Raw genomic sequence first — 133,176 nt, forward strand, 5'->3', positions numbered from 1 at the left:
AAAGACTTGGCCTTCCCCAGATTAATTAGTCAAATGGTCTCAACCACAAGTAGTGAGAGAGGGATGCTCCACGCCTTTTACACTGTGAGATAACTCAGTGTTGGTCATGACACAAACACACCTCTGACCTGGCAAGGATGAAGGACAAGATTCCAAGCTAAAGCTGCTCATATTTCTTTGCAAGGAATTTAGAACAACCCTTCTCAAATTTAGGAACTGTTTTTTCCTGATTCATTCACCATGTTTAAGTATTGGGTAAGATGCAGGATTTTGTGTGCATGAGAGTTAAACACCAAAGTTTAAAGGGGTGTGGGATGTGTGTCCTCTGGGACGTGCTCCTTGTGCTCCCTGCCTTCCCAGCCTGGCAGTGGAGGACCAGCCTATCGCTATTTCTGCGACCTCGCCCTGCTCTTGACTTCTGGCTACTATTTTTGGCGACTGCAGATTCCTTACGTACCACAGGAGGTCAGCACGGGACAAGTTTTTACTTCCACTGAATGCGTGGAAAAAATGTGTCTCGCTGTCGAGACTGTGCAGTTCCCACCTGCTTCAACAAACGTGGTGTTGCTTTTGGTATCAGTTGTATGAAATACAGCTTTAGGCTGCTCATATTTTTATTCTCATCTTTTCTAAAAACGGCTAGTTAATAGTTTTTTCCCCCTTTTCTGGGTGTTGTCACTATGAAAACTAATTTTGTGAAAAGCATCTCAGAAATATATATACACACACACATATTATCACATGTATCTTTTATAGATGTATATACTAAGATATAGATATATATACTTTTATAGAGATATATACTATACTGCTTATGGTATTTAGAAGGAAAGCTAAAAAGCCTGCAAAGCTAACAGTTTGAAACTCTGGGAAGGATGGGTAAGTTTGCTTTTAGCCTATAGCCAAGGGGAATGTTCACATATTACTGAAAAATACTGAAATGAATGTCTAGTGATTGTAAGAGTCAGACAAGACACTTGAAGCTGTGGCCCTTGCTTGGTTAAAAACAACCTTGGTGTTTTAATCCAGTCCTTGGTAGTGGCTCCTCCCTTTCTCACCACCTGTAACTTTTGGCTTTTTACAACTTGGAAAAAAACCAATCAAGTCTTGTCTCAGAGCAAGACTTTACAATAGGTATCACAAGGCAAAGCTGAGGTAGAGTAATGAGAAATTTGCTTGACATTTGCCTTACATTGAAATAAATGTGTCTGAAAATGCTTCTCCTTCCCTAAAAATTATGAAAAAAAAAAAAAAAAGAGAAGAGCTATGTCTATTCACAGTGGTATCTCCTGGGGATAAACAGGCAAAATATAATTCAGGAAGGTGCAAATTCTTTTTCCTCTCCAAAGTTAATTTTAGAACATGAATCTTAACATAATTTTTGCTTTTTATTTTGTAAGCTAGAGAGAGAAGTGTAGCTTAGTCTTCAAACAATTTTTATAACATAAATATTTTTCTTGGCATCATAGAGATGAGTGTGTGGGAGAGAGAAAAAAGTTGGCAGTTTAGGCAAATAAACTGGAAAATAATATGTTTGCTTAAGGGCACCAAAATAATATTATTGTTCTCTAAGTGACATTTGCATTGCTAAAAAGTTGCTTCTGGTGCAGCAGATTTCCATGCAGACCTCACATCAGAAGTAATGTTATAACACAATGATTCTGTGAGGCCACATTTGGAGAACAGGTCTCAAATGCAGTAGAATAAAGCAGGACAATGGCAGCATGCACAGTACAAAACACACAGCTCATTGAAACAGAAATTGTTTTCTTACTGCTAAGATTATTTGAAGTCTAAATTTGAATCTAGTGAATTATTTTACTACAAGGAATTAGGTTACAGAAAGTTACTGATGCAGGGTCAGGTAGAGACCGAATCATTCAGTCTCAAAATTTTCTCTGGGAAGTTCATAAGGTTGTGAAGTATTTCTGAACCAAATGCACCTAAGCTAGTCATGTCTCAGTGCAGAACTGGATCAAAAAGAGACTAAGCCTGTGCAGGAGTGGAGGGAGGGAAGCACAAGTATTGAATTTTGGTCTAAAATGGAATCCCTTTAATGCAGAAACATGATAAGAACTCTAATTCTGAAGACAGCCCATCTGTCTTCAGAAACATCAATTACAGCAGAGATTATTATCTCTTAAAGTGGCATTTAATTAGTGGAATTTACTCTGAAACATCACTTAAACGCTTCTTTGGTAATTATACGACTTCAAATCCCTTTCTTTTTATATCTACAGGAGTCAGCCATGGGATTCCCACTCTAATGGTCCAAGTGAGGCAGCTCTGAGTACCTGCGGGGCAGGAGGGGCTGTGGAGACAGGCGGCTGCTCCAGCAGCTGCAGGGAGCGCTCCAGCCGTGCCTGGGGCTGCACATCCCTGGCTGCGGACGGACGGACGGACGGACACGCCCGGCTGCCGGCACCGGGACCTCTCGTTGAGAGCAGGGCGGAGCCTTCTGGCCAGAGCTGCTCCGCCTCTGGCCCGGAGAACGGGTTTGTTCACGGATTTCCTCCGCTGGAGAGGTGGCCGAGCGCGCACGGGTGTGCTGGGGAGGTGCTGCTCGAAGGGAGGAAAATGCGAGCACAAGGAGAGTGATTAAAGCACTCATTAACTTTAACAGCCTTGATATTTACATTGAGCTTGGCACTGCAGCAGGAGGTAGGAACGCATTAGCCAAAGGAAAACCTAAATATGACCTAACAAAGCTGGGAGTCAAGAATTTGGACAGAAATGGTATTAGTTTATACTTTTTTTTTTTCCGCAACAAACTACTCCTTTTTTCAGGGATGCCCCTCCAGCTCGCAAGCTTCAAGCAGTAGCTTCATCAACTTTCCTATGGCGAAGGCACATCCTGGCCAAACGATCCTTTGCTGCCTGATCTGTATTTTGCAAAGAACACTTCTGGGAGAGTAAAACTATGTGTGGCTGATAACGAGCACTGTGGTAAGCTGCAGCAGCTGCATCAGGTCCTTGTAATTCCAGAGCATATTTCCAGACCTAGGAGAAAGGCATTGTAAGAGATGTTATCCAGAGTCCCATGTGATTTAGAGGCACAGGCACCATTTTTTAAAACTGACTTACTGAGAAGTGATGGGCTGGGTAGGGCCTATAGAGAAGTCAGATGGGCATTTTTGAAAACTGTACCCCTTATTTTAGAAGAAAGGAAAACGTGAGGCAATCACAGCTGATTTAGCATCCGACAGCCTCAGCCAAGTCATATTTTACCTCTTCCCTTCCCTCCCTGCACAAAACTTCCAGGAAAACCTGCAAAGAAAAGGCATATGTGGGTAGGAGGAGACCTGCTTTTAATTTCTGTACCTTCTTTGCTGCCAGGATTGCTCCTTGCTGTGCACAGGGAGGCTGCCAGGCAGGAGCAGGACAGGGGAAATGTTGCTTGCAGAATGCATCAGGAGGAGCAGCGTGAGCCTGGAAGTGGGAAACCACAGTCACCAGCTAAAGGCTGAACTTCAAATTGGCAGGGGCAAAACTCAGAATTCAACATCCTTGTCCTGTGTGTCTTTGCTTACAATGTGTAAACATCAGCCCTCTGATGAAAGGGAAGGGAATCAGCCCTGCTCCTAACTAAGTCAATGCACAGGTTATCACTGACTGACTCCAGCTGGTCCTTGGTTGAGGCACAGGCATTCATGGCTGGGAAGGAACTGAGGTTCACATAAACAACTAACAGAAGTTATATACACTAGGGATTTATTACATGAATAATTTGACATACTCCATGGTAGTCAGATACAAGTGCATTTAATTAATGTTTTGTGGACATCATAACAGTCGGAATATTTCAGCTGAACAGTCAGTATTTGGCTGAATTCAAGCCAGTGCAATTCATGACATAACCAGAAACAGGGAGTTACAGGTCTACAATGAGGTTAGACTAGATAGCAACAGCATATTTATTGTCACATCAAAGCATTACAAAGTATGAAAGCCCAATATTTCAACTATCTCTAAAATGGTATTTGTACAAAGCTGTTGTAGATACTTAAATGTAAGGATTTGTCGCATCAGTAATGGACCATGACTTTATTTTTGGAAGTTATTTGAATATTCAAAACTATTTGGGGCAACAAGAAGAAATGTAAACATCTGACAGTCCTTTGAAAGTCCCTTCTGAGAAAATACATTGTGTGCCACAGGAAAAGTGCATTCTAACTGGTGTGTCTGTTATGGCCAGTTTGACTCACATTCACTTAGCACCAGGTATTTATCCATTTCTGCAGTAAAAAGTTAGAAAATCTTTGTATTAACTCAGAAAAGAGAAAACTAAGTCAAAAGTTTTTTTTCTTCTTCTTTCTTTAGAGGAACAACAGGTAAATTAAAAAAAACCCCACCCCACATTTAAACAGTTACCTCTTATGTACAAAGGAACCAGGAGCTAGCAAAGCGCATAGCCCCTAACAGTCTTTATTATTTTTTTCTTCAGGTTCATGTACCTGAATATATGAGTTTATTTACAGGTGGACAGGTATCCACAGAAGTAATAATCAGAATTTTTCTATTTGGCTAAAAGTTGTATAAAAAAAGACAAAACACTGTTCAAATACTTTCCAAATATATATATATATATATATATATATATATATATTAAAAGTATTCAGTATTTCCATCAGTGCCAGAGTTGGAAGCTCTTCCTCGTTGTAAAAAGTTAACTTTGTGATAGTAAGTGACAGCAAAGGACTGACAGGGTCAGTCAGAGCTTTGATTTGAGGGACTGCAGCTGGAGCTACCCCAGGCCCACAGGGCAGTTGCAGATTGCAGGGAAATGAATCCATGTGTGTCTGTTGCAGTGACAGGCCACGTCCTGCTGCTCCAGAGAGCCTCCATTCACACTGGACAATCCTGTGGAACTCTCTGGGGCAGGTTCCCTTTGAAAACAATCAACCAAAAACCTCTGAAGTAGTGAAAATATTCTTTCTGCAAATGAACAACTAGCATGGGTGGGCAGGTAGCTCAAGAAACGGAAAAACATAATCGCCACACTAATTCTTGTAAAGAATATAAAATTAAAGGCTTGGCCCCTCAAATACAAATACATACCTCAAAAATATTTTTAATTAACATAACCTAGATGAGTGCAAATCTCTGGATACATAAGAATATGACTACCTTCATACTGGTATCAAACATTTAAACAGTTTGCATATAAACAAAATCTTTCTTTGTTGTTGAATCCATGCTTGCTTTAGTCTAAAGCAAGGATATTCTTATTACTTCTACTTTTTTGGTCTTTCTTCCTGTAGGATAAAGCATATGAAACACGCTTCATTGAGTAGACTGGGCTGATGTACATTACAGCAACAACCCAAAACTGAAGTAAGAAATGTTGCATGCAGTATCTTTTCCCCACATTTAATTACATCGGCTGCAAGAACAAGACATCCATTTTCCATCTTCCCTGCTCCCTTCCAACAGAAGGTGCACTAAACCCAAGCTCTGATCCTTTGTCCCTTGCACACCCCGGCCCTGAAGTCCCCAGTGATGAGGATGAAGGGCTGAGCACTTGGGGCAGGTGCCAGCAGTGAGACCACAACTGTGGAGCCATCCCTGCCTCGCACGGTGGGGAAGGGATGGTCAGAAGGAGCCTGGGCTGCAGGGATGGCTGGAAAGGCTGTCCCAAGGGCAGGATGGCACTGCAAGCCCAGGGGCAGTGGCCTCTCCTTGGCACAGCTCTCTGAGTAGCTGCAAGCTCCTCCTGAGCCCGGCTGAGAGCGCTGCCAGCCCCGCTCGGCCGCCCCAGCACCCGGGATGCTGAGCCAGGGTTCCAGAGGCGCTGGGGCTGGAGCAGCTCTGGCAGGGGAGCACTCACACCACACCTCTGCCTGGCCACACTGCGCCTGGCAGCCCAAACTGGGCCTTGACTTGGCCACAGGCCCCTCTGCTCCTTGGGCTCTCCAGCTCAGCATTGCTCTGTCCTGCATCTAAGGATTTTGGAGAGCAGAAACAAGACAGGAGACAAATATCTGCCAAAGGAGGTGGGACACACCTTCTGCTCCTTAAGTTTGAGGGTTTCTAAGCTAAGGGGAAAGGTTGAAGTGATTCAAGATACAGTAAGCAGCTGTGTGAAAATGCATAGTTTGTATGTATACATTCATTTACAAAGACCAAAGGAAGGTCCTTTGCTATGTTGTTTAATCACATCTGCTTTTAACAAAAATGTGAGCTGACAAAGCTACAGGATGTCAGTTAGACACACAACCTGGGAGTTAATGGTAGCTGAATGGCATTTCCCAAACAGAGAATTAACTTTTCTTTTTGCTTTTTTGAGATAATTTTTCAGTAGTTTTTCATTTGAAGTCTGTTGTTTCTCTAATCACGTGTTTTAGGATTTCAAGAGATTCCTATTCAACCGTGGTCATCTCAGCAATGACAGGCCCTGCTCTGAAGGCTGTTAAGAAGTAAAAACCCCAAAAGACAAACAAACAAACAAACCAACAGAAACCTGGCTTTAGCTATGGTGTGTGAACTAGATCAAAACATGGCTCTTTTAAGCTGCTTAAATTCTAGTTCAGTAGTGAGTAGTGCTTTTTGTTGTTTTGTTTTTGGTCCGTTTTTTGCAATAGCTGAGCTAGTACTAAGAAAATCCTATGAGTTTGCTCACTTTCATTTAGTTGACACTTTGGAACCTATGTGCTTCCTGTGAGGAATGTCTGTTGTCCTGAGCATTCCTGAACATACAACAGTAATGTAACAGGCAGGATGGGCTTAAATTGAGAAAATCTTGGTCTAAATGATCTATTTGAATGGTTTTTTTTCCCATTTGCACTTTTTCTGAAGAAAAACCCCTTTGTCACTTGTGACACTAAAACACAGTGGTCTGCTTCTAAATGTAATTTTAACAAAGATCACTACTCTCTGCTAATCAATATTTAATTCAGCAATGGATTGACTTTTCTCATGAGACTTTATCTTCATGTTTGTTTCATGACCTTGATTTTTACTTAGCATTTGACTTAGATTCTTCCTTGCAATTTTTATTGAACTGTATCTGTGGAGCTTGCACAAAAGCATTTTTGAAGCTAGAAAAAGGTAAGGATCTCATATAACCAGATTCACATGGAGGAGAGTAAAATTATCTAAGCATATTTTGCCATCTAAAGTCAAGAAACATTGCCTGTTGCTTAGTGAACTGATCATTCACTGGGAAATGGAAAAGTAGTAAAGGTTTTTTTTCCATACAAACAATGATTAGAAGTGCAAGAGGATAAGATTTGCTCATTCTAAAATGCATTGATCAGAAACAAATTATTCATTACTTGATCTACTTGAGTAACTTGAGAAAAAAAAAACCTTCTAAATTTTTACAGAATTACTCTGTACAAAGGTGGTTTACTGTGTTGGTGAAACTCAGGAGCTCGTGCTTAGCACATCACAAATTCATTCTTTAAAGTTTCAGGTGCAAGCAAATACTTCTCAGTACCTTAACTCAATTATTTTTATCAACTTTTAGGCATTAATATGCATATTGCTAATTTTGCAAATGTTTCTAATTTAAGAAAAAAACCTGAAATGTTTGGAGAGTCCTGACTTGTACTGAGAATGACTCCCAAGACATCTGAAGTCCACTGGAAGTACTCTTGGTTCAGCAGGCAGATTTTTGACTCATTTGCTGACACAAAGATTTTAACACCTTTTTTCTTATGAAATAACAGCAGAATTCTCAGAGGAGTTTTGCAGGGCCCAAGTCTGGGTGGCTTTGATCCAGCACTAAATCATTTTCAGTGGCAGTGGACTACAGAGGCCTTTTGATGAGTTATGACCAAGGTCCTCAGAATTCTTGAGCTCTCCCCAGCTGCTGTTGCTACAGGAGACTGGGAGAATTTGACAAAGGTCTGTATGGTGGCATCTTGTTGTGTGTTTTTAATGTTGTAAGAATGAGAAAAGCACCTGTTTCTTACAAGAAACAGTTTTTTGCAATGTCTAAGTCACTGTTAGTGGAAGCCCCTTACCTAAACGTGTTGTGCCAGCCCATAGGCTGCCCCAGAGCACAGAATCCAACCAGACTGTGAAGGAATAGCATCTGCAAGTCTTCTCTTCTAAAGCTTCCTTCAAACATACATGGAAATACAGCACCCAGCTGGGCCACAGAGCTGTTATCTGTGCTGCCTGACAGAACCACCTGGGACAGGGCCTGTCATTGCTCTTGTTCCTCAGCCAAGCACGGACTGAGTTTTCAGACACCCCGTGATCACTATAAAGGTTTTAAGCTTGCTTTGCCCCATAGTTCCAAGAGCTGAACCATGCTGTGTAGCCCTCATTTCTGGGGTGGGATGGGCAGGTGGCATCAGCCCACACTTCTCTTCAGCACAGGTACCACTGGTGTTAAGCACAAGGCTTGCACAGCACTGGCCGTGTGCTCACCTCGCTCCAGGGACTCCCAGAGCTCCCTGGAAGGACACAACAGCTTTGCAGCACACACAAACTCCTGGATCATGCCCATCTTTTGCAGGAAGAACTGCAGCTTGATTAAAAATGGCAAGGTGATACATTTGCAGTCCAAGGGGAAGCTATACCCAGGCTATTGGAGCAGCAGGCAGCTTTTGCTTTTACCTATGGATGTAGAAATGAGCAGAATGTCTGGAAGCCTCTGAAAAGGAGCTGGGGTCTCTGGGAGGTGGCCAACTAAGAGCTTTTTCAAGGATGGATTTTACATGACTTCTAAGCTGTGCATGGTCCATGCACACACACACTCAGCCTGGGAGAGGGGAGCCCAGGAATTATTCACCCTGGGAAGGAAATGAGCATTGCTGTCTCTCTCTCCCCTCTTCACTGCCATGTGCCTTGTTTTCCCCACTTTTCTTCGTGTGATTTGGAATAAAGAGTTTGGACAAAGTAAAAGTCAAAAAGGTCTTTATTTTTCAGCATGCTCCATAAGATTTAAAATGATTCTGTGCTGGGGCAGAGTAGCTGTTCTTTGTTTAAAATGCTGAAACTGGCATCTACAAATTAAGACAAACTATGTGCAATAGTGTGAGTGCTGCAAGCTTAACACCAAAACCAGAGGGAAGATAGGCTCATTAATTCACTTAGGAACAAAAGGATTGTCTTTAGGACACTAGTTCCCAAAACTAGTGGGGATGAAGTCAGGAAAAGCCAAATGGAAATACTACTGCCAACCTGGCAGTGGCCCTGCAAGCTGGGAGAGTGGCTGTTTAAAGAGGAAAATCCAAACTCTCCTATGGCTTCTGCTGCTGCCTTGTACCAGGAGGAGTTCACTGCCTGCAGAGCCCAGGGGCTTCACAGGCTGCCCACTGCACAGCACGCGGAGAAACAGCTCCTGGCTGCTCAACTTAAACTCATTTCCAAATTTCTATGAGCTCCTGGCATTTTAAACTTGCCTATTAAACAGTTGCACACTTCTTTAAACTAGATTAGGCTATTTGTTTAAACCCTTATCAATTAAACTAATGCAGGTTTTGCATATAAGGAAATCTACCATCTAGAACTTTGTGTTCTTCTCATTCACATTCCACTTTAAACCATAATATCCATGAATGTATTGAGTTTACCAAATGATAAATAATCTCAGAAGCTATCATATTTCTCAATGTATCATTAGAAAATGTCTCTGACCCAAACAAATTATTTACTGTATTTTAGGGAATTTGCAGTTTTATAAAAACATCTTCGTTTCATGGTTAATTTCAAGTTAAAACTAGATTAATAAAATGCTTACTGTTCTGTGTATCAAAAATACATGGCCCAAAATGTGAAAAAATTATATAAAGTGCAATGCAGAGCAAATTAAAGCTCCGTAATTTTACACTGAAGTGAAAGAGGAAATGCTCAGCTTCTAAAAATAATAATTCCGAAAAAATGGTTTTAAAAAAGAACTGGAACTTACTTTATACTCTCTGAAACAAGATTTGATAGGAAACAAAGGAAGAACAATGTATGCAGGCAGGTATTTCGCTTTTGTCACTGAAGCAAGAAAAAAGGATGTGTGGATATAAATACTGCAGTCTTCTGCAAGCAGAATATTTTAGAAATCCCTTACTCATAAAAACTAGGCAGTTGGGGTTTTAGTTTCCTACAGCTACTTACCCTGTGCTAAATTTCCCCCCTTCTATGATGGAAACACTTTTCTTACATGAGACAACACGAATAGCAAGTGACAAGAAAACATGCTTGCTGTTTCAGAGAGTTAAAAACCCCACATTGCAACGGGGGCTGATGGTCCTTTCTCCAGTTCCCTGATGCCCTTTACCTCTTGCCCAGCATTCCCATCACTATTAAACTGAAGCTGTAATAAAAAGAGGCTGAAACTCTGCACTAGCAAAGCAGCTGAGGATCATTCCTGGTTGTTACTATGTCTGGGTAAGAAGCACACCCTGATTCTCTGTAGCCCAGAGATTCACAGAGGTCATGACTTCCCAGCCCCTTGCCTGAGATTACTGTGAATCATTCCAGACTGGTTCCAGAGAGGAACAGGATCCAGTAATGTTGTTTTTCACATCCCTTAACTCCTCCAATATCTGCTTAGCAAAATCATGGTGCAGTTAAGATGCAGACTTAAGATGCACTGGACGTACAGTTATTGATCTAATTCCTCTCTTTCCCCCCATATATTTAATTTCATAACAAAATCAATGCCACCAGCCATAGGTGGAGCTCTCCTGAGTTTAATGCTGAAGGGGTATGCTCAAGTTCAGATCCTTAATGAGAGTCCAGACAAGACAGAGTGGGATAAAGCCAGCACTACCATGCCTGCCCCATGACAGAGCAGGGCACAGACCCAGCAGGCCATGAGCTATCTAGCATTTCACACAGACCTACACTTACAGGACTGGCTCAAGCCAGCATAACTCAGGAAACTTCTCTCTAGAAATGTCTCTGCTGAGGGTATGAAGAGCTTTTTCAACAGCAGCACAAGCTTATGTCACCTTAACCTGCTGTGGAACTACAGCCTGACGCAGGATGCAGAGGTCTCAATCTAAAACAATATCCCCAAATTCCATGACTGACCAAGATGATGTCTGGCTCTTTGCAAATGCAGCAGTGGATGGTGCTGTGTTAGAAATGCCAAAGGCAAGCAATGGGGCAATGTTCCCTTTACAAAGGTCTACTAATGAAATACTAACTTAGGTAGTCTAAGAGTTGGGAAAGAGCTGGAAAGAGCCTCCTTTACTGGGGGTCCAACTTGGTTTAGGGCTCAGTGCTGGGTTCCAGCAAATGTTTGGGAAAAACTTGGTTAAGGTACAGGGGGTCTGTGAGAGCCCCCACGGAAGCTGCAGCAGCATGGCTCTGGAAAGAGGGACACAAGGGACACAACCATGCCCGATTCAAAGTCTGACAATGCTGGCCCTCATTCAGCAACTTTCTGTAACATAAAAGCTATTCCACAGTTTGATTTTAATAGTTGAAAAAGAGATTCTTTCTCTTCAAAAGAGTGTTCTGTACTATGAACGCGTCATGAATGCATGTGGATAACCAACCTCCCCCAGGCTGGACACAGCAAAGGCAGCACTGGAGCCAACAGCACAGGGATGTGGGGCTGGTGACTCATTTCACAAGGGGCAGGCTATCCTGGATCCCATACTGAGAAACCCCTTCTCCCTGGGGCTGGTGTCAGCAGGACAGATTACAGGCTCAATACCACCAGCCTAACAGCTCTGCAATCTGGCACCAGGTAACACATCCAGAGTGCTGCCACTTCGGTATTACTAGAAACTCTTCCAAGAGCCCTGCACATGTGCAGAGGTATCCACTGTATCCATCCCTCTCACAAAGCTGAATACACAATTCTCAATGCCCTCAGAAAGGCAGATTCACAATTTCACACTCCCAATCCCAGTGGAAAGTACACAGAGGAAAACCCATGTGCCTTTGTTCTACAAGCATTACCTGTGTGAACAGCCCTGGTCAATGAAGTTATTCATGGGGATAGCTGAACTCTCCTGAGAAAACCTGTACTGCTGTGAGGGCTCAGCTTGTTACAATGGGATCTGCATTCTGCTCTTAATTGTGTAATAAGACTTTTTACCAGACTTGTAATGCATAAAAAAGACCCCAAACCACCAAAAATCAACCACAGAACTTGTGTAATTGACTGCTTAAGACTAGTTTTCTCCTACTGGGATCCAATTCTGAGCACTTTTTTTCAGGTCCTGTCTGACTGGCTCAAGCCCCTTTGCCTACTGTCTCTGCATTTGGACTTTGGCCCTTTGTTACAAGTCTGTCAAACAGGGAAAGAACCAAACAGTCTCTGTTCAACAGACCTGATTATTTCTGTCTTTCAGTTAATTCTGCACTCAAAGCACAAGACAAAACCAGTAAGAGAGATGGGAAGATAATCTGTATTTCATTATTTATCAGCAAAAAAATCCCCAAACAGGGGTGAGATAGCCAGATACACTGTACATGGCAGCCTGTATTCCATCAACCTGGCAGTGAAGATGGAGAGGACCAATATATGAGTGGAGCTTTTAGTTTGATTGTTCAGATCTTTCTCATGACTGAACAATGAATGCTCAATGCAATCTTTTCCTGTAATCTTCTGCTTGTATGAACTCTCTACTTAAGCTGGAGCAGATCAAGTTGCATGATCTCATTCGGACTGTACAGTATCATAAAGAACTCAATTTTAAAAGTTTTTTTCAAAATGATACCATTCAAGCCAAATACTGGTAAATTTAGGAATGTTTTCACCATCAGAATACAAAAACCCCCCGAAACTTTGAGGAAATACAAGAGACAAATCAAGGGAAATTTCAGACTAAACTGTCTCTGTAACCAAGGGAAGTAGATTTTTTTTCTTTCAATTATCCAGAATTTGTGCGGCTTTGTAAAGGTGTTTTACTTTACTTTTGTCATGGAAAATAACATACCACTATGTGATTTACTAAATCACTACGTGATTTACAATTTCTCCCTCCTCCTTTTGGTTCTTAGGAATTCCCAAATCCTATACATTATAATGCATAATAAGCAGTTATAAAATTATACCAACATTATAATTTCAGAGAGGTATTAAGATCCCAGTGCTATAAAAGTTCATTTTCAGAGAGTGCATGCTTGCAGTGATGTACAAACACACATCACTTGTTCCCCTAATTTAGCCCTTTGTAAGTATTGCACCTGATTAATAAGGCTACTGTCTATTTTCTTCTAACACTAAAAATTACACATAGGCAACATCATATGTGGCTTAAAAACACAGTATTTCTAAAGTTTTTAGGTAAACTCATTTATTTCCTTGCATACTCAGAGCTCCTATGCCTCCAGTTGCCTGGAGGAGTGTTGAGTGTACAGGAAATACAGATGGAACAAGAGAAATTTATTTAATGTGACCTGCTTATCATGTATTTTTTTATTCAGTGAGCTCAAGTAGATTTCTTTGAGCTTGATATCAAATACACATCTTTTACAAACTTAAACAATGCTTTCACATGCTGAAATGTACAGCTGAACTTGTCTCTTTCTCACCTTCCCTTCTGCAATGCAAAAAACCATAATAAAAAAATTCTGTAAATTTGTCTGGTCTTCTAAATACGAGATAAATTGCATAAATCCAGGAAAAGGTAGATTGTCCCACAAAGTGCATATTTCACACAAAGCTATAGGAGTATCTGCTCTGGCCAAGGCCTGATTTCAGAAGAGCTCAAAAATGTGTGCCAAACTTCAGGAGCATGAGGAGTCTCCTCAGCAAACTCCCCAGGTGGAGGCAAACACATCTCGAGTGCTCTGGTGAACCTGAGCCTACATTTTGTTCTGTAACATCAGCAGTTCTGTGTCTGTGCAATTGTACTTTGTAATTCACACACTATGTGCTCCCCTTCCCTGAAAGATTTGTTGGCATCACTTTAAGAATTAATTACTACAGTTAAACACTGATAATGAAAATTCTGATACCATGTAAATGCTATTTACATTTGTACTTCCTAATACAGAGGATGCTGATTTTTGTTCACTTCATTATACACATTTGGGCAGCTGAAAAACAGAGTGCCTGGACACAGGAAAAAGAATTGATAGGAAAAGATTATTACAGATCAAATAGGATTTTTCTGTGTAAAAATAAAGCAAAATTGAGAATTTGCAAAAAAAACTTGTGGAATTTCAAAACCCTAGACAGCCCAATTCTAAACCTTGGTTTACTGAAGCTGATACCTTTGCAGATATGACAAAAATATGTGATGACATGTTTTCTTTTAATTTCATGTAGAAGTAGCCCTTTGCAAAGCGCAGTACACCACTCTCCAGGATATCATGCTGACATACTGCTTTTTTGCTTGCTGAAGTCATTTGGTAAGAAATAATTCAATTACAGACAAAGCATGTTTTGACCAAGCAACTTTGTAGACAAGAAGCCCTTCTATTTACACTAGATCTTGAAAAGATTTACACAAATTTATAGATTTACATTAAAATAGGTTATGTTTTAAGCTAATTTTCTGTATTTTTATGTAATTTTTTTTTGTACTTGGAACTTCCTAAGCTACAGCATTAAGTAAGATCATGTTCATCAATTAGTGCTTAATTCTAATTTTAATAATTCAAGTAGTGACATATTGCTTTTTCCATTTTGCCTAAAATAGAAAAAAAATCATTCTCTTAGATATCTTCCATTCAAACAAACTCACATCCTGCCTTTACAGCCCTCTCACGTTCCCTGAGGAAATCTGTTTCAACTGTTTTCTTTTTCCTGTCTTCCAGAGACAGCTTTATACAAACATTCTAGTAATTTTTGTTTATCTGGCCATTGCCATTAAACATCATATATTAATTGATACTGGGTATCACATACTATGTTAAGGACTCTAGAATCAAACCTGAATCTTTAAGAGGATTGGCAAGTAGTAAATACCAACACTCAAACATTTTAGAATGTTCAAGTCCATCTTTAGTTTTAATTACATAAAGAATTCAGATTTAATGCTGAAAGAGCATTTATATTGCTAAATTTATTTCCCTCAAGGGTATATGAGAGATCTCACATTCAGATTCAAATACATAAGGAGAAAATTCTAGGTGTCAAGATGTGTCAAAACAGACACAGAACACCAGCTTGTTACTAAATTTATCTATTCTCTTCTGTTTCATCAGCTGAAAAAATTCTTGCTGTGAATGTGAGGAAACACCAGAGCAACCTGTACTTTCTTCTGGCTGCTGCCATCAGAAACAGGCTGATTTCCCTGTTCCCAGAGTCCTTCTGCACTGCTGTTACAAATGGTCTGTGTGAAGCACAAGGAACATGATGAGTGCTTTCTGTATTGAGGAATAAGCTCAAAAAGTTGCAAGTGGAGACATACAGCTCCTTAAACCCCTCACTTGGATAGAACTGAGAGGACAGCCAGTGTGAAAGCACTGTAGTCCAAGATGGAAAGAGCAGTTCAAGTGGACACTCAAGTGGAGATGTACATTGGCTGTTAAGATTTTCCAGCTCCATATGGATGCAAAGAAAGGCTGCTCCCATCTAGCAGACAGACAGTGTATCTAAATGCTCAGCTTAATTTCTGCCCATGACTTCCTTCTAGGTATTTTCCAAAGGTGCCATAAAACTCCGCTGAACTTGTACTAGAATAAAATCTACATTATGATACCTTATACCTGCCTGGTTATGTACTAGAAAAACCTGACAAATGCAGATTAAAGTCCAAACTCCACACTGCTCTCAGTTCCAGTGCTACCACCTCACAAGAAGATTGAATAAAATATAAGATCAAGATGAGCTTTACAAATGTTTCCGTATCAAAATGTTTCTAAGAAAAGGTGCAGCACAACTGTCACCAGCAGATGCCTCTAACTTTGAACAGAAGGAAGACTCACTGACAATCTCCAACATCTCTGCAAATGGCTACCAAGCCTCTAATTCCATGTCCTGCTCCCAAGATCATGTTCCAAGACATTTACAGGTGGCAGAAGAAAGAAATCACTTTGCAGTGCAACACAACGATTGTCCTGGATTCTCAACAGGGCCATTTTAGCTGGTTCCAGGCCACAGCAAGCAGTAGAGAACCATCCCAATGTACTGGATCAGAATGAGTGACAGAATGAAATTAGTGCCAAGAACATCTGGGACACTGCATGGTGCTGGAATCTGTTGTGCAGGTTCTACAAGAGCTTTTGGCTAAAGCTTTACCTCCTGTTCTGCTGCCTATCTAGTCATTATTGTGAAAAACAGAAGGGACAAGGAATAAAGACAGCCAGGAACTGCAAGGACTGCAAGGAACTTGTAGATAATTAGACAGCTAACATTCATACCAGGCTAAGGTTGTAGGAAAAGTAAATGGCAGACAGGCATTCTGCTCAGCTTACTCACACAAGCAGGGCTGGCCTGCCAACAGGTACATGCTAGGTGATGACTGGTGTTGATTAAAAGTGTAAACTTGCAAATTGGAACAGAAGTTTGACTCACTTTGCATCTAGTATTTCCTGTTGTGTTTGTGCAAGGCACTAGAGAATCAGGCACATTTTTTTGTGTGGAAACCCTTTTATGACTAAGATGATCTGAGTTTTAATGTTCAATAGCTTCATAGAGGAGCAGTTGGAGCACAGTCAGTATTAAAAATTGCCATTAAAATTTCCCACTTCTAAAATTATCTCATTTTCCAGATCTTTTGGGGAATGGGGTGAATGGGGAATTGGGAAATAGCTTTGTTTTAACAACAAAATATTTTTCTTTTCCTAAAGAAAAATATTTGGGATGAGTATGGTTGATCTCCACTGTCAATAATATTAACAATAAAACAGATCCTTAAACTTTTATATCAAGTTCTGGTTCTTGACACAGATGAACCCCCATCCAATTCCCTGTAACACACAGACACTGCATGATGTGTTCAAGACATTCCTTCTGACTTCTCTGGAGGGTCAGAGACAATTACCTACCTCCCACACAGAAACCAAAAACTGCAACTGTCATCACATGTAGTGATGACAATAAATGACCACAGCACTCAGGCTAGCTCCTCCTCAGGAGAACAAAGAAATCTGACTGGTTTGGACTGGTCAGTGCAGAAGTGTGAGATAAATCAGGTGTTAGGAGGACAGCGACACAGCCCAAAGCAACACAGAAGCAAGAGACTGAAAAATGGAAGCGATTACTCCAGATTCTGATCAGTACTGCCAGCAGAAGGGAGGCTTAGCTGACATTTCTGTTCCTGCTGGCTGTGTGAGGATCACAAAGGGGATCTGAGCAGGCACTGAGCTGCTCGTGCAACTCGAGTTAACTGGAGCTCAGAGCACAAAGTGACTGCAGAACATTCTCTGCACGGACAGGCTGTCACCGGCCTGGCCTCAGACACAGAACCTCGACAGGTGCCTGCTTAGGAATCAAAATGCCACAGCCAGAAGATCCAAAATTGATTTAATATAAACCACTGATAAAAGGTTGAGTAAAAATACTGGTAATTTAGCTTTGTCCTGCAGGATTTATCTATACTTCTGACTCGTTAACATCAACTTTCTCTCCAACTTTGATGGTTTGTGGCTTTAGTCCTTTATGTAATCCATATTCAATTTGTACCAGAGGGCAATCTGGTCTGGCAACAAAACCATTCTTCTGTGCAGAAATTTATAAAGAATAATCTTATTACAATAATTTCTCAAGTGCCCTCGGGAAAGCTGCTCACAATGCCATGACATTATAGAAACAACATACAATCTGATACATTATTTTCAAAAAAATCCTCCAAAGCAAAAAGGAGGTGAACAACAAGTATATAGGCAAATACTGTTAGTCCAACAACAGTCGAATTATGGAACACTTTATAGTCTTGGAGTGCTTTTAAAATGGGAGGCAGGGAACAAATTGGCAGGAATATCTTGGGAAAGTCACAAATTTTTTATGTTTTATCAAAGTAAGTACACCATCAGCAAACCCAGTGTTTGAAGATGAAATGTCTGTGAATTACCATGAGGTATTTAACCATGGAAATTGAAAAAAGACAACATGTAAAGAAAATCCATGTTTTACTAAGAGGAAAGAAGATAATACAGTGTCTATGTATATCCATTGACCCTTAGTGTCTTTTTTTCTATTTGTAAAGAAAACAATCTTTCTCTTCCATGTTAATTCCAGATTTTATATACACATATAAAACTATAAAATATATATAGTTTTACATGTATATACACACACACATACAAAAATACTCATACACACTCACATGTGTATATATCTCAGGGTCTTACTGGATTTCAGAGTCTGTTTTTCTTTTTTTTTTGTGACTTAGAGAACACAATTGGGTAAAAAATCAAGTAATTGCATGCATGCAAGCGTATCTTGCCACTTGTGCATGTAAATTACACAATCTGTAAATAACTGCAGAAATAGCATGCTCAAATTAGGCACCTGATTGCCCAATTAACTTGTTCCCAGAAAATCAGATGATAACCTTCAGTAGCTCCTATTATAGATTCTTCTTTTCACTGCTACCCTATGGAATCCACAGTGTATATTCCAAACTACTGCATTGTTATTTTGTGCTTTTACACAGACACAAGCAGCCCTGCACACTTAATAAAGCTATCAAGTGAACTTTGGACCAGATTTTAGAAAGTTGTTTAGATACTTAAAAGCCTTCTTATGAGAATGAGCCAGCTTAGACAATTAAAAAAAAATTTGGTCTAATTTCAATTGGTTCAAATGTTATGGAAAAAAAACCCCAGTCATTTGTGGCCCGTCAACCTCTATTAATAGGCAAAGTTTTGCTTCTGTGTCTTTAATTGTTTTAAGGTGGATAAGTATTATTTCACCATATACATCACTTCCTAGTAAATCCTTCCTTTATTTTGCATTTTGAAATAATCATTAATTAACAGTAATTTGATACAAGTGGACACAGAACACCAGGCTGCTGCACTCCAGTGTATACTTCCTAATGGACAGAGAAACTGAAATACCCAAATCAATCCAAGTACTGCAAACACAGAAACTCATTAATTCATCTATCAAAATGAGTTAAGAAATGGCCTTTTACCACAAATATGCTGCTCCTTTGCTCTTGTACTTCTTTTTCTGAGATGATGTTGCAGAAAGAGGGTATTTTCTTTTCTCTACCAATTTTTTGCATCAAATAAATCTTAGTAACTTTAAAAGAAAAAGCTGAACGAACCATTATCTTAACAACAATCTTTGAAATAAGAGAAAAGGAAGCAAAAGCAGAACTGCTGGGCTGGATCGTTTCCCTGAATAAGGTACTACATATAATCCTAGCGGCTGCATTTACCAGTTCTTCACAGGCCTCCTGCAGCAACAGCTGTGCTGGTCCAACTGTTCACCCCCCCTCTGAAAGGGGAGAGTAATAAGAAAAGCTACTGGAGCCCCCTCATATCCTTGTGGGTTTCAATCAAGCATCACCGTATTTCTTCCCTCAGACTTCTTGTGACAGTATCTGCTGGTGACTTGCCATTGCTGCTTTTCTTCCTCTAGAGGATCAAAATCCAATTTGGTACTTAAATTACTTTGTTCCACTCCACTGGTCTGTGCCTCTTTTAAAAAACTTCCAGGAGTGCTGCTTGTCCTTCTTGCAAAATCAACTTTGTTTTTCTCCTATAAACAATCAAATGAAAATCCCAACTCTTCCCCACATGCCCTTTTCAAAAATATAATCATGATCATTTGTATCAGGAGAATTATTTAGCAGTCTCCAGTCTTAGTACAGCTTTTGTTGAGAAAACTGTAGCTTATATGACTCTGAAGTGTTTATTAGAAAGCTTTCAAAGAGATCTTCGTTTCAGGAAAAGAAAAATTGTTCAGTTTAGCAAATACAGACGTTCACAGCAGAAAGACTGAAATGGTTAAAAATGATCCTAGGGAGCAAGCAGCTCACAGAGTTAGCAAAATAATTAACATTTTCCTTTCTTTTACAGAAGAACACTAATAGCTGCTCTGGTTTCCACACTTACTGAGACAGATTTTGTTGTGTGGTCTTGGTTTTGCCTTTTTTTTTTTTTGCTCTATTGCTCCACACAGGTTTTAATTAGTGCTTGTCCTTGGCTACAAGTGCTTCATTTTGAAATACAAAGCTCTTTAAAAAAAAAAAACAAAAAAACCCCAAAACAAACAAACAAAAAAACCACCCCAAAAAACCAAAACCCCCAACATCACTGGAGGGGAAAATGGGAAGTGATACAGCGCAGCTGCAGCAATCTGCTTCTGCTGTTGTTCTCCCCCTCCCCAAATCCTCTGCATAATTTCAATGGTTAGTCGATGAACCTTTGGCAGGCCTTCTTCCATCGGCAGGCAGTGCACCACATATCTCTGTTCTCCATCCCATAGACCTTCCGACACTTTTTCCCCTCCCCTCTAGGCTTCCTGTCAGAGAGAAAGGGAAGCTTGTTAACCAGATGCTTTTTTAGTTTTGCTTTTCACCCTAAGACCAGGACAACAAACTCAGTGGACTGCAGGAGGTAGACAACCCATGGCTTTTCATGGGGTTTGGGCTGGTTTCATTCCAGCTGGGAGCTAAGGAAGTGACAGACACATACATGGCTGTGACTCTATCACTCTCAGGAACCAGGCCTTCTCCTTGCCTGGCTTTCACAGCTTCTGTAGCAGCTGCTGAGCCAAATCCTCTGCTCCTGGGATGATCCCAGGAACATACTGCCCTGACTTTAGCCAGCAACTAAACTTGGACTTAATGAATTATACTTTAGCCACATGAAGTGCTAAGCTGTAACGGGCAGCCATAGCTGTTCCACAATACAGGCCAGGCCATCTCAGGCTATAGTGCTGCAGAGCTGTGGTAAAATATTTGGAATAGCTCAGAGCAGCAGACCTTGACCACCAAGAAGTATCAGCTATGCCAAAGCAGAGAAAAGCTACCAGCTCCTAACCTTGCTGGTCCTTCCTGCAGTTTGCTCTGAGCTCATTGACTGAAAAACAACAGAGTGAGTGGGAAGTTTTAACCCTTGCTCTCACTTGCAGCACATTCTTGTGTGCACCTTCTCTGTGGTTCCCAAAGCCAGCAAGCTGGGCAGCACCTGCTTTTAAAGCTGTAACAATTGTCCTGTTTTCCATCTTACAACCACACTCAAAAGATCACAAGTTTAGAAAATGACCCAAGTAACTGTTAAAATGGATTTTTTAATTCAACACTTTACAAAAAGGCAGCAAACCTGAGGAGCAATGCTTCACCAAGCAATCCAATGTTCACTACTGCAATGCCACCTGTCCCAGAATCTTTAAATAAAGTAACTGTACCAACAGAACTGTTTACTATCTGATTTATATGTTGCATGGCACACATGGGATTCCTTTCTTGCATACCCACATATTTTCTGATTTCTGAACATGAATTAATAGGCACAATCCATGAACTGGGAAGATCCCAAGTTTGGTTTGTAGCATATGCAATGATCTGAGAGTCATGAAGAAAATGAAAAGCATGAAATCTTCTTTTTGCCTCATTTTACGGTACAGTCACCTTTAGGACTGTGAGAAATAAGGAGTTTCTTTACTGTAAGAAATTTAGCATTACAGTCTGATTTTTTAACCTTTTTGAAGACTTTAAAAGTAGATTCTGGTCAAATATCAGTTAAATTTAGTAGTAATGAATGCAGCTTATGTCTAGGAAGACAAGGCATAAAATGCTTTGCCTTAATCTAATTTATTGTAAGACAGGGCTTCTTATAGTTCAATTGAAGCCAAATGCCATTCTGACTGAATGGAGATAAACATGTGAGATAGTCCAACCTTTCAGGGAAAAGTGCAAAACCAGACAGTGCAGCTGAACTTTACCTTTGATGGTAGTGAAAAGAAAAATAGGTTCTGAACACTTTGAAGAGCTCTAGCAAGAACCTGCCTGACAAGTGCAACCAGGGTTGGTGGTGGGCTTTTTCTGATCCTCTGGCCACTGACAACTTATCTACAGAATACCCTGCAGGTTGTGAGGCTGTAGTGTCAGCAGGAGCTAATGGTCCCATACCTCAAGCCAAATGCTACTCGAGGCGGTGATGAAAGAACCGTGTGGGTCTGTTTCTGCTCTCCACTCCCTGCAGCACGATTATGGGTCGGTGAGACCTGTCAATACAGACAAAAAAGCTGCTTACAAACAACATACACATATGAATGCAGTATAAATACTTTTTCTAAGAAAATGCAAATAATGCTGCATGGCGGCAAGGATACCCAGGAAAGGTGACTATATAACATACAAACATAATTAAGTGAAAAATTAATTTAGCATTAGGTACATTAACTTCTCCTTGTTTCTCTGTATTTCTAGTCATCCTCCTAGAGCAATCCAAAATACAGATCAGCATTACTGAAGGTTTTGAAAAAGACAAGAAATACATCCATTCTTATTTAAAAACTCTGACTAGCTCTTACGAAAACTTTCTCCAATAAGCAAAGAAAATAACTGGAAAAATAAACTCTGTCCTGTGCTGAGTTCAATACCAAAAATCTCCTATGAAATAAAGGGATTTCACTTGTTGCACCTGCCTGTCACTTGGCACTCTTTGTGGAGAGACACCCCTGGAGAAGAGAGCTTGTTGAAGAGCACTTCCAGCAGGGCCCCTCGAGGTTTAACAGGCAGGGAGCACAATGCAGCCCTTCTGATCAAAGTTGCTAACAATATGTATCTCCTTACCCCACACAGTAAAACCTTCTCAGCATGTGAATGTTTCCAAGGGAAGGGTGTAGTTTGGTCTTCTGAGACTTTCCAAAGAAGTCTCCTACATGAGCATGGGGCTTGACAACATCACTCAAGTGATCACACGGCATAAAGCTTGGCCTTAAATGATACCTACATTATTTTACTATGGTCTTATTTTGCTCCTGTGTGAAGGCCACAACCACTTTACATCTAAAATACCAGAAGAAAATTCTGAACACTCGTTTTTTTGTTGTATATTGAATGTAGCATCTAGTGCACAGTCAGCCTTCTGCTGCCAGGAACTGCAGATGTGATCATAGTTCTCTGCACTGCTATGACTTTTCCCTCCTGCCCTTTTCAAGGTTTACAATATCTGGAAAAGAGGGAACTGACTGACCTTACTTGAAGAGAATTACTGTATGTGCTTTGATTTTTGATACAAAGTCTATTTTAAAGCTACTACATGGTAGCAAAAAACTAATGCTTGTCATTGAGTGCAGACACTCGTTTCAACTTTTACTCTTGGCAAGTAGCAGGAGAAATTTTTGATTTAAGTGCGTATGTGGCTCACACTCTGAACAAACTTAGACCATTACTGATATACAAAATATACCTGCAAAACTTGAAAGAAATTTCTTCTCTCTCTGCCAGCTCACCATGTTTTGTACATCCAAATCCCACATTAGCTCCTTTTGTTCTATCCCTCCAGAATACTAAGGGCAACTTGTTCCCTGCTACTTTTTTCCAAATTTTTATCAACCACTTTCCTTGTTTCATCTAAGAATGTATTAGCTGCTTGTCATTGAACAGAAGAGTACTTGGATGGCCTCCTATGTTATAAGCAATTATCTTGCTACTTCCAAACAGAGATCAGACGGGAGCAGTAATTACAGCATGCAGACTCCTCCCTTGCATTCTCCTGAGAGGGTCTCTGCACGATGGTTCCACAGACTGGCACACCAAGGCAGCTACACAGCACTGAAGCTGAGCTGTAGTGTATTCTGATAGGCTTTGCAGCAGGTCTAACCAATATCAGTCAGCTGCTCTCTACATGGAACACTGAGAGCAGATTAAGAGCAAGCTCCGAGAAGGCAATCCTTGCCCTTGGAGGCTTTTCATGTCTGAAGCACTGCTGAATGTAGAGTGAAATAATGCTGTTTGTTTGAAGCAAGGACCTGGAGTTTCCAGTTACAACTCCTGGGGGGGAAATTGTGGTTTGAGAGAAGATTTGTGACCTGTGAACATCAGATGATCAAAGATCTTGCCTGTTCAACCTTTTTGGGTCTTACAGCAGGCAGATGTAAGTAAGTATCAGATGGTGGAGATCATACTGACATTCAGGAAGACTTTTACCACACACTATCTAGAAGTGGAAGTACATGGTCATTATTTTAAGTCCTCCAGTACCAAGACATATGGACTTCACCATGGCACGTCCCATTTGCATAATTTAATTCTCTCTCCTCACACATCCCTAGGGCGTGGCTAATTGAGTCTCCTAATTCAGCCTCCATTGGTAGAAAAATCAGTCTGTCCTTTCTGCTTCATGCAAAGAACAGTACCTCACAGTAACTCATAACTGTTCCAACATTCAACCTTTCACCTGCAAAGTTTTCTTAGAAAAATGCTATGAAAAAGTGTATTTCCCATCTGCCTTGGAATCTAACCTGTGCATGATTCAGAGCACAAACAGCTTTGGAGGTTCCCCTAATTACAGAACCACAGAATAACCTGAGTTGGAAAGGACCCACAAGGATCACTGAGTCCAACTCCTGGCCCTGCACAGAACATCCCCAAGAGTCACACATGACACCATGACCAGTACCTGACAGCACTGTCCAAACACTTGAACTCTGCCAGCTGCTGCTGTGACCACTTCCCTGGGGAGCCTGTTCAGTGCCCAAACTGGGGGAAGAATCTTCTGCTAATACCCAACCTAAACCTCCTCTGACACAACCTCAGGCCATTCCCTTGGGTGCTGCCCCTGGTCCCCACACAGTAGAGATCAGTGCCTGGCCCTCCTCTTCCCCTCACAAGGAAGTTGCAGATTGCAATGAGGTCTCCCCTCAGTCTCCTCTTCTCCAGGATGAACAGACCAAGTGACCTTGGCCATTTCTCCTCCCTTATCACTACAAGATGTCTAAATAAATGCCTGTGTTTAGATGTTGTGAACACTCCTGAGCCTAGAGCAGCCACATACTGAGCCCAACTGATCCAGCAGCAAGTATGGGTTGTTTTGAAGTGCTCAGTTACTTGCTGATAAGTACACCCATATTCCCAAAGGCCTTTCAGTGCTGATCTGCTAAAGACTTTCTGAAAATAAGGACTTAATGCAACTCTTGGTGTTTGAACACCCTAGTTCCCAGGACAGAAAGTAGGAAGTGCTCAATGTCGTTGAAATTCACTGTCCACAAGAATGAAAGAGGGAAACAATATGTGTCAAAAAATAAATGTGAAAGGAGACTACTATATTGAAAATATGTAGATCTATGCACTTTTTCTAATCTGTACCTAACCTTTTCCTATTCAGTAGTTTGTCCAGGCTGGAAAAGTATTCCAAAGCCATTTTAGAAAACTGCTTGCTTAAATATTAAGGGTCAGACAAAAAGTAATGGTTTGGATTCACTCTCTGAGGTACCCTTGGGTACTACAGATTTGTGTCTCATCTCAGGGACTGTGTATGTCACAATTGTGTGAGTTTGTTATGCTGGCTCTGTCATATAGTCTGGCCTTAAATAAACCCCATCAGAGAAAGTCTGAATGTAGGTGAAGTACCTACACTCAGTGTAAGGGTGGGAACTGTCAGACCCCTGATTTTGTAAAGCAATATCTAATTGACTTTGAAACAGAAATAAAACTTTAATTTAAATACAAGTATTTAACATAAATTTGCATTTGTACCATCACTTACTGCACATAATTTTTCACTGCAGGTAAGCCTTTGTAATTCATAAATGATCACACTGATGACAAAGGAGTCAAATGTGTGCAAACCTGGAAGATTTTTTTCTTATTATTATGTTTTTTTCTTTGTTAAACAGCCTTAAAAATGTTGTTAGAGCTATAATGGCAGCTCTAACAGTTCCCTGAGCAGTTCATAATTCTGCATCACTGCTTCCCCAGGCTTTTGTATTGGGATTACTTTCAAATTGTACTTAAATCGTTGCCATCTCCACCAAATTCTCAGAAAGTAATTTAGTATTTCTTAAATTCTATAGAGAAGTCTCCACTCTACAGCCACAGATCAGCACTGTTGCCTGAACAAGTAAACTCAATGTGTATATGTCTAATCCTGCCCTATTAAGTGTCTGATTTACAATGTGACTAATTGCATTTTTAGATTCCCAACACTCCTGGCACCAGTTTCTGCTACTTCACAAAAGGAGCCAGTTTCATAATTACTCCGTATCAACCCCATTGTTGGGAAATCAAATTCTCAGGGAACTCTGCGGATAGCACACTCTGTCAAGGCACTCTTGTTGAAATTGCTGCCAGCATGATGTCTTTCACTGTTAGTTGTTCCTTGATGGAATTTAATAAATATTCATTGGCAGAGTGCAGTGTAATTGATTCAGTCACTTTCATTTTTATCAGCTCTGCAGGATGCCACAGCTTCTGCAGAAAATCTCCAAGATTTGCCAAAGGTTGACAGTAAGAAGCTTTGGAGATTCACTTGGTGAAGAGAAGGGAGGGAAACAGTATCTCTTATCGCCTTGTCTAATATTCACTGTCAGGAGAAAAAAAGCTATAGAGTTCTTTGGATGAGCAATGTGCCTTATATAACACACTTTAAAAATTCATAAATTCATAAAGTGTAATATCAAATGAGATGTTATGATATCAATAAAGGTTTATGATTAGAGAATATCAATTTATCACGAAAACAGTGCTTTCCAATAAATGAAGATACTTTACATTAATATTTATTTCTATTAATCATAGAGAAGATTTCCCATTACTCATAAAGAGTGATTTGCATTTACTTTCAGCAGTCCCCACACCAGACACTACAAGCTGAATCCCTTGCAACTCTTCATGAAGGTTTTTCACTCCCCCCACAGTACTACACCTACACACTGTGGTGTACTACATGTTTAGAATCATTGCAACTCTGTGTTTAAGTAAATATCACATTTCTGCAGTCCTGTTGATGCCTTAGGATTTTAGCATCACTGTTCACAGAATTAGGCCTTGTATGCCAGTTGTTTTGAAGAAAGGGTCACTGTTGAATTTCCATCTAATACATCCTCATTAAAAAGCTATCAAACTGCAATATGTGTTAATAACAAAATGCAATAGATACATGTTTTCTGTATAAAACAACATTTTCCTGCTATTAGTAGGGGCTACATACTTGCAGCCTCCTAAAACAGGACTTTGCGTTTCATTTTATTGTTTCTTTCAGCTGCCTTTTAAAAATACTTCACCTTCAAAGTTCATTTAGGTAACAGCCGCACTGCCTGAATCCAACTGGCCTGTCAGCAGAACCATCATCAGGCTGATTTTCCATCTAGTTTTTTAAGAAATCTCTTAATGGCACAAAAATGAAGGACATAGTACCAAGCTCTGCACCTACCAGAATGTTCTTTTGTAAGCATATAGTTAAAAAAACATATATACTATAGATTCAATTGCCTGCTTGTAGATACTGATGCAAAAATAAGCTAACTGCACTGATAAAGAGAGTTACAAAGGTGTTAAAAACAGCCATGCTGGCAAATTCAGGCATATGTTTAATTTGTTTCCTTTTGGTATCTGCTGTGTCACATTTAATTCCATAATTACACAGTGTGAAACAAAGCAAAAAGGTCTAAAACCCCTTTTTTCTCCCCTTCTTTCCTTTTTGGTGTGCACTTACTGGAATGCCGGTGAAGGTAACAGGAGGCGACTGCCAAGAGATGCTAAAGCTACTGCCATTGGGAGTGAATTTGGCTGACCCTGGAATGTTCACCGGAGGAGTGGCCTGTGTGAAAAGAAAGTATTATTCCAGCAAGAAGAACCATTCCTCTTCCAAGGGATCTTTCATTCCTTGAAATGGTAAATATGTGAGAGATTTTCCAAGGCATAAAAAAACTCCATGGTGATGAGCATTTTACCCTTGTGAGGGGGATAATCATGGATAAGCTAGTAAGGAAGGGACAGAGCTATATATATACATCACTGTTCCTGAACCATGTTTAGAGAAAGATGATTGCTCTCAAAAGAATCCATGGAAAACTTTAAAGAGCTAGATCTGCTAAAAAACCAGACAAAATCAAACGTCACATACAAGTAACTTTTAAAATAATGCAAGTAAGAAGCAAAAACTACTGCACAGATGACCACTTGTTCCACAGTGATAAACAAGGTCATACTTAAACTCATGGCAGTCGTTTTACACAATTTTAGTGTGGACAGCAAGGCTTCTGGGATGGAAGCAATTAACAGTAAGTGTTGGCCATTTCTCATTTATCAGAAAAATGTTTAGAGTCATCCCAATTAAAACAGTTTTTCCTATTAAGAACAAGGAGCTGTAAATAATCCTTTGGATTCAAAAAACAGCTCTTGAAATACTAAACTGAATCAAGTATTTGGGCTCATTGAACTCCTATGTTTTTCCCATCTGGGCTGTAATACCTAGAGCTGCCCTGGGGTACAAGGGTGATAACGTGAGCTTAGACTGTTGAGCATTTTTCATCTTGTGTCTTTCCTTTGGTTTTTTCACTGGGTTATGAATTTCCATGAATTCTTCCCTGTCTCTTTTTTAATCCCATTTAATTTTCAGAATCATGAAATTCATAGTTGTGTAGCTACCCTGCCTAGCAGGAGCTTGAGCAGCCAGCATGAACAAAGGCTCACTTTGACCCTTGAATTTCAAGCTGTCACAACAAAAAAGAACCCTCCTTGGTTTAAACTTACAAAGAATTTGCTAAAATGAGTTTTCACTTCTGCCTTTCAGTTGTTGGTACATGACAATAACACAATACACTCATTTAAGCAGTGTTTGTGTCTGGGGCTGCTGAAATTGTCTCACTGGTTCAGGAAAAGGGTGCTTCCTTGAGCCACCAGGCAGAGAGGAGTGATGAAAAACTACAACCTGATAGTTCCCATTAAAGATAATCTTATAAGTAAACAAGGGCTGAAGCAATCCCCTACAGCCTTTCCAGGAAAAGGAAGGTGAGGCCACCAGATGCCTCTGTGTATGACAGCGATGCTCTGCGGGCTGCCAAGCCGCTGACAGCTCCAAGAAAATCCACACAGACATGCAGAGCAAACATCCACTGAGCTCCATAAAATATAAAAACCTCTCTGAAAGGTGTCAAGAACAATTTGGCAATTTCAGATGGTACCAGTGGTTGTTCAAATGCAAAGGAATGAATGACCATAGAGCTCCAGACAGAAAGAACTGGAGAGAGCTGGATGAGCAGTGAGGCAGCACTGCCTCTGCTCAGCATCCCACAAGGATGGCAGCTCAAACCCAGGGTCTGCTCTGCAACTTCCTCAGGTATTTGAGTAAGACCTGGAAGGGGAATCCTAGGTGCTTAAAGAGCCTGTCTGTACCTCCTCTGTAGTTAAATTTAACAGGTACAGGCAATAGTTTTGTAAAGAAAGATGAAGTTTAAAACTGACGCAACTGGCAGTTGCTCAAAATACCATAGTGCTCAATTCCTTTTTCTTAGTGCCTGAAATCTGCCTCAGACATGATCAGACTTAGATATCTATCACCTTGTTCACTTGTTTCCAGATGTGCATCTTTGCTCATCAAGCACAGTCCGCTTTTTTCAGGCTAACATTTTAGTCAATCTCTTCCATAAGATAAGCAACTAAAACATTACAACCAACTGAAGAATTCCTATACCCCACCTTTAATTTGCTTAGAGACCTCCATCTAACTGCCAATCAAGATCTATTAATGAACAATTTGCATTTATTTGTGCCAACATTACTCTTATATCTGAAATAGCCCATGCTCATCCTCTTTAGCTCATGTCTGTCCTTTCACTTTCTTCCCAGGCAGCAATTCCATCTTCTTCTTGTCCCTTGCTTTGCCTGAGCTATCAGTCCCAGGACTGAAGAGGCTGCCCATGTCCTCTATGTCCTCTTTCTATTTCTTCTGGTTGGAGCCCATCACATCAAATTTGGCTGACCAGAATTCTAATACAGGATTTCAGATGAAGTTATATGGGGGTCTTGTATAATGGCATTAACAATCCCTCTCTCTCCCAGGTATTTCTTATCCAAGAGAGCTGACAACTATTTTTTCCCCCCTTCAGCTCTGTTGTTGTTGGCTCACAGTCATTCCATGCTTGATTAATGAACATAGGCTTCCTTCTTACATAATTTTCTAACTACTCTAATTTATAGCAGAAAAATCTCATTAGTTCCTTAAATGCAGGACTTTGCATGTTCTGACATTTAACTGCATCCAAAACCTATTATTCTTAAGATCACCCAGTCACGTAAGCCTGATCTTTAACTCCCTTCCTGCTGATGTCTCCCAGGTTTGTTATCAGTGAAGTTTATTATAGTATTTGTATATTACCAAAATGATTTAATGAAAGTGAGATCAGGGCCAAGAACAGCTTTTCATTTAACTTCACTAATGACATTCAAAGGCCCTTTCAAAATAACTCACTGCTGTTCTCTGTCACTTTCCAGCTCCTTCTCCTACACTAAATTTAATCTCTTAACAAATACTGCCTATATGTTTTAAGATCAAATGCTCTCCTTGAACCCAGAGGGATTTTTCTTTTGCCTCCTGTATTGTTCTACTATCACCTTTCTCCAGGGCTCTCCCAGTGCAGTTTGCCTCAACTGCTGAACTTTCCAGAATTTCTTCAATTATTTTTCTGAATAATTTCTCACCCATAGGATGGGGTCAGGGAAGAGCATCAGGACTTTCCTCAGTTTCCTCATATCTTTCTCACTACAAGTAGTCTATCTGATGTTTTCCAGTCATAGAGGAAATGGCAATTAACAGATCTCTTTAGGATTTTTGCGACCAAACTTTGGGTTCTGTATTTTTCCCCCATTTTTTTTTTTAACAGGAACCCTGTGAAGAACAATATTCAGCCTCCCTTATGCAAGTTCCTCGAGCTGCTCCCAGTGAAGTAATCTCCACTTTCTCCTCTGGCTGGTGAGATCTGAATCTCCACCCTGCCTCCTGGCCCTTCTTTCAGGGCAGAAGGGATCTTGGCAGAGGATGCCACTGACCTCCACGGAAGCTGCTTCCTTTGCCAGGACAGCCGGAATGCTTGAGCAGGGACCCTGCCTCCTGCTTCCAATTAGCAAGCTGTCAACAGTGGGGACTGTGTCACTCCTCACTGATGAAATTAAGCATTGAAACCAGAGCAACCTGAAAAGCCCACGGGGCTCAGGGACTTGTAGTCTTGTGTCATGAAATACATAAATTGGGATCTAATTCAAGGATTTTAAACACTTGAATTGGGATTTCCTTGGCCAAGTGCTTTACTCAGAGGTTGCTTGCAAAAAAGGGTTGAGTGGCTCTCTGAACAGCAGCAGGGCAGACTGTCATGACTGCAAATCCCAAATGAAGCAAAACTTGTCATCAGCCTAGACTTGTTGCCTCACTTTCTGAGGCAGGGCTTAAGCTATACTGAGAAGCAAGTCTTTCTCCTAGCTGGTTTCATCAGTCCCCAGGCTGGCATGCTGCCTGATGCAGCTTCCACCTGCAATGCCAAGCTTTCACCCATGCTTTTCAACAAGCACAGAAGCCTAAAACAAGCCTGTGAATTCTCTACAGCTCCCTCTGACCTTTTGGTAGGTGTGCTCCAAACACATCTCCAAAGTTTTATCTGTACAACCCTATATATGATAGTTATGGAATCTGATAAATTTAACAGAGTTCTACAGTGCATGGAATCTGATAAATTTAACAGAGTTCTACAGTGCATACAAAGGTCATGGACCACACTGCTTCAAAGCCTCTATTCTTCTTTTATCTTATGGTATCCAGACCAAAACATGTCAAGTTTTTAGTGCAGTTTTATAATTAATGCTTTCTGTCAAAACTTAGCTGGAATGTTCTAGGACAGCAGTTTTTGCCATTTGGAAAGCATTACCTCCAAAAATATGAAGGTACCATATTTGTTTTTTCATTCTTCCTGCTCTACTTTACAACTGCAAACTGACATCTCACATTGTACAAAAACAGGAAATGAATTGTTCCTGGCATCCTTGAAATCAGTCTTACACTTGTTGACTCTTCAAGCAGAGCTTGTACTTATTCAATAAAAACAAAGCTGAAATGAAGACTGGGAGGGATTCAGCTGACAGGATGGGAATTTTTACAATGCAGGAAACCCCATCTGAAACATCACCTAGGGTTCTCCTTATGGTCAGTGAATATTGAACTGATGTAGGGCAGTGGGATACACAGATCAACTCTTCTCAACCTGAAGTATGCACCTATGTGTGGCCAAAATCCACCAGCCGTGGCGGGCACATAAACAAACAAACAATGAGCTCAGAAGAATGCATCTCAGTTTAAATAAAAAAAATGCCTTTGACTGCTCTGAAAACCTTTCAGCCCATTAAAAGCCACACACTGTGCTGTGACATTCTTTACACATTAGTGAGATGAGTGTAATCCCTGGGGCTCCCAGCACTGGTGTTACCTGGTAAGCGTGGTCCGTGTGTACGAGGTAGAGGTTGGTAGGAGCTGAGCGGCTCAGAGGTGTCATCACTTTCGTCTCGGTTTTGGCACAGGAAGTTTCAGGACGGATTGTGTCTTGGGTGGGAAGGGAAGGAGGAGATGCTAGAGATGGAGACACTGGGGAAAGACTGCTTAAGCCATCAGCTACTGAGTCCGTGTTGAGCCTGATTTCTGTATAGTAAAAATCCTCCTCTCCATCACTGTAGTCAGACTCTCCTACACGTCTGTATCAAGAGAAAGAAGTAAGAATTGATTGAAAGCAAGAACCCCAAGGTAAATTTTAAGTTCTAGATGTGTGAGTGAATATATTAATATTGTCAATAAATTAACATTTGCAGTTTCAACCCTTCCTACTTTATCTGCATTCTGACTGAAGGTAAGGGGAAGAGGAAAATCATCTAGTCTGAAGGGAAAAGAAGTAGGAATTACTCTTTTCCCCTCTTTGTGTTATTCTTGACCAATTCTTTCACCTTGGAGTAGATGTTTGACTCCCTGAGATCAAGTACCAGCTTCTCATTTGTAACTATTGTAAAGTTAACAAGAATCTCAATGCACTCTGTCTTTGAAAGTCACAACAAAGATAACAGACACAGGCAGGATACACTTCACTCATGTTCCAGCAAACAATATGCAATCTTATCAGAAGTTACTTAATTATATCAAATATACTTACAGCTGCCATTCACCGTAACTTCCTGTAACATAACAAAAGAATTTCCTAGAAAACAGTCTCACCATGCAACTCCCAGAGAAAGCACTCATATGGGCTGCTTGCCACAGCCAGGACTTTCTGGTCCTACTCTCCAGAGGCAGACTTATTGAAGGAGAGCATGTAGGAGGTTTAATTGCCTTAAAGTTTCATCTGATGTGCATTTGAGCACAAGTGCTAGCAATGAACAATCCAGTCAAAGCAGTAGCTCCCAGGAGACTACACATTATCTTGAAGTCCAGACCAGAAGGCGCTGAGAGAACACACGTCCAGCAGGTCTGAAAGGCTCTATCAGAGGCACCATCCATCAGAATGCAGCCAGTCACTCACCGAAACTACTCTTTCCAGAAAAGTTTCTAGCTCCAGCAAATTCCAGAAAGGTTTTGCTGTTTGTTTCTGCCTCTCCCACACCACAAAGAGCATGTCCCCATAATATAAAACACAAATTAACATTCCTCACTGCATTTTGAGAGAGATTTTTTGTTTCCCACAGCCTTACACTTAAGCCCAATGGTAATTGTTGACCTCTTCAAGGCCATCCTGAGCTCCAGATCTTTCTTGTGGTGGCTTTAATTTTTAAGCTGTGGGTAACAGATCTATAGAACAGAGATGTATTTTCACCTAACAGGTGAAGACCATGAGTCCCAACTGTAATTATAAATGAGACAGGTACATCACTCAATGAATTACTTGGGAGAGTTCAGTTGCAAACTACAGCTCTGAAATAAACTTGTCTCCTAAAAGATCAATTTGCTTTTGCTTCTAGTCCAAGTAACATACATGTGTGCCCTGGTTTTGTCTGGCCTGGAGTTAACTCTCTTCCAAGTAGCTGGCCCAGAGAAGTTTTTTGGATCTAGGATGAGAAGATTGTTGATACCACACTGATATTTTAGTTGATGCTGAGCAGCGTTTACTCTAAATCAAGAACTTTTCTGTTTCCCATGCTCAGGCAGTGAGCAGGGGCATCAGAGGCTAGGAGGAAGCACGGCCAGGACAAAGGGATATTCCATACCATAGGATGTCATGTCCAGTAAATACACTGGAGGGAGCTAGCTGGGAGGTGCTGATCACTGCTTGGGGACAGACTGGGCATTGGTCAGCAGGTGGTGAGAAACTGTAATCACTGTAAATTGTGCATCACTCATTTATCTTCAGTTTTGTTTCTCTCCCTCTCCCCTTTCCTTAGAAGTATTAGAGTCATTAGTATAACTGTTATTATTATCATCAGTGTTTTATTTTGTTTAAGCCATTAAACTGTTCTTGTCTCAACCCATGAGATTTACTCTTTATTCCTTTGATTCTTCCAGGGAAGGAAGGGGATAGTGGGTGAACAGCTTTGTGGTACTTTAAACCATGACAACATGCAGCTCAATTTACTTTTACTTTCAGGTTTCTTATGTGGTTTGTGGTTTTGGTGTGGCTTTTGGCATTAATAATTCTTTTGGCATGAATTCAACTCAGAACTGGCACAAGCACCTGACCTGATGTGAAACAAAGTTGAAAAGTATTCATGCAATACCCTGAACCTGTCTACTGCAGAGTGTCATCCCAGACATGATGTGCACACAGCACATATGATGTAATGGCACTGAGCTGTGCAGCTGACAGGGAAGTGCAGTGTAACCTCGAGCTCCATTTGACCTTCGAGCAAAGCTGACAGAATTTCAGGAAAAAAGTACCTTGCTGTTGGAATAAGTGCTCATTCATCTTGATGCACTATTCCACAATTTCCTCAGAAACACAGGGATATGAGACAGAGAAGCCAAGGGCAATCTAGTACCCTAGTTCATCTATCCAGCCAAGGGCAATTGCTCCACTTTTATACCAAATCCTTTAGACCCAAAAAGACTGCTCTCTTACCCAAGGTGAATGGTCCTTATGTGTTTCTGAATCCCTGCAGCTGTGCTCAGCACCTTCCCACAGTTCTTCCATAGGCATTTGAACATCACCTTCATGGAGTTCTGAAAATTATGAGTAAAGCAGCATTAGTTGTATGGAAGTTGTAGGGATATTAGGAAAAATTTCTTCCCTGAAAGGGTTATCAAGCACTGGAACAGGTTGCCCAGAGAAATGGCTGAGTCACTAACCCTGGAGGTATTTAAAGGACTTGTAGATGTGCTGCCTGGAGACATGGCTTAGTGCTGGACTTGGCAGTGCTGGGTTCAGGGCTGAAAATTTCTGTGACTCTGTAATTCTGGGAAGGTAGAAAAAACCCCAAACTACCCAAACCAGATAAACAGTTACAAAACCCTGTAAAGACTCAGAGCCTTTGACTCCAAATTCATAATGACCTAATAGTCTCTTATCAAATGTGTCACCCTACTGAATTCAAGAGAAACCAGTGAAAAGCTGCAGTAGCAGCTTGTGACAAAATTTTACTTCTGTTTATTGGCAACACTTTTCCATTTTTAAGTTTCAGTTCCTCCACTAAGGGAGGTAGATGACGTAAAAACTTCCTATACTTCTTTCAAAAAAACCCTGATGAGGATTTCTCACTTAATCCAAGGCACCTTCTTAAATTAAGGTCTTTCCAAGGCAAGCTCTTGTAAATGTTTCTGCTCATGATATTTGCAGCACAAAAAAATACTGTGCCAGAAAAATATAGCTTCTGTTACACCCATATTCACCATGAGCTGGCACAACCTGTTTTTGTTTCACTCAGAAGCTGCTGTGGACTTTACTCAGACAAGAGAATGAGAAGTTATCAGTCTGTGTTCAATATTTTAAAAATACAGGTAAAATCTCATTTGTATATTCTTTTTATATCCTTTAATATAATTTAATTGATCCCCACTGAGTTATCACTGATTTAGAGCACACCTAACAAGGCTATCACTAGGCCAATCTTCAACATTTTGAAGACTCAGGAGAAAAGCAGACTTAAAACAACACAGCTGTTACAAACTCTAGAGATATTTAAAAGCTATTTTTACCTCAAAAATCAAAATACTGTATTACAAATCTATAATTTCTGTTACATATAAGATTAAATTAATATATTAATATAAAACTCAATTTAAAAAAAGGGGGAGGACAAGCACATCCTATAGGCACATTTCACTGTGCCTTGAACAAAAGCTGACTTGGTGCTTCCTTCAATTTGGACCCTTTGGAACTGCATGCCAGTAGATGGTTTCAGCATTTGTTAGAAAGATGATGATTAGAATATAACTTTAAAAATAATCTCAGTGGACAGGCTTTTCAAAATACAAGTTGATTGTAGCAGCATGTTCTCACAGTTCCCTGCAGTTTAACGTCTCCTGTTTTAAAGTATGAATGCTTAAGGCTTTGAAATTTGGGGTACCTCATCATACTGGTTGTAATAAAAACTTCTGTTTGCAATAAATTGCACATAAATTGCCCATTTTTTATTTGATAATACAGCTATCAGTCAAACAGAGAGAGAACTCTTTCTTTTCTCAAATTAAATATAATCTATCTAGCAATTCTGATTCATACTTTTCTTATTTCCATAATACAATACTAAATACTATTATCAGCTCAAAACCACACAACCAACCACCAAATATGTCAAAAAGATGAAGGCCATGTTTATAACTGATATCCTAGGAATTCCAATATGACATCATAAACACCATACACATCTTTATGAGTACAGAATGGTTTAACATCCACCCCCAGTTTGATGGTAAAATCTGTGGGTTTTGGATTTATTGTCACTGGTAGGAGTTTGCAAAAACCCACATGCTTGTAACATAATTAAGTGAAAGCTCACTTGGTGGAAATAAAGAATATGCTTATATTTCTTCCATTTCCTTTCCAAAAATTACCTATTCAGGTTTATTGTTTTATTTAAGAAAATAATGGAACATAAATGGTTTGGTGAGGAATAACTACCTTAGAGGAAACTTTTAAGCAAATAATAAAGTTACCAATCACTCTATTTCCAGGTTTACTCCTTCTGACTTTTGCAGCCTGAAGAAGAAATAACCTGAACATTTTTGTTTCAGCTTCTAAAGATGGTAACCTGTACTCAGATCAAGTACCACGCTGGAACCAGAATAAAGAAAAAACCTGCAGGAAGGCAAGTTCATTTATAAAACCAAGTTTGGCATGGAATGTTACTGTTTATCTAAATGAAACATTTGCCAAATAAAGCCAGATCCTTGTGAACAGAACAGATAGTGTAATAGACCTATGGTGAGTACATAAATAGAAGTATTTGAAAGCAACTTAGAAAACAATAAAGATGGCAGCTGCAAACCCATCTGTCTCATCACAGCTGAGCAGGAAGAGTGGGGCTAATAAGATGAAGGTTAACTGAGAAGTAAAAGGCAAACCAGGACATTTTTGCACTCCTACTCCTCCTGCCCCACACCCCCCCAAATTGTCTCTCTGTTTAGTGCAAAGTTCAGCTCCAACTTCTAATTTATTATAACAAAGGTGTCCTCCAAAATATATTTTTTCCTTCTTAGTACAAACATTTTCACCCCTTTCCCATGAACAAGGGAACAATTGCATGGGTCAGCAAATAAGCAGCTTCTGAAGCAAGAGGATAATCTGAACAGGTTGAAACAATCATTAAAACTTCTTCCTGCTGGTGATGAAGCAATTAACTGTCTCAGACTGAGGCAGAAACAAATTCACTAAGGGAAAAAATTCTCTGTTTTTTCTCCTTACAAAAAGCCCTTTTACATCTTGCTATGTAAAATCTATCCTGTTGTGTTGGGAGGGAAGGAAACTTGGACTAGTGCCATCTCTTTGTTTTCTTTTTCTTCCAGAGAAGCTTGCTGGCTAGCAATGGTGCTTTTTTGGGGTTAGTTTTGGACCTGTTTTTTAATGTCATGTTTTATTTAGCTTGCTTTTGCACTCCAACTGAGGATAAATTTGGCTAATGCTAATACTATATCAAAAGCCATCGGGTTTGAGCTCTCTCTCTCCATTTTCACTCCATATGTTTGTGCAGAGAAACCTTCACAGTATTAAGGTATCTGACACGCTGTCAGACAAACAGCACTTTCAGGGAACAAGGAGTATTAAGGCCATAGTCAGTTTTTCTGATGACATGTAAAGGCTGCCTGTTGCATCCTGAACACAGAGAATTTGTCAAAGTAGGACAGGAAACCCTTGAATGGCCAAAGGCAACACCTTCTGGAAATCCCTCTAGTGTTTTCTGAGCAGGAGGCTCTGTAGCACCTCACCATCTGGCAGGAAATATGTGGTGCTGATGGCAGCATGTATGTGCAGGAGGTGACCACGTTGAATGAGACACAGTGACTACATGAAGTCCCCATGTTAAATGCATGCCAAGGGAGGATACACAAGCACAGCTATTTGGATGACCTGTTCCTCTCTCACAACAAAATAAGCCTACCAACATCCTATCTAACCATGGATGTGGAATTTAACATAAGGCTAACCTTTCTCTTCCTAGGAATGGGTTCATCAAAGAGAAGGTTGCTTGTTTCCCCTTCATCGATACCATCATCTGCCTGGGAAGGCGTCCGAAAAGCTTTGAAGCTGTCAGCTGACAGAGGTGGAGATGGGGTGGATGGGTTGGACTGGTCACTGGGAGCATTCCAGCTCCAGTATCCACTGCTGCTGGTGCTAGAAGGCACAAATCCTCCTTCTTTCCAAGATCCATTCAGGGATTCTGTCAAGAACAACAAAAGATATTATTACAACAGTATCATAGTGAGAGGGCTAAGGAGCTCTTTTTTCTGAGGTTTAGATGCCATATTGGTAATTAAATGCAAAATCAGTAAAGGAATGTGAAAGCACTGGATGTAGAGAGGACAACCATATCTAACCCACTGCACATAAATTACATATTCCGCATTTGATTTTTATTTTATTTAAAACAAAAAAACAAAAGCAGCAAAGTATTTTTCTAAAAAGAAATGTTGCATTTGAAAAAGATAACCTGTTCTGAAGCATAAACAGTGATAAACCATCATATATTGCATGCATGATTTAAGGAAAACATTTAAATTGACCTTTAAATTGACTTCTATGATTCTAAATACATCCTCAACTTTTAACAGGAACACACAACTCTGGTGTCCAAAGCAAGCTCCAAGCCACCACACTGACAACAGGAGATCCCCTGAGAAGGGGACACACACTCTGAGCCCCAAAACACTAAGCAGATCCACAAAAACATGACCATCTTCCCAGTACTAAAACACCAAAGAAAATCATAGTTACACTCTGTTCTTACAATCTCTCAATACACCTGTCTCTGCCGAATTTGAACTTCCACATGAGGTGGGGTGTGTATCCCTTGGGATACACGGGTGTGCAGGCATCTGCACATTTCAGAAGTGAACACACAGACACTGGATCACCTCCACACTCACTGGAGGAACTGCCTAATCAGTGCTGCAGCTCCCCATCCATTACAGGCTAAGAAGACACTGGAACTAACAGCTAACACTGCAGCGCCATGGGTAGGAGCACCAGCACTGCCTGTGCAGCCTGAGGCACAGCTCAAGCCATGCTTCATTCACATGCACAGATCCTCAGGCTTTAGATGCTGGCATGTCACCCTCGCTGTCCCTAAAGGGCTGCTGGCAGCAGAAAAGCATGCAGGTCATCAGCTCAGTGCAGGCATGGTCCAAGCACACCCAGGGCACAGCCACAGGCAGCTCTGCCAGAGCTCTCAGGTTCTCACAGGACTTGGGCAAATGAGCAGGGACTGTTTAGGTGCAGCTTCTCCCTAACTCAGGCATTGGAAGCTTTCCCCAATGACACTGTGGGTGCCTGAGTATTGTGCAACACCTGACTTTGGAACTGGCAAGCAAATAACATCTTATCTGTTCATGAAGCAGTATTTAAGTGTGAGACAAGTCCTTTCAAGCCAGTGCCTGTCTTTTAAAGATCTGCAGAAGTCACTCCTTCATTCCTTCCCAATTTCTTACAGATAAATTTAACTAATAATATTTGCAAGAAAGTGAGCTATCAAAAGCTTACCCCCAAACCAGTGAATTTTTGTTTTTTCTTTTGCCTAACTGACTTGGTTTTGGACAAAATCCTTAATGACTAACATCAGCTGCTCAAAAAAACAGAACACAGTGCCCCCTTGAGTAGGCAGCTGCTACAGTAGTACTGATTTACCGATCAGGACTACACAGCATAAACAGAATTGATCCTCTCCCTCCAGCCTGCCCAATTCCTCTTTGGAAAAGGACAAACATACATGTTCTGGCAGCTCTGAAGCTAACATGAAAATGTCATGTTTTGTCTCATGATTACAACCTTCATGTGACTGTAATGAAGGTGTGTTTTGTTCCTTTTATATATTTGATACTTCAGTCTTGTGCCAAAGCCAAAAATTGCATCTGGTATCAACTTGTGACCTTAGCATAGCTTAAAATTTTCATGTCTTCAGAAAAACAAAGGAACACTCTTTCAACTACTATTTTCTGAAACAGTTATGGTGCTATTCGTACTCTCAGTGTGTACAGCTTCTCCTCATCTTGCTGAGAAAGAGATGTAAATCAAGAGCATTTTTTAAGTAGCATGGAAAATACTGAATGAGGTTAACAACAGGAAAAAACCAAACACTGGTTCTCATTCATACTAACAAATCTGTTAATGTAAAGAAGTTTAATATATAAATAAATGCAACTTACTCTTATTTTGGGGCTCTTTTCACACTGCTGGAGTTGCGTGAAAGAGAACCAGACCAAATATTATTCAACTGCAAAGAAACAAGGGCCAAACTCTGATCCAGTTTACATGGGTGATCATTCCCAGGAATTCCAGCATGGATCTGACTTTAATATTAATGCTAATGTAATTTTATTTTTTACTTCTAGGCAAAATTCCATTTGTTTTAACAAATGGTCCTTTAATTATACTGCTACTTATTGCCCTTTTTTGGAAAAGTGTGTAGAAAAAACTAATCACTAATACATTTGTTGCTTGTATTACTAGGATCAGAGCCTAGCCTTGCAACACCAAATAAGCTTTAAATTATCCAGTCTTTATACTTCTATTCAAGTCTTTAGTAAGCCTTGACTAAGGCAAAACTAAGATATTCAGGGAGAAGGTGCCCAAAACCAGCTTCAAGATCTTGTCTGTAACTATTGAAAACATGTGAACTACATTTTCAGGCTAGTCTTCCCAGATTTTGGGAAACAAGCAGACAAGCTAAATGAAGAAATATCAAAGAGCACTCAGACTATGCTGAGAAATATCAAAGGCAGTTAAACAGCCACCATTTGCTATTAGTAATTCAAAAGGGCTTGTTTGGAAGATCTTGCCAATCGACAGCTGCAGCTAATGTGCACTGCTGCTCCTGACAAGTGTCACCTGCTCAGCCTAAGGTGGCAGATACTGCTTCACCCACAGCAGAGCAGCTCCCCAGGACAGGGATGCAGCAGGGCACATGTGTACGCCTTGGCCACACCAAATCCCTGCTTGCCACATCAAGCACAGACCCATCTCCAGCTGTGGTTTTGTCTGTGAGCTGAGCAGCTGGAGAGCAGGTGTGCTTTCACCCTTCTGCTGGCCTTTCTCAGGGGCTGGCAACATCCTGTCCTCAGGTGTGACTGTCACAGGGATGTCACTGCCTGAGATTTTCCAGGGCTCCTCAGAGCAGTGGCGCTCCAATAAGCACTTCTGGCTTTCAACACTGGCAAGCACATGAACAAAGGCCATGGGTGTTCACAGCCAGAATTCCAACTAAATGGATAAAACTTAGATTTTCTGAAAATAAAATGAAAAAAACACAGCACTGACATTGGCTATGAATCCCTTTAAGAACATCATACTGTGGATCATGCCTGTTTCCATGAAGAAAAGCAAGTATTTCTCAATCTTCCAATGACTGACAGTAGGAAAGCATCTAGGGTTTTTAGCAGTTACAAGTGAGTAAGAAAAGTCAGTCATACAAACAATGCTGACGTACCTTAACAAGGTTATCCTAATTCAAATAATTCCTTAAAATAAAACACTCCTAAAAATTTATTGTAACTCCAGTCAATCTTGCATAGATCAATTATATTTCATAATGGATCTCCTCATTACCTGAAACTTTTTACATTTTTTTAAAGTTGGGTGTCTTCTGTTATACCATGAATGAAATAGTCTTTACAGGGATTATAGATTTGATGGAAGACCATCAGAGAGTTACACACAGCACAGGAACTGGAGGTGCAGAGAAGCAGACTGCTTGCTGTGCAGATTGCTACTGCACAGCCTCTCAGCCAAGAGCTGTGATCTGGAAGTTCTTTGCCTTATTGTGGCTTTGGGTAAAATCTGATCTCATTTCCATTGAGTAGATGACAAGAAGAACTGCTCTCATGTTTCCTGGATATGGCACTCAGGACATGGTTTAGAAGTGAACATGGTGGTGGTGCCAGGTTGATGGTTGGACTTCGTGATCTTAGAGGTATTTCCCAATTCTAACCATTCTACAACTCTAGGACTGTATGTGTGCAAATGCAATCAAACTCTTTGAAAAATTAAGTGTTTCAGAGACATCAAGAGACTTTTTGAAGTGCTCATATCCCATTTATGGAATGGGCATCTCCCATTTCATAAACCAGAACTGCTCTACAGCTAAAGAAAATGTTTCTTTTCATTTCTGCCAGTGCTGCACCAGACTTTGACTAGGTTGGAGCAAAGCTCAGTATGATCCCCATCACAGCAGAAGACAGGCACTCACCATTTGTTCTCCCCCACGGGCACAGCTCCTGGGAACAAGCCCCCCTTCCCACAGCCCCGGGCTCCAAAGGCTTACCATTGGGTCGGACAGGAGGGCTGCGGACCAAAGGGCTGGTGGATAAACTGGTGAGTACCATGGCTGCTGTTACTTTATCCATGTCCAGTTCTTCCAAAGATTTCCTGAAACACAGTGAGTGGGAGGCAGGGAACACATCAACAAAAATTTAGCTCTTTTTTAGTATTTTTTCACTTAGCCCAAATCCTAAGCCAGCACAGCACAATAACAAAAACAAGCCACTGCACAGAGTTCTCCAAACCTTGGTTTTATGGCAACCTGAGCATAGGCTTCTATAAGCAAACTAACTCAGTGTTAGCAGGAAAAGAAGTAGGAAAAGAGCATACATCTTTGTATAAAATTTTCAGGATTACTGTGACTCTCTATAAATTTGACTTTGTTCCTTTTTTATATTTCAGAATTTCAGCTATTCATATTCTTAGAGCAAAGTGTGTTCTTAAGGTGGTTTCCTTGGATGAAGACAAATGCAAAATTGGGTGAGATTACTAGCAACAATATCAACATACATTAGTCTCTGTAATGTAAAGAAGAACTGTGAACTGGAACTAAGGGATGTGAGTTCATTGCTTCTGCTTAACTATTAACATTCCCATACTCTCTGCAAAAGATTGATCCTAAATTTTTCCTGGTCAGATTAAAAACCAAATATTTTAAGTAATTAGGAAACTGGCATAAAAATGGTGCAGGAAGGGTAGGGGGGCAGGGGAGAGAAAGAGAGAGGAGGTTGTTTTGCAGGTGTGATGGGTGCCTGAACCAGCATGATGGCACAGGGGCCCACTGCTGCCTCAGCCTGGTCTCAATGGGAACCTGTGTAAGTTAGAGGAGAGGACATGGAGAAGGAGTAATAAGGGAAAGGAGAGCAGCCAGCTTTTCAGGGAAAGGAAGAGAAGATTTGGACAATGCTAAATGCCACCAGGAACCAGGATACAGTGATCCATTGCTCAAGGAGTCATGGGGGATTTTTTAGGCAAGGAAGGAAATTTTTCTTTGTCTGTAAGAATTATGTTCTGTCTTTTTTACCAAAGAGTAACTCTCTCACAATGTAAAATTTCTGAGAAGTCAATGCACCAAAATAAAACTACCAAACCCACTATATTAGCAGACTTTTGCTTTCCACCCTTGTGGGCTGGAAATCCTTGTGGGATTTCCGCCTTGTCGGTGGGATCAAAACAGACAATTTTTTGAAAATGTTTGCTTTCAAACATATGACTGATCATCCAAAATCATCTTCTCAATTCCTAGAGATCAAGTTAATTTTTTTCTTACAAAAGGACACTTCCCCCCACCCCATATTCTGCTTTCTGGGTCTCTGGAGATATCTCTGTGCCTTGTCAGGAGCTCTACTGAGCAGATCAGGCTGAGTCTGATTTAAAGCCCAAGATATTAAGTGGTCAGTACCTGCTGTTTCCCATCAACTGTTGGTCAGTAAGTCACCAAGAGGAACAGGATGTGCTGGGTGCACTCCCTTTTCTGGAATCCTATCTCACCCATCAGGTGGAAGGTTCATTAACTGGAAACTACACTACAGTGAAAGGCTCTTGGTATTTTAGTGAGCAAACCTTGACCTTGCCCATGAAAAGATTCACAGCTGCTTTCTGGCTGATGCAAGGACCCACACAGATGCTGATGAACACTCTCCCACACCACACAACAGCTTAACTCTCACAACTGTCTTTTGCAACACATCAGTGCCTGGAGCTGAAATACTGATGATGGTTCCTGCTACATTCTGATTATATCTGTAGAAACCCTTCTTTCCTCCAGCCAAGGCTTCTGCAAAGAGCACAGCAGCCATATGGTCATCATCAAGTATTGGAAAGGTCTTGGAATGTCTGCTATAATCAGCTGGATTCTTAATCTGTCACCCATTAGCTCCTCATGCCTGCAGAGGAGTGTTTCACTCAGAATGCCAAATTCCTCTAGGCTCAGAAGAGCCTTCCTCAGGGCTGACATGGAGATGCTACACTTTCTCAAGACCAACACTGCCAGATGATTTTCCAGTTACCTAATATCCCAGTATGAAAATCTAGTTTCTGAGAAGGCTTCACCTGCTCTGTAGCCCATTCCTGCCAGACTACACCAACTGTCCCTGTGACTATCCAGCTGTGAATGAATCATTACTATCTGCATTTCTGCAACATATGAGGACAAAATGAGCAAAAGTTCCTGATAAGATGGAGAAGCTGATCCCTAGTGTTTGTAATCAGCTCTTCTGTAAAAAGCTCTTCTGTCTGTGTGGCAACAGGACTAACATGTTCCCATCCAGGCCTCTCCAGGATTGCAACATCTCACTACAGCAGTTGTTGCAAGTGTCTGCCAAGTTGGTGTCAAGATGTCAGAGTCTAGACTCGGAGCTAATCACAAAGTTTCCCCAAGCAGTTTATAACTACCTTCTAGTTATTTTGATTTTTTTTGTCCCCTCTACAATGATAAGCACCGCTGTTCTGAAAATCTAGCTCTTGCTCCAAATAATTTTACAATGTCCCAAAATTGTCAGCACTGGCATCTGTACTTAAAGTGGAAGTTTTCACAAGCAGGCAAAGAATAGGAATAGTCATGAGAATCCATGCCATTTCCAGCCATTCTAAACTACATTCTTGCAATTACTGGAATCCTTTTTTCTTCCTGATCCAATTTACCAGGATATCAGCCCAAATAAAATGAACTTTGGGCTTTCTCTTTGCCCATTCTGAATGACAGTCATTTTCACTATTTACTGCTCCTCAACTGCATCCAGCAAGCAAGAACACTCTGCTCATATTTCCCAGCCACAAGAATTTTAGCAGCTACAAGTGTTGGCTTATGTGACTCTGTTCCATTTTTACAGTTTGGCTCATAAATGTAAACACACATATTTCATATATCATTCAGCCAGTACTGCAGCAGCAGCCTTTGAGATACAGGCAAGGCATAAAACTGAAGACAGCAACCACTAAAGCCATCTGCATTTAGTCAGCATCACATGTGAGTTCACGCCTTAAGATTTCCCCAATATTTTCCAGCTTTCTCTACTGGAAAGATGAACCTGCACACAGCTGTTCAACACTATTTGGACTCAGAGGGGAGAATAACTTGTTACACATCAATTGTTCCCAAAACATTTATCTCACCATTGCTAAGGCGATTTTCTGTGCACTGAAATCATAAGCCCTGATGTTACTGGTATTAGGTGCAATAAAATTTAAATCAGTTTTAAGATCATGTACTATGTCAATTATGAAGACTTCTTCTTTTCTCTAACCTCACATCCCAGTCTCCAAATTCCATCTCCCAACTTTTGGATGGATGCATTTGTGTCAGCCCAGTCTGCGTTTGAGAACCAAGCAGTTTTGGATCCTTTCCTTCCAAGTGTTTGTAAATCCAAACACATGAAATAGCCGAATTACAACAAATCAGCTGAGATATTAGCAGTAGAAGTTACAGGTCCTTGGAGGTAGACCTTTTACCACCACCCCAGGTCTCTGCTTCATGTCTCCCTGCTTCCTCAGCAGGGGGAGTGGTTTCACTGGATCCCTGCAATACACTGATCTAGCCAGCCTGGCGATTAAGGGTCCTTTTCTTTAACAGCCAAGGCCAATCAGACTTGGTTACTACACTTACTCTTGACCACTCCTTTCTTTGATTTTCTGATTAATTAATTGCTTTTTTGATAATAATTTATCAATCAAACCACCCATCACAGTTTCCCCAGTCAAAGCTGTCTACAAGGAAAGGCTGGGTTTAAGCTCCAAGGGATGAGAAAAAGAGGGTCCCAGACAAGCCCGAGGCTACGCAAATGTTCCAAATCAATGCAGTGTCCAATCTCCTGCTGTCCATTTCTTCTGCCAGCTCCTGGCCACTGTTACCTTCAAACTCCCTCCTATGTACTATTCCCATCTGGACACATCTATATGACAGTTCTATTTTTTTCCTATTCTTCAGGCTTGCTCTCAAAGAAATCTTTAGAAATACAAATTTTATTCTAGTTTTTCAGTCTTTACACTACTCTTTATTACTTGCCCAGCTTAGATCAAAAAGCCTGAAGTCTTTCCTCTTGGAAAGACTGCATTTCAAGTCTAATGCTTTTACCTCAGCATATTTTAAGGGTACTGGAGAATATTCTCAGAGCAAAGAAAGTGGTAGCAGGTGCTTTTGATAAAATTGACCCTATTGAAGAGCACAACCAAGTTTACTTGAAGAAAAGAAAAAAAAAATCATTAACTAGGATTGATAAAAAGAGAAGCAGTCAAGCACAAAAATGCTATAATTTCATGTTAACTGTCTACTGTCCTCCACCCAAAATTCAGCTTATGACAGTGGTTCACAAAACACCCGGAGACCTTTTGTAAAAAGTACCATATAAATATGTGTGCATTAATAAGCTATAACTGGGACAAAATAAAACTATATTTAAATTGCTCTCTCCCTCCATTACTTACATGTGCTAAATTCTCATAAAGAAACCTCTGAAACCCAAGTCTGGTCACTTGACTACAGCCACACCACACTGATAATGTCATATGAGCACTGCACCAATACTGATAAACACGTTGTTAGAAGCTTTCGACACCAAAAATATGATTCATCATATAATGAATCATTGTAATCAGTACACGAGTAATAACAGAAGCACTTCTGAAGTAAAAATCCTGAATTACATTATATAGGTAAAATAAAAATATTTTCATTTTGTTCAATTCATCATTAAAGGCAAAAACCAACATCCCAACAAAGAACCAGCAAGAAAATCCATGTACATGATTATGACTCCATGTATCTCAAGTAACTACAACCACTCTTCTATAAAGAACTACATTATGCTACAAAATATTCTTAGTCCATACAGGACTTTGCATTTACCATAATACTTGGTTACCATGTAATAATTCAAAATACTGACAGTACAGATAAATTATCTTACTTTTTGCTCTTGTGTATGGTTTTTGATTATGGAGATTAAAAATTACTCACTTGTCAAACACAAACCCACAAATTACAGAGAGAATAATCCATACAAATAATCTAAGGTCTTCAGCATTCTTTAGTAAAAGCCATAACTTTCACAATAAAGCAAAAAGCAAAGGAAAATATTTCCAAATATTATATAAAATCAGCATAGTACTAAAATGATATATCTCAGAACATTGAGAGTGTTATTGTTTATATATTTAAAAAGGGAACTGATGTTTGATATTTAAAAGAGAGATACACCAATAATGCACTGATTAGAAGTTAGGGATTTCTGCCTTTGCTCATTGTGGTCAAACATAAAATTAACATTTTCCATGCTAGCTTCATATTTGCAGACTAATTCATATGCAGAACGGAGGCCCTTCATTGTTTCTGCTGTCCTTGTTATACACAAGCAATTTTTTTTAATACTGACAGTGAATAGAATTAATTCAGATGAAAATACAAATATAAGAACTTTTGTCCTAAAAAACATATATACCTGAACTTCTGAAGGAAAAAAGGAAAAATGCATCAAAGAGCACCTCAAAGTTCCCCACCTCCTCCTGGCCAAGCTAATGGATTTTGTGGTTCAGTTATCCACAGGGCCTTTGGAAGTCCGGCTGGTGTGTTAGAGCCTGAGAGCACTTGACAGAGTCCTCAGTAACTCAGACATTGACTTTCCATTTGGACTGTAAGGCTTAAAGACAATAAAAAGCCTCTGCACATCAGTCCTAAGAGATGGGAGACATTCACAGAGTAGTTCTCAGCATCCTGGAGTAGAAAATACAGTTTAACAGAACTGAAGAGAAAGTGGTGTGTAACAGGCAGGCTTCTCTAAGTGTTTTATTAGAACTTGCATCTAGCACTGCTCCACAAAGAATGGGCCTGTTTTTAAAAACACCTATTTCTCCACTGTCTCCACTTTCACTAAAACTAAAATTAGACACAAGACAATCCATTCATTTTTACTACCAATTTGTAGATGTAGATACCCAAGAAATGGCAGTATTTTGTTCCAAAGGTTATCTGATGGACTCTCCCTTGTCCCTCCCTCTGCAGCTCCAGCCACCTCCTCAAGCTCCCCGGCCAGGTGTGTCCCCAGGAGCACCTGGAGCACCCTTTCCCAGTGCCCTCCCCCTCTGAGGAGGTACAATGCAGTGATGACACCCAGGCTGCCATGGAGCCTACCACCACACCAGGCCTCTCTGTGAGTGCTGGCAGAGCTGCATCAGAAATAAACAGGATGTCAAATTTACTGTGATTTCTGATGTAAACACATCCCATGGACATGCTCCTGCTGCCCCCTCTGCAGTCCAGTGGCAGGAATAGCTGCTTTGCATCCTAAGGCTGCCCAGAAAAGGTTGCTTAAGTTTTGCAAAACAGATGGAAAATGCCCTTTTCATAGAAACCTTTTTATTACTGCTTTCTGAGCAACTTGTCTGACTTCCTTAAAGATAACTGAAATTTCAAACCTATCCATATGGAAACAGGATTGAACTCCAGATCTTACTATCTGATTTACAAATTATGGGATACAGCATCCTGGGAGTAGGGAGGGAGAGGATGGGTAGTAAAACACTGCTCTCATTATTGGCTAGTGATAAGATCTCCAGTTTAAAATGCCCTGCATAAACAGGAACAGTGAGGCAAGCCAAATTCCACACTGGGAGATAAGCTGCAGTTTACAGGAACAATTTATTCTATATATTGAAAAGATTCATCCAATGAATAATTTTTACTTTTCCAACAGCTGCAACCTATCAGGAAAACTTATCTGGTGAAGAGCCCTTGGGGCAATGACTGAAGATTAAGTAGAAGTATGACACAGAAATTGTCTGCTTCAAAACAGAACAATCAAATAAAGGGTAATCTCTTGATAGATTATGAGTGCAAAGCAAAAATTAAATTAAGAAAGGGATAACAGAACCCTGCAGAGCACGGTTATCCCTTATGGTCATCCACAAATCTTGAGGATTTTTGGGGAAGATTTTCCGTTCCATTTTTTCTACTTTAAAGGCCACTTGCTGATGCAACAAATAACTCTTGTCAGCAAACCAAGCCTCAATAGTGCCCTGAAGCAACAGACCAGTTATTCCAAATTTATCCAAAATATTCATGTTCCATGCCTTTCCTGCCTGTGCCTTATGCTACTGTTCTAGTTTGTTCACAGGTACATCCCCACTCAAAAATGAGATCACTTTGACAGGGTACTGTTTACAGAAAGAAAACTTCACACTTCTGATGCTTTCCTCAGGGAAAAGGGCTGGACCATTTGCTCAATGCAATACAAATTACATGTTGAACATGAAAAAAGACAGAAAACAAACAAAACAAAAAGTCCATAAATCTTGCTTAAGTTTTGAGAAGAATGATTAGCTAAAGATATCCTTACAGCAGACGCCACAGGAACTTTGTCTTTCCCAAAGTAAGAGAAAATGCACAATAAAAAATATTTTGCTTTTCCTTCTTTGCCCTTATCTATTGCAAACAGTGTGATTCCTACACTGTAGGAATATTCCCAAAATATGTTTTATAATATTATTGCATATATACAGTCCTAATGCACATACACAGGTGATTTGCCTAGCACAATTTGTCTCTAAACAGCTGCTGTAAGTCAAGTTTAAAATAATATTTAACTTTTTTCTGACACACATTAAAGTATAATTTTTCTAATAAAATATACATTGATGAAACCCTTGAAAATACCTGCAAGTCCTCATCTCACCAAATCAAAGAGCCACGGGCATGTTGTTCTGTTACTAATGTGAACACTTTCCTGAAATCAAGCAGTCTGAAAAATGACCCAAGGGTCAGTTTCTGTTTATTGTTAATATTTACATGTCATTCATTCTGCACTTTCCAATTATTTGGAAATAATTCTTTTTTTCAAGCAAGAAGCAAAGAGAATTGTAAATAAAAAGCCACTGACTCTTGACAATGGTGGCCATAGCTGCCAGCACTGCTGAAAGAGATCTGGAGACTCCAGGCAAGAAACAACTCTGAGAGGATCCCCTGCTTCCTGCCAAAGTGAGATTGTACCTCCCAGAGTGCGACCACTAAGCCATTGTTTCTATGGCATGCACAAGCCAAGCAGTCACAGCTCCATAAACCATCTTCAAGGGTTTCTTTGCTATTGCAGGCATTCAGGAGACACACACTGCAGTTCACCTCACAACTGGCTCTATTTCTGTCCTTCTCCATCCATTAGAAACCTGCTTCAGAACAGGGAAGGCAAACAGTTAGCTCATCTTGCTCTCTCCAGTCCCAACTTCCCTTCATTTCCTGTCCTTGGGCCTGTTCTGCAGGGCTACATGGACTACAGTTCCTGTGGTAGCTAATTCAAAGCTGTTTTGTCTATGCACACATTCATGGAGAGCATCCAGGTACACCTCTCAGATGGGTTCTCCTTCCATTTCCCTGACCATCCTACAAGTCTGTGCTCATCTCTTGTTAATAAGAGTACATCCATCATGACAGGTGCTCCAAGTGCTGTTAACATGGTCATGTCAACATCATCTACAAGAACACTGTTATTTTCCTTTTCCTGTTGAAATCTATGACTTGACTCACAAGGATAGATAGCTCAGTCACCTGTAAGGAACAATAGAACCCCAGTGCTGCTCTCTTCATCACTTGTTTACAACTAATGAAGTTGGAATTATTTCGTGCTAATGAACATTTTGTTTTGAACAGGTGATGAAAATGTTTCCTTCTAAATACAGTAACGTACACAACTGACATTTAGCTTTATACCCAGCCTAATTACAGGCCAGATTTTGATGCTTTTCCTTTCTTGGTTTTCATTTTCTCAGAAAGATCATTATTGAGATAGCAGCACTTCCAGATACTTTTCAGGCAGAGCAATAGGGTGCATAGTACAAATACCAATAACACATAAACTCTCATACCTTATATGTGGGACTCTACAGACCACTTGCAGTACTCTGCAGCCAGAACAGACTGCGTCAAAGGAAGATGCAATAGGGACATTCCCACAAGTGATGTATCATCCTATCCCCATGATCGACAAATTTCCTTACACTCTGTGACCAGATTAGAAAATCACAAAAAGAATATATTCTAGATATTTCAATACATCTTCTATCAGCTATGGCTCTTCTTTTATCAGCTATTCCTCATTTTCTCCCTCCTCCATGGACTGTCCTCATGTCTGGGCTTCAGTCACATTCCAGGGCAGGGAGCAGAGAAATCTAGTTACATTATTCAAGAGACAAACAGTGCCTTGCAGCAGGTTTGATTTAGTTACTTCTGCAACTGTTCTGTTTTCAAGCTACCAGACATGGAGAGCAGAAGCTCCAAGCTCATCATTACTTTATTTGTTATGACATCACCTCCTATCAATTGCCTTTTTGATGTGAGTATATCCAGTAACTTTAGCATTTCTTTACATCAAGCTCCTTCCACGTTTATCAAACCACGGTTCAGGATACACCCTGAACTACTGCTGAGAGAGAAGGAGCTTCGGAATGAAAATGTCTCAGTCAGCCAGACATGTGAATGATGTACTTTGTAACAACCCAGTGTTTTACTGAATTACACACCAGAGATACAAAGTGAAGCCCCCGAGGCTATTCCAGTGTCAAGAAACTGCCTTCGCCAATTTTATGCCATGATGACTCAAGAGACAAAGTGATGTTCTGACAACACACTGCAATGTGTTGAAGAGCTAAAGGAGACCCGAGTCCTTCTGTTTTAGGAAAGAGAATGCTAGTTTACAAACTGAAATAAATCCCACCACATTAAAAATACATTGTGCAGCAAGCATCACCACCTTGTTCACACTCTACACCATATAAACTTGTTTTGGGTGACACACAGTTTACCACTAGGTCTTTCAGATTTTTCAGATAGGTTGCTTTTAAAAAAAAAAATCTCACAATTACAGATGAGAGGTTTCTGTTGTTTCCTTAGCACTTGAAATTTCAACTGGACATTTTGAACTGTGAAGTATCACCGCCAGATAATCTCCAAGCCTAAACAAAAAAGTGTCTTTAACAAGGGAAACTGACTTTGAAACAATTAGGTCACAAAGCCATCTCTTCACTGACCCATCTCTTATAAAGAAGAAATACATTAAATCAAACATCCATCTTTCTTCTTGTTTTTTAAACAAATCTTCAAACTTTTCAAAGGCCCAAAACAACTTAGTTTCTTCCAAAAGACTCGAATACAACCTCTTAGACAGCCATCTCCTCATCTCATGAATTAAACTTTGCTGAACAGGTAAGAACTAAAGATATGTTTAAAAATGATGGATATGAAAACAGACACTAGAAAAACAAGATTCAAGTAGATGAATGGACAGTAAGGAAATGCCACTGAGGCTTCTGGGCAGAGTAGGACCTATCAGGCATGAGCCAAAGGTGCTTGACACTACCTACACACCCATGTTTAAGCATCACTATGGTTGCCAGTTTTTTCTTTTTGGCTGTGTAAACCATCTGCACAGTTGGTGTGTGGAGAATTTTGGGCTTTCCAATATCACTGTCCCCTGCATATACACTGTACAGCATGTGCATGTGAATGTCGAAGAAATCCCAAGAGGAATAACAGCACCAAGATTTATGTATTTATGTACAACAGAATAATACCAACAAGAAAATGAGAAAGTATGGACCATCTAGACTGTCTATTCTAGACAGCAGCCAGTGTTCATTGATAGCAGGTATCAGACTCTATGACCATATATATTTCTTCACCACTCAACACTAATTACTTCATTGAAGATGCTCCTCCTTAATAACCCCACTGAAAATGAGTTTAAAATAATCTGAGGTACAAGGCCCCTCCTGAGTCTGTAAAAAATTAAAATTGTTCTGTTTTTACCAGCTCAGGATGTTCTCCTAGGGTACAATTTTCTAACTGATAGCTGTTTGCAAGGAGAAGTGGTTGCAGATTAGTCATATTTTTTTTTCGTTCATGTTGTTAAGTGTCCAGCATCCCAAATAATGAGAGTTAAAAACCCCAACACTAGACCTAGAGCTTTGATTTAAACCACACCATGGGTACAAATCCCAGTGTGAAAAGGGATGTTTCACACACAGATCTGGTGATAATGCAGCTGGGAATGATCATTCTTGCTGCAATAGCATGAACTGAAAACGTTTGTCATGAAAGGAAAAACAGGACCATGCACCTCTACTTTGCATTACACTGCACTATGGCCATTAAGCAAGATGCCATAGTTCACTTAAACTTCAGATCTACCTTAAATTAAATTAGCATTTCACCTTTTATCCCACCACCACCATTTAAAGTAGACTTATTCACTTATAAATAGTTGTAGCACCCAAAAACCAGTAGTATGAGCAATGATTTGTGACAATTATGGATACACAGTAGTTTCTCTTTGAAGCTACAGGGAAGTCAGTTAGTCCCTCAGGAAATTTCTGAACTCTGGTTTCTCACCTTTGATTCCCTTCTTTGAGGGAAGTGAAAACATTGCCCTTTTAGAGAGAGATGTCAATCAAAATCAAAACCAAAACCAAAACCAAAACCAACCAAACAAAAAGTTTATCACAGAATGGCCTGCGTTGGAAGGGACCCTAAAGATCATCTAGTTCCAGCTCTCTTGCATGGGCAGGGACATCTTTAACCATACCAGGTTGCTCAGAGCTATGATGGTCATGTTTTCAAAACACATGCCACAATCCTGGTGGAACAAAATGGACCCGATGTTAGAATCTGACCCAGTAACTGAGACAACTGCAACACAACAATACTAAATCATCAACAATTAAAGGTTGCATAGTCAGGCAGAGGATGAACAACACACAATGTGAGACCAGAGGAAGGCTGATATTCAATAATGTGCAATACACAAAACACCTTCCAAAGTGGTAGAGGATGCAGAAAAAGCTGGAGGCAACAATTACCACATATGGTTATATGGGGATAGTAGGAGATTTGGACAAAATCTGTCTGCAAATTATTGCCTTCCCTGTCATTTGTTTCCAAGCAATTTACCTATGACCTGTAATAACATTACAGGAAATAACAAAAAATACATATTTACATTTAGAGTGAAATAAAGGCAGAGCTTCATAAACGATCTGGAAACATGAAGATGGATTAAGAAGTCCTATGAAACTTATTTTTAATAAAGCATTGTAAACATACAAGATGGTCAATTTAGACGGAATAAAACTGACGGGAGGTTTTAGGAATATTTATAAGCACTCTTGATCTGAATGCTTTTCTAAGATGCTTTTAACATTAAACATTCATTGTGCTATAAAATATATTTGCTCTATGAGCCCAGGGCTTTTTGTTGTGTTTCTGTTTGCTTTTTAATTACTTGAATACTTTGTATTGAAAAGAATTAAACCACTGACATAATATGTGGTAGCTGAAGAATGCATCTGGCTTAACTCTGCTGTCATCTTTAGTGTTCTTGTTCTGAATTCAACCTTTTTTTTGTTACAAGAACCTACTAAAACTGTGGCCTGCAGGTATCAAAGGGAAATTGAGAGTACTAGCCTCTGGTTAGTACTAGGTCCATCCTATTCCCCAGTTTGGTCTGCTAGACAGAAACACTTCCTTGGTAATGTATGTATTTGTGTTAGAAGCTGTTCAGAAAGCCAAAATACAATAATGCTGTACAGACTCAGTTGCTGAATATGTTCTTGTAGTTTTCAAATCAGGTAGCAAACCTGCTCACCACCCTTATTTTTCATTACTATTTTTGTCTAGGAAAACACTGCTCTCACAAATATTACAAGCAATAATTCCCATGACATAAAACAGCCACTTATTGTGGGTCTGGCATTATGCTCATGTTATCCATTCTCAGACTTCCATAAAGTTCTGCTGCTGAGGGAAGTACAACCATCCTAACAGTCACCAAAAGAAATCACACAAAACATGATTTTCATTACCATCTTTGCCACTTTCCATACTGTCCTATGCAAGCAGTGTTCTGTATTAAACTACAGATGCATGTTGTAAAAATCTACCAGTCTTACTGAAATGTCCATGTTACACTGGATACTTCAAACCTTATTTCTGTTTCCATCTACCGAAGACAATACAGATTTTAATGACAAGAAGGCATCGTTTTCCATTACAGAATTGAATTCTCTTCTTCCTCTCAGAAAAGAACTGGACTCTCTTCCACTTTTAGTTAATAAAGTACAACATTTTCCATCTTTTACTTTCTATTTTCATACAATTTGCAATGGCCTAATGGTCTAGTTTCTTTGTCTTCAGATCACAAATGTAGAAGTGACTAAGCATGTGGAATGTTCCACACTAAGGAATTAAGAGTATTTATAGGCAGAAAGGCACTGACATTTAAACATTTAGCTAAAATTATTTAAGGAATTCTCTCCATGTGCAACAGCAGCAACCTCTTTCTTCAGAACAGAGTCTCAGAGGAGCACTGTTATTAGTTTACTCTTAAAATCATACCCACTAGAAACACAGGCTTGGAAAGCTGGGAGAACAATAAATGCAGTCACATCCCACTCTGCACGCTCTCAGGCAGACTGTCCACAGTTTTCCTCAAATCAAACATCCTTGCCCCTCATCTCAGTCCCTCTGTGATGCTCTGCTCCAGTCTTTCTACACTCTATTTTCTTCCTGACAGGAGACTTCCCCTAGTATCCCTGTCTTTTCCAACAACCATCAAAGAATTTCAGGGAGAAAAAAAAACCCCTACGATTTAATGAAAATTCTAAGGTTAAGGCAAATAAAGACATTAACAAATAAATAAATCTTTTCATAAAATAGATGAAAAGGAGAAGCTTTAGCCTGTGAGCAGCTGGCAGGTGCCTGCTTAACATCTGCTTTTATTAAGTCCTCTCTCTGCAGTCCTGGACAGCCACAGCTCCTCCTTGCTGCTCTCTGGGGAGCCCCAGTTAGTGTGTTAGCTACTGTGGACAAAAGAGACACACCCTTCATGGAGAATGAGTTACTTCTTCATGAGTCACTGAAAGCAGCACTCACCTGACAGCAGGGTTTGATACAATACAAACATGAGCACTTCCACAGGGGGGTTACATTACTATCCTGCAGACACACTGTATTTTGTACAAACTGGAGCATTGCAGCTATACACTATCTTTGCTGAACACTACAGCATTTTGAAAATCTACCAGTTTTATTTAAAGAATAAGCTACCTTGAGAACGTCCATAATTTCTAATTGTTTTTCTCCACAGAAAAATGAAGGTGACTGGATTTATGCTTTCTCCATTACATATCTCAATACAGATGTAAAAACTGCAATGCAGCTGCAACTCTCCAGTGGAGCTGATAGGAGTCTTATCCCTACCATCACCCTCTGGCTTTTAAAAATAGATAAACCATATTATTTCTCTGTTACTTCCCTTCAACAATCTTTTCTTGTCCACACATAACCTTCACTCTTCTACCCAAGCACAGCTTGGCAGGTCACTAATTCCCCTGGCTAGCTTAAGGTAATTTTTGCCTTATTTCATCTCTAGCACAAAGTCCTCATTTAACCTGCCATTAAGGAAAATATGCAGGTAGGAAAGTATTCCTGGACCCCCAGTATGATCTACCTGACACGAGTCACTATGGAGAAGTGTCTGACAACTTGCACTGCAAAGAGCTCCTCCCCTGGGCAGAGGGAATTGCTCTCTATCCTTTATGTGACAGGATTTTGCTGTTTACACCGCACATCTAAGCAGATGAGGAAATTTAGGCCAGCATCTTTCTTTAGACATGCTGGGAGTAAGGAAGCCCAAGTGATACCAAGTGCATCTTAGTAGGATGTTTCCTGTTTGCAAATGAAGATGATGATGATACTCTTACAGCCCTGATCATTGTGGCTGCAGCTTCAGCAGTATGTTCAACTCATCCCTTGGTCTGCATTGTCACAGAGGTATTAATCTCAGACAGCCCACACACATCCCTTCCCAGAATATCTGTATGCTTCAGGCACTACTTCATGCAGACAAAACTATTAAAACTGCTTGACTTGGAACTTTGAGAACCATGGGTCTCGCAACTTGGCCAACTAAATCAGATTAAAACCATATTTGTGACAAACAAATCTGGAAAAAAAAAAAAAAGGCATTTCTGTGCTTCAGGGATGACAGCTAACCATGAAGAAATACACGGCAGAACCACTGACTACAACAGCTGGACATTTTTACTCATGTTGTGATAATGTACAAGACGATGTACACGATCAAACTGTGGCAAAATGGGAACAAAAAAAAAGAGCACATGTGCATGTGCACATAAAACTAAAAAAAGTACAATTTTATGACTCCATTTTTTTGTTGTTTACATTTCATATTCCATCCTCTTGTCTAAGACCTTATAGTTGAATTTTTTTTGTTCACTGATTACATATAAAATAAGATAAGGAATCATGCACCCAATGTATATTTGTCCTTCACTTTAAAGGAATATCTTAAAGACAAGCACTGGCTTAACAATGCTGGAAGAAAACTCATAGTCACGTGTTTGTGTCTGTACACAATCCAGAAATGGATTTCCTAACAAAAGACATTCAGCTATAAACAGCAATATGCAGAGCATGATAAATCACTTAGAAGCAAGCATCTGTAATAACACAGCCTCCAAAGAACATTTCACAAGCAAAAGCAGTATTAAAACAGTAACACATGCTTTCAGACTGATTTCTCTGGGTCTCAGTTTGCAAGCAGGGAGTTGTTTGAAGATGTGAAGATAAACTCAAGGGCAGATTGAGCTTGTGACAGTTTCCATCCGCCTGCCCTCCCTCCTGCCCTCCCTGCCCACTGCTGTGCTGAAGGGATGCTCTGTCACAAGGGATACATCAACCAGCCGACCAGCAAGGCTGTTATGCAACGCCTCCATCTGTGGTTCCTCTGCTGGCATTGACTGCTCGCCTCAGGAAAGCCAAGAGTGTCAGCAGCCTTGCTTTGGAAAGACTCTCCTTGTTCTTTAAATAACTCCAAGGATGAAGTTTGTGTGACTCCTCGCTGCCATACCTGGCTCATGAAGAGCAGTGCGTGGAGTCCTGGCAGTACAACACCAACTGCATTGCCCCTGGGGCTGCAGTACTGGGAACTGGGAAAATCCTGCCTTTCCAAAGCAGAAAACCCACAACACTCAACAGAACAGGAGGTGAAAATGCAACAGCTTCATCCCTGAGCATTTTATTCTACCTGACTATTCATCCAGGCAGAAATCTGATGACCAAGCATGTTTCTGGCTGAGCACAGATCCAGACCAGGACGAGAAAGAGAAAGCTGCTCCGTCCTGCTCCCACTGGTCTGTCTGGCCCAAGCATGCCAGCATGGGAATGGGTAAGACTCCCACTCATTTGAACTGGTCTGGTTTCTGTATTTCTGCTCAGACAACAGAACTGCTGGTAACTGCAAAGATTTGTCCCCAGTTTAGTGGTGTTCAGATAAATACATTCCTAAGTAACACCTACACTGTAGCCAAAGGTGAATAATTAAAAACCGAAGACTTTCAACTGGATAGTGCTGGGTGCAAACACACAGTCAAATAAAAAAAAAAAAAAGAAAGAAAAAAGCTTTGGCCAACTTCTGTAATTTACACCTTTCTTCAGCTCACCTCATTCCCAAACAACATACCTGAGACAAATTGAAACATCTAAAAAGTGAGAAGAGACAAGTGCACCATAAAGGTACATGTATTGGGCTGTTTAAATATATTCATGTGCTGTCAACATCAGCAGACAAATGTTATTTTGGTATCCACTCAAGAGGACCATGTCTGAACCACCTTAATCACTTGATGGTAGATGTTCTATCAAAATGCTATCTCTTCAAAATACCTAATGAAAATCTAAAGGAAAATAGAACTGTGCTGTTGCATGTGTCCCCACACTCTGGAATAACCAGTAATTTGGGACACACAACCCAGCACAACATTGTAAGGACCAGTTTTTCAGAAAAGTCTTTAGGTGAAAACTTTTCCAAAAAAGTTAAAAGCAAAAACAAAATGCCATTGCAATCAGTTGTTGCAATCAATGTGATCAACACAGCTTCAGGCATCACTCTTAAATCAGAGAAGTGCAGAAGTAAAGCTGGCTTCACAGTTCAGCCTGAGTTATTCAGCGAAGCCCAAAAGTCTTGCGTAATTCTGCTGTGGCATTATTGTCATGGTGAATAGCCATGATTTCAGATCAATTGAATGCAATAATCAAAACAGTAATCACAGCCTTTGTTTTTTGACTAATCTCCTAATTTTTTAGTCCTCAAGAATAAGCAGTTTCTTACTCAGTTGATTTTTTAAAAAAATACCATTATTGAAAGAATCAAAGAAGATTCACTAGAATCAAAGAATATGTGACTTTAAAAGTTGCCTTCACATAAACATTCACAAGTAACTTAAGTTTAGAGTAAAATACAGCAAGTAAAGGCTGTATTCTCACTGACATGGAACATACTTCCATATTTAACACGGAACCATACTTTAAGTGTGCAATACGTTCTCTAACACTGCAAAATGTCTGCAAAAGTAATATCCAGTATTTCTGAGTCCTTATGAGTGGGTTGGGGGTTATTACAATATCAGTCAAAAAATGGCATTTGCTTCAAAAAGTGGTAGAAGAGAAACTGCTATTAAAGAGAGAGACTTTATCTAATTATTTCTGGCAAGGATCTGCATAACGTCTGTTCCCAAAGCTAAATCACAGGGACAAAATCTGTGGGGTCAATATTTATTTTTGTTAACTTGAGCCTCACGTCAGCTTCAACTTGTATGAACAGAAATTTGTAAAAAATAAACATTTAGAGAAGCTTTTTTGCAGCCAGAATTTTTACTGTACTTTAAAATCCAGCTCTGGAGTATCCATTTTTCCAACTTTTTTTTCCCATGGAAGTTTTTGTCAGAAAATCATGCATCTTAGAAGATGACACTGAATAGTTACACACAGAGTCCAGAGGATTTCAGCACATTTACTGATTGCATTCTTCCACATTAGACTGCTGGGAGAAGTTAGTAGCTGAAATTCTGTTTCAGTAGCCTACAGTCCTCCATATTGAAGACAAACCACACATGATGAAAAGGGCACTCTTTCTGGCCCCTATACTTGCACTCAAGAAATTTCATTAAGTTATATGTTGCCTTTTTCTTCTCTTAGATAGAATATAATTTGACAGGGGAAGTTTAACAAGGTGAACCTCAGCTTGCTAATGTGGAATGGCAATTGATTGCATAATGCTTTTTAGAATCCATTTATAGTGGGAACAAGTTATTGGTGGAGAGTGCAAATAAATACCTGCTCCACTCAGAAATCAGCTGACAACCCTGGTGACCTCCTACTTGATTTAATTTCCATTAATTTTCCACTGGAGAAACACCCAGCAGGGAACACAAAAGATTCAACAAGAAGTTTCTACAAATATTTGGCTCCTTTACCCAAGCAATCATTTTTCTTGTGCTGTTTTTCAGTTAAATGTGCTAAAATCAATGCTTTTGCACATGACTGGCTATTCCAAGCCTAGTGGAAACAACAAAACACAGGGCACCAGCAGTGCACTGCATAAAATGCTTCAAGAAGTTCCCAAATTAAAAAATCAAATAGTCAGCTAATGAAAACAATGTATTTTCTTCAAGTTGTCATAAATATCAAGGATCTAATCCTGTACAATTTAGTTCACACCAGCAATTCTACTAAAATTAATGTTCTTTTTTCCCTTCTAAAATAGAAGTTCCATCAACTCAGAAAATGCCTGTTTGGCATTTATTATAGGATTAAAATGTATTGGTATTATGACTTAAGCCCTATAAAAGGGAGTTCAATGAACTACTTCAAATTTATTTATTTATTTATTTAATTATCTATTTAGGTAAATGAAATGCGGAATTAAGCAACAGCTGAGCGGATAAATTGCCATGCATTTCTAAACCAGGAGAAAATGGTCCAATTAATTTAAAACATCATTCTGAAAACTGAGTACTAGAAATGGCCACATGCAAATGTGCGCATCAGGTCACTCTGAAATGCTTGTTTTCAAAATGTGAGCTCCTCAAAGAATAACTATACAGGAACACAAATTAAAATTGAAATACTGCTGCACAACAGTATTTATTCATTTATTTATTTATTTACACACACACAGACACACAAGTCAGCTTCAAGTTCACAAGCTGAAGTCCCCCTAAGTAAGATGTTTGGTGCTGGGGAGAAGGCAGCACAACACCGCTGCTGTCCATTAACATGACAACTCAGGATTAGGCCCAGGCAAGGGACCACTGGGCACAATGCCACCACATAAAGTTCAAACTCGCACTCCCTGTCTTCCACACAAGGATCTTACAACTGCAGGAATCTGGATATCTCAGCTGCATCTCAGGAAATCAAAACCCAGCCCCAAATTTTAAAACTGCACCCTGTTGAGTTTGTTAATAGATGAAACCCAGTGGTGGTTTCCCTCCTTCCACCCTCAAACCAATCTTCTCCCATTACACCTATATGCAGCAGTATCTTAAAAAATACAACAAAACCCAGAAAAAATTGGTAACAAATCTAGGACATCCATGCCTGTGTTTAAGCTTTTAAATGTAGTAAAATATTGCCTCCAGCTCGATTATTTAGCTTCCTGGGTACAAAAAGGGTATGGTTGAGAGCACTGAGTAGTCTTACTCTCCTGCAAGGCACATGCAATGACACTTGATTTGTAGTTTCCATATGCTTAACTACTGTAATTGAAGGATGCTTTTTAGTCACAGTTCTGAAACCAATTTGTATCTTTATCAAGGCTAGCAGGAAAGCAGCACTGCCTCTCCCTCTGCATCTCCCTGCTGAAAGATCCACATTTTATTCTTAGTGCTTAGAACTCTGCTTCTTGGTGCAGCACCCAAGGCTGCTCCAGCTGTAGGATCTGCACTGGAAGTCTTGGTTTCTCTCCAGAAATTCCTCTTTCACAGAAACCTTTACACATTTGGAAACAAAATGTCTTTAATGTATCAGTATGTTTTAGACTCTACTGCCATAAGCAAAGTATGTGTTTAAAATAGTCCTTTTGAGGATTTTTAAAACCAAAATAGATGGGATATATGACATGGACATTCAGTTAAAAGGATGGGTTAGAAATACATGCAAAGCTGTCTGACACAGGGTGGGATTCAGGTGCTGTATGCCTGCACTCCTGTTACCATCAACAGAAACCTGGTCACAGTAATTAGCAAAACACAAGGATAGATGCCACCAGCAGGGTTAAGCTTGAGCTTGCCGAAATTTAGGTACCCAGCATCTTTGAGATGCTCTAGCATATTCTTCCCTGTCCACATTCACTAGCTGTTGTGTGAGCCACACAGAGAGCTCCACACTGGCATCTCCAACACCTGATAGCCCCTAATGGGCACTGCATGCTTGTGCTGGCCAACTCCATCTCCCACCTCCTGTTCCCTTCAGGTAAGATGAACTGAACTCAAAGTCAACTGGCCTCTGTACTGAGGAGAAACATATCTGATCACAACAGCTTACACAAGACTTATATTCAATTCTCTGAAAGGAAGATTCCATTCTTAATTATTTTTTTCAGTATAGCAAAATAGTCCTAACTTTACTTATGGAAAGGCAAAAGAACAAAGGAGGTTGCTCAGCATCAGCTACACCACCACAATCAGCTGGTGCGAACAATCCAGTTGTGCAACCCAGAGCAGATCCCCCTCCTTCATTACTCCTGGAAGCAACAGCATCGCCAACAGCATTTCAGAGAAAAACTATTAAACTTTACTTCCACAAAATCAAGGTGTGGGCTTGTCTCAAAACTTCTACATCTGTGCAGCAGGCTTTTTTTTGGCTTTTGTGTCTAAATGTGAAGATTAAGTTCATCCTTGAGCACAGCTGTACAAAACATGCTGTAAAATACTGGAAACTAAAAAGTGTTTATTGAAGATTATGGGTTTTTTACAGAGGGACATGCTGGGTTGTTAGTCCTGAAGTCATTTTGAGTTCACTTCTGAATAAGTGTATTTTGGCACTGCTCCCACTCATAGTGTGAAATTAAAAGATTACTATTTTGAAAATATACAAGCTGGCATATATACAATTTGTCTGTCACAGATAAAACTGACTACAAGGAAGCCAGCACTTACACTGCAAGTCTGTTTCCTTTCCTCCAGACGTTCCTAATGCTCTCGGAGAGCATTAGGGAGAAGAAAAAGAGAGCATTAGCAGGCTCTCAGCTGAACCTTGTTACAGGTGCTGAAGAGCTGTTACCTGCTGCCCATGCTTCTAGAACATTTTCATGAAGTTGAACTGTATCCTGCATCTTCATCTGTTCAAATTATAGAGTCTACAAGAATTACACCAAGTCCTTCCACAACTTCAGTAGCAGAATTCTTTTAAAAACCTACCTGAAGGTAAAAATACCTGTTTTGTGTACAAAAAAAATTCTTTTCCCTTCAGAGGACAGCCAGTGAAGAACTGTCATGCTCTAACAGGCTGCAGTAATTTTTAGAAAACAATTATTTTCTTACTGGGCCACTTTTTGGTGAACGGACTGACAAACAAGCTTGGCCTTTGGACTGAGTTATTTTCTCCAAGTTTGAGCATTATTGCCCAGCAAATAATTCACCTTTTTCTTCTCTTCCAGGATATTCAGTCTCTCCTCAGAATCTGAATACAAATTGGAAAGGGGGACGGTGCTTTTAGAGCAAACACCACTGCTTACCTCTATTTTATTTCATATTTCTGTGTATTTGCATTGCTTACTGTTCTACAGCTACCAAGACAGATGCATCTACAAGAAGTGGCTAAAGCACATCAGGAATGAATAATCCTGTAAAGCTGTTACAGACAGCAGCAATAATTAGAATTAGAAGTACAGCAGTTCACCCCATCCTCAACTCAGAAGGCAGGTGTTGCATTAAGGGAGAAGGTACAAGGTACCAAGAAGAGAGAAGGTACAAGGTACCAAGAAGAAACCAAAGATTTATCTTACTGCTTAGAGGTGTCCTGAAGCATTTTTAGATGCTAGGCACAATTCCCCCTTTGAAAATGACATCTAAATCTAACATCTTAATCTTTAAAAATATCTGTTGAAATGCATTTCTGAGGAGAACTTCACTGACTCTAAGTATGCAAATGCAGTAACACCTCTAGCCTGCAGCCAGGCAGGAGGCAGAGTACAGCTGATGCAGTTCCCTGGCACTTTAACTGATTTTCAATTAGCTGTTCTGACCCATTTGCAAAATGACATGGTTTCTGATGAACACCCCGACTGGACTGTAAGACATTTTAGGATTTAGAATATATATATTTTTTTTTAATTTCTGTACAGAAAAGCTTACTCTATCTTATATTAAACACCACCAAGTTCCTTAAAGTAGTGAAAGGCAAATCTATTTAGTTCTCATGTACCTTCTTGTGGGTTATTAAAAAAAAAAAAAAAGTTAAATAAATAATTAGTCTTAACATGGACTCTAGAAATATAACATGCTTGTTCTTTTCTAACAGCCCAAGTTTTAGATTTAAACTCCTATTAGAAATTAAAACCCAGTTATTGAGGGGAATAATACAGCTTTGCCAGAGCTATACTGCATCTGAACAAAAAACGTTATCTACACACACACATTAGGTCTACATACCCACCCACCTTCCACAAAAAGGTAACTCAGATTGCTGCTGAAAACTAGTAGTGCAAAAATGTTAAGTAGAAGGAATGGAGGGAGAAAAAAACAACCTGCTTATCCTTTTGGGAACGGCAGACATGCCATTCTCTAACAACATTGTGGAAGCAAATAGAGAGTTCACTCTTTTGTTTTGCACTGATGCTTGTTTTTATTTAGTAGAAGCTCTCCTAGGTCTTTAAATAATTCATAACGCAGTGCCTGCTGTTCAGTTCAAGGAGGGGGCCTGGAGAATGTTAATCAAAGCAGAGATGAATTGGCACAGCTGTAAATCGGCAAGGCCCCTCCCCGATGAGCTCATCCCCGAGCAGTGCAAATGAGAATGACATCATGCTGGCAAGCCGCGGGTGCACTCGCACGGCTCCCTGTCCCCTCCTCCCGCACAGCATTTCTCCCGCTTTTTCACGTGGCTTTTTTCCCCCGAAAGATCATTAAAGTGATACAAGTAGGGAGAAGGAACAGAAGCTGGAGCACCTGCATTAAAATCCTGGGGTTTGTTCTCTTATATCTGTCACAGGTCCAGCAGAGACAAGAAAGATACATCTTTCTATTTAGAAAGGAATGAAACTGCGTATTTATCAGTCCAGCTGAAAAAACACTTTAAAAACATTAGAGACATACCTTTGAAAAAGATCTACAAGTACTTCACAGAGTACTGCTTCTACTAGCTTTCTTATAGAGCATGCAATTAGATGACCTTTGGATCACAAAAGCACTCTCAAAACTAGGTCTCAAGGAGATGTATTTGTACAAGAAAATGTTCATACAGCCATGCTGCTGGAATCTCTCATTTCTCTAACCCTGTTTCAATTAGTTGTCAGACACTTAAGGCACAGATATAAAAACATGCAACACAGATGAATAACCCACTATTAATAGTGGGTAACAGATAAACTGAACAGTTAATAAAAAGCCCATAAAAATAATGCATGGGAATAAAATGGTCCAGGAACAATTCTGATACAAACCTGCAGAAATCCAAGGTGTTCTCCTATTTGTCCATGAACAGAAGGGCCAGCTCCATTTGTTTCCTTTTATGAATATGTTAGCCGAGCTCCATAACAAGCTTAGTAACTTCAGAAAGTTTAGTAAGCATTAATATTAACAAGCTCATTTAGGTCTATTTCATACTCTTCAATAATTAAAGTTATTATTTACTGGAGAAGTTTATAAAATTACTGATTGCAGTAGAAAGCCCAGCTCAGCTGTCTGATGAAGCCAGCATACCACTCAATGAAACTATATTGGGAACACCTCTCAGTCTCATAGCATCCACTGGCCTGGTAAACAGCCCATGCCAAGATCAGGTTTCTTTCTTCTCACTAAGGAGATACTGTATAAACTCCCATATGAGAATATTATGGGGGAGAAATATAATCTAGGGAAATTTTTAAACCCTATCACCACGTATTCCTGAGAAAACACATAAAAAGTATGCTTTCTGCAATTTTGAAATCTCACTTTTTTTTTCCCTTTATAAAAATCCTTGTAACACCTGAAGTCAACATACCCTAAGCTATGTAATTTAGTTTTAACAAGCAGTATCACCTTTTAGTCCAGACCAAAACCAAGTTCCTGCTTCCTGTGAGAATGACAGAATGTGGCTGCAGGAGATTTACAGGTTTGCTAATTATACTTCCAAACTCCTGGATTTTCTGTGCCTCATGTTGTCTGTTGAACTATGTTCCCTAAATCCATAGTGTGAGGAAAGAAACCAGGCACACAGTGATTCTCACTGATGTCTGAAGAGCTTTGCAGGCAGCAATACACAGGTGAATTGAAACAGGTCTCAGAAGGAAAGGAGTATAGTTTCTTAAATACACATGAAAAACAGAAAATGAGAAGAAATCAACCACAGACAAACTGCAGAAGCAGCACACTTGACAGTGATGAAGGATGCAAGGCAGCAGGATGCACCCAGAAGTCATTACCACATGGCCTAAGCCAAGTTAAAAAATGGGCCACAACATAAGCGGTCTCCCAGCCATGCAGGAATCATGGCTGCTCCCTGGGGAGCACAACTGGGATATTTCCAAAGTGAGAGAAATGCTTGAGAAGCACTTGAATAAACAGAGGGAATTGGTTAGAGGAGGGTTGGAGAGGAGTTGCAGAGGAGCAAAGGACCATTACAGCTTGACACAACCTGCCTGGTGTGAAAGCAGAGGAGTAAAAAGGTCCAACTCTAAGGTTAGAGGACTTCTTTAGCTTAGAGAACTTCAGCACTACAACTTTGCATAGCATTTTCAGTGCTGAATACAATGGTGTCATTCTGGACTAGGACCTTTTTCAGATACCAATAGAAAAACAAAACCGAAGAGGTTCAATAAACTGAACTAATTCTTCCATTAACAAGCAGGACACCTTCTAATTCCAAACAAATACAAATCCCAATTATATTTTCAGATATGAGATTAAGAAACCCAAAATGCATACACCCAGAAAATAATAAATGCATTAATGAACCCATACTTTAGCTATAAACTTTGGGACATGTACAAACACAGGATGCCATAAACCAGTGCCTGCACAAATGCTTAGGATCCTCCTGCCATCTCTATTCCAGAGAATCCTGCCTAGCATTTCTATGCAAACAGCTGCACATTGATATGCTCAAGATTTCAGAAAATGAGATTTCAGCAGAGGAAAAAAAGCCAAAACATCCCGTCTGATCCAAGTGTAGATTTTGAACCTTGTAAACAGAGTCTGTATTATGAAGAATTGGAAATCTCCCACGTTAGCATCAAAGTCTTTGGCAATTAGCCCCCAAATCCAAATTCTGTAGCTTCATTCTACCTCAGTTTGAGGAAACATACTTATCCTTCCATATTTACTCATAATGTCAAACAGCCTGTACCACTCCCTTCTCCAAGCTTCCCCCCTGCCCCCAGCTCCCATGTGGATATTTGGAACCCAGACAAAGCCTAACAAGAAACTTTAGAAAGTTTAGATGAAACAACAGATTGTTTGATCTCTCTGTGCTATCACTCTGCCCCAGAAGATGGTAAGAAAATGTGCCAGTAATGCCTCTTCTTAAAAAAAGAAATTTTAGATTTGTAATTCAGAAAAAAACATTTAACCTAAGCTCTTCCACATTTTGTTTCCATCTGCACAAAGCAAGTGTTTAATGCAATCTAGTGACTAATGGCAAAAAGTTTTAGCCCTTAGTGCTTGATAAGTCTCTTCAAGCAGAAAATATATACATGAAGAATTACAATATGGAAACATTCTGTTGACATAGAAGACTTTTTATTTCTGTGGTTTTCAAAGGAGATACAGAATGACACTGACTTGGACAGTCAAAATGATAGGTGTACTTTCATTACTTGTTATTAATCTTTTAAAAATAATCTAATTCTGTAAAAGTTATTCTGAAAATCTGTGGAATATAAGACATATTTTCTGAGGACTGTGTACAGGCAAATGCAACTTGCAGTGGTTTAAAGGATGGTTTAAAAAAACCTTACAGAAGTACCATAATTGCATGCAAAACTTGCTTATGTGGCTTTTTTAATAATGGGATATGTTAATTTACATTTCTTTGATCTGCATAACACAAGCTCAGACTGCTGCCAGTTTCTCACAGGCAGGAATCTAATCCATAAGATGCAAGATGGGCAGGTGCATCAATGCCAGCTGCAAAAAACAAGCATGCCCAAAACCAGAAGAGGGAAAGCTGTGGTGTAACATCAGGCAGAAGTGGCACTTCAAGGAATATCTAAAGATCTCTGGAGAGATCTGGTTGTGCAAGCCATGGAAAACACACAGCTGGGTACAAGGGAAATATATACAGAATATGCAAGAAAAGGATTTTTGGATGAAATAACCAGAAAGACTTCAAGAGCTATGATGTTTAGATGTAAACAGAAGTGGACAACAAAGAAGGATAATGAGTAGAGAAAGGGCTATGTGTAAGTGGAAGTAAAATCATGGCTGAGAACAGAATTTTCACCCCAGTGTAGGTTCCAGTGAACTAGGGATGTGAAAATGGGAATGAACAGATCCCCAGGAAACAAAACATGCAATCTGTAGGACAAAGCTCCAAGAGACATGGAAGGTCCAGCAGAGGTGCTGAAATGCCAATGGGCAGTTCAGAAGGGATCCCTGGCTAGTGCAGGATTTCAGAGAACATCAGAAAAGACAAAATTGCACCTTCTCACTAGACATTTAATTTTTCTGCCTATACAGTTTCTCTTCGATGTGCTAGTGAAGCACTATTAAATATTACTAATAAAAGAGCAAAGATAAAATCAGCTCAATTCTTGTGCTGGCCTGGTTAAACAGGAAAATCACCAGTTGATCAAAGCACAGCTCTACTCCATGTAAAACACAATCAAGTTACTGTTGGTTCTAAATATGCTTACTCTCCAGTTAAATAGCACCACCATCATCAGGAGAAAGCTTTCTTTGCTCTTCTAAGCCCTGCATGTCCATAACAGCTGTAAGAGAACGTTCATATTGGTTAAATGCAGCTTTTCCAGTCTCAATAAGATAAGGCAATACTCTGTTTGGGGAATCACCATTACTCCAAACTTAATATAATATGTGCTGCTAGATAAACAACTGCAGGACACTAATACACTACTTCAGAGCATCACATCAGTCATTTACCACATTCTCTTCAGCTGACTTATCCCTGGTGGTTTTTTTGTTTAATAGCAGACAGTTATATTTCAAACACAATTTTGTTTTCTTTGTCTCAGAAGCTTCCATTATGTGGACTAAAAAGGATGAGTTTATCTAATGAGATTAGAGTCTTTTAAGCATTTTCATGCTAGTCAATCCATATGATGGGATGCTTAATTTGGAGAGTCTTGCTGAACAAAAGCAAAGCACTGCAAGAGACCAGCAACATACAGTGTAGCAAGCACTGATGCTGTAACAGAGCCACTTCTACCACTGTGACTGACATGTATCCTTCTGTAGTACTGTTTACTTATATAGGAAGTATATATAAATATATACTTTTAAAATATGCACACACGCTCTGCACTCCTTTTTAACTTTCCCCCTTCTAGTAATTCTTCATGTAGCTTAGGTTGATAAGTGCATAATTGCTGAGAACAGTACACAGGCTTGGAACCCCCCCATCTCATAGAGGCAGAGGAATCATCCAGCTCATTCCTGTGGCTTGAGCTGTGGAGAATATCAAACACATGAACATGTATTTCCTTCCCAAAAATGTACACTCTATTTACTTTTATATTTGGGTAAGGTGCAAGGGTTGGTGTCACACATGCTAAGCTCTTCTAAAGTAAGCTACAATGAAAGAGTGAATGATGCTTTTATTCTGCTTTTAAATCTCAACTGCTATGAATCAGACTCTTCTGTTTGAAGACCAATACGACTGCAAAATGGGCTTTAAACCAGATAAAAACATAAACATCTCAGTTCTTCATTGCCAGACCACTGTTAAAATTTGCTATTTAACACCTTGTCTGGACTGATCAGAAAGACGGCAATAACCTAAAATTGCAATGGTGCAGCAGGACAGAGAGTCAGAATGTACTGCCAAGGCTAGCAACACCCTTGTGTCAACCTAGACAGTTCACTTAGCCCATCATTTTCAGAAAGTGGAGATTCAGTTTGATAAACTCATTTACAAGTCTCACCACAAAATGCCTGGGACAACTGCAAGTCTGGAGGCTCAGTTGCTTTAAAACGACACTTCACATGATTTGTGTAAACACCCAAAAATAAAAGGTTTTAAATAAATACAATTTTCAGAATACATGCTTTTGACCACCATTTGAATCCAAATACAAGAAAATAAAAAGTGATTTAACACATAAGAGAAACCAAGGACTTTTCCAAGGTCATTTGGCATAAAGGCAGGAATGGCACAGATTTTAAATATGTAAGTCCTCATATGGAGCAGAAGGTATTTTGCTTTGTGTTTGGATCAGAAGTTTTTCCCTATTTTTCAAGTCAAATTTGAGGCAGAATTTTGAACAATGGACTTTAGATGGGAAGTGTGAATGGGGCATAAAAGTCAGAAAGAGAAGCTGGTTGTTGGAAATTAAAAGAAGGAGGAGAGCAGGGCTGGCCCTCAGGAAGTCTCCACTTCTAATCCTAGTACAGCCCCTGCCTTGCTGGGCAGCCACTTCCTCCTGCTGTATTGCTTCTTGGACATCTTTAAAGTGGTTTTGCTTAGTGTTCCCAGTTTAGAGCATGTTAGTGTCTGTATAGCACTGAATCATAAAAATGCTGTACAAAGAGCTATTACTTTTACTGTCAGGACAATTGTTACCCTATACACACTGAAGCAGACCTTCTTCCCTAAAACAGTCATTTATCTGTGCATGCCTGAAGTTCACTTAAAAAGCAAAAAATCATCTCTCCTAAATTACACACACATTAATTAGCTGTGCTGCAGTACATAACTGTGTGCAGACATGGACAAGGGAAAATAAATGGGCAGCGATTTGCAGCAAATGGAGTTAGTAAAGCAGCCATTCTCAGAGCACTTAATTCCTGGAGGACATGAGTTTCAACTGCATGATGCACTTGAAAATACCTGGGTAATGGTCCTTCACTTTTAACACTGGGTCATCTGCTCAACCATTCCCAGGTCTAACTTCAATGCAATTCCCACAGAAGACAATCAAATATTTTTGGATGAGGGGAAGGGAGAATACAAGTGACATTTGAGACTCATCTAAACTAGACTAGAGACTTTTTGAATTCGTACTCACAAGGCTTTACAGGTATGCATATAGATTGATCTATTCTATACACACATATACACACACACAGAAACGTGCGCTTCATCAACGCTGTTTGCAATCTGGAGTTTGTCAAAATCTATCTAGTGCATCACTATTCACACAAATAGTAATCACGTTTCAAAGCTGCACAGATGGATGGCTGCCAACTTCCCTGTTCCTCCAGAGTGTAAAATAATGCTTCTGCTTTATACCTGCTGTAAACAAACTGTGCTCAAAGCACTGAATCCTCAAAGCAAGCCTCCCTCACTCCAGCAGCACTCTGCTGTTGGGAGCCTACATACATTTTGGGGGCCACAGAAGCAAGAGGTGGGGGCAGAAAGCACAGCTGAAGCATACTAGGCATTATAAAAAAGAGACTACTCAGTTTAAATTGCAGAGCTAGCAGTGGTGATAAGACTACTGCTTTGCAAGTGAACAACAAATACGTCTTCTCTAAACTAGTTCTTGTGCCATTCTTTGGTGGACAGAAGTGCTTTTCTTGGCTTCCAACCATACATGAACTACAGCAGATTGGGTCAGGTCCAAGCTGTGCCCATACAAGGCATCAATGTGGAAAAACAAGGGCTGCATTCAGTTTTCAGAACAGGTTACTTGTATCAGCACACTAAAATGCCATCAATCTCACCTGGTCATTCTACTCACTAACCTCACACAGGCACTGAAACAGCGCTGGAGCTCCTCTAATCCTCTCCACCACTATTTTACCTACTCGATTAAAACTGGAGAAAAGAGGCACAGGGGCAAAAATAATAAAATCACAGAAAATACAGATGCTTAAAAGGCATGACCAACAAAATTCCTCATGAGAAACACAGGAACCACAGGCATCTTTGGTTCCTGCTTGTGCTCAAGGGTTTCTGCCACTGTGTGTCTGTGCTGATTGGTGTCAGTCTCATCCTCATCCCAACCCATTCCAAATCTGAACCCCAGCTTCCCAGAGGGTGCTTCAATCCCTTGCCCTTGGCAGAAGGCCAGAGCCTGAACATCTATGACACAATGAAATGGGATGATCTCCCATGGGATGCTTATTTTCAACTTTATTCATGCAATCTATATTAAACAGTAATTGGATATATGGTGTCACTTCCAATATGTAAAACAATGGCAGAGAAAATAAATAAATAAAGAAGGTTATATTGTTTCCATGCCCACTGGGGCATGGGGAAGAGGCAATGCATGCAAAAGCAAGGAAAGTTTTAGCTGTAATTGGAAAAAATTACAGCAGAAAAAAATACTTAAATCCTGGAACTGACTGCCCTTCCAAATGATGACCTGCCAACAGGTACAGACTTTGAAGAAGAGATTAGACAAACAGTTATCAAAAGGGGTAAATACTACTTATCTTGCATGATCTATAAGCCTCATGGAGGATTTTTAACCTATGGTTATTCTATTCCAGTGCTATAAATCATATTATGCCAGTATCTATAATATCTTCTAAACACATCTCTGAGGCAACAGTATTTAAGCTACCAGTGTAGTAAGTGAGCAATTATTTGGCATAGCTGATGATACAGGAAATATGGCAATATACCAGAAATAAAATATGCAGCCATGCATATCCTAAGCAATAGAGTTTGGGCATATTTTTTAAACAGAACTTGGTATGAGTTTAAGGCTGTTAAAATCTGTTCAAATATTTTCCATTAAAACAACATCAATTCTCTGTATCAACAAGGCAAGGCTCTGCAGTAACGACAGAATATCCATTTTGCCATCAAGATAAACTCTAGTATAAAGAGTTTACTCTATGCACATACACATGGATATGTTTCAAGGGAAATCTTTATCAATTACCACCTAGATTTCTGTAAAGTCTTTTATCCATAACCTTTCTCTGCAAGCTGCATACTGCAGATGATGGTCACACCTTGCTTTCACTGAAATCAACTAGGGAGGCTGCACAGCAGCAGAGTCCCTTTGCTTCAGCAGAGCAAGAGCAGCCCACTTCAAGCACATCGTGGCACTGCTCACTCCCATCTCCTGCCCACATTCCACAGGTAGCTGCCCTCCCTGAGTTACAATGAACAACACTTCCCCGTAGTCCACAAAGGGCCTAGTTTTGTGTGCTGGGAGGAAGCAAGGTACCCTTAAGCCCATGAAACATAATTTCCGTAACAGATACCCACTCACATTTGTGCAGAACTGGCAGACTGGCAGGCTCCTGTCATTGTCTAGAGATAACTGTGTGTGTTTAGTCTCAAGTATAGTGTGAACAAACCCAACTCATTAGACTTAGCAATATATACTGACAAGACTGGTTTAGGAACAGAGGAAATTAGCCATGTGTTCATAATGGTTGTTCTCCAGGCTTTTGGCTGCCTATCCTTCACTTGGCTTGTGGGGCTTGGTTTGTGATTTTGTGTTTGGAATTTTTTAGTTTGTTGGTTTTTTTATATTTGCTGTGTTTGTTTGTAGTTAGAAAGATAAGCTTCTTCAAAGTCAAGTGCTTTCTTTAGGTTGTACTGTTTACAGAAATAGGAAACAATTTGTCCCTCACTGCTTACATAAAGAAAGTAATGTGCATGTTGTTTGTGGCCTCACCACAGGTGTTACGCAGCAAATTTTAATTATCCTGTTGGTGATTTAATGTTGTGTAAAAACATATCCTAGCATGTATACACATCTGCCCTTGCTTATTAAAATCTGTTCGTTTTGGCTAGCTCACAGACATGAAGATACTTCCTACCAACCAAAGCAGATTTTGAACTTTTGTCTGTTGTTCACTGCTCTCTCCCAAATAGAAACTGGGTATAATCATATACTAAATGTTCATTATTTCATGAAAACAGTAGCAAAAAAATTACAACTGGGTTCAGGTATGTAGTTAACCAGATTTGCTTTCTCCCAGCTACTTCCTTCTCTCCATGAGCTTGCACAGCTCTCAGAAGCCTTCCTTCACAATGTGGTGGGGCAGGGAAAGGTTGCTTGGATATTTTTCCAGGCACACAAATACAGTTAGTGAAAAATGTGGGAACTATGTAATTCCTTAATAAGCACAATACAACATATTCCATACATGGTTTATAGAATACATCACAGAAGCATAAGATAATTTGAGGTGTATCTTTGGTAGTGGAAGAAAAATTTTTCCTCACTGGAACTGAAAGGAATGCTTTAGAAGAGTGACCATGAAAAATGTCAAGTATTTCAAAGAAGGTGAGGCTTGGAGAATCACTGGTGGTCTTAAGGCATTGCTAGAGAAGAAGCATACCCATGGATGGAATCTGGGCAGAGCAGGCGGAAGGAGGAGAATACACAGTGAAAGGTGGGAAAGGAGGAGAGGTTTGAAGAATCAGTGGTGGTCTTAAGGGATTGCTAGGGAAGAAGCATAGGCATGGATGGAACCTGGGCAGAGCAAGTGGGAGGAGGAGAATACACAGTGAAAGGTAGCAGGCTACAGAGCACAGTGAACAGATCTCACAAAGCAGGAGGCACTCTAGGCCAGATGCTTTCTGAACTCCCACGATATCAAGGGATACATTCAGCTCAGACAAGCTTTAATTTTAAAAAGTAGGTAAGAAAGGCAGAAACACAGAGAATGGCTAAGTATTTGCCCCCAATATAGGAATGAACTGAAGGACAGCTTGTTCTCAGTTTTGAAGTCCAACTGAAGATTTTATCTTCCACATTTCCTGTTTCTGATACATTTGTAGCAAGTAAGCAAGCCATCCTTCTAAGCCCACTGAGAGGCAAGTAACAAGGGTCAACAGTACTTTCAAAGGTACTAATGACACTGAAGTACTGTGATGAACTGCAGCCCTGTTATAAGGGCTGTGTTTTACCAGGCATATAGAATAAAAACTACCTAGGAGCCAGAATCTCCTCAGCTGTACCCAGGCAGCCCATCTTGGGGGGTGAAATGAGGCCAACATCTCCAGCTGCTCTGGAGGCTTAGCTGCAACCACGACTGAGGGGCAGCAGCTGCTGAGACCTCCACCCTTGTCCCACAGAAGCAAGCCACAGATGGATGGGTAGCACTGGTAGGTGGGACATCTACTGAGTTGTCATGGTTTCTTTCACAGCAACTGTATTTTTCCATGTCTCTCAAATCCAACTCCTCACTGCAGAAATGCTGTCTCTCATATTCCTCTGCCATAATAATGACAGGAAAACTCAATTAACACTGTGAGCAATTTGGATGTCTGCACAACAGGTTGCCAAAAAACAATCCCAAGGGGGAAAAACCCCAACCAAAGATAACTAAGAACATTTGTTGCATAATGTAATTCAAAGTTTCTATCTGTAGGACCACTAAAATACATGTTTATTATGTCTTAAATCAAGATGTAAAAGCTTGGTTTTGAACTGCTTTAATGTTAATGATTTATTATACATGCAATACGTATCTAGTTTGGTAAGACCCATCCTATACATTCAATACAGATTTTCTCTTCAAGCTTCTTACTGAGATCAGAACATAATAAAATTGTGCATTCCCCTGCTAATAATTTATTCAGAGATTAGCAAGAGAGTAATGTATCTTCCTTTATAATACCCTGTATTTCTGTCAACATCATCATCAAATATATACCACAAAATACAATAAGTGTAACCACAAGCCTTTTTATATGACATATTTTAAAGGACTTTCAACATTGATTAGATCTTTACTACAGATGTTATTATTCTTGTGATCAAAAAGTACTCTAGACAGGTACTTGAAGTAGAAACATCAATTTTGAAAAATTAACTATCAGGAAGACATTTCTCTAGATACTAGAGACAAGCACACAAGTATGTCACCAAACAAATGCTTACCCCAAATTAAAAAAAAAACAAAAGTGTGTATATGTATACACATCCATAAACATATTATTTAATAGCTACTCTTCACTTAGTGTGAGAACTATTCATCTGTAATCTTGGAGCCAAGGGCCCAGTGAACCCCATAAAAGCAACCACCATTATATAAAATAAATTATGCTACACTGAGAAGCAAGAGATAACATAAACATTCCCCATACTAATAGCCTTTCTATTAGAGAGAAAAGAACAAATCATTTAGTCCAAGAGGGCACTGAGAACAGTCCATGACTTCAGGATGCAGTTGTGGGGAGTTAAGCAAGGAAAGAGCAGCCAAAGCATCCTTTCTAAAATGTTAGCACAGGCTTATAAGGAAGTGACATCAAACCTTTCTTTCACAGGCACTTTTCATTACAAAGAAATGTCAAAAGAAGCCCAGCACACCCTCTTCATCATCTTCTCCCTCCTCATCCAGCCAAGTGAGAAATCTCCTCACACCAAGCCATCAGGTGACAGCACAGTATGTGGTACTGTGTGTGTATAGGAAAGCACTAAGTGCCTTTTTTAACACCTTATGTCACTGCCTCCCTTCAAGGGAGGAACCAATTGGACATACACAATGAAAACAAAAGACATGATCCAAATTAACATACACAGCAGGGAGCATAAGCTTGGGAACACAGGATGGGATGAAAAATGTCCCTCACATACAAGATTAAGACTACAAAGTATTTAACAGAGGTTTTCCTGGGGAAAGCATTACCTAAACACATGCTCTCCACTGCATTATAAAGCTGATGATAATGACAGTACATCTGCTACTCGTGGAAATATCACCCTCTGCTCTTCCTCAAACAAACAGCCATGACATTAAGTTTTGGGTAACAAACCAAATAAAATTAGGAGCAGCAGTTACAACAACTTACAATATAAGAATAATTTACTAAAAGCATCAATTGGCTGTTCACTCCATTTACCATCTGGAATACTGCCATTACTATAAAAAAATACATATGTCAACAGAGCAGCAGCCTCAGTGCAGTATGCTGGTGTTGATGCTGCAGAGGACAACTGTTTCCATAGGATAACACAGCTCAGTTGTCCAGCCATTTGTGGGCAGCTGGTAGGCCCCTGGAGAGAAGGAAGGACAACACGCAGATATCCAGAGTTTAGTAGAATGTATAATTAAGGAAATTCTGCTACTGTATTTCGGCAATTTTATTCTTTATTTTTCCCCTCAGTTCCCCAAGGAGGCTATCGCATATGCAGCCTCTAAGAGAGAATGTTTTATCCCAAAATGAGAACAAACAAATGTTTCTAAACATTGGTTTTTTGCAGATTGTAGAAATACATTTTCTTGGGAATGCTAAATATTTTTAGCAAAATTTCTAATCTAATTTCATTTTACTCATTTGATGGAAGAGCAAAGAAGCAAAGTACTTGGGGATGAACCTTCTCTGCTGGGACAACTAGTAGCAGAAATTCATATTCTAAGCCCAGTTTCCCTCAGTCCCCTGGTGATGCTACTACCTCTGCTCTGGTCACTGGGTACCAAGCACAGATGGGCTGAGGTCACAGTATCAGATCACCTGTAGGAATTCTTATGGCAGAATTTAAAATAGAGACCCATGCAAAATTGCAAAGCTGTTTCTGTATTGAGCTTGACTATCATACTTGAAGAACAGAAACTATTTTTTATTGTTGGCTTGAGAAAACTGTGATCAGGTTAAACTTTTGCAAGTTTCCAAAGAGCAGCTGTGTATCCAGGTATGGAGCTAGGTTTTCCACATGCAGCACAAGTGTGGTGCAGTACCACTCCATGTTACCCAGTGCTGCTTCAGTTACAAGATCAGATGGCATCTTTTTTGAAAGACTAACAGCTGATAAAAATTTGTAGAGGCTTTATGCAGGCCCTGTGTATCTAGCATCACTTCTGTTTCACCATGTTCTCAAAATGATCAGGGATTTGAGAAGACAGAGTTATAGACTATATTAAACTATGCAGATTAGTAAAACCTCAAGAAGATGGGGTTCTGCTTCAAATAAAAACAGCCCTTTAGAAAAAACTAATTTACACACATCTAGATACTGATACACATAATCTAGATACTGATATTTTTAAGTGATTAAGTGCTCTCTTTGACAACACACTTATTGTCACAAAACCTGAAGTAGTAATAGGCAAAACAGGTATTTGATGCATATAAATAATCATATAAATGCATATAAATAATAATATGAGTATTTGTTATTCATAAAAGACATCTTAAAATATCCTTTCTTCTACAAAAACCACTTATACAGTAACACACCAGGTTAATAAGAGTCACAGGAGTTTCATTGTAGTGTAGTTGTCTTAGGGGTATAAACAAAATATTTTAACTCCTCATACACACAATGCAAGCATATTACTATAAATGGAGAAAAGCAACACATTCTATCTCCTTTTTTCAAAATGTGTAAAATGAACGTTTTCATGCATATGATGCTAATTGAGTTAAGACAAAAACTTCTAAATATATTTTACAAACAACTGTCAGTGATATGACTTCTCTCAGAAAGAGGCATTGTGTTTTTGATGACCTCAGTGATACAACATCAAATATCACTAAAGAAACTAGAATACTTTAATTTTATAGCATGTAAATAAAATTATAGCTATGAACATAGCTATGATGTGTGTAATCTGTGTAACCATATATAAAGTAGCCCATTCTTGCACGGTTTTCACAGATACACAAGTTACAAACCATTTACTCATTGACTTTTTTCTTTTTCTCAGCACAGATGGCATTTCAAGAGGAATTTTTTTGTGCCACAGCTAACACAACCCACAAAGAAATTACTCTTATTGAATATTGCCTGCTGTTGAGGAGTGTTTTGAAATTACACTCCATTTTTTAAGGGAACTGAAGAGCTGAGAACAAGCCGCGCATTCACATCAATGGCTAACACGAGAGCAGCAGGGCTGACTGAATGCAGCTCTTCACCAACCAGCTCCTGACGGCCGCTGCAGATTAGGGACACATTTTTCCTCTGTGCCACTTTTGAGGAATTCATTGAAATTTGCTTCATAATGAGATCACTGTCTGTTGGCAACTTCCATCACACAGATAAAATTATGCAGCCTTTTGTAATGGCTACCAGTGGAAGAAGATTTTTAGGAGAAGTAGGTGTACTTCAACAGATGAAGACAGATTTTCAAAGCAGTGCTTTGAATACAGGATTTCCTAGAGAAATGGGAAACTTATTTATATAAGTATATATACATATACACATGCTCAAGCAAAGCCTCCATCTGAAGATAATAACTGCCTAAAATAATACGGACGCCAATGTCAGGCTGTAGAACAACTTAGCTTTACCACACTTAATTGAACCATCAGATTTTCATACATTGTATTTTTCACTGGCTAGTAAGTCCACAGTTAAAAAAAATGGAAACTAACACTGGCCAAAAATCCAGAAGGCCAAAGTCACCAGCTGGTGTTGAAGTTCCCTCTTCTAACATTAATTCTATGGAAACCTGGGAACAGTGAACTCAGAAATGATGACCAGGTCCTACAAAAAGTCTCACCAAAGAGAAAGTCACTTTTTAATGAAAAGTAAGCTTCAGTTGTATCCTTGTTAGGTCTATTCCTGTTAAATCACATCCAGCTCTCACAGAACCAATTATGGTAAACCAGGCCCACAATCACACATAGTTGCCATTATGCCCCATTGTGTGAGAATCATCATCAAGTATGAAACATTACACGTAAAGAACAGCAAGAGCACGTTCCTTTATTCAGGAGATTAATATTCCTTCTGCTTTAAACATTACTGGGAAAAAAATACCTCAAGAGAAATGTTAACTAACCCAAAATTAGTGCTTTAAAAAGAAAATTACACTGCCAAAATCCTCCTGGGTAGGGTATCCAGCATATCCAAGACAAATGATGAAAATAAATTGTACTGGTCAGATAACTGATTCCTCTAGAAGCTGCAGCTGATTGAACATGATGGTCATGGGGACATCAATAACACAGACAAGTATGAAATATCTTGCAAGTGTCAAATCTGCACACAGCACAGCACAAAGGAGAGAAATGGGGGAACTGACAAAAGGCCCACTGAAGAATAAAGATACATTATGCACAATTTCAGAGCAAATTTTTCTTCATCTGGGAAGGCTACACCTCTTTTAAGAGACAATCCTATCCACATATTGCTGTGGTGCTCTGGCAGCGGGGACTTCTGAACAGTAGTGCCTGAGTATTATGCCATACCACCAGCTAGGAAATACAAGCTTATTTATAGCAAGATGAACCCTCCCAGTGCCTCAAATGGGACAGCCCTGCTCTGCTCCCCAGCATGTTTGGGACTTGATGCGTCTCACCACTGGAAAGGTGAGTTTCCAGCAGTTTGCAAGCTGTCAGGAATGCTGTCATTGGTCTCAACACCATGAGCAGCTGGTTCAGCTATCATGGCAACAAACACTATGCACACCTAGGCAAATAAACTGATGATGCCCTTCCAACATCCTAGAAGGCACCACACCATTTTGTAGCAGAAAAAATGACAAGCAGTCTACCACCATCAATATTATATGTAATCAAGGTTTACTGACTGATTGGGTAAAATTCAATCAAGCTGCACACATATTTAACTAAACAAATGTAGTAAACAAAGCAACAATTTACTACTTCAGTAATTCACTGGTGTATATGTTTGGAGAAGTTACTTTTAAATGCATGGTATTGCCAACTATCATATTTTTTACAGAAGCTCTGAAATTCAGGAATGACGCTGGGAATAGTTTTTGTTATATAAAAACAACTGCAATCAAAGTTTCTAAGTAGCATGAGTATAGAAAATGAAATTTAAGAACCAGGATCACTCAAACTACAGTACTGTGAAAAAAATAGGAGAAAATATCACAACTCCATGAAAAGCTATTGGGCTAGCAGGGAAATTTAGAAGGCTCAGAAACTCACAGAGCTACAGTCAGTAACTCTGAAGTACAGCCTGATTTCTTGGCCTTTTGTTTTCACTCAATTAAGCGGAAAATCCTCAGCAGCCAACAAACAGTTGATGCCCTCTGAAGATGCCCCATCAATCCCCTCAGCAAAAATTGTGAGAGATACATGAGAGAAGTTCCCCCAAGAAAACTGAGGACTAGTCTGAAACAGATGGAGAAAAATAACAGAAGACAATCTCTGAATAAACACCACCTCTGGATAAACAGAAAAGCACAACCTGATCTTCCCTCTACAAGCAGATTGGGAAGTTCTTCCAGTGAGGTTATCATAGTTAAGCAGATACTGCTTTTGATCTTGAAGTCAGGCTCCTGGAGAGCTTTGGCTATGAAAATATGCAAATGTTTCCACTGGAATGCATGGTACATAATCAATCATGCCCAGCAGGCCTTACAGATCAACAACACACTCTAATCAGAAGGCTGCCCAGAGCTATGTTCCTGAAGATACCAGGCAAGAAAATAATTTAGGAATGAAAATATATCACCATCTGTACTATTTCTTTATAATGATGGTGAGGAAACATGGCTGAAATTCATTTTCCCCCATCCTTCTGTAGCTATTCTACAAAGACCTAGAGAGACAATGTTGGAGAGAATTCCTAGAGGTATTTAATTTACTTTATTTCAATTATTTAATATATTTTTCCATTAAATTATAAACTAATTAGTAGATAAAATATAGGTACAGGAATAAAAATTAATTTCACAGTAATAGAGCAGCTTTTTTAATATAAAATCATCAGAAGATAGCAAAATCCAATCTATTATTGTCATGGCAAATGTCACTGCTTAACAGCAGTGAAACCGAAGAGCACAGGATTTATTGCACAATAACTATTTTAACACTCTAAGGAAGTGTCTAAGCAACTGATGTTTAGCTGAGGCTTGTCCTTTAGCAGGACAAACTATGTAGAAAAAGTTAGGCAGTTAGAAAATTTATCTTCTGCTCTTTTCTTCAGAGACAAGAGTACAGGAGGGCTGGGGAAAATGAGGATGATGTATCAAGAAGATAATACAAATTTCACAATATTTTGAGGTCATCTAGCAGAAGACTAACAAAAGAAAATCTCATGATTTATTCAAATGCACTTACCCATCAGAGGGGTAGAAGTGATGTGTGCCTGGTGCCTTCTGGAACACCTGAAAGGATCTCCTCCAACACTACTGCACTTTTGTTCTGAAGGGTTTCCAGCTACCACTGGCCAAAACACTTCAGTCTTAAAAGGCCCTTAACACCACCACCATTCTCCGACATTTATTCTCACATCTTACTCAAAAAAAGGAAACTTCATCTCCTGCTCTCCACCACCCACCCTTCTATCCTCCTTCTTCCAAGAGGCAGAAGCCATTCCCTGTGGACCTGGCCTGCACTGGGTCCCTCCTCACATCCTCACACCCACTGTATCAGCAGTCCAGGCTCTTTCCTGTCTTTCTTAGACATGCTTTGGAACTATGTGTCCATGATGGTAAGTAACTGAAGAAAATACAAATGAGCAAGAAGGTCCTGTTAACTTCCACACCTCTGCCTACTGGGAACATCCTCTCTGATTACATTTGACCTCTACAGACACAGCTGTCTGAAATACTGGCAAACCTGGCCCTGCTTCTGCCCACCAGAGAAGGTGATTAGTCCCACAGTGACACCACTCTCTTTTCACAAAATGGCCTTTCACTACTCAGATCCATGGATCTGGCTGTGTTTGACTGCTGCTGTTTGAACTGGAGATCAACCAAAAGTGTATTTTCTCTGTTCTACAGATAATATCTCAGTTGTCAGAGATAACTGCAGTTGAAAGCCAGACCACTTTTTCCAAGACTGCAGTTCTTTATGCATAAAAAACTGACAATAAACTCAATATCTAAAGGAAAAATAAAGAATTCAAGTTTCCTCATTATATCAAATAATCCATTTGCTCAATCTGAACAGTTTCATTTATGCTTATCTGCATTTCAGAAGAAGTAACCCAATTTAGCTCAGATAAGTTTTATTCAAAATGACCAATTGAAGAAATCTGAAAAAGGAAAGAATTAATGCTGTTAACTGCCATTTAATTTATTGCATTCCAAAAATAAAAATCATTATGAAAACCTCATGCTCTCCTCCTGCCTTAATCCAAAAGACACTTCCAGTACAGGACATAATATAGAGAGAAACATCTGTAGTATCTTCATAAGATGAAATAAAAATGTAAACAACGAACTTAAAAATTCTGCATCCAATGAAATATTTATTTTACTGTAATTTCCATGCACCTGACTACCAGCCACACAAAATACTAGGACTCAGTTAAGATATTTTAACATTTCTAAAATGTCAGAGTCCAAAAGCAATAATGAAAGCCCTGAAGCTGAATGCCTCCAAGAAACATTATGCTGGTGGTCTGCTGAACTGTTAGTTATTTTAGATACAGCCCCTCATAAAGATTTCCATTCTTATTCATTGAGATCCTTAAAACAGCTGAGAAGGGATGGCTTTTGTTTCATTTTGTGGAAAAAGTGAAGTAAATTTATCCATCTCCTAACAGCTCTTTTGCAAACAGTTCTTCAGAGCTCTTTTGGACATATTCATATGCCCCTGCTAATAATGAATCCAAAACTTTTATAAACTTCTGTCTCAAAATCACTTAAATATTGTAATGGATTTAGTTTAATACTGCAAAATGTAATGTCACCTCTCACTTTGGCATCTTTGAATTGAAATGGGTTCCGCTCAGTTCCACTAAGGTTTTAAAACAAAATAAATAACAAGCTTCACTTTGAGTTATTACTACATATGCCCTCTTTACAAACTAAATATTGGGGTTTTTTTTGTAAAGAGGGTATATGTAGCAATAAGAAATTAAGACCATATTAAACCCCTTATTTGTCCCACATAATTGCAAACATTATCTGATTAATTCAAGATGACCTTTCACAACTGGGTGTAACACATCTGCAAAGGCAGGTGGACTTTCTCATCAGAAGGGAGGACAGTTGACCCAATGAGGCCTTCCAGGAGGCAAAGGAACAAGGAATTCACCTCTGAGGAACATGCAACTGTCTCAGCACAGTCCTAGACAGAAGATTGGAAGGGGCCTAGAAAGAGGCAAGAAATGCATGGAGTCTTCTTGGAGAACGTGACTTAGAGATGAAACTGTGCTGCCAAGGAGGAGAGACTGGGTGCTCCCCTTCATTACAACAGCAAATATTTAGGAAGATCTCCAAGCAAGGGTTTAAGTGTTCTTCCTGTTAGTTGTGGACAAATGGCCCAATAATTCACCTCAGCCTCAATGCAAAACTTGAGCTTGACTGGAAATATGTATTAAGAATGACCAAAATGTTCATTATGCTATTGAACATAAATTCCAGGTTTCTTTCCTACTTCAGTCTTTAATTCTGCTAATGCTGGAGCTCAACCTACATGTCTGAAAACACACAACAACATAACACAGTAATTTTTATGCCCCTAACAAAATACATGCAGATGGAAAGAACAACTTTAGAAGACACCTTTGTAAAGTGAACTTATTTCCTATCATCTTAAGTATCCTGTGCTCAAAACTGGTGTCACAATTAGCCTTAAGAAGGCATTAAAGATGTTTATTCATCCTCTTTACCAGCTCATTGGAGAAAAAATATCCATCCCTCCAAGGAAGGATGATCTTGTAGCTACAGAAAATGAGGGCTTGACTACTACTTCAAGTAGATTATCTCCATGAAGTCACACAAAAATGCACTTAAACCCTGTACCTTAGCAGCCTGAGCTGTTAAATGGAAATGCTAACATATGGTTTGAGCAGAAGGCTAGCCTAGGTGACTTCCTGAGGTCCCTCCTGACCTACATGTTCTTGTGATCCTATTTGCTTTGAGACACACAGGATGAATGAGAAGGGCACTCAGACATTACAAGGTTGATTACTAGTGAAAATCTCAAATAAGTACCCTAACATTTTCAAGATTGTAATACATAGCTTTTTACTACATACATATGGGGGGAATCCTGTAAAAATGCTCATGGACTCAGTGCAAGTGACATCTATGACAGCCAGAGAAATACATCAAGTGATCCTGTTCTGGATTATATGGTAGAACCTGCTAGTTATGTTAGTTTTCAGAAAGCCAACAACCTGAAAAACTAAACATCTGTTTTGACTACAAATTTTTTAAGTAGCATCATAAACTTGAAAGGCCTTTTACCGAATTACATGCGAGTAAATTTACCAGGTAGATTAAGCAGAAATCTTTACAGACAGACTGATGCTAACATGAAGAAGAAAAAGAAAAAGTACTTGTCATCTTGCAACACAGAATACCCAATGAGTATAAAGTGTCTGCAAGTATGACAGTAAAAAATTTGAAAAATAAATTGCTAGCAGGTAAGATGATTTTGTATCTAATTTAGAAGATTACTTCTCAGGGTGAAGCTGAGTCAACAATCTCTTCTTAAGACTCATTCTTTTCTCCAAGTACCTCAGCTGCAGCACATTCTAAAAGCAAAAACAATGCAAAAGCAATAACAAGTCCTACTCTACAGATGCTCTCATTTTTAGCTACTGGTGTTTTTCATTTCCTGGCAGATCTCTCAAATAGGAAGGTTGTGAGGGACTTTGGACTGCCTGGGCACAAACACTAGCCTTAGCAGCTCATAGTGCTGTTTACCAAACTTGTATCTAATGTCCCATTAAAAAATGGCAGGGAAGAAAATGGAATAAAGCTTAAAACAAAACACAACAAAAGATCAAACTCACCTTGCTGGAGGCACATCAATATTTGAAGAAACAACCTTGCGCTTCTGTTCCAGAAGACAAACAGAACGAGTGTTTTCCTTTTCATGCTCATGAGCTCTGTTAAGTTTTTTGGTCTCTGCTGTTTTTAAATCTTCCTCCTTTGTGGTGAACAGGAGAAATTGTTGGTCTGGCAGTTTTCGACTGATGTCACTTTTTACATCCTCCTGTTGAAATGCATGGAAGGTCATTTCACGCTTGATGTTGGCTGCCTGAAAAATTGAAAGCAATTATTAAATTTTCCTTTAATTCACCTAAAATGGGAAACAACCCACTACCCACAGGCATTTGCTTCTAATTAATTATTTGAATTAGTGAATACCATTTCTTTGTCCTTCATAAAATCTGAAACTGCCATTGATTTCTCCAAAATGACTATAGCCAGGAAAATAAGCAATTTTTGTCCATTTGATAAAGCTATCAACCTCTTTATGTTAAATCAAAAAGGTATTTGAATAAGAATGTCAGAAACCAGATTATAAACAACATATCTTTAATGCACACACATCTGTGCAGCATAGCTGTGCAAAAGAAATCCTAGCTGTCTTCCTCCTAAAATGGCAGGGAAAAGAAGTCACAATTTTTCCAGATTAAACATAACCAAAAAATTAAAGCGCTTCCTACAGCCACATACTGGATTTTTTAAAAGCTGTATTTGTAAATGAAGGTTTTTCCAGGAGCAGAAAATAATTTGGTATGATCCAACTCATCTGCCAGAAGGCAAAGGGGAGCAAGTGATGGCAGCAGGATCTCTGTGAGGAGCCATCACAGGGCAGGAGCAACGCCAGGTTGTCTCTTTGCCAGCACTTCCCAGATCTTCTGGTCTGCCACTTCCCACAACCAAAGACTTCCCAAGCAAACAGGTGCCTTAGGAAATACACTCCCACTCTGGAATACAATGTGCTGGTGTTTATAAAGCAAACTATTGCAGGGTTGCAGGGAAGACCCTGAAAACTCATCAGAACCAAGCCACTTCACCTTCCCAGCAAGTAAAACAAAGCACAGGATCGAGATTTTCCTGTGAAATCCATTCCTTGGACAGCTACACTTCCATAGTTTCACAGAGGCACACCTATCTGTGAGGTTACCCCTCCAACCAACCCAAGCAACCAAGCAAAATATGGCCCAACAAAGTGGAAGCTTCTCCTGCCTCCAGCAGAGGTACTTCCACACCACGTGCACTTGCTCAGAGAAATGCAGGTGCCTTCTAGAGCTGGCAAATTGGATTTTAAAAGATTTGTAAATTATTGCTGATCTTCACATTGGAGATATCCAAGCTGTATTGTCCTCAGATAGTAACAGCACTAATAAACTGAAATTCCTATGTCAACTCTTCCAACTTATTCCTCCTTTTCATCATCCAAAAAATTAATCCATGTATTTGTGTATATATTAATGTAGTAAAATATATTCCTCTCTCCAGAGATCTCTATAGATTTCAAACCTCGCCAGTTACAAAAATGGTGCAAGCAATTTTAAGTTCACAGGAAAGATACTTGCCACAGTAATTTTGCTGTATTCTGTAAAGTGTATCACATCATTAATGCACAACTATTTAGGACTGATGATTTAATTGTTTCTAGTGCTTCCACTGAGGGGCTTCAAGAACAAAACAAGAGTTATTATTCTATGAACGTAAACAGTAGAAAGAATTAGACACTTTACACTTCTTCACACACAAACAGATGACACATTACCAAGAAAATCTGCCTGGAAGACAAAACAGTCAGCATGTGATCACACAGAATTAGGAGAAGACATATAAACAACACAAATTGAATTCTGATTTAATGATTTTTAAAAAAACCTTAGATTTACAATTAGCCTTTTTCTGAGTGCCTGAGAATCACTGAAATGCTGAGTTGCATTCAATTTTCAATAAAACTGACTTATAAGTAATGCACTGAAGTAACAAAAAAGCCTGAAAATACCCAAGATCCAATATCCTGCCCCTAGAAATTATGTAACACCAAACAAGGGTTTACATAAGATTTGATTTCCATCCCCTCCACTGCTACATGGTTTTCTCTTGCCTGACCACAGCTCCCTTCCTCCCGGGCCAGGATTTCCACCCCCCCTGCTGCAGAGGAGAGCTCTGTGCGGGGCAGGAGCAGCTCCCCTGCCGGGCATGGCAGAGGTGCCACAGGCACTGGGCAGCACCAGCAGCTGCCTCCTCACCCTCCACAACCCTTAGTGTGGGCTGAGAGCATGGGGAGGGACAGCCTCCCTCATCTCCTACTCTCCAATGCCTGACTGAACCCAGTTTTCATCAAGATGGTTTTAATGAATCTTTTAATGGACTAAGTGCATGACTGTACCAAAGAAAAAAAAAGGTATTTTTGTCTTCTATTTATGAAATTTTAGGATTGAACTCAGTTTCAGCAAATATAATGTGCCATACATTGCTGAGTTTTCTTTACAGACCTAAGTAGTGACAACAGAAGGTTGCAGGCTCAGACTACAGCTGTAATATAAAGCCAAAACCAAAAATAGCAGAATACTTTAACTGTGATACCAGATAATCTATTCTTATATATCAAATTTATCCACATCCAGTTCAAACACATTTCATACGTCAATATGCCACAATTAACAGTCAGTCCCATGCATGCATATGGAAGTGAGGAAAGACAAAAATCACAGAGCAAATGCTCAGGTTGCAGAAGCAGCTCAGGTTCTTCAGCTAATAGCCAGAAAAAGCAGAAGACCAAATCCAATACTTAGACTGAATCTCTTCCTCACCTTCATTTTTCAACAGATGCTTGGAAATACTAACTTCTTTCTCAACTTTCCCTTGAGAGTGACTGCATGTAAAGAATCTTTTCTGCTTTAGAAGTAGGTGATCATGAAAGAAAGCCAAGAGTTTTCCTGAGTGGGCTTTTTCCAGTAGCTTTCTCCTACTCCACATGCAGTTTTTCTATTTTATTTCATCCATGTCTCTGGAAGCCACTTCCCCTTGAGGCAGCTGCCCTGTCTGGAGGTGTATGGTGTCTTTTGTTGGAAATCCAACCACCTACACAAGCAGCCATAGATGTGAGGAGTGCTGAGGATCACAGTCATCTGAATGATCAGACTCCTCACTTCCTGGCAAACACTGATTAATGACCAGGACACCACTGACCTCAAGCTCTGCTTTACCAGAACTCATAGTTCAGAGATAACACAGATAATTTCCAAAATATCTTCCCAGATAGTTAACTGTTCTGTCATATTTTATCAATAACTTTATTTTTTTTCATAGATCCTTAATATTCTTTTACCCACTTGAGTCTTGGGATCATCCCTCAAGTCTAGAATGTTTCAGCAAAAATTCTGTGGAAGATCTAGTCAAACCTATCTAGGCCTGTCTCACAGAAAGAGAGAACCTAAGACTTTGACACCATTTTATTTCAGCTAACTTCCAATACTTCACATTTCTCCATCTTTTGCTGTTCTCAAATCCCATTATTCCCAAATGGTTCAGCTTTTCTTGTCCTCCAAATTTGCCATCTTATTGCCTCCAGTATGAACTACTGGTAAAATTTCTGTCCTTTTCATGCACTTGATGAATTATCGCTCACACAAGCCACTTGATAACAGGCTGTTTTTCTATGCAATTCACTGTGTATTTTCACCCTTAAGCCATTAGCAACCTTCAGCTTACTTTCAAGAGAGTTCTTTACAACCTGGCCTCAGGCAACCACATCACTTGGAAGTTCGGTCACAGAAACAGGAGCTATAACCCCCCTGTAAATTAAATAAACTAGTTTTGTTTCTCTCTGCAGTTACCTCCACCTGCCTTTGTCAATTTCCCCCCACCATCACCGCTATTTTCAGCAGTATATTAATAATTTTTCATTGCAAAACCTATTTTAACCTGCCTATAGAAAGTTTTATGTGGTGGTATTTTGTCATAACCAAATTGCTGGTCCTGAACTCCACATCAAGGCCATGTGTTGCAATGTAAGTCCTGTCCAAAATGAGCATGCTTAACACTGACACAAAGTGAGGGATTTAGAGAAATATTTCACTATTCCTTACAAATGATGAGCAGGCTGCAATTTTTCAGTAGTTTAGGCCTTAACTTATGTGCAGTCAATTTTTGCCCTACCCAAGAGCACATCCTTATACGACGCTGACATTGCAGTTAAACCTCAGTCTCCTCCAATTTCAGTTAAATTTCAGCTTGCATTTTACCTTGAACAGCAAAAAATTATTGATCAAAAAGACAACTCAGGCACTGAATTGCCTATTTAAAGGATCAGCAAACACTAGAACAAGTAGACCTATCACATTTATATGGAAACACAGAGACTCAGACTTGACAGATTGTGTCACTCCTTGAGTATAACCTGACTGGACTTTATCATCTTCCCTTACTTATGGTACACTGCTGCTTCAAAACTGGGGTTATTTATTTACAAATAGCTCACTAGCATTTAACAGGCATTAAGATATCTGTGTTTCCTATACAATGGAAGGCACTGAATTCCCAAGAATATCAGCATTGTGACCCAACTGTATGGAAATATATCTTCAAATGTGAAAACTGACTCCTACCCATATTCTTTCAAATTTCCTATTTTTTTGGTGCAGAACCTGTGGATTCAGGTGGGCACAGCAGGAATAGAAACATAATTTTTAACAGGCTTTGTAACAGACTACACAGACAGATGGAAACACAACAAACCATTGAAAGAATTGCCACACCACATACCATGCCTACTTTGCTGACAGTTTTATAAACATCTCAAGGGCTGATTTCCACATGGCAGCTGCCCAGCCCAAGAGAGCTCTGCCTCCCACCCCTGTGACTCGATGAAGCACCTTCCATGAAGCTACACCAATTTACATCAGATGAAGAAGATCCTATCACTGCATCTGCCTGCCAAGAACAGGACTGCAACCACAACCTGGCAGAGAGAGGCTTCAGCTCCCTGCCAGGCAGCACAGCAGTGAGAGCCCAGCAGGCTCCCTTAACCTTCTGGGGGGACACTGGCTAACTTCTGTTTCTCCTCATAATGTCTGCTGGGATCTGGAAGGACTAAGACACATGAGAAAGCTGAGCATGTCCCTTCCACACACACTTTGAATCCTAGAGGACTGTGTAAAGTAAATAATCTTCCAACTGTGGCCTATTTTGTGCCATTATGTTTTGTTCATACAGATAACAAAGCTAATTTTACAATAAAAGCAAAGAAGTACCTCTAAAGTACAATAAAACTATTTTACAAGGCAAGTATCTGTAGAAAAGCTGACTGCATCCAAAGCTCCCTATAAACAAATACACTAGCAGAAATACATTTTGGCAATCTAGCTCAGAATAATCTCACCATTTCTTAATAATCCTGAGCCGTTGCCATGTGTCCATTTTTGTACAAACTTCTTTTTCTCCCTCAACCCATAAAGCTGTATTTCCTTTGCCTCACCTACCACCACTCTAACTGGATTCAACTCCAGTATCACTTCATTCCAAAAAGAACAAGATCCCTCACAAGCCACACTAGGCTGTTTTCCAGAGTGGGGGAGGCAGGGTGGAGGGGTGGTGGTATGTGTGTGGGGGTGTAACATGCTAATTAATAAACACATATCAAAAAACCCCACCCCACCAGCAAACACCCAACTCACTGATCCAATTCTGGCTATTTGCATTGTCAACAGATAAATAATTTTAACATATAGGCCTATGCACAATACTGACACTGCATAGCTGACAAAGAAGACACAGTTTTGAATGTGGATTTTTGATTTCCATCGGATTTATGATGTAATCAGCTGATCTAATTCCATCAAAAAACTCTTTAGATTAAACACCAATTAAAAAAACACCAGATTAGACAGATCAGCTATGAGATGGCTTAACACCAGCCAACCTGCTGTATAACTCTGCTGCTTTTCATAAACAATTTTTTGATTCTGGCTTTGTGACCACCTCTTTCCATTTTCTGAAATAGATGTAATCATCCTAAGTGTTTGGGACTGCTAATAAACCTCCAAGCTGATAAGAAAACAAAAGTTCCAGGGTTTTTTTTTTAATTAAACAAGGCTTTAGCAACATTTTTGATCCATTACAGAACAAACAGACAGCTCAATGGGGAAGTGAAAGAAGGAATCAATATATTTCAGCCTAGCGTGTTAATGGGAAACAAGAATGAGATGTGTATATGTAACATGACATACATTTAAAATGTTCAGCCAAAACAAGAGCTCAATAACTGCAAGGCCCTTTTCAGGCCAGCCTGAACAGCCAGGCAATGCTCTAGGGACAGGGATAAGCCACTTTTCTCAACATGAAAGAAATCAGGAATAAAGTTCACAACAGAACAAAACAAACAAAAATGAAAAACACCAAACTTGCTACCAAAATTAAATGCAAGTAAAAAATATTTAAATTAAATATATAGAAGGACAAAGATTTTGATTCACTCATATTGCTTCATACAATATTTCCAGTTCAGGTTCCTGTAACAGAGGGAGGTTTTTACGTTAAAAAGCTCTAATTTTTGACATTCAAAAACAGTGTCCTCAGTGGAAGGAAAGAATGCATCAAATTTCCATTTTGCCAGAAATCTCTATTCATACTGGAACACAAAGAGATAAGACAGATTCGCGTAATGATGCTTGGAAATAATCTGCCCTGAATTTCAATGTATTATTACATTTTTGAGTATACTTTGCATTTAATTACTCGCTTCACCAGCAGTTGCTCATTACATATAAATCATGTAGATCTAATCACTCTAAGCATTTATAAACTGTTGGTCTCTAACAATATAGAACTTAATGCATCTTAAGGTCACTGTAAGTGTTCTTTACAATATATATTACACATTAATATACAGTAAAGTACTATTCATCTTCAATCAGGCTAGGACAAAATCCCTATCTTCATTTGACCAAACATAGAAAACCGTCCATAGAATATATTTTCTATGTATTAAAACACAACTCGAAGCATGTTAAGTTGCATGGATTCAAAACAGAGTGTTATGCAGCAAGAACTGAAGTCAGCAAGAAGTTTCTACCCTCCCGTATCCTCACGTGTCTGTCAGCACTTACCTGGCTAAACATAACTCATCTGCAAAACCCACATATCCCAGCACCAGTTTCAGGTGTTTCTGAGTTACAGAGAATCTACCCAGATGAATGACAGAAACTTTCACTCCCACACTTGAAATCCAGTACCCAGCCAGGTACTTGTTGTACCCCAAATAAAACCACCAACAATTTCAGACATCTGAAATACTGCACTAACTGGCACAGGAAGCATGTTATTAAAACTGGACAGAAAGGTCTCACTAAGATTACAAGGGGAGACAGCAAGGAACACAGAGAATTCATGGTTCTTCCCATACACCATTTTCAGGTCTGAACAAAAACAATTCAGAGATATTTGTGCCTTTTTCTCTCCACCACATCAACAAATGACTGAAGATGTGGAAGTGTGGAAGCTTTCTTCCACATCCCATATGCAGGCATAGTAAGTTCCTCACAGAAAAGTACAGGACATAACTTCCAGCATTATCAGGCACCAATCAGTAACTGTTACCAAAATTTACTACTAATTACGGAAAGTATGCATCTTCAAAATTTGCTTGCAATGTTTAAGTCTCAAAGAAATAACTGTGTTCTGTGTCCTGGCTGTGCTGTGCAATGACCACCCTGCAAACCCAAGTACCTGGCTTCCAACTGGACATTGGCCCCAGGCTTGGCGTCAGTGGCAGGATCTCAGCAGAGCTATTTCAGCCCTGTTTTCCTTTTCCTAAATAAAACAAGGGCCTGAGAAACACACTGCCTCTAAACAGCTAAAAATATACATGGTACCTTGGAAAACTTTAAGCAGGAGGAAAGTGGAGGGCCATAGTTGCAAAAAACAGGTTAATTTTTATTTAGGAATTCTGTTGCTTCAATCTTTGCCAAGCAGGCTCACCACTGAGTGCTTGGTACTCTACCACACTTTCAGCAGGACTTGCAGGCCACGAATGGGCAGTCATAATTGCCTTCCCAATTACTGGTTGCACAGAAAGTGAATTTAAAATTAACTAAACCAATTATCACATTTTTTTTCTCACAAGGACCTACGTGCCTGGCCCTGCAAGTGAGAAGGAAGGGTTCCTGCCAGGCACCAGGTTTCCCTCACCTCTCCTGCTGTGAAAGCAGAGTAAGCAATGCTCAATGCCACCAGAGCAACCTGTGGCCACACAGACAACAGATGAGGGCCTGGAAATGTGTGCCTTGGGCTGGTCAAGAAAAACAGGAAAAAAGAGGAGGATACACTTGGATCTTGCTGGTCACCTCTGGGGAAGCTTATAAAACCCTGGAATAGGAGAAAAAAAACCAAGCATGCTAATGTGTGGTAGCAGGGAAGTTCAGATAAAGCTTTTCTGTTCTTATTTCTGTTGCATTACTAGATGTACTTACAAGCTGCAAGTAGTGAGCAACATCAAACCAGGTGTTCCCACCGCACCAGCTGAAGTTCTGAAGCCTCATGTCAGGGTATTTTTTATAGTATGCCAACGAGTATCTATGAAATGGTGATTTTACTTATAAGAGATGCAAAAAGGGTCCTAGAACTCAGCGGTAAAGTACCTACTGTCTTTCCTGCTCCTGGTTTTTCTGTCTAGACTAAAAAGTTGTACACAACAGCCTATGCAGCTTAATACAACCATGTGTATGGACTGTCCTACTCATATATAAATATGGCCTTTACTAGCTGAATTTCATGTGCAAATAAAATATCTTTTAACTATTTCAAGACCATTGCTGAAGATGTACAAGACACTCCACCTGTTTCTCTCTTCATCTGCTGGTGGGAACAATAAGGATGGCAGTAGCTCAAAGAAGTACTACATACTTCTATAATCTCATTCATGATCAAGTAAGTAAGAACTCACAAAAATCAAACTGTAGAGGCAGTGGGGAACTCCCCACACTTAGCAGTATGTTTTGGAAATACTGCCTCACTGCTCCTCAGCAAAAAACCCCTTGATTAGTACATCTGCCTTTGAAAGCCCTCCTCCTCTTGACTGGACAGTAGGATATTTTTAGTGAAAACCAGGTTTGCTTTATTTTCAAGATCTCTTGCAATTAAGATACAGAGGTGTGAGATTTCTGGAGTCAAAAGTTATTGTCTGACTTTGAAAGCAGCCAGCTGAGATGAGATACTGCAGATCTTAGATCACTTAAAAGGCTATGGAAATGCAATCCATTTGCCTTTACATCCTGGAACTTTGCTCTTTTTTATTTGTTTGTTTAAATTATAGCATTTCAGTGAAACAAAACCAAGGGAGTTCACAGATGTATGCAACTGTTTTAACTTCCAAATGAAATAGGTGCTGTGAATGAAAGGGCCAACGCTGATCCCTGATGCTGAAAGCCTGGAGGAGATATTACAAGACAAAAAATAACCAGAAGTCCTGATCTCCTCTAACAGATCTTGAGCCTGGAAGTACAAAACACCATCCCTCAGCAGAGTAGAACAAGCAAGAAGCACTGCTCAAGTAGAAGATTCTCCCAAGTCTGGGTTCAGCTCAAGACAAAATCATGTAGCAGTTTTTCTGTTCAGATTAGGAGAGGTGCCAAAAAAAATGAGTTTATTTTTGTGTCTGACTACACAATAAACAGTATCACAGAGTTACAACTCATTACCCCTGGAAGCAACAGAATAACATCAGTAAAAACATGCAGAGGCGAAAGGCCACCTTCTCCAGCTGCTCCAGAAAGCAGCCTCTACCAAACCACTACAGGGATGCAATAATATCTCATGGGAGAAAAGCCTTCACCAAGAACCTGAAGGACCATCAGGCCCAAAGTAAAGCAGAGCCCAACTGCCACATGGCTTCTGTCTTCTAAAGGATGAAGGCTTGCTCCATTTCTAACCTTCCCTTTCCTCCCTATGCCTGTCCCAGCTGTGATATCCCATCTTTTCCCCTGCACTACCAAGATGCTTGGCAAACTCTTCCTTGATCCACTATAACTGAAGGACACCACAGAGTCTGCAGAGGCTGCTGCACGTGTTTTCCACTGTTTCAGTAACCCACAAAAGCACACAATGAATTCTGGCACAACCACAAAGCTGCCTGAGTAACTGGCAGCTGGAGGAAAGGAATACTTTACCCTTTTTGGAACTGATGAAACATAAACTCCACAAACTCCAGTTTGTGGCACAAAGTGCACTATGCTACCCATGTTGCTGCTCCAGCAGATGGACCTACCAGCATGGAGAAATAAACACCTGCAAGACCAAGCACTTCTCTCCTGCTCTGAAAAAGTAGGGACAATTGTCTCAAACAGTGTTGGTCACACAAATTGAAGCAAAATATCACTGTAAATCCTTAGCAACCACCAAGTCATCCTTATTTATTTCACTTCTTCTTCTGTACAGCTCTGTAAACCAGATGTGAAAGGCTGTCCATGGCCTGATGGATCACCACTGACCTGGACCTACCTAAAGGCAGCAAGGGCTGCATTACAGTGTTCTTTTTAAAGTACGTTAAAGTAGAAAAATCTGGTATTTTCCTCTGGAGGTACTCACATTCCTCGTCACTGCATTACAGAAAGAAAACTTGTTGAGAAATATGAGGTAAAAAGCATTTTGGATCCAATAAGAGTTTTTTTATACCATTTTAAAGAGATAAGCATACATACATAATAGGTCAGGCTGGCTTAAATGCTTATCTTGCCAGCTTTACAAAGTCCAGTTTATAGAAGGTGATTGTACAATTTGCTCTCTATGTCAGTATGATGTAGGCATCAGTCACCTTATCTGCTGAAGCACAAAATAAAATTTAAGTAACCATCCAATCTTGACTGCTTGTTTTAGCAGCACTACCTATCTAAAGTTCAAATAATCTTTTATCCACCATGTAAAAAAATGCATGAAAGATGGTAAAACACTGAGCTATATAATTTCATACATCAGTGTCTGATCACTGAGGCATTTTACCTTCCCTCCGAATCTGTGTGTAGTGATCACAACAGTCTTTTACAATTATTAGGACCACTATGAAATGGTTTTAGTCTACTAGTAGATTTATACTTGTGTTCAATTAATTGGGCTGAAATCCTAAATCTGCTTAAACTAGCAGGACTTTTCCATCAACTTCAGCTGGGTCAGGATTTTATGGAAATTAAATTCTGTATGTTTTGGAAAACACAGATAAAAAGATCTGTATTTTTACTCAAAGTCCAAGCAACAGAAGTTGTTCAGTTTCCTGTCTTCATTAGTTTTGTTGTCAAACAACAAATACCACCCACACATGTACTTTTTAATACAATACGACAAATGTCACTGCAATAATCATTTGAGATTGGAAAGTTTGGCAAGGTGCCAGAGTAGTGAAAGTGATCCTATCACAGATTGTTCAGCAGCAGCAGTGGTAACATTAAATTCCTGTGGCTCTGCTCAACAACATGCTACAGTGAAAAACATGAACACAAGTTCATGAAATTAAAGCTGATTCCCTAGAGGATCTAATGAACATTCTTTTCATTTACCTTTTATTTTCTGTTCAATTTTTGTAAAGAAATAAAAACACTTGAGTTTCTCTTTTGACCTATTGTCCTTCTTTAGTCTTTGGGCAGGCCTTAAGCTGCAGTATTAGTCAAGCTGCTCACTATTTTTAGAAATAAGCAATTCAATAAATCACTTGAAAGTATTATAAAGCCAATGTGGACTCATTCTGAGGGAATTAAAAAAAAAAAAAAAAAAAAAAGCATCATTGCTCAATCCACACAGTATTTACAAAGCAGACACCAGCAAGGACCAGCATGCTCCTGGCTGGCCAAGCAGCCAAACTCATCTTTGAGGCACCAATTTATCCCACAGTCTAGTAAGAGCTCTCCAGTGCTCTTGTAAGACTGGAGTTTCTAATCTAGCAGCTGGAAAAACAGAGTAGGACTTGAGGGTTCAAAGCTGATTTACAGGATTTTTAGACTTCTCTGTAACCTTGGGTCTGAAGAAAGCTTGGAAGAGCACAGGATCAACAAAGGCACAGATGGTCTGTGCATCTGCACTTGTCACAGGACACATTACAAATGTTAATTACCAGCCCACGAAAAGCACTTTCTCAATACTTAGTTTTAAGATGAAAAAAAATGTCACTTCCATCTCCAAGGAAGAACCAGGGAACTACAGGCTGGATGGTCATCCTCCGCTTGATCCCTGGGAAGGGATCACAAGACAGGGAGGACTGGCTGATACACCTGACAGTCACGCTGCCACCCAGAGAAACCCTGACAAGTTAGAGAAATGAGCCAACAGGAACCTCAAGAACCCAACCAGGGGAAATGTGAAGTCCTGGACCCGCGGAGGGACAATCCTGGGGAGGCACAATCCCAGGCACTAGTTTGTGCTGGAGGCCACCCAGTTGGAAAACAACTTTGTAGAAAAGGTCCTGGGCTCCCAGTGGGCACGAAGTTGAACATAAGCCAGCAGTGAGTCCTTGTGGAACAAAGCTGAACCGTGTTCTGTGCTGCATTAGACAAAGTACTGACAGCAGATGGAGGGAGGTGATCCTGCCCCCTCCACTAAGGCACCAGAGAGGCCACACCTGGAATCACAGGTTCAGTTCTGGGATCCCAAATACAGGAAAGACATGGACACACCAAAGAATGTGCAGCAAAAGGCCACCAGAATGATTTCATCATGGAGAAGAAAAGGCTTTGGAGAAACCTCATTACAGCCTTCCAGTACTTCCAGGTACAAAGGAAGGAGAGGGACTTTTTATATGGGCAGATAGTGACAGGACAAAAAGCAATGGTTTTAAAATGAAAAGAGGGCATGTTTAGAGTAGCTGTTAGGAAGAAATTCTTTACTCAGAGGGTGGTGAAGCACTGGAACAAGTGCTCAGAGAAGTGGGTGATGCCCCAGCCCTGAAGTGTTCAAGGCCAGGTTGGATGGAGCTCTGAGCAGCCTGGTCTAGTCAGTGAGTGTGTGACATCCCTGCCCATGGCAAGAGGCTTGGAACTAAACGATCTTTAAGGTGCTTTCCATTCCAAACTGGTCTATGACTCTGTGATTAACAGACTGGATTATCTCCTGTGAGGAGAGGTGGGACTCTGCAGCCAGGAGAAGAGAGGGCTTAGGGGAATCTTAAAAATGTCTAGAAACACCTGAATGGAGGGAACAGAGAGCCAGGCTCTTCTCAGTGGTGCCCAGTGCCAGGAGCAGAGGCGATGGTCACACACTGAAGTACTGGAGGTTCCCTCTGAACATCAGGAAACACTTCTTCATTGTGAGGGTGACCCACCAATGGCACAGGTTGTCAAAACAGGCTGTGGAGTTTCCCTCCTTGAAGATATTCAAAACCATCTGGACATGGTCCTGGGAATCAGGTCTACATGACCCCACTGGAACTGGAGGGTTCAGCCAGGTGATCTCCAAGGGCCCCCTCCCAACTCAAACATTCTGTGACAGAGACTGAGCAGCACATCTCTATCCACTGGTACACACTGAATACCTGAAGGCTGTCAACTGATCACTCCCAACTGATCACTGACCTAATTTAGACCAAAAAGTATATAGCAGATAAAGTGGCTTCACTTTTATGTAGTTACAGTTTTCTAATCCAACTCCTTGTAGAGGCAAAGTGGTTTTGTTTGGTTTGTGTCCAAACAACAACAACAAAATTACATTTAAAAAAACCCAGCAAATTAGTCCCATTCATTCTTTATTAGGGGAAAGTGGACAAAAATACGATCTTATTTTCTCAACTCCCCCATCTCTGCCTCCAGTAATCCATATTATGTATAAACTTTTTAAACTTTTTAAAAGGAAGAAAAGAAAAAAAAAATCCCAAGTCTAGCCATGAATTTTCCACACCAACTTCACTAGACAGGTTTTCACTCAAGAACAAGAAGCAGCCAAATGAAGTTTGAAATTTAAAAATTAATTAACTTTATCTACTTACAAAAATATAGCTAAGCTGCTGGTGTTTATCTGCCTCTCTCATCTCACCCTTTAGTTGTTCCTCACAGTCCATCAGTGTCCATTCATATCTTGTGTTACTCTTTGTAGAATTGGACAGACCAGGATCATGCTTGTTCTGAGTTTGTACACAGCCTAGCCTAACAGGCTCCAAGTTCAGGAAATGAGTTCTGGTGTTCTAATAACTAGCAGTACTTATAAAAATAACATTATCATTATTAGTGTGAAAGGGAACTTTTTTTTTTTTTTTAAGTTCCTAATGTGTCTTGCAAGGTCTATCCTCCACTAAGCAAATCTGGTATTTGAAGCTTGTATTTTGCAAATTGCTTCTGAAAATACATTTACACACACACATGAAAGCTAAATTAAATAACACCTCCTAATCAAGCAGGAAAACCCACTTTTTTGTCCACAATGAGTATATAGCCCATTCAAACAGCAAAGCTGAAAGTCTGATTTAAAGGACAGCGATGAATTCACACTGGCTTTAGAAAGAAGGAGCAAAAGAGAAGAGGGTGAATTCAACACAGCTGAACAACACATAACCAAAAGGCAACTGATTTCTTCCACACAAGCTCTAAAGATGTGCATCCCATATATCTTCTGCATCCCATATATCACACAGATGTCTTTATCTTTAAAAAACAACAACAACAACAAAAAGGGTGAAAAAATCAACCCAAAACACAACAAACCACAAAAACTGTGTTCCAAAAGCATAATTTTTCACTAACTCCTACCAATGTGTGCCATCTCCACTCTGAAACCTCTGGATTAGACTTGTACATGCCCCTTACTTTGCACCTGTCGCAAATTTTACTTCACAAGGTGGGTGAAACTAAGCCCAATGTTAAAGTGTAAGCATGAAGTTAAAGTCTTGCTTACACTGCTTGGGCTTTTGTATTCCCCTACCATCACTGCACAGCTCTCTGGGCCTTTAGTTTTCAGACTCTTCATACGATCCTTTTCCATAATTTGGGGACCGATGTATTTGCAGGACCAAATCCACTTGTGGGAAATTCTTCCTTCTGAACTACAAAGAGGTGCTCACAAACAAGCCAGTATGTGGAACAGGTAGTTCCATGGGTGAGGAAGAGGTGCAGATCCACAGTCAGCTGGATTGGGAATGTCCTGTGTCCATACTCTCAGCCTGGGAACAGAAACTGGGCTGGAAGTAAACTGACAACTCCACTGAGCTGAACAGAAGAAAGCACCAACCCCTGTACTGTTCATAGGAGCAGAGAAAACATTGCAACATGCTGGCATGTTATCACAAGCCCATGTTCACTACTAGCCCACATTCTCAATCATAGCACCCTGATGGTTTCCAGACAAATTAGCATAATTCTGCTACTTGCAGTGGGGTTTTTTCCCAAGTATTGATAAAGTCAGCATTGGAGACTGCTGATGGACCCTACTTCAAAACTTCTTTCCCCATCATTGAACTCAACAGTTTCCACAGACTACATCAACCCCAGCCTGGTACTACTGTGGCTGTGCTATCTGAACTAGGCTGCATAATAAAGATGAATTAAACAGGACTGCAAAATAACCCATGCTTCAAGACAAAGTACTAGCAATTACACTATTTATACTTTTTCATCTCATTTTAAATGGCTGAAAACCCAAATGCAGCCAAAGCAAATACGGGCTGCACAAAAAGGGTTTCATGTGCAAAATGAGTCTGCATAATCAGCACCTTGGTGTAATTCGTTTCCATATAGAGATTAATGAACTAGTTCTGACTAAGTAAGAAGACACAGCACTTCTCAACAAGGCTTTACAGGCTCTCCAAGACTGTCTGGCTATTCTGCCATGACCCACCAGCAACACACAGCATACTCATGCCTCTTCCAGCACGGTAGCACAGCAGGGGAGAACAGAAAACAAAAATGTGTTCTCCTCCTGGACTGCTACACAGCTACAGCAACATACAGACACAATTTTTGTATATTCCCCATGGCCACCAGTCTTCTCTTTTTTGTCATATATGTTCTCTCTTCCCACAACTTCAGAAAATGGAGAAATAATATTTATCTTTATAAAGTACTTCATCCTCTCTATCCCCTTGCTTAAGAGTGAGGGTCAAAACTAGACTACCAAAGGCACAGCCACAGAGTGGACTCCTTTCTGGAGCAGAGAATATGTCTCTAAGACCTGATAGTGCCAGTACTTTGCTGATTTTGACTAGTGGACCAAATTCTCAGGCACCTTTTAATGATATTAATTCCACTGCTGACCCTATGATGCTTTCATCCATGTATCACAGGCAGTCCACAGAAGTGACTGTCACAAGCCCCTGAAATCTGTAGCTTTGAAGTGCCATTCCACCCAAGGGCACAGATATCAAGTGTGCATGTGAATACACACCAGAACACCGTGTGATGCTTCTTAACTGCATTATCCAGACAGCACACACTGCAAAACCCAGATCACTTTGCTTTCAAGTCCAAATAAATTCTGAAGCTCTTTAGGATGTCTCTTATTATGAAGGTATTGGTCAATGCAACAATCTATGCCATCTCTCAGGAGGGGACACCCCTTCAATAACTTTGCTCCCAGTCCCCAATACAGAAGGCTGTGTCTGGGAGTCAGATGCTGCTGACACCTTGCCACCTCTCCATTTGGAAGGAATTCCAGCTGACAAACCACACCCAGACTGCACCAGTTCTATTACCCTCCCAGTGCCCTGCAGATGGACCTCAGTAATCAATTTATGCCTGATTCTCTCATTAACAGAAACACAACCTGCTTGGAAAACCCACCACCCACACACTCAGGCCCACACAGCCAGAGCTACTTTTGGGAAGCACTCTTGCATTCAGTCACTTCAGGCTTAAAAGCACTCACAAATACAATGCCAAGGGCAGAGAAGTTTAATCTGTTGCTTTAAAATTACTTGGAAGAACCCTCCCATTAAGCTTTGAGAACTCCCACACTCACAGTCTCTAAAGAAATACACAAAAACCAAAGGTAATTTATTTACAATGTTAAATTTTAAGCCCTCCCAGTTTATAACACTCAAAAGTACAAACAGAGAAAGCAGAAACCGAGGCAATGACAGTTAGAAACATTCCTCCAGAGGGTAAATATGCACACCTGGTTATCAACGGTGACTTGACAGTTTATTATGTACACTAAGCGTAGCCCAACAGGCATTACTACACTAATCTCACCTCTGAAGTACGTTTACTATTCAAGGAAGTAAATACATGCAAGCACAATATTTTGGTATGTACACATACTCCTAGGTGTAAGACAGGAATACCAGCAACCTCTAACAGTCCTGCTACTGGAAAGCATGTTGAGGGCTGACAAAGAGGACAGTACACTCCCATGTTATATGCAGATCATACCTATGTAATCCTGTTATATTTCAGTTCATTGTGCTCCACTTGAGAATTTCACTGTTTTTTTCCTATTAGGTACACTGAGGAAGCTCCTCTAAGCCTCCTCTACCACTTAAGACCTTCATTACTAAGGGGAGAATGATGGGATCAGCAGCCCATTATGGTGCTCTTCATCCTAAGGCCACTCAAGTGTCAAGGGCTGGTTCTGTAGCAGAAAAGCTGTTTCAGCCTGTCAGGCCTCAGTACCATGGATGGTCTGACCCAGACACCATAACCACAACTCATTGCATTTGACAGACTCAGTGAAGAGCTAAAGTCTCTCTGATTCCCTCAGTGCTGTAACAAAACTGCTCTGAAGTAATATGGGAATAACGTGCATTTCTGCTGCTATTTTCCTTTCTGTACTGTTTGTTTTGGATTTGTTTCCTTCCTCTTCTCCTCATCTGTGGATACAGGAAAGACCCCAGTGGTAATACAGCACTCCTAACTATCCAACCCTGAACTCTTATTAAGTAAGAATTATTACCCAGATTGGAAAAAATAAAAATCAATTAAAAGGGATACCCTTTAAACTTTCATATACATTTATTTTCCATAACCAGCGCACATCTATCACACAAATCCTCTATACTACTACTATACATAGACTTAATCCTACTACCCTGGTTATCCCAAGGAAAAAATAATTACAGAAAATGCCTCATAATAAAATCATTAAGCCTAAATCTGCGGGATCTCAGCCAGTGGGTGTGTTCATCAGGTTGTTCCAAACCGCACCGATTTCAGCGCACTGCCCGCGCACGCTTCGATGGGATTTGAATCGGGCCTCTGCACAGAAGGGCTGCATTCCTAAACTTTCCACAGGTCTCCCACCCAGACCTCCTGCCCACGGCCACCCGCGCTCGCAGGATCCCTGTCGGGCCCGGCAGCTCGCCCGCCCCGCAGGCACAGTTCTGCGAACACCTCTGCGCACACGGCCGGGCTGAACATCCTTCAGCAACCCCGGCCAGCCGCACGCCTCACCCGGCCAAGTCTGCACTCCCGGCGCTCAAACTCCTTCAGACCCCGCTGGCTCCCCACGCCCCCCGCCCGCTTTTAGCCGGCCGCCCCCGCCGCCCGCTTCGCCTGGGACATGCGGAGGGCCGGCCGGCCCGCCCGGCGCCGGAGTCCCCCGCAGCCTCCCGGTGCCCGCCCGCTCCCAGCCCCGCCGCCGGCCCCAGGCCGCCCCCGGCGCTCGCCGGCTCGGTCGGGCCCGGCCTGGCCCGGCCCACCTCACCGGCCCCGCTCCCCGGCCCGGGCCCCTCGACCGCCCCCGCCCCGCTCCCTCCCGGGACGCACCTTAAGGCTCCCCCGGAGGGGGCCCTTGCCGTGGCCGGCCAGTGCCGGGGGGGCGCTCCCCAGGCCGCCCTCCTCCTCCTCCTCTTCCTCCTCCACTTCAACCACCACGTCCTCGTCTTCGTCCTCCTCCTCCAGCGCCGCAGCGGAGCCCTCCCGCCGGGGCGGCCTCCAGGCGCTCTCGGGCTTGGGGGGCCGGACCGCGTCCACCTGCGGCGCCGCCGCGCTCAGCCGCCGGCTGCCCATGCTGGAGCGCTTGGCCAAGCGCCGCGCCTGCATGGTGCCTCCGCCCGGCCGGCCCGGCCCGGCCGCCTCCCGCCGCGCTCAGCCCCGGCCGCGGGCAGCGGCCCCCCGAGGAGCCCAAGGGGCGGCGGCGGCGCTCACCGGGGGGCGGCGGTGGGTGTGTGCGGCGGGCGCGCCGCGGCCATGGGGGCCCGCGACCGCGGCCAGGCGGGCCCGCAGCCGGCGTGGCCGCCCCGCCGCTCGCCCACCTGCTCCGGGCGCCCTCCTTCTCCGCCGGCTCTCCGCCCGGCCCGGCCCGGCCCGGCCCGGCCCGGCTGTCGGGCGCTGCGCGCGGTCCCCTCCCGCTCGCCCTTCCTCGCCGCCGCCGGTCCCCGGCGCCAAAACCCGGACTGGATTCCCTCCGGCCGCGGCTCCGCCAGGCGCGGGGCGCTGGGGCCGCGCTGCCTTCGCCGGGAGCCGCGCGCGGGCTGGGCTGCCGGGCAGGCCGGCCCCCGCCGCCCACCCGCCTCGGGCCGGGAGCGCCCTGCCGGGAGAGCGGCGCGCCCGGCCGGCACCAGCCCGGCCCTGCTCGCACGGCCGGAGCGCCAGGGCCGCCCGACTGGACATTGCGGGGCTGCAGCGTGTCCGGAGAAGGGCAACAAAGCTGGAGAAGGGTCTGGAGCACAAGTCCTGTGAGGAGTGGCTGGGGGAGCTGGAGTTGTTTAGTCTGGAGAAAAGGAGGGTCAGGAGGGTCCTTGGTGTTCTCTACAAGTCCCTGAAAGGAGGCTGTAGCCAGGTAGAAGGTGGCTTTTTCCCTCTGATAAGCAGTGACAGGACGAGAGGATAAAGTCTTAAGCTACCCCAGGGGAGGTTTGGGTTGGACATCAGAAGGAATTCCTCCATAGGGTGTTTAGACATGGGACTGAGGTGCCCAAGGAAGGTGATGGAGGGAATCGCCGTCCCTGGAGGTGCTTGAGGAAAGACTGAAGGCATTTGACACTACAATTTAGTTGACACGGTGGTGTTCAGTCATATGTCGGATTTTCCAACCTCGTGGATTCTGTGACAACCTCCACCTGCAGGACAGGCTGTCAGATTTCTTGGGCCTCAGTAAAATAAAATGGAATTGGGGGGAAATGGATTTTTTTGAAGGAAAAAATAAAAACCCAAAAAGAAGTAATTGGGTTTTTTCAAGATCAATAATTGAAGCAGTGGTGTCTATACCCTGTCGAGAAGAAAATTATCTGGGACACTTAGGGAAGTAATTTCTGGTTTAAATTATGTGCTTAAAGCTTTAAAATACCTCCCTGAAAAGCTTTTTAAAAAAAATTAAAATAGTTTCCAACCAGTCTGAAGTTACTTTGGCCAGCATTTAAATTTGCTACAGGCTTCTATGCCATTCATTAATGCCTCCTGAGATTGAATTATACTTAAGGTTGTCACATGCTTTTCCTAAACTCTTCCTCTCTAAGTCTTAAGTCTGCATTTACATGTTATTTTTGAGCCATATGTATATTCTTTTCCATCTACAAGTGAATTACAGTCATTCCCTTCTCAGTGCTGAATACTTTTCTCCCTGCACATTCTGTTCTAGAGACCTGCCAACAGGCCAAATGTACACATATTGTCAGCATGGGGCCAAGCTTCACCCTAGGTTAATTCATCCCTTTCAAAAAGTAATGGTATTTTTTAGTCTGGAATATATAGCACACAGCATTTTTAGGCAAGAAATCATACATAATAAAGTACCCATTCTTAAAGAAATACTGAAGTTACTTTTCATGTCAAACTCTATAAGTTGTTTGAATTCTCTCAACCCAACCCACGAACCACAAATGTGTGCATTCATTATTTCAAGAGTCCCACAGATCTGGGTCAAGATCTGCAAGAAAATTGCCGGCAAATTCTGGCATATCAGGGCTTCCAGCAGCATTACCCTACCCCTCCAAAAGTGTCTTTTCCAGATGTTTTGCCTGTGCTTTGGCCAGCTGCAATGCAATGTCCACACAAGCCCACCTCAGCAGAACAGCAGCCAAAACTCCTGGTACATGCTGCCACAAGATGTTCTGTCTTTTTTCCTGCCACTTCATGTGTACTTAGCTTCTTGACACCTGGCTGAGTGGATCAGTCATAGTTTTTTGAAGCTGATATTGCATAAAGGAGAGTGGAAGAAAAAAAAAAAAGAGACAAATGCTTTTCTGGTTTTATTCCCATGCTGAATGTTCAGATTTAGAGCTTATATTTGACATAATTAAGTTATGCTTAGGTTGTATCTTAAACATGAATTTTAACATGAACTTCATCATGAATTTCAATGATAGTCATAGTTCCTTTTATGCCTAGGTTTTTACCTTAAACATTAATTTTAAAATGAATTTCAATGATAGTCATAGTTCTTTATACCTTAAAGACATGGAAATGTAATCGTTCCAATACCTCCTAGTCTTACCATGATTTGAAATGTTTTGTATAATTTGAATACCACCTGAATCTAATTGTGATCTTTCCTAGCGGCCTGTGTTCACAGTTATCTGAATTATAATTGTGTTACTAAGGGTCCCATTCCTATCTGCCACATACTGGGGTATGTACTAAGAGACTTCCTTCACTTTTTCAAAGTCCTGTATGTTTTAATTGCAGCAAAACAAGAAACAAATTTAGAAACCATATGCAGCAAGTGTGTTATCACTGAATTGGATTATATGTACTAGCATGAACACCACAAATAACAGAATGGAAACCAAAGGATCTCTTGCAGGAAACAGTGGTGATAAAGGATAGCTAGGCTTGTACAGGCACATCTGTTAACTCTCATGACAGCTCACACTCCAGCCTCTCTTTGAACTCCCTATTCAGCCTTTTTTGCCAGGTTTGTTCTGGGATTTGCTGTAAGGTACAGCGAACTAGACACGTCTTGCCCCGAGGTTAGGTGGGTGAATATAAAAGCAGAGCTTGTTAACCAATTATCAGGCTTTTAGTTGTCAGCTCAACAACTGTTTCAAAATTACTTAGCTGGGTTCTCTCGTTTGGGAGCTTGGTGGCAGGAGGCAGAGAGGCTTAGGCAGGTACACACAGAACATCCCAGGCCTGCCTGCCTGCAGGGGGATGCTCCATGCCCCAAAATGCTGCCTCTTCTCCACAGCACTCTACCAGATCATGGCCGATTAGATCTCAAAGCAGAGCAGGACAGCATGTGAGCCCTACAAGAGTTGGTCTGGGTGACAGAGGAAAAGTGTAACCAAATTTGGAGGGAGAGATGCCAAAATAGTTTTGGGATCCAGAGGGAATGAGAATCCAGAGTTCACTAGGCTGGTGGCCAGGTCAGTCCCAGGAAGGGGTTTAGAGAAGACTGACTTTCCATTAGTAATCTGAGCTGCTAATGTTTTTTATTCCCGTTGGGTTATCAAATGCAACGAGAAGCCGGTGTTGACAACTCTACAACAGATTGGTTAAAGATTTCTAGCACTTCTCGGGTGAGCCAGATTGGAGCTGCAGTAGGAATAACTTCTCTCACAATATTTGATACAAACAAAAGATAGAAATGACTGTTTGCTCCACCTCTTCCAGGCTGCCTGGCTTTGCAGTATGAATGGAGCTGAAGCTGAACCCTTGCTGTCCTTCCAGAGCTTCCCAGGGGAGCTAAATTATGGAGTAAGTCAGGGAGTCCTAGACACAGTCTTCTTCTGTATCTTGCATTCACAAACAGTTAGGAGTCAAACACAGGTCATAATACACTAGCACACAACAACATTTTTTGCCCAGGACTCAGTCTTAGCACTCTTGGAGTGATCTGCTGAACAATTCTGGCCCATAGCCATGGCCTGATATCAAGTAAATTCTTGTGATACATGGGGTAATATGGTATCACTTAGCTCAACAGAGATATCTCATGATTGTACCACAGCATAATATGCCTCTAATGCAAGTACAGGCTCTGGCTGGAAAAAGAGCTGTTTGCATGTCAATGATTTCCAAGCTTATTAAAAGTTAATGTGCACATCCACAGTCCCTTTGTGCACACAGCTCTCCAACACAGCAGAAATGTTTCAGATGCTTCTTTGCCTCTAACCTTAACAATCAGTTCATACTTCCAAAAATGAAATTTCTCTCTAAAGACATATGAGACTATTTGAATGATAAGTACATATAAGCATATATATCTCCCTCTACTTCTTCTAGAGCAAGTGAAGCTGAATTACACTGACAGCTTTTCAGTTCATCTTGAATAATTATTGTCTAACTTCTTTAAGTATACCCACTCGGCAGCCCTTTGCACTAGGCACAGAAAAAAAAATAAAAATAAATCTGCCTTTCCCTAGCACTGCCCTAACTACTCTGTGCTGATTAGCATCAGGTGGAGTTGTCTTCTATTTTTTGCAAACATTTCATTTAGTCCATTGTTCAATTAAGTATTCCTCGAATTTTTAATATCATTATTTACTGATCAGTTTGACATTTTGTTCTATTCAGCAGCTGCTACTGTGATCATGACTGCAGGCAAAGCTTGCCTGACATCACATCAAGGGAACAAGTTCCTTTTACTTCAAAAAGCAGAGATTTTTCTGTAATGCTGAAGAAGGCACTACTGTGTAACCTCCCTGCTCGCTGGTCTCAGAACTGCTTCCACCAGGGACCATCACATCACTCAGCAATGCAGCTTCCAGCAGGGATGAGCACTGGCCACAGCCAACAAGCACTAGTACTGGTGTGCTTCTGTTTGCCTCGTAGGAGCAGGTGGCTACATCACAGCAGGTATTTTATTGGACCACCCTGAATCCTGCCTCAGCTAGCTCTCTTTTTTTTTTTTTTTTTTTTTTCTTTTACTCTATTTTTTCCCATGCCTTCAATGAAAGAATACATTTTTTGTTATTTTCTTTTTTATCTGAATATTTTTCCTCTTGTCCATGAATGCCAGCTTTTTGTCACTAGAGGCAAGATCTCTCCTGCACCTGCCTCCTCCCAGATTGATGCTATGGTTCAGTTCTTGCCATTAAAAAGTCTAGCAGCAATACAAAACAAAGAAACCCTCCATTTACTGCACATTTAATCACATTTTTTTTTCAAATATAACCTAATCAACAAGTCGTTAACTTTTCACTTTTTAGTGTGCAACAAATGTATTTGTTTGAGCTGTGGTATTCAAACCAGCATGTGCATTAACTGTGTGTGTGTTCCACTTTCCTCATAATCCCAGGCATTTGAGCCCCTGCCAACTTCTTTATTCGGGGACCTGCCTTCTCCACACTCCCTTTGTAAACTTTGCATTTGTTTTGCTTTCTAGTGATCATTGAAGTTCTCACTCCAGCTGGGAGGACAGCCAGGCACCTTCAAGAACAAGGGAATGATTGACAATATTAGGCAGAAAATTGTCTACCAGATGCTGCTCAAAAGGAGAGGTGGCAACCTTCCGACCCCCTTCTCAGTACGGGAAATCATCGCTTGTGTGACACGCCTCTGCCCCACTTGTCAGCTGAGCGGGGAGCACGGGGTCACTGCTGCGCCTGGCTGTTGTGCAGAAAAATGCCACCCTGCAGACAAGGCTGTGCCTTCTGCCTGAAGGAGGTCCCAGTGCCAGCCATGTGTTGGAATGAAGTGGAAAAATTCACCAGACATTACACATTACTTTTCAGTTACCACCCTGAAATACTGACTAGATCTGAATAACCTTACTGGTGCAGAAATGAAAGGAACTCCAGATAGTCCATCCTTGGACTGTCACAGCATAAACACCAACCAGACCTGCACGGCTTTTAAAAACCACTCCTCAGAGGTCTTCCTGTTGCCCTTAGTACTTTAACACGATTTGCATGTTTATGTCTCTTAAAAGGTTTTGTTCCTCCCCTGAAAAAAGAGGTCAGCTCACTGGAGTTTCATGCTAGTGCTAATACAGTGACTATGGTTCCCCTTTTTACAAATTAACTAGACTGAGAAAAACAAAGAGATGAACTTGAAAAAGGTAAGACTAACATTTTCTTACTTAATTAGCTCACTGAACATGAAAAAGAAAGCAAGCAAAGAGAGGAAACACTTTTTCTGAAAAAAAGCAGTGGAGGACCAAAAAACCCGAAGAGTCTACATGGAGAGCAGACACACAGGACACATAAGCCTCTGAGCACAAGACAGAAATAACCATAAATATGTAGCTGGGGTTTTCTTACTCTTAGACACACATGCACACACAAAGATATTTGAGGGAGTTTCTATAATGTTTGTGCTCATTCATGTGGGGTAACAGCAATGTGTGTGAATAACAATCCTTGAAATGACACCAGAATTAAAGGAAGGATATAGGAAATGAAAGATGATAATTGAAATGCTATTTTAAGCAAATGTACTCATTAGTTGTCTTAATTCAGGTGGAACTTCCCCTGCAAATTAGCATGTCAACTTCCTCTTTCTTAGTGAAGTGTCAAGGAACTCAGATTGATTCTGAAAGTCAAAGCTGAATTTGCAGAGGTAGCAATTATAAAGAAAATAACTAGCTTTTCCTTTCAAAATGAACAAATTAGATCAGGAACTCAGAAAAACATAAATATTACAGGACACATAAAACTTCTTTCTGACTCACTCTTTACATGGAAACTCCTTTATAAATCTTGTGGAAGCAAGAAAAAAAAAGACTACATAACTCCAATTCAACACCAGCAATAAAAATATTTACACCAATAAATTAAGCAATGGGTACAATTTTATTTTTATCATAAGATAGTACCCTTTTATTTGCATAAATTCTTTATCTTGGAGATTAATACTTTCCTTTGAAAAAAGGTACTCCGCATTTTTTTACTTGCATACCACACTGACAAGGCTCCAAGTAAACACCACTAACCAAAATTTAAGGGAAACAACAAATAGCCAGATAACTTGAGGATCACATCAAAGATTCCAACATGAAAATATCTCCTACCTCTCCTCTGCAAGCCAGTTCACAAGCTGGAAAGATAGGACATATTTTCTGTGTTGAACATGTCCCTGTTTTCTAGTGAGTGCAGTGCTTTGTAAAAGCTAATTTTTGGTGCTGGTGGAGTTTTTTGTTTGGTTGGGTTTGGTTGTTCTGGTGTTTTTTTCAGGAAAGCGCCCTGAAAAAATGGAAGTTACTCTGGAGTAACTCCTCAGTAAACTCCTTGGGAGTGTCTAGAAATATGGACAGTTTTGATGGCGCTTTTTTCCCCGAAAGGCTGACCGAGACCACAGCAGTCTGTCTGTTCCGCTTTACTCGCCCGTCCTCCTTCGGGATCAAGCTGTCCCGCTCTCCATGTGGAAACGCGGCCGACCTCTTCCTGCCTCCCCCACCCTGCTCTCCTCCATGCAGAAATATCCCGAGTAAACAAGCAGCTCACACAGCCCGGAGCTGGACAGGCACCACTGAAGAGGACTGGCATGGAAGCGGGCAGTCTCCCCAGCTCCATGGCTCTGGCTGTGACGCCGCTGCTCCCGGCCGCTCTCCGCACCGCCCCCGGGCGCTGAGGGCCGGCCGAGCCGCGGCAGCCCCCGCTCCCCGCTCCATGCTCCCGCCCACGATCCTGTTCGGCTTTTGCCTCGGATTCCCGCCGCTCCTGCCGGCGGAGCGCGGCCCGTACACACGCGCGGCGGGGCCGCGGGGCCGCCCGGCGCTGCGCGGGAGGGGCGCGGCACAGCCCCGGTCCCGCCCGGCCCCTCGGAAGGGGCGGCCCGAGGGCCGGGCCCCCGGAGGGAAGGGGCCGTGGCCGGGCTGCTGTGGGTGCTGCGTGGTTGTTACGCCGTGCTGGAGGCGGGCGCTGGTCCCGGCTGCGAGCAGCTCCCGCCCGCAGCCGCCTCCGCTCTGCCCCTCTCCGTGGCCCCGTGCGGTTCGGGCTCGGCAGTAATCGGTGCCACAGCGAGTTATAAATAAACACCGTAAAGCTCCCGCTGCTTACACGCCGGAGGGTTGTGTAAGACTTTCGGCTCCCTTAAAAAAACATCCAAAAAAACCCATTGTAATCTTCCTCTATGAGGGGGAAAAAAAGTTAAGAAACTTATATACAAAAGCTCAGAAATCGCCAAATGAGTAAAATGACCCAAACTTGGACCTGTCACACCTCATGATTATTGAGCTGACATTGATAACCAGGGACCCTGTGACATGGACGCGGCTGGGACAGTCTGTACTCGAGCAGTTCCCGGCTTTACAGGCACAACACAAGTGTGAGCGTGTACTGCTAAACACGCAGTGGGATTTGGGTGCAATACACATAACGTGAAATGCAGCCAAGGCCGCAGCTAATAGCTGTGGCAAGTTCAATTCAACTGCAGCAACCCCCCTGGGAAACAGGAAAAGGTCTTAAATTCCATCTACTAAATCTCACTCATTTCTCTTCCGGCAGATTAGGGCTTTGGTTTTGTTTTCAAAGGGAAGATGTTGTAAAACCAAAACTGAATTTTAAAGTGGTGGTGCTTTAAGTCTTTCTGGGTTTTTTCCTTTTTTTTTGTGATTATCTTTTCAACTGTAATGTTTTGGCTTGAATTTCTAAGTCTTTTGAATTCATTTTTTGGTTTCTAAGTGGTTGGGCTTTGTTTAGAAACACTTCAGCTCTTCTGTTCTGCTGCCTTCCTTTGGTAGAGGTGTGTTGTATTTTAATCCATGATTTATGTAAGCAAAAAGAAAGCCTTGCGGGTACTAACATGTTACTAAATACAAAGGGTTCAAGTGTTTACAGAACAAACTTACTTGTGTATAATTTTTTTTTCCATTTAAAGGAACTGTCAAGTCAGGCTTTATTGTGGGAGGAGTGGAGCAGCAGCAAGGAGCAGAGCAGAGGGAGAAGCCAGTTTTCCTGGAGGCTTTTTGTCTTACTGGTATTGAAGATATTTGGCTAAAAGGTGCTAACACAATGCACAAGTTTGGTGTAGATGACAAGAGAAAGAGTTTCATTTGAGCTAGAGCTAATGAAGCATCTACTGCCTTGTCTGAATTAGTAATTTGGAACATGTTACTTGGATAAACACAAAAGTGGATAACAAAGGCAGAGTGAAGCAACTCAGGGAAGCACAACAAATAAAAGAAGGAACAGGAATGGCAGAGGAAGGCAGTAGAAGAAGAGTGGAAGGGCAGGGGAATCAAGTGGTAGGAATGGGAAGCTAGCCCCAAGGCAATGAATAATAGCAGAGATGTGTATGAAGCCAATAATTTTGTTTCTAATACTTATTTCCTCACAACCTTTCCTTGAACACAACTCTTTTTGATGGACAACTTAGTGGGACAGGGAGGAAGAGGACTAGATACTCTTGTAAAAGAGGCTTGGGATAATTACATGACATAGGTAAGTGTACTGAAGATACCTGACACAGCTGTTTTTAAAAGTTTGGATCATTTTCCTTTTGTGTCTCTATTTTGTGGTCACATTGCTCTTTGTGCTGCTCAGTTCAGCTGTGTGCAAAACCCAAATTTAGGAGACTTGGGACCTAGATTACCATTTTGGTCAAATTCTTATAGAATAACAGCACTGATTTTAGAGGAGAATTAACCTCTTCTGCCACAGAGCATTAGGTGAACAGCCTGATGCATGAATTATGATTTCAAGTGTTTTAATTTTAATAACTAAAGTGTAGCATAGTTCTTTCAAAAAGGAGATTAGTTAACCAACACCACCCATCTTGCTAGTTATCTACAAGTAGATTACAGAGAATGATACTCCTTTGCACATGCATTTTGCAAATGTTCTCCTTGGTTGTACCCTTTATTTTGCAAATTGCAGACATTGAGATGAAGGGTCTATAATTTCCTAGCTTGCCTTTCTCTTGGAACACTGGTGCTGCACTGGCACGCATCCACTTTGCTGTGACTTCATTTGAATACAGCAAATTCTTTATTATGATGAACAAAGGGTTGCTCCCTGGTCTGCTTTGAATCTCAGTCTGCTCATGGAGATTAGTGGGTTTTGAGCAATGCCAAGTCACTAAATATCTCTGCTTCACTGATCTCAAAGACATTTGTGACAATGGATTTAGTAGTAATTTTCATGCATGTTCCTGCCTTTGAATGGATAATACCTTAGTAGTTCTGCTTCCCATTGCTATTAGATGCTCCATTTCATTCAAAAGGGTTTAAATTCAAAACTTCTCTTTACTCATATGTTGTTGCTTTGAGATACATAAACACATTTGTTTGTGGTTTTAATCCTTGAATACAGCTCTCCTTCACCTCTTTGCTTTTATTTGCAATTTGGGGTTTATTGTCATTCATATTACTAAGAAATACCTTGTGCCTAAACAATGTCTTATATTGATGTTTATCATATTGCTTCTGTCAGTGCATTGGACAAGACCTTATATAATAAAATAGGATCCAGAAATGACAAATTAAAAAATTTCTCAAAGACTGTTGGTCAGACTTTTTCTCTTTCCTGAAAATTTCTTAAGACAAGGAGTATTACTTTATCTTGATGAACAAGACAGAAAGTGATAAACCTTTAAAAAACATTGGGTTAAATTTTCCAGAAGTGGACAGATTCCAGAAGCCTTGTGTTGCTGCCAGATCAAGCAGTAGACTTCTCTTTTAGTTGTTCCAGGAAAACAGCAATTAATCTCTAAAGCTGGGTTTGGTTTCAGAAAATGGATGAGCACAGTGAATTACTTATTAAACTAAAGAAATTTACTAAGCTGACTTCCTTAAAAGAGTAAAAGCAAAAGCTCAGTTAACAGAAAATTCAGATCAACCAACACAGACATAAAATATGCAAGAGAAAAGGCTGAAAAAAACCTAAATAGGCCTAACTTGATAGTAGTTTCTTTACAATGAAGTTGCTCCTTGTTCAGGATTTGGCTGTTATACTCCCACTCCATGCATGCCAAAGGATAAATAAATATTTGTAGTATTTCAGAAACTTTTTCTATGTGAATCTTTGAAGATTTGTCCTACTCAGTACCTTTACCAGCATTCCAAAGGCCTGTACTGTCCTTTTAGTTACAAATTCACCCTGATGAATCCAACGATCAGTCAGGGCTTTTGCTTCTGTACATAACACACTCTGACACCAGCAACACAAAACCAAAGTGGGTGCCACAAAAACCTTTCAATAAAGCTGTGTCAGGGCTGTGCTACACTCACAGCAATAAGCCACAAAGATTGTGTTCAGGGGGAGAAGCCTGCCTGAAAGGATTTCTGTCACTTCTCTTGCTCCAATGCCAGATCAGCCTGACCTGTGAGCCCCTGATCACTTCTGCCTGCTGTTCATCATGTTAGTCAGGAAAGATACCTGGCCTCAGGCTATTAAATCTAGGGCAAGGTTTCACTGAAGGTGGTGTCTGAACTGCCACCCAGCAATGTGAGGTTACCCTGCATCATTACTTGCCCAGGGATGTAGTAAATCTTGCTTGGTGGGATTTGTAGCATTATAAAATGTTAAAAAAACTGACTCTTGTTTTTGTACTCAAATAGATATTTTGCTGCAGTGTGACCCTTGTCTTTTCTTCTCAGGTAGCCACCTCCAGCTCTACTTACCAGATCCAGGGTTTCCACATACCAATTTTCAGCTGTGCTCCACAGGGATCCCCTCACCTTTGCTGATTTAGTTTAAACATCTTCCAGCTACCAGCATTTCTATTTTGGGTAAAAAAACCCCGCAGCTCCCTAGTCCTTGAGTTCTAACCATGTTCCGGCCACCTTGATTCCAGTGTTCTGACCTGACCTGAAGATGCCAGCAATGGAAAAAGATATTACTGTTTTGCCCTGTTTCTTCCCTCAAAGCATAATTATAAGCCATAAGTTTTGCACATAGATGTGTACCAACAGGTGCTAGGCCTGTAGAAATTTTTCCATTGATCAAACTTGAATTCCATTCACAGTTACAGTCAGGGAAGCAGCTTCCAATGCAGGCACAGAGCATTTGGTAGATAATGAAGAATTAAAAAACTTTGTAATACTAGATGAAGCCAGAAGGATTGTAACTGTATCTGCCCAAAGTTTCCACTGCTGAAAAGGGCAAGATGATTGAATGAAAGGCAAGATTTTCCAGTTTGCCTGTCAGCAATTATGAGGAACAGGAGATAATGAGGAAAAAACTAATGGCATTAATTTCAGACCAGAGTGAAAAAAAACCAACCAGTGCATGGTTCATCATAGGGCTAATACTCTGTAATGATTGATGATTCTGTAATCAGAGCCCACATGGAGAGAAACAGGCTGTAAATTAAATGGTGTATTTCACAAATGGTTTGGAATTGTAATGCGATGATCAAGAATTTGCAGAGAAAGACTTTATGCCCCTTTATAACAAGCTGCAGTGCTTCTAACAGAAATAATTAGGGTTCTGACAATGTATTTGTTTGAATGAAGAATTGAGTTTGACAATAAAAAATAGTCTGTAATCTGCGTGTCACATGCAGCTTTCTACTGACACAGAGCCTCATGGTCTAGTGCACCAGCATTCACAGCAAATTAGTCTCAGTTTTACTGTATTGCTTAACCACAACAAGTGGTACCTAGAAAAATATAGTTTTTTACCAGGTCTCTGCTAATTGAATAGTTCTTACAATAGAAAAATAATACAATTATTCAGTGCTTAAAAATAGACTTAAACTAAGTCTTAAAATATGTCTCACTATGGTTTGAACTTTCTATTTTAGACTTAGTAGTAAGGAAAAAGGAGGAGGAGGAGGAGGAATCCATTTCTCTTTCACTTTTGAAATCCCCAGTTTGGCAGGCCACTGGTTTCCTCAAGCAATTCACTGCAGTTCCTTCCTGGAAAGCTTCCTTCTCTCCAGAAGGAAAGCAACCCTCTTAGCTTTCTATAGAAGAGGAAAAATACATATTGAAAGTAAATTCCAGTGTTCATTTGGGGAGATGACTAGAATTCTGGTTAGGAAACTGGACTAACATGAGAAAACATGCACTGAAAAGTCCATGTCAGTTTGAGTTAAACAATACAACTCTTCTTTTGGTCAAACTCATCTACATCCAGCACATGGGCAGATCAGCCGTGCAGCACACACAATGCCTCTGACACCTCCAGGAACCACAGGATCTGTTGCAGCCTTTCAGAAAATCTGAGTAATACATGAAGTTTTGGATGTGTTGTGCCCGTGTTCCACCTTGCTTTTGGACATGCTCTATTTTGGAAATCCCATGGGCAGCAGCCCTGATTCTTTCTAATGTTAGATGTCGCAGTGCAGCTGACCTCTTTCTTAAGGCAGTCTAAGATGCTCCAGAACTGCCACTCCTGAGAGGTCTTGAACACAGTTTTTCAGCAGCTCATCAGAAAACTGGATAGTTATTAACCATGTCTTAAGCAACTGATAAATAGAAAGGGATCTTACATTCTGTGATGGCTTGTGTGATCATACAGTCTAACCAAACATAATTTCTGAGTTACTGAACCTTTTTGGGGGCCAGCCTAATTGTTTCAGATCAGATCCAGAGGAGGGTAATTCCAGCAATGACTACATTTGGGCATTCAGAAACTGCTCACAGAGAAGCCTGAGTCTGCTCAGGTTGGGGCAGTCCTTACCTGTGGCATCCATACTAGTGAGAAATTTATAAGCCTTGCTAATATATCTTTTTTTTTTTTTCTGTTTTAGTAATGATTTGTAACAAATTTCCCAGCTTTTAAATATGTGACAGAGTTCTTGTCTGCTTGTGGTGGTGCATTTTAGTCCGATTTTTCACTGATGCTGGGAAGGTTTGCATTAGCATGTGGAGGAGATGAGACACACCCATTCACAAGAGCTGTGTTTCTTGGCTAACTTTTACACCAGTCTGGTTATGACAAGAAATGAAAATGTGTCTGTGCCATAGCTGTCATCAAGGATTGCAGTGGCTGTCCCCCAGCTTGCAGGAATGAGCATGTGACAATTGTGAAAAGGGGCACAGCACAGGGTGACACAAGCTCCTCTCTATTGACCTCTGACTTTGATCATTAAGTTAGTAGGGAGAATTTGCAATACAACTATATGATTCAGTGATTTAATTTTTTTTTTTCCCCAATATTTTGTGCAAAGTTTTTCTCTTGAGTCTCCCTTGTGTTATGCATATGAACTTGCATGCACATGGCAAATTGTCTGATGTGTGTGTGATGGATTACATGGCTGGGGGACTTGCTGTGCTGTAGCCACATACCAAACTGTCTTTGAGTTTGAGGGTGAGGATACTGACAATAAGAGCACTTCCCATTGCTTCACTTTTTGCTTGTTTCTCCACAGTACCAACATCACAGTAAGATGTTGTAGTGTTTAACCCATTCCCACAAAAGTTTAATGAGTCAAAAACCTATTGGTTTTGTCCCATGACCATGTGGCCCTCTCAGATATTAATCAAGTACAGGAGATAGGCCTTTAGTGTGGAACATGAAGATGTAATGGTACAAAGTGCTTCTATCCCCTGTTAGCTCCCAGGTGTGGTCAGCCACATATGGTTGACCCAGAAAAACAGTTTCCAGCTACCACACCAAAAAAGTCTCCTTCCAGTGCTAAAATCAGTGGTCTCAGACATATTGGTAGCAACAACAGATGTTGAATTTTTTCAAGTGAGCTCAGCAGACCCAAAATGAAATCTGGGCAGCCACCAAAGCCTACCCTAAAGACAAGGAAATTACAGAAATGTTTTCAGTTCCAAATTTGCACAAGTGAAACAATCCTTTAAAATTTAATCCAAGGAGCTACCTACTGTGCTTTCAACTTGTCATGAGTGTTTAATGCCCTCATGACAGTTTTAGGCTAGAGACAAATTTGAGGGGTGTTGAGCCAACACTTTTCACACATATTTCATTTATTTACACTGCAGCTTGTTTTGTACATTGCCTACAAAATTGTGCTTCATAGAAGAAAAGCCTGGCAACACCAGAAAAATTGTTGTAAACAATCAGAGTGAATGCTCCAGCCTGTGTACAATAGACATGTTAGAACTCAAAATAGCACCAGAGGAAAAAAAAAACAACCTCCCTTAACAAACAATAAGAACATTGTTTGTTTTTAAGAAACACTGATCTTTGTTTTCAGTTTCTAGATTAAGCCTAATTGCCAAAAATGCCTTTGTTACTGCCTAAACCAAACTCAAGTTGGGAAGTATGGTCAATAATTATTTCAGTTAAGAAAGTACCATCAAAACCTGAGGGTGGGAATGCAAGAAGTGAACAGTTGTTCAAAATTAAGAGCCTCTTTCTCTCCCTATCCTTTGCCTCTTTTTTTCCCTCAGGTATAGAAATTGCAGCTTTAATGAACAGCAGTAGAAACTGAGTTTCTGAGGAAAACTAAGTTCAAAATGGAGAGCTTTTGGCAGTAGTCTCCCTCCCCCTCTCTTTGAAATCCTTAACACATGCCAATTTTTTTCTCTTAGTGCTTGCCAGGGCTATTGAATGCTGAAGTCACTGTTTTGAACTCAAAACCTCCTGGAACTCTGAGACGTCTGTATGAAGGGTGCTTGCTGCCCTGCATATCTGCCAGGACCCAAGACTGAAATTCAGCTTTGCAGTCTTAGAAATGAAAATGATCCCAACTACATTCTGTCTCCCATAGTTTCTCTTCCCCTTCTGGCTCTTCCACTTCATCAGGCACAAAAAATAGAGTTTCTTGTACCCTGCAGTACCCACTTTCTTCCTATTAGGAACAGAACACTTGGCAGTCTTCCTGGATACCCATGCTGGTCCAAAATTGTCTCTGGGACACATGCCTTCTTTCTTGGTCACTGGAGTGAGGGGTGTGCCCCTGGCAGAACAAATATTATTCAGTAAAATGAGCAGGAACAGAAGTTGTTCACTAGTGGCTCTTCCTACAAGAGGATGCATGTTGTATAAACAGTAAGTATGCTAAAGCTGTCCAAGCCCAGGGATTCTGGGGATTGCCTCTCTTCACATCCTTTTTCTACTGAATCTGTTGATCAGAGACAGAAATGAGTTAGGGAATTAGGCAGCTTAATGGCAAAGTTTTTATTTCTGCTCTAACAGGGAGTACAACCCATAAATTAAACAGCCCTGCGAAAAGTTAGGAGAGGGCCCCAAAACCTGCATGCAAGGAAGGAGAGCATTTGAAGTTCTGGACCCTGTGGAGATCACTGATGGATTCAGAGCCAATCATGCCAAGGGCTTGCAGCTTTCTAGGAAAAAGAGAACATATTCTGTATGGTGAGGAAAAGCAAACATGCAAGAGCACTTACTTGATAGGCCTTTGGTGTCAAATCTACAAGCTGGGTGTAGTAACATGGCAGATGTTGGCAAAGTCTGTCTGATTAAAATTCCTGTAATTTTTTCACCTACCTTAAACTATCTCTGTGTCTGTGAAGAATAAGCAACAAGAATCCTTTGTGATGTGATAGCATTCTTATTATTTTCCTTTGTTGCAGATCTGCTTTACAGAGGAGCAAATGACTTAGCTTAATCATGAATTAACTACATTTTGAATGGCACCATGTGGCTGTCAGTGCTGCAACTTTCTTTTTCCTGCAGTATGAAAATTGCATGCATCACTGGAGACAAATCCCTCCAAATGCAGTTTCTGTTACTATTTCTAAAATACCACAAGGAAATCTGGACATCGTGTGATCCATGAGAGATGACCTGGCCTGACCAGATAGTAATCTCAAATGAGTTCAAGCACTCCTCTAAATCAGTTCTGAATGCAGCCTAAAGTGTACCCAGCACTTTATATTTCCCACCATACTATAATGGAGATGACGCATGCTTTAAAGTGTTGGATTGATGCAGATTTTCCAAGAGGGCAATGGTGCACAAATAGAGCTGTGTTTAACTGAAGGGACATGTGCTCCCCATACGGATGTGGTCATGGTTGCTTAGGCTCTGAACGAGTTCATATTGCACTTCTCCAGAAGAGAACATGTGCTAACTATTTCTTCGGGCTAATTTTTTCATGCTACAAATAGTAGTTGTCATCATCTCACCCAACAAAGAGGTTTCAAGACACAAGCTGTCAGAACATTCTGGAATGGTTTGTGTCTGTGAAAGATGGAAGTACCTGCCTATCCTACGTTGGGTGAGCAAACCCTTAATATCATCTCTGTGTTCCTCAGTTCCTCAGTGACTGCCTCAAGTGGTTTGTTCTCAGTACATTGCCTGTTGAACTCCTTTGAAGTTACCTAACTCCCTTAGTGCTGCAGGGGACCCAAAAACTCAGCTCTTACTTTGTGGTAACCAGCTAGGGCTATAATAGCTTCATGAGTATTCTCCATACATGTTAAAGTGTTTTGGGTTTTTTTTTTTTTTGAAAGCAAATAAAGTTAGTCAGCTTGGGTCCAAAAATGAATAGTTTGTTTTTTGAAGGGGTCTTTTTAGCTTAACCTAAAAATACTTAATTTATTAAGAACATGCTTGTACAGCCACCCCAGGCACCAAGACAGTACTTTTGGTTTTAATTTTGTCATATAAGTGGCTGAAAAGCGCAGGATAACCCCCAGGCCATGTTCTCTTCGTGAAGGGGTTCCTCTTGCTGTAGCACCTCACGGTGGTATTGCTTCCAGCTCACACATTTCCAGTGGGAGAGTCCTCATTTCCAAACTCTCTTGCTCTGTGAACTGCACAAATGATCACAAACAACCTGAAATCTTTCTGTCTAGAGTTTCAGGCCAATTTTCACTATAGGCCATTGGTCAGACAATTCCAAGTGGAAAGGTGCATAAGACGAGCTTTGACAAGGGAAGTTACGTGATCTCAAACTTGTGATGCTGCTCTTTCTTCTCCTCTCCCCTTGACAGCCATGCATACACATAGTTAAAGAAATACACCCACCTATTTATCTCCCTTTTGTGGTAATTACCTAGGTTGTGGCCAAACTGCAGTGCTTGTGCAGAGATATACAAGCTCCATGGGCTTGTGTGGTTCTGTGCAGGCTCCTCAGCTGAGGCTTGGACCTGGGCCTGCCAGGAACAAGGCTGGAGCTGTGCTGAGGCAGCTTAGGAGATGTTATCCCAGAGCTGACTGTATATTCTGGTAACATGGGCTGCAGAATCAGGCTGTGCCTGGGCTAGGAGGCTTGCCAAACACCATGTGTATTGGAGAACACTGTAGATAAACCCAGGAGGACCTAGTGGGAATTTGGGAGCCATGGTAAAAGTAATCTCACTGTTAGAGTATCATCAAAAACCTATTACAATGAACAGCAGAGAATGGACTTTGCTCCCACTCATCTCTTTGCACTCATCTGCCCAATGAGTATTTTAGCTGCTTGTCATCTTATCCTTCCACTTATCAGTCTTTATAGTTGCCAGCTGCAGACATGTCACAAACAAGTGGCAATCAACATCTTTCAATCATGTACCAAACCTTCAAGTGTTACCTAAGCTGCAAAATCTGGAGGGAAAAAAACCTCAGATTTACAAATAACTCCACATACTTCATAGAGTTTTGTGCTATTTTTTATGCTTAGAACTACTGAGACAGTTTCTGTGGGCAAAAACCCCACACCTGATTGGGCAAGTAAAGTCATTGTAAATAAGGTCACAATACTACTTTTCCCAAAAATCCTCTTATTTGGTGAATGAGGTGGCTGTGTGGGATCTGCTTGAAAGAGTCCAAAAGGATAAGGCTTTGGAGGGATCCAAGAAAGCTGATTGATATTTAAGCTTCACTTCCTCCAAGGTCAACAGGGGTCCATTTAAGGAGCAGAAAGTCAGGCAAAAATGCCAGGAGACCTGCATGGATGAACAAGGAGCTTCTGGCAAGATTAAACCACAAAAATGAAGTATATAGAAGGTGAAAGCAGGGACAGGAGACCTGTGAAGCAGGAACAGGAGACCTTGTCCAAGCAGGCAAGACACAGGAAAGCCAAAGACCAACCAGAATTAAATCTGGTGAGGGGTGTTAAAGGCAACAAGAAGGCTTTCTGTAATTAAATCAGTCACAAAAGGAGGACTAGGGAAAATGTGAGCCTGTTGCTGCTGAAGGTGGCATGGGCCTGGTGACACAGGATACAGAAAAGGCTGAGATACTGAATGCCTTCTTCACCTCAGTCTCTACTAGAAAAACCTACCTTCAGCAATCCAAGGACCTGGAGACAGAGGGAAAGTTTGACACAAGGAACACGTAAGTGAGGTGGAAGAGGATCAGGTTACAGAATACTTAAACAAAATGGACACAGACCCCAGTGGGATGCACCCAAAAAATGCTGAGGGAGCTGGCTCATGTCATTGCATTTGGATTATCTTTGGATCATCATGATGACTTGGACAGGTGCATGAAAACTGGGGGAAAGCAAGTGTCCCTCCTAGCTTCCAAAATGACCTGAAGGAGTTCTCAAGGAACTGTGTGTTTTAAGGACAAGCTACTGATAACTCTCCTCCAGTCTGTGACAGCCTCAGCCCTCTAACCTAGAAACAGCACAGTGGTGGCTCTGCTGCTGGGTTGCAAGATTCATTACATTACTTGGAGCAGCAGCTCTTTGCTTCCTTCAGAACCCATCCAGACTTCATTTTGCCCAGACCCTTTTTTATCTTTGTACTTTGCTGCTGAAAATAAGCTGCAGCTGAGTAATTAGGAAGACCTCTGAATGCTAGTTTGAGCGCCAGCCTTCAAGTATCTGCTGGACAAGGCTTGGCTATCTGCTGGTTGACATGGAGCCTCAGTGCAGCCTTAGAAAGTTCAGGTTCGTGTTTATTTGTTTGTTTTTACAGGATCCCATAATTTTCCAGAAAAATAAAGGAAAGAAAAAAAACCAGTGACTTTTAGGATAATCTGACTTTTGTAGTTCAGCCAACCCCTTAAGAGAATTTTGTGGCATAAAGGAAAACAAGAATGCTGGCCTTAGAGTTTTGTCCTTGCCAAATTTCAAGGATTAACTACATAAATGTGGAGCATTTTTGTGGTTTTTGAAATAGGTGACACAAACATTTTGCATAATAGAAATACTTCATCAGCCCAAATTAGAGATTGCAACCAGATCTTATTTTTTATTTCATCTTGTGGCAAACTGAAATCCTGAATAATAATGATCCTCGTTATTATTATCTTACATTATCCTAATAATCCTTAATTACATTAACTGATAATGGGATTTACATGCCATTTCAGTCACATCTGTAAATACGCAGATCTTGACTACTTTGGTCAATAAGCTCTTTAGCAGGAGCTGTTTCAGAAGAATCTGTTTTAGCTCTAATTTGCTTTCTAGCACCACGACACACACAGGATCCCTGTTTTCTGCCTGAACTGACAGTTCTCTGTTCTTGCCTATCAGTCCTTCCACAAAGGCTGCACAGAAATTCCAGTCGTGTGAGTTATATGAAAGGTCAATCTCATTTATGTAATAGCCAACTGCGAAGAAGTAGTGCAGAAGTGTCTTGCCAGCTACAGTGCAAGGAAGATCATGCCACTGTAGTTTTGAGCTTTTGAAACACATCTATCAGACACATTTTCTATGAAGCAATGTCAAGACACTCTTTAGCTCCAATGCTTTGTAGTTCAACATAATGCTGTGCTCCATGAACACAGGATCAACTGGGAGTCTTTCAGTGAATGTGTACCCAATTAAAAGTAAATTGTCATTCCCACTTCACAGGGACTAATTCTACTTTAAACACCAGGTGTCACTGCAGTATACTCTTGACTCCCACACCAAGCTCCCATCAGGTTAAAGCTTTACTTTTAAGTGATGTCAAAGCTTATGGAGAACAAAGATGCTGGTACTTTCTGTTCCCAAGTGTCTCCACACAGCTATACGAGTAGCCAGAATCTGGGAAAATTGTTCAATATTTCAACCAGCCACATTTATAGTTCTATGTGGTTGGCCTGAAACATGAAGCTAACCATAGTAATAGAGCAATTTTATGGCTGATAGCAACTGTTCAGAATGAAGAATTAAAAAAATATGTGAAACCGTTCTCTTGATAATAATGCTGCATGCACTTTTTTTTCCCCTGAAGAACAGCCCATACTGGATAATATCCAACAGTTACTTAATACAAAATTTGTATCATATTGCATAATTTGCAGCTTCTTAGCCAATGAACAAATGTTCAGGAAAAAACAATCTTCTTTTACACTTATCAGATCCTGAATGATTTTGCACATGAAATATTCCTTATTTTCACAAATTCTCTATTTGACCTATAACCTTGTATCTTTTGACTGTTAAAATATACTCACCCAGATTAAACATTAAAAAGCCATCACTTTGACAATGAGCAGATACTTGTCTGTCTAATTTCTTCAGTCTCCTAGCTTGGTGTAACTAATCCTTGTCTGCACTGTGAATTTTCCAGGAACCTGTTCATCAGTAACTACTTAGTATTAAGTGGGTGAAGCTTTTACTATCTGTCATTAAAGATAATGAGGAGGAAGGTGCAAGTCATGGAGAGTGTAAGCCCCAAAAGTCTAGGTAAAACCTAAAATTAGCCTCATGCTCTAGTGTACAAAGGGACCTTGTTTCAGTGACATGCTTAAAAATGACACTTGTGTTAGACTTACAAGCAGAATCTGTGTTACATATTCAGCAGTGGTCCTAAGTCACCTGCCTCTGAAATGCTTCAGGATGCTCTTAAAAGTATTTCTACACAAATGAGTCTTGCTGCTGACAGAGCAGTGCAGCAAATGGATGGGGAACATTACCTAGAGAGCATCTATTACAAAGGAAAAGGAATCAAATGCCATGGCAATTTCAGAGGATAATCCATGGGGCCGGTAATTGCAGCTTTAAAAATGCTGAAAGCTGCACAACTTTGAAAGGCTCAAACCCAATATTCTCACCTGCATTAGAGAGCATAGTGCCAATATTCATGGCACTGCTTTAGTCAGAGACAACTTCAAGTTGGTGCTGTTGTGTGCGTGCTTGAATCTTGACAGGACTGTGGCTTTGGGAGGAGTAAGGTGCTATATATCACAAAGAAGTCTTAGTAGTTCTTGTCAGATAATGAAATCGGCACAAAATTCCTAGAACAAATGGAATTCTATAAAATAATGCAGGTTTTAAGACCTGCAGAATGAAGTGACTGCAAGGACTGAATAATATATTTGTTAATAAAACAACTAAAAGAAGCACAGCTGAAAACCAACCAACCAACCAACCAACCAACCAACCAACCAACCAACCACTAAAACAAAGGACAAAGCTTATTTATTGTGGTTTATTCTGTCTGGCTATTGAATTTATATATAGATTTTAATCCAATGAATTTTGCCAGGATTTTTGAATTAAATTAATTTCATTGCAATGTAACATGTTTCCCATTTGACATAATTTACATGGATTTCCAATAAATTTGAGTTATTTGCAAATGTAATAACCAGAGAAAATGGCAGAGCCTCTTTAAAATGCTTTCAGAGAATACAGTACAGAATCATATGATTTTTCTTCTGCATATAAACAAGTAAATATTAGGATGCTACTGTACATAAATAAAACCTGCATTTTTTATTATTGGCCTATGTTCGTACTTTTAGATAACTGCTTCATATGTTCATGTAGCATTTTCCCCCCAGAAATATTTACATAAAACTTTCTACATTTACAGTAAATTACCACAATTGCCTACTGTGCTTTCAGCAGCCAAAAGCTGAATTGGCTATAGAAATATCTGATGAAGATTCTTGAAACAAAGGTATGACTAAATGACATCAACTTGTGTATGCTATCACAAAATACTGAGAGGAATTTAATGGCATTTGTTAATTTACAAAATGCAATTTAGTGTTGGATCTGAACTGCTCTAACAGTAGAATAAGCCCTGCAATTACAGTTAAACTACAATTTATGGAACATACATTCTGCAAAACTACAGTATTTCAGTGTTTGCAGTGATGTTGATTAAAAAATTCTGATTTCAAACAGGTAGCAAGCCAAATAACTCTTCATGTAGCAAACAAGCCTTAGCTAATGCCATCTCAGAAGTCTGCATGCACTGACTCCATGCATTGTGTACATGGCACAGTCATTGAATCACTGAGCTGCTCTCTGTGCCCACAGAGCTGAACTTTGCAGGATATTCACCTATATCCACTCTAAGATAGCCAGGACAGTCCTAAGCCTGTCTTTGCACAAGCTCATAGTGTTCTGAGGGTGTTTTGCTGTTCTGTGTCAGTGATCAGAGACTCAAATAGTTGTCCAGAAAACACTTTTTGTTGCTAGAACACCATGTAAAAGAACTTTGCTTGGAGATATTCCAGTAACACGTATTTTTTCCATTATAAAACAATGGATAAAATAAACAAGTGTCTGTATTTACAAATTCTCGTTCACTATGTTCTTAGTATGCAGTGTTCCATATATAAAGCAATTTTATGCTGAAGGTCATATAGCACCCAATTTTAAGTGACTCTTACTGAGGCACAGTTTTAATAACTAGCTATTAGACATAATTATCCCTATAACTGACTATTTTTTGTTGTTTTTTATGGAAGTCATATCAATTCACTAATATAAAAAAAATACATTTCACTGACAATACAAACAAAAGTACCTATCACTAAACCAAACTTCTAAACTCTTAGGGCCCAATCCTGCAGCCTTGGCTCATGCAAAGAATTCTATTTAAATAAAGTAATCCAGTTAAGAGTTGGGTTTTCTGTTTGTTTGGGTTTTGTTTTTTGCTAAAAACCCCATATGATGCAAGTCCAGACCTACACATGGTGCTTACTTTAGTGCACTTACATTTGTCCATATTGAGTTTCTAACAGAACAAAAACATGTATTTAGAATTTATTAATTTCCATTCTGTTGATATGGAGACTTGATAAAAGATAATCCAGTTGCATCATGGTTGGGTGGTGATGACTTGATCCTGCCTCTCTCTGTATAGGGAATACTGAGAAGAATAAACATTGCTATCTGTCTCTTGTGAGAATCTCAGCAACTCCTCCCTTCACTGTAACCTTTTCTACCTTAAAAATCTTTCAAAACAGCTTGTCTGTGGGATGAGGGAAGTGCAAATGAAACTTAGCTATTGTTACTTTACCTTTCTTCCTAGCTGCTGCTGTGGGCTGTACCTGTCTTACCCTGACAGTGAATGCTCTTTTGTGGTTCTGAAGGTGGGCTCTTAGCACACTTTCATCTAGAAAGACTGGTCAGACTGAGGAGAAGGAGCTCACATCCCCTTCCCTGAGTTAAAGGGGTTGGGACTGTGAAGCAAAGGGCCATTCCTAAGTAGTCATGCCACAGAGATGAGGTGAGATGAGATGAGATGAGATGATGAGATGAGATGAACCCTGCTGGAAATCACGAAGTTGGTACATACATGCAGAAACTTAGAAACTCAGGAGCCAGCACAGTGGCTCATTTCAAAGCTCTGTCTGCTGGCAGGATGTTCTGTGGAGACTGGTTATGTGACCTTTCTCAGTCTCAGATACAGAGAGCAAATTCCAGTATCCTCAGACATGTGAGAACGCAGGTTCTTGTGCTCTTAGATGTCTCTTTAATAATGCACTTAAAACATTGTGACAATTCACATCTTATACGTGTCTTTGACTGTCATGTGAGTGCTTGCAAGCTACAGAATTTCTTGCCTGGAAAGAAAGTGAAGACCTCCACAGATGCCTCCAGACAGGATGAGATTACCTCAAAACATCAGACTGAAGTCCAGGTTTCCGAATCTCACAGGCACATTGGAAAGGTCCCATTCAGGAGTGTTAATGTGATGCAGTTTCTGTGCCCTCTGTACAACTGTCATCTTTCACTAAGGACAAAAGAGATACTCAGGTGGTGACAGATGAACATAGTGGGGAAGAGCAGTTCCACAAATGTGAGGGTAGTCCAAATACCACCTATGCTGAAAGTTAAAATGTGAGTTAAAACTGTTCTCTTTTTAGACATTAGGAATTGAAAACACCAGAACTGTCCCCTTTTTTTAATAAAGTAATAAGAGTTGTAATGTTTAAGCCCCCCTCCTCAATATAGCAGGATTAAAAGGACAAGAGTTGGTGATATTGTCTTGTAGCGAACAGGAGGCATTCTGAAATCTCAAATGAAGCACTCTGAAGTCAAATTACTTACATACCTTATAAATAATTTAAGCCAATTGTTGCATTATCATAAACGATAGGAAATAACATACCTGCTTTCTAAGCAAAAGAAAAAAAAATGTATTTTCTGTACAAACACATGCTAGTTAAAATTAACCAATGAATTTGCAGAGACAAAACCCTTGTCAGGCTGTGCTATTATTACAATAAATGAACACCACAAATGAAAGCCAATATTTAGGAATGTGTATAGCAAGAGAGCACCACATACAGTAGTCAAGTGCAATAATAGTGAGCATCTTTACCTTTACAGAAACATCCATATTTTTAGGCACTTTGCTATCATATTTGTAGTGACTGCCCTTCTGGCCAGTTTAAAACTGAAGGTCTCCAGAAACAAAACTTCACAGCTTGTGCAAACAGAACTGTAAGATTTATATTTCCTATAGACTGGGCACAGACCAGTGGGTTCGTAATGTAAAGATAATCTGTGCATTTCTATGGAAATTGGGGTGCCAGAGCTAAAATATATCTACATTGTGTAGACACTCTTGCTGATCTTTGGATTATATGTAAATTAAGTTTTATCAATTAATCAATGGGAACCTTGTATTACAAATAAGTTGTCATTTTTCTGCTGTTCAGGAGAAAAGAACAGTGCCTACTGTATGTGAAATCCTAATGCACTCCTGGAAAATCACCACACAGGCAATTAATTTGTTTAATAAGTTTTGTAAGCCTGGGATATTTTATGCTGACCAGCCAAGGGGGTTGTCTCTCCTTGAAGAAAGGGAACCCTATATTTTTAGTTCTGTGATGTTTGCAGCATTTATCTTTAACATAATCCTGAACACATGTTGCTTGCCAGCAGCAAGGGATATATGTTATATATATATTTTCTTTTCTAAGGCTGGAGGCTGAGATCTGCTCTGGCCATGACTTCAGCCACCACCCTCCCAGAAGAGATGCTACAAATCAAATTCAGCACCAGGACATGAAATTGTATTAACAGTAATTATGTTCCCTGCTCCCAGGAAGAGACCTGCCCTTGAAAGTCTTCAGCATGCCACCAAAGGAGCATCTGTCAGGCTAAGCATCTTTCTGCATTCTTCTGTTTTGCAGCAGACTACCAAATTACTTGTGAGAGATGTAAAAGCCTTATTCAGGCATACTTCAACCTCAAAAAATACAACTCATCTGAAATAACTGGTTATTTGCCTAAGAGCAAGAGCCTCTCACTGGAGTGTGGTCCAAATTAAAACGTTTGATAGAGAAACAGATTTCTTACAGTCACGTGGCAAACAAATGTATATGCACAAGAGGAGACAGAAATAAAGTCCTTGAGCTGGGGTATGATGTTTCCAGTCCCACAGTGCACAGATGAGAGTCCTGTCTCTGGCTGCTCCAAGCCAAGTCCCCTGGCCTGAATGGCTGCTTTTAAACACCCGTGTCCCAGCCTGGGCAGGGCTGCCACACGGGCTGACTCCACCCCGGCTGCAGTGAGACGAGCAAGAGACAGGGCAGCACTGCCAGCTTTTGTAGTCAAGAGTAGCACAGTTAACATGAAGATCTGGAAAGCAGACAATACCAGAGAGAGCACTCTGTGTCACAGCTTTACACATGCAAACCATTTATCCAGCATCTTATAGAAGCACCATTGAGAGGTTGAACTGAGAGCACCGCGTACACAGGATTGTGTTCAAACCAGAGGGCAGGAGCTGTTCAGGGAGCCATGGAGAAGCATGCAGCCCCTCGGGATGGATTCCTTGAAGGCACGATGGATGAGGGCTTGGAGAAAAGGCAGCTGGTCATCAGCCAGCTGAAACTATGAGGATGAGCCAGCTCTGGGTTACTCATGAATATGAATCCCCACACCTACTCATCCCTCACCCCATGGATCCTGCTACATGTAAGCAAGCCTGCAATTTATATGAATAGAAAGACTGAAGCAACAAATTGTTCACAGTTGACATGAACACCACTTCCCTGAATGCTCACTATTGTAAAAGCTAGGTTCTTCAAAAGAAGACTGATAATTCTTATTGCAAAGCTTGGTCATCAGAGCTACATTACTGGGCTTTTTTTTTTAGTGGATGTGTGTAAGTGACTATTGCTATTGTAGGGCTAACTGAGGTCTAGTTAACTGAGTTAACATTAACTGTGTCTATATAAAGATGTTTCCAAGTTGGGACAAGTAAACATTGGGGTTGTCCCTTTATACTTTTGAGTTAAACACATATAGTATGGAAAAGAGTATGGAATTACTAGCTACTTTGTAGAAAAGGCACTATAACTGATCTAACTGTGGTAATTAGGTACATGCCCATGCTACACGTATCTGCAAAGAATTTATCTCTCTCTGTGACTGAGAAAGTTATTCTACACTCATGGTAGAACAGGATGACTGGTTTACATATTGGATTAGCACTGGTTAGGTATGTGGTAAGAACAACTTTCATGGAAGACACAGATTCGTGGAAGAGATGTCTGAACTGCATTTCCTGTTTTCTACCAGTTCCCAGAGAGAAATCAAAAAGACCTTTTCACTAGTGCAGTTATATACACATTACAGCTTCTGTTGGCCTTACTGTGGCAATTTGCCGTGAGATCTTATTGTACAGTTGTGCAGAAAAAAGGAAGCAAAGAAATAGACTGTGAATCTTCCCAGAAAACATCACCAGGTAACAAACACTTCATTTTGCATGTTGAAATTTTATTTAGGGATATGATGAAAGAATTAAAAAGAGCAGGAAAGAGACAAGTAGAAGAAACTCCCTTTTCTTTACAGTCAGATGAATCTCTTTGGGGATTACTACTGGAAAAATCTTTCTGTCAAATATATTAATGAAAAGGAAGCATTGACAGCAGCCATAAAGGAACAGGTATTACTTCTGGGTAGAGAGAACTAAACCAGAACATTGATTCATTGTCAACAAATGTAAATACTCACTTACCAACCTTGGTCTGAATTCTAAAACATTTTCATTTAGCATTAAACTACATAATGGTGATTGCAGGGGAGTTATGGACTCCCCCATACATCCTTGTTCAGGGGGGTAATTATTTTTTGCAGCTTTTAAGTCTAGTGTGCGTGGGTCTCAAG

General features: G+C 40.5%; 1 protein-coding gene across 1 annotated transcript; it reads right to left on the reverse strand.

Annotated features, from left to right (window-relative positions):
* Nucleotides 1-12,298: 12,298 nt before the first annotated feature.
* ZNF704 (zinc finger protein 704) lies at nucleotides 12,299-105,253 on the reverse strand. Its single transcript, XM_058823085.1, has 9 exons — nucleotides 105,010-105,253; nucleotides 86,380-86,627; nucleotides 42,636-42,739; nucleotides 38,308-38,540; nucleotides 34,787-34,887; nucleotides 32,180-32,441; nucleotides 27,421-27,525; nucleotides 21,891-21,985; nucleotides 12,299-20,278 (listed from the first exon to the last, which is right to left on the reverse strand). The coding sequence occupies exons 1-9, from the start codon at nucleotides 105,250-105,252 to the stop codon at nucleotides 20,167-20,169; spliced, it is 1,503 nt and encodes a 500-aa protein (XP_058679068.1). The 5' UTR covers nucleotide 105,253; the 3' UTR covers nucleotides 12,299-20,166.
* Nucleotides 105,254-133,176: the final 27,923 nt, after the last annotated feature.

The sequence above is a fragment of the Ammospiza caudacuta genome, chromosome 1 (assembly GCF_027887145.1).
Source record: "Ammospiza caudacuta isolate bAmmCau1 chromosome 1, bAmmCau1.pri, whole genome shotgun sequence".
Classification (NCBI taxonomy): Eukaryota; Metazoa; Chordata; class Aves; order Passeriformes; family Passerellidae; genus Ammospiza; species Ammospiza caudacuta.

Bases quoted from the DNA above. Each gene is read 5' to 3' on its own strand.
- ZNF704 (XM_058823085.1), bottom strand. From the start codon at position 105,252: ATGGGCAGCCGGCGGCTGAGCGCGGCGGCGCCGCAGGTGGACGCGGTC. The intron at 42,740-86,379 runs GTGAGTTTGATC...ACTGTGTTTCAG, and splicing joins ATTGATGTGCCTCCAGCAAG to GAAATCTTTGGAAGAACTGG. The intron at 20,279-21,890 runs GTATGGGACCAT...TCTCTCTGACAG, and splicing joins CGAGTAGCATTTGGCTTGAG to GAAGCCTAGAGGGGAGGGGA.